This window comes from Mobula birostris, chromosome X, assembly GCF_030028105.1.
Source record: "Mobula birostris isolate sMobBir1 chromosome X, sMobBir1.hap1, whole genome shotgun sequence".
In the NCBI taxonomy this organism is placed as follows: Eukaryota; Metazoa; Chordata; class Chondrichthyes; order Myliobatiformes; family Myliobatidae; genus Mobula; species Mobula birostris.
In genome coordinates, this window is record NC_092402.1 from 25,908,160 (window position 1) to 26,052,338 (window position 144,179).

Below are 144,179 nucleotides of genomic sequence, written 5' to 3' on the forward strand. Positions count from 1 at the left end.
AGGGATCTGTTCTGGGACCCTTACTCTTCATTATTTTTATAAATGACCTGGATGAAGAAGTGGAGGGATGGATTAGTAAGTTTGCTGATGACACAAAGGTTGGAGGTGTTGTGGATAGTGTGGAGGACTGTCAGAGGTTACAGTGGGACATTGACAGGATGCAAAACTGGGCTGAGAAGTGGCAGATGGTGTTCAACCCAGATAAGTGTAAAGTGGTTCATTTTGATAGGTCAAATATGATGGCAGAATATAGTATTAGTGGTAAGACTCTTGGCAGTGTGGAGGATCAAAGGGATCTTGGAGTCTGAGTCCATAGGACGCTCAAAGCAGCTGCGCAGGTTGACTCTGTGGTTAAGAAGGCGTACGGTGTATTGGCTTTTATCAATTGTGAAATTGAATTTAGGAGCCGAGAGGTAATGATATGATTATGAAGACACGTAGTCCTCTTTTATTGTCATTTAGTAATGCGTGCATTAAGAAATGATACATTATTTCCTCCGGTGTGATATCACAAAACACAGGACAAACCAAGACTGAAAAAACTGACAAAATCACATAATTATAACATATAGTTACAAACAGTGTAACAATACCATAACTTGATGAAGAAGTCCGTGAGCACAGTAAAGTTCAAAGTTTCTCAAATGTCCCACATCTCACGCAGACGGGAGAAGGAAGAAAAACTCTCCCTGCCATGCTGACCACAATCCGACTCTGAGTCATCCGAAAACTTCGAGCTCTGATCAGCTCTCCGACACCGAGTACTGAGCGCCATCTCTGTCCGAACGATTCGACCTCCTTCTCGGTCGCCAAAAGCAGGCAAGGCCGGGGATTTTGAGGCCTATCCTCCGAAAGATTCCCGACCATACAGTAACGACAGCAGCGAACGGGCGTTTCAGAAATTTCTCCAGATATTCCTCTGTGCTTTCACGTCCATTCTCCATCAAATCAGAATTGTCGACGGCCCCTATTTAACAGCTACAACATCATTTTTCACTGGAGAGCTGTGCACACGCAGGCACGCTGCTCTCTCTCCTCCCGTATGGTGCAGCTATATAGGACCCTGGTCAGACCCCACTTGGAGTACTGTGCTCAATTCTGGTCACCTCACTACAGGAAGGATGTGGAAGCCATAGGAAGGGTGCAGAGGAGATTTACAAGGATGTTCTCTGGATTGGGGAGCATGCCTTATGAGAATAGGTTGAGTGAACTTGGCCTTTTCTCCTTGGAGCGACGGAGGATGAGAGGAGACCTGATAGAGGTATATAAGATGATAAGAAGCATTGATCCTGTGGATAGTCAGAGGCTTTTTCCCAGGGCTGAAATGGTTGCCACAAGAGGACACAGGTTTAAGGTGCTGGGGAGTAGGTACAGAGGAGATGTCAGGGGTAAGTTTTTTTACTCAGAGTGGTGAGTGAGTGGAATGAGCTGCTGGCAACTGTGGTGGAGGCGGATATGATAGGGTCTTTTAAGAGACTTTTGGATAGGTACATGGAGCTTAGAAAAATAGAAGGCTATGGGTAAGCCTAGTAATTTCTAAGGTTGGGACAAGTTTGGCACAACTTTGTGGGCCGAAGGGCCTGTATTGTGCTGTAGGTTTTCCATGTTTCTATGACACGTCTGAACCATCAGAATTGTATAAGACAGAAATGACTGAGATGTGAGAAGAATAATTAAAATTGAACATAACATCACCGTCCACCATCTCCAAACCATCAGGCTGATTGCTGACTCTGGAATAGTCAACACTGTGACCTCAAGGTAAGGTAATGTGTGGGCATTAAAGAGACTTGTGCATTTAGTCACCACTTTCCCCTGCAAGAAAGAGATATGTGTGTCAGTGAGCACACTGGGATGGATGTGTGTGTATGTGCTGTTCGTTTTAGAGCTGCTTTTGGAGCAATTGTATGTGCCTGAGGATCAGGTCAGATATACTGTATGAGCATACAGCATTGGAACTGCATTCCTGGATGCAATCACCGATGTTGAGCATATGTGTGGTAGTTACTTGTTCCACACTGGCACTATGCCCTAGGGATATCAGCATGCAGAGATACCTCTGCCAACCTCCTTTCATTGCCTCTTTATTTCTGATGAGGATTTCCTGGGCCTGTGAGCATGCAAGCCTCTCTGCAGACATTCACCAGCTGCCATGGGGAAGAGTGCTTGTCTACTATGCTATCCTTCTGAAGAGTATTCCCCAAGCTCTGTATTGACTTCCAGCTGTGGTTGCAGGTATTGATCACTTCCCCTTTATGCTTCACTTCAGTTGGCCCTAGTTAATTTCATCTGAAGCAAAGGGCAATGACATTCTCTCCCAGTTGTTGTGGGCTAATGTGCAAATCAGCAATAATTTCATGCACACGAACCTCCGACGTGAGAGAAAATGAGCACAAACTAATATTATTTTACCAGGTTTTCTGTACAAGTGATTTTAGCCCAATGCCTGAAACAATCCAGCTTAGGATAAACCACGACAGCACAGATGTCTTGAATGAATCTTTCTATTAGTCCATTTAGTTCCTTTTCCAAAAAAAAATCACTGTGGCTGAATCCCTTTGTGGGCTTAGCTTATTAAAAGAGGAGTGTGGTTTTCCAACACATGGTGTAATGGAAAGTTTTCCTCAATATGTTGGAACGATGCTTTCCAGCACACATAAAGCAATATCAGTATTGGGTGACATGTATTTATGAAATGCATAAATATGGAATTATAAGTAGATGCAATAATGTGTATAGCAATAATTCAAGTCATACTTTCACACTTAGTTTCATGCTAAGTTCTCAACCTCGCAGTTCAGCCATTTTTAATTTCAATTGGAGCAAGATTTAATTCATAGGTCAGTAATTTCCACCAAATTAAATACAAACAAGATTATTTGAATTTGCACTCAAGCACATAAATTTACATTCATTTGATACAAATGCTGAACTGTATAGATTACCTAAGCCTTATAGGCCCAGTCAGTGCTCAAACAAACCTCTTCTGTGTGAAAATCCTGTTTCAACTAGGAATACAATTTTTCAGATAAATGAGGGAAATTGCATTCTTGATTGTCCAATACCAAGGAGAAATAAATACACCATTGTTCCAACAGGCCTCATATGCTTTTACATATGGGCTGCTGCAGTCATCAAAAGGTGGGATTATTATATCTCATAATGCATGCATATTATTTTATTGTTTATAAATCACAAAAATCTTTAAGGAATTAACAGCGGCTAGGACCATTCTTATCCTTGAACATAATCAGACATTTTCTGGTGTTGAAGTGTTCATTTACAGATTAGATTTGCCTGGATTTCACTGATTTATTCCCAACTCAGAAGAAATGCTTGTGGTTTGCTCTTGGCACTTGAGCAGTAGGTTCTTTCTACATGGCAGTTCATTTCATAACAAAGTAGCTTGGAAATTTGGAAGATGTGACACTGTGAAGTTCGATGGAAAATATGCCCTTGTCAGCAGAAGCATGCACATCCAGTACAGTTTAGGCATCTAAACTTGCACTAAATTAGCCACTGGGATTAGAAGGATTCATTCAAAACTTCAGAAGATTCCCGACAAAATTCTACCCAGCCAATCACGAGGAAGTGTCAGTGTTTTCACAAGGAAACATTAGTGTTTTCTGGAAGGTGGGTATAGAGAAAATACTAATTAAAAATAAACAGAAGATTCATTCTGATCAATGTCCATTTTAAGTTAAGTGCAATTGTATAAAAAGTATACATAAGGTTAAAGATTTCCACTGGTATTCAGGTAATTTATGATTAGGAATAATGATTACGCTATTGGTTCGGGAATGATTCAGAGGAGTACTGGAAGCATTAAATAATATCTGAGAGATATAACCATATAACAATTACAGCACAGAAACAGGCCATCTCGGCCCTTCTAGTCCATGCCAAATGCTTATTCTCACCTAGTCCCACCGACCTCCACTCAGCCCATAACCCTCCATTCCTTACCTGTCCATATATCTATCCAATTTTACTTTAAATGACAATATCAAGCCTGCCTCTACCACTTCTACTGGAAGCTCGTTCCATACAGCCACCACTCTCTGCATAAAGAGTTTCCCTCCTGAACTTTTGCTCCCTAACTCTCAACTCATGTCCTCTTGTTTGAATCTCCCCTACTCTCAATGGAAAAAAGCCTATCCACGTTAACTCTATCTATCCCCCGCATAATTTTAAATACAGTACCTCTATCAAGTCTCCCCTCAATCTTCTATGCTCCAAAGAATAAAGACCCAACTTGTTCAACCTTTCTCTGTAACTTAGGTGATGAAACCCAGATAACATTCTAGTAAATCTTCTCTGTACTCTCTATTTTGTCGACATCTTTCCTATAATTCGGTGACCAGAACTGCACACAATAATCCAAATTTGGCCTTACCAATGCCTTGTACAATCTTAACATTACATCTCAACTCCTATACTCAATGCTCTGATTTATAAAGGCCAGTATACCAAAAGCTTTCTTCACCACCCTATCCACATGAGATTCCACCTTCAGGGAACTATGCACCATTATTCCTAGATCCCTCTGTTCTACTGCATTCTTCAATGCCCTACCATTTTCCATGTATGTCCTATTTTGATTAGTCCTACCAAAATGTTAGCACCTCACATTTATCAGCTTTAAACTCCATCTGCCATCTTTCAGCCCACTCTTCTAACTGGCCTAAATCTCTCTCCAAGCTTACAAAACCTACTTCATTATCCACAACTCCACCTATCTTAGTGTCATCTGTGCTATCTTACTATTTCTAAATCCGCCTGCACGTGGCACTGGTAGCAATCCTGAGATTGCTATCCTGGAGGTCCTGTCCTTTAACCTGGTGCCTAACTTCCTAAACTCAACTTATCAGGACCTCCTCACTCTTCCTACCCACATCATTGGTCCCTACATGGACCATGACATCCGGCTGCTCACCCTCCGTCTTGAGAATACCGAGTACTCGATCCGAGATATCGCAGACCTTGGCACCAGGGAGGCAGCAGACCATCTGGGATTCTCGATCTCTTCCATAGAATCTCTTATCTGTCCCCCTAACTATCGAATCCCCTATCACTACTGCTCTCCTCTTTTCCCTCCTTCCCTTCTTCCCTTCTGAACTGTGGGTTCTGTCTCGGTGCCAGAGACGCAACCACTGCAACTTGTCCCTGGTAGGTCATCCCCATCAACAGGATCCAAAATGATGTACTTATTATAGGACGGAATGGCCACAGGGGTGCTCTGCTCATTTTGTCTATTCCCCTTCCCTCTCCTGACAGTCACCCAGCTATCTGTCTCCTGACTCTTAGGGGCCATCAATCTTAGTATCATCTGTATACTTACTAATCCAAGTTACCACCCCATCATCCAGATCATTAATATATATGACAAACAACATTGGACCCAGTACAGATCCCTGAGGCACACCACTAGTCACCGTCCTCCAATCTGACACACAGTTATCCACCACTACTCTCTGGCGTCTCCCATCCAGCCACTGCTGAATCCATTTTACTACTTCAATATTAATACCTAACGATTGAACCTTTCTAACTAACCCTCTGTGTGGAACCTTGTCAAAGGCCTTACTGAAGTCTATATAGACAACATCCACTGCTTTACCCTCATCAACTTTCCTAGTAACCTCTTCAAAAAATTCGATAAGATTCGTCAAACATGATCTTCCACGCACAAATCCATGTTGACTGTTCCTAATCAGACCCTGTCTATCCAGATAATTATATATACCATCTCTAAGAATACTTTTTAATTTACCCACCACTGACGTCAAACTTACAGGCCGATAATTGCTAAGTTTGCTCTTAGAACCCTTTTTAAACAATGGAACAACATGAGCGATACTCCAATCCTTCGGCACCATCCCCATTTCTAATGACATTTGAAATATTTCTGTCAGAGCCCCTGCTATTTCTACACTAACTTCCCTCAGAGTCCTAGAGAATATCCTGTCAGGACCCAGAGACTTATCCACTTCTATATTCCTTAAAAGCGCCAATACTTCCTCCTCTTTAATTTTCATAGTTTCCATAACTTCCCTACCTGTTTCCCTTACCTTACACAATTCAATATCCTCCTCCTTCGTGAATACCGAAGAAAAGAAATTGTTCAGAATCTCCCCCATCTCTTTTGGTTCCACATATAGCTGTCCACTCTGATTCTCTAAGGGACCAATTTTATCCCTCACTATCCTTTTACTATTAATATAATGGTAGAAACCCTTTGGATTTATTTTCACCTTACTTGCCAAAGCAACCTCGTATCTTCTTTTAGCTTTTCTAATTTCTTTCTTAAGATTCTTTTTACATTCTTTATATTCCTCGAGCACCTCATTTACTCCATGCTGCCTATATTTATTGTAGATATTTCTCTTTTTCTGAACCAAGTTTCCAATATCTCTTGAAGACCATGGCTCTCTCAAACTTATAACCTTTCCTTTCAACCTAACAGGAACATAAAGATTCTGTACTCTCAACATTTCACCTTTTCATCAGGATATATTAAAAGTTTAATCAGAGAGTTAGACAATGGCATTATTAAATGCTGAGTTCATTCACACAATAGCAAAAACATAATAAACTGTCCCCTGAGATGCAATATAACATGGTTCATACCTATGATAGAATGTTGCTGAGTGAATAATAAAAAAAACACTGGATATAATCTACAAAGCTGAAGTGTTCAGTTTCACATCCCAGTTTGTGAATTAGTTGACCTGAGTTCTTTGATGATCTAACCTCCCAAACAATATATGATTCCCAATTATCAAAGCTGTTTTAATGCTGGGGCATACTGAAGAAGCACAAAAGAAGTGTGGCAAAAGACTGCCAGCTCTTTTATTAAATGTGATCTTGAACATGATATGAATCTTCTCAGAATACTATTTATGGTTCACATTGTCAAGCCCATGTCTGGTTCAATGACCACAGAGTTCACATTGTTATTTCTCACAGTTTCCTTGAAAAAGCAAAACATTTAAAATATTATAAGCTCATTAATTTCTCATAGTTCTCAGCTGATGTTCTCCAGTAATTACTGGGTTAATGAGTTTTTTCTTCCATCATTTCTGTAATTACACATAATTGCAATAATGAATTGGTTTTGGATTTGGATCTTGGGGTGGTTTAAACTGAGTTGACAGGGGGATGGTGTATTGGAGGGGTCATGACTGTCACGTGACAGCAATGACCACTACCTGGTCGGAAGGCATGCCATCTGCCAATGACGGTTTGACCCCTCCTCACCCATCAATGCACACCTGAACATTGGCCCCTTTAATTAGCCTTGTACTTGGCCTCAGGCAATTGGCCTTTGTTATCAGCTTAATTCTGCTGGCACTGAGCCATTGGCCCCCCTGTGAATTACCTGGACCCTCCAGCCCTCCTGCATTATAAAGGGTGCCATGTGTGCTGGACTCTCTCTTTATGCCATCTCTGAGGGTTCTCCGCTGAGAACCGTGGAACGGCGCTCGAGAAATTGTTGGTGAGCTGAGCATTGATTATTGTCCCTAATAGTGTAGAGCCGTGCCTGCACAGAGTCAAGGGGTGGTGGGTATTGTATTGACTTTTCCCTTAGTTTTTTGTGCGTGTGTGCTTGAGTGTGTGCGCGCGCGCACTTTGTTTCCACGCGATTTTCAAACATCCGTTGTTACTTGTCCGCGTGTGTTTTATTGCAGATCTGACTTTCCCCGTGACTGCTGTAAATTGTGTGTGTGTTGCTTCTGTTGCCATTTTCCCACGTTTGCCTTCTGTAAACAAAATCCTTTACTACCAAGACCGTGTGATGAGAGTCCTTGCCTTTGAGACCTACTGAATCTGTTTCCTCACTTACAACAGATGGTAACTGGAGTCATAGGGCTGAGGATGAGGCAGTTGGTATACAAGTAGATGGAGTATGCAGTGAGACTGTGAGGAAGGACAAGCAAATAATAAGACAATGTTGCAGTCAGTGGGATGTGCTTAAGTGTAGCAGGGTTGATGAGGGTAAAGTGGTGGATGTTGTCTATATGGACTTCAGTAAGGCCTTTGATAAGGTCCCACATGGAAGGTTAGTTAGGAAGGTTCAATCGTTAGGTATTAATATTGAAGTAGTAAAATGGATTCAGCAGTGGCTGGATGGGAGACGCCAGAGAGCAGTGGTGGATAACTGTTTGTCAGATTGGAGGCCGGTGAGTAGTGGTGTGCCTCAGAGATCTGTACTGGGTCCAGTGTTGTTTGTCATATACATTAATGATCTAGATGACGGGGTGGTAAATTGGATCAGTAAGTATGCAGATGAAACTAAGATAGGTGGCATTGTGGATAATGAAGTAGGTTTTCAAAGCTTGCAGAGAGATTTAGGCCAGTTAGAAGAGTGGGCTGAAAGATGGCAAATGGAGTTTAAAGCTGATAAATGTGAGGTGCTACATTTTGGTAGGACTAATCAAAATAGGACATACATGGTAAATGGTAGGGCATTGAAGAATGCAGTAGAACAGAGGGATCTAGGAATAATGGTGCATAGTTCCCTGAAGGTGGAATCTCATGTGGATAGGGTGGTGAAGAAAGCTTTTGGTATGCTGGCCTTTATAAATCAGAGCATTGAGTATAGGAGTTGAAATGTAATGTTAAAATTGTACAAGGCATTGGTAAGGCCAAATTTGGATTATTGTGTACAGTTCTGGTCACCGAATTATAGGAAAGATGTCAACAAAATAGAGAGAGTACAGAGAAGATTTACGAGAATGTTACCTGGGTTTCATCACCTAAGTTACAGAGAAAGGTTGAACAAGTTGGGTCTTTATTCTTTGGAGTGTAGAAGGTTGAGGGGGGATTTGATAGAGGTATTTAAAATTATGAGGGGAATAGATAGAGTTGACGTGGATAGGCTTTTTCCATTGAGAGTGGGGGAGATTCAAACAAGAGGACATGAGTTGAGAGTTAGGGGGCAAAAGTTTAGGGGTAACACGAGGGGGATCTTCTTTACTCAGATAGTGGTAGCTGTGTGGAATGAGCTTCCAGTAGAAGTGGTAGACGCAGGCTCGATACTGTCATTTAAAGTAAAATTGGATAGCTATGTGGACAGGAAAGGAATGGAGGGTTATGGGCTGACTGCAGGTCGGTGGGACTAGGTGAAAGTAAGCATTCGGCACGGACTAGAAGGGCCAAGATGGCCTGTTTCCGTGCTGTAATTGTTATATGGTTATACGGTTATAAATTCAAAAAATGATATACTGATGCTTACATGGAACAAATAATTTTCAGTTGGATGACAATCCAGATTTTAACAGGCTTTCTATTGTATTTTCAACTGACCATAGAAACTATAGCACAGGAACAAGCCTTTTGGCCCTTCTTGGCTGTGCCGAATCATTTTCTGCCTAGTCCCACTGACCTGCACACGGACCATATCCCTCCATACACCTCCCATCCATGTATCTGTCCAATTTATTCTTAAATGTTAAAAAAGAACCCGCATTTACCACCTCGTCTGGCAGCTCATTCCATACTCCCACCACTCTCTGTGTGAAGAAGCCCCCCCTAATGCTCCCTTTAAACTTTCCCCCCTCACCCTTAACCCATGTCCTCTGTTTTTTTTTCTCCCCTTGCCTCAGTGGAAAAAGCCTGCTTGCATTCACTCTATCTATACCCATCATAATTTTATAAACCTCTATCAAATCTGCCCTCATTCTTCTACGCTCCAGGAAATAAAGTCCTAACCTATTCAACCTTTCTCTGTAACTGAGTTTCTCAAGTCCTGGCAACATCCTTGTAAACCTTCTCTGCACTCTTTCAACCTTATTTATATCCTTCCTGTAATTTGGTGACCAAAACTGAACACAATACTCCAGATTCAGCCTCACCAATGCCTTATACAACCTCATCATAATATTCCAGCTCTTATACTCAATACTTTGATTAATAAAGGCCAATGTACCAAAAGCTCTCTTTACGACCCTATCTACCTGTGACGCCACTTTTAGGGAATTTTGTATCTGTATTCCCAGATCCCTCTGTTCTACTGCACTCCTCAGTGCCTTACCATTAACCCTGTATGTTCTACGTTGGTTTGTCCTTCCAACGTGCAATACCTCACACTTGTCGGTTTACGACTGGATTAAAGAGTGATATTAGAAGCAGGCCAGCAGGCCTTCCATAAATCTGTCAGAATTTATTTCATTGATCTGACAGGGCTGTCATTACTGCGGATGATGCACTGTGTTTCTGTGCTTCCTTTCAAAAAAATCAATTTATTATCAGCTTGCCCTGAAATAATGGAGGTCAAGTGCTTACAGAAGGCACCACCCAGTAAAGCATTTAAAGATGTTAATGTGTCAAATAAAAGGATTCAAAATAATTTTAGGCCACATTAATAAGTCTCTGAATAATAAATTGTTTAATTATAATATTCTTCCCACTTTAAATTCTTTCTGTGGCTTCCTTAACATTCAATCAAGTGGCTAAGCTACACAAATCAGAGTCTGTGTGTGTTTCTCTGTATGTGAGTGCTTCTGTGGCCCTGTGTGTATGTGTGAGCACGCGCGTGTGTGTGTGTGATTCTGTCTAAGTGTGCGTGCATACATTATGTGTGCATCTGTATTCTGTAAATGTTTTTTTGTGTCTGAGTTTTTGTGGTTGTGGATGTTGCTTTTCACATAAGGAATCACTATCATCACAAAGGTATCAACTGAAAGAATTGTGAAATCAGTTTCCACAGGAACTTTCAAAAAGCATCCATGGATGTAACTTGTAGAGCCTTGAGAAAAAGGCTCGGGAGGGGAGCAATCTTGAACATACCTTTTAAACAATTGGAACAGACATGGTAGTTTGAATAACTGGCAACTGTGCTGTTACATGCCTGTAACATGTCATAACTTGCCATACATGTGCAATAGAAAACACAAAAATCTGCAGATGCTGGAAAATAAATTGCTGGATGACTGGACTGTGTGTGTGTGTGTGTGTCCATCCATCCATCCAGATGAAGAATCATGACTCTCTTTCTTTCCACAGAAGCTGCCAGACCTATTGAGTTCCTCCAGCAGTTTGGTTTCACTGACACAGTTCTGATTGAATGCTCTGCAGTGGGCTGTGGACTGAGTGTCACCTTTTTTGGGATATTTCAAGTTATAGGGGAGTACAGATCATTGGATCTTAAAGTGTGGCCTCTTATTTTACCAAATACCAGAAAATTCTCACAAGCAACTAAAAAGATGAAAATCTATCTGTTGTCTTTGTGCAATACATGGAGGAAAATTGGCAGCAACTTGACCCTTCAGGAGTGTAATATCTTCTATATGTGGTGCTGATACATACAAGTAGATATCAATGGATAGCAAAGGCTCATCATAGTGGTTGACTAATATGATCGAACAGTCAAGACCAAAATAACATTGATTCTGCATCAAAAAATGAATGGTCTCAATCCGTAATAATGACTATCTATTTCCCTCCACAAATCCTGCCTGAGCCATTGAATTCCTCCAGCATTTTTATTACTCCAGATTGCAGCATCTGCTACCTCTTGTGCCTCAATGATACTCCTGCATGTTCCTCATTTAAATGTTTGCCCCATAAATGTACAGTACATCCATAAAGACTGTTGTGAAGGTGAAATGGCTCTGAAAGTTTGTTCTGGATAATCCATCTGAATGATATCCATGTTTACAGTGGCCCGTTGGCATCTGTAGTGAAGTTAAACTGAACGCAATGTGTGTTGTAATGTCACTCATGCAAAGCGTTCTCCATTTGAAGATTGGAAATATTGGAAGGGAGTTGGAATTGCATCCCTAAAAGACAGTCTACATCACAATTTTCTGTAACATAAAACTCATAGCTCATAGGTCAAGGAATGCAAGTCGGAAAAAAATTGTACTTATTTTTTTTACTTTCTGTTACATTAGTTTTACATTAATTCTGTAAGAGCAAAAGTCCCACAGAGTCCTGTATAAAGGTGTTCGCCTTGCCCCTCCCCCCTCAGTCCGGGGGCAGACACTCACTGTGGAGGTCGTATTGTACAGCGAATAAAAGCCTTTCAGTATTTTACCAAACCTCAGTCTTTTGGAGTAATTGAAAGTGCTTCACCCAACACGAATGCAATATTTTTTTGTCTTGTCTAGCCAGTCTTGAATTTGCAAACAGGATTTCATAAAGCAGATCCTGGTGACCTCTAGCTGTACAGTCTTAATGCTTGCAAGGGCCGATACAGAACTGCTACATATCAGAATATTATTACAATCAATCTGCTCACTCCATTCTAGTGCTATCAATATGGCAAACATTTCAACTGCATACACACTCAAGCAATCAGGTGTTCTCTTGCTAATTTCCACTTGATAACTTGGCACAACAATTGCAGACCCTGTTGCACCTGTTTCTGGATCCTTTGATCCATCCGTTAAAATCTGTATCCCTTTATATTTACATTCCCTATAACTATGATATTCACCGAGTATATCAGCCATCTTATTACTGTGTTTAATCTTATAACCATATAACAATTACAGCACAGAAACAGGGCATCTCAGTCCTTCTAGTCCATGCCGAACTCCTACTCTCACCTAGTCCCACCGACCCGTACTCAGCCCATAACCCTCCATTCCTTTCCTGTCCATATAGCTATCCAAATTAACTTTAAACGACAGCGTACCTGCCTCAACCACTTCTGCTGGAAGCTCCTTCCACACAGCTACCACTCTCTGAGTAAAGAAGTTCCCCCTCATGTTACCCCTAAACTTTTGCCCTTTAACTCTCAACTCATGTCCTCTTGTTTGAATCTCCCCTACTCTTAATGGAAAAAGCCTATCCACGTTAACTCTGTCTATCCCCCTCATAATTTTAAATACCTCTATCAAGTCCCCTCTCAACCTTCTACATTCCAAAGAATAAAGAGCCAACTTGTTCAATCTTTCTCTGTAACTTAGGTGCTGAAACCCAGGCAACATTCTAGTAAATCTTCTCTATATCCTCTCTATTTTGTTGACATCTTTCCTATAATTCGGTGACTAAAACTGTACACAATACCCCAAATTAGGCCTCACCAATGCCTTGTACAATTTCAACATTACATCCCAACTCCTATACTCAATGCTCTGATTTATAAAGGCCAGCATACCAAAAGCTTTCTTCGCCACCCTATCAATGTGAGATTCCACCTTCAGGGAACTATGCACCATTATTCCTAGATCCCTCTGTTCTACTGCATTCTTCAATGCCCTACCATTTACCATGTATGTCCTACCAAAATGTAGCACCTCACATTTATCAGCATTAAACTCCATCTGCCATCTTTCAGCTCACTCTTCTAATTGGCCTAATCTTAAGCAATTCCAAATCTACAGGGGCATTTTCTAATACCCAGAAAGGTCTGACAGGCCACACCATGCTTGGCAAGACTCTTTATCGTATACACCCATATTTTTTGCTGTTGGCTCTCCTGTCCAGCCAAAACTTTCTTTTTGTGTCCTCTCCTTCTCCCAGCATGTCTGCAACACCCTTTTTGTAGGATGGCTATCACCATGCCCCCTTAAATTAATCCAGTAATTGGCCTCCAGCTGTTTACACCGCAGCCCCAATGGCATTTCATTTGCTTCTACTTGGAGTGCACACACTGGGGAAGTTCTAACCGCTCCCAAGCACATCCTTAGAGCCCGAGCTTGCACGATATCCAGTTCTGCCAGCACAGATTTTGCTGCTGACCCGTATACAATACTTCCATAGTCTAATCTTGATCTTATTAATGCTGCATTAATATACTTCAGTGATGCAAAATCAGTGCCCCATTCCAATCCAGCAAGACACCTCATGACATTTATCACATTTTTACATTTAGTAACTACATATCTAATATGTTCTCTCCATGTTAATCTCAAGTCAAAATGCACTCCCCAAAACCGAAAACTTTCAACTCTCTCCAGGTTACCTCCATACAGATTCAAATTAAGTCCCCTGAACTTTTTCCTTGTAAAGAACATGGCTTTTGTCTTCTCCACTGAAAATTTAACACCCCACTTTGTCCCCCACTCTTCAACTTGATTAATTCCATCTTGCATTTTCGTAACTATATGTTCAATACTTCTCCCTCTTTTCCACAAAGTCCCGTCATCTGCAATGACCTCCCCATTTCCTTTGGAATATTTACGAATATATCATTTATCAAAATGGAGAATAAAGTTGGACTCACTACACTCCCCTGAGGCGTCCCGTTTTCTACAACATCCTGGCTTGATAGCTCTGATCCTATCTTCACCTGAATAGTTCTCCCGTTCAGAAAGTCCTTAACCCAATTGAACATCGCCCCCCCCCCGATTCCCATTAAATGTAGCTTGATTAGGAGCCCCTCTTTCCATAACATATCATAAGCTTTCTCAACATCAAAAAACCTGCAACCACTGTCTCTTTATTTACTTGAGCTTTTCTTATTTCGTCCTCTGGACACAACACTGGATCCATAGTATTCCGTCCTTTCCTGAACTCGCTTTGATACATAGCCACCATACCTCTACTTTTCAAGAAGTACATGAAGGCAATTGGCCTGTAGTTTTCTGGCCTGTTGGCATCTTTCCCAGGTTTCCTTATTGGAATAATTATTGCCTCTTTCCAGCTCCCTGGTATTATCCCTTCATCCCAGACTTTGTTATACAGAAGCAGTAGTTTCTCCAGACTTCCTTCACTTAAGTGTTTTACCATACTACAACATATCTCATCTTTACCTGGCGCAGTCTTTCCTGTTTTATCTAGTGCCTTTCTTAATTCTCCCATGCTGAAAGAGACATCTTGCACACTGTCAAGGTTAGTTTTCCTACATAAAGCCTCCATATTTTCAGCTTTTGTTCTCTCTCTACCTCTTCTTCCCTTCTCAGACAAATTATCAGAACTATGTACCATAACAAAAGTGTTTGCCAACAACTCTGCCTTTTCCTTATGTTACTGCAGTCAGATTTCCATCAACCAGAACTGGGCACCTCCACTCTCTCCTGTCCCCTCCCATCCTTTTTGTCATCCCCCACACCTCTCCTACTTGAGTCCTGTTTCCGATTGAATCACAATACTTTCTCCAGTGCGTCCTTTTAGCATGTCTTATTGTCCTCCGTACTACTGCCCGAGCTTGTTTGTACTGAATCATATGTTGGAAGTTATGAGTTCTTTTAACCAGTTTAAATGCCTTATTTCTATTTCTCGCTGCTTCCTTACAGTTATCATCCCACCATGGTATTATTCTCTTCTTTATTCTTCCTTTACTTTTAGGAATGGATTCTAATGCAGCTGATATTATACCTTGTTTTAATATGCTGTCAAGTGTTTCTATGTCCATTCCATCACTGAACTGACTTGGATATCTATCACTTTTTTCCAGAAATTTCTCCCAATTGGCAAAAATCAAGGATTCATTTCCCACCTGTATTCTCTGTGACCAATGAGGCAGAAATATTTATCTTGCACCAGATTGGGTAATGATCACTCCCTACAGTTCCTTCTTGGTACACTAACCAATCACACACTGATGCAGTGGAGTTTGATAATAATGTAAGATCAAGCACAGATTCTTTACTTGTATTAACATCAATTCTAGTACTGCTGCCATCATTTAGGCACACTAATACTTCTCATCTAGCAACCTCTCTATTACCTGACCACTGATGTCTGTCCTGTCACTCCCCCATAATACATTATGTCCATTAAAATCACCACACCAAACAACATTTCTACTATTCTGCCTCTCTATCTCCTCAAGCTTGTTTAACTCTAGTCTTTTGCATGGATTATAGTAGTTCACAATCACCAATTCTTTCCTTTCAGCCCATACTTTACTACCACATACTCTTGTTCACTTCCTACACCTAGTATTCTATAAGGAATACCTTGCTTTACATAAGTTGCACATCCTCCTCCTCCTCCCCCCCACCCACTCGTCTCGCCTTACTGTCACATAACCATATAAAACAAAATCTAAATTAGGTTTTAACCAGGTCTCCTGGATATACACAACATCTGGCTTTTCTCTCCTACTAGCTATAAACTGCTTGAAATCTTGTCCATTAGCAATCAGGCTTCTTGCATTCCATTGAAGTAAAATTATTAGTAATATCAACTCACACACGCTGCCTCTTGACCTGACTGTACTCTGAGTTCATCGTTTACTTCTTCCCATTTTAATCCTACCATACCCAACTGGTGCTCTGCAGCTTTCACAATAATCTGAATCCTTTCAGTTTTAGATTTGATCTCATAAGTTGCGTTTACCACTCCTGCTATAAAGATCACCAATTTCTTCTTCTCTATCCATGCATTCTTCTTATCTTGCCTTTCTTTAGCTGCTGCTTGCTCTTTGCTACATCCTTCCTCATTCATTTCCTTCTGTCCTGCCAACTTGACTGCCTCAGCATATGAGACTTTTTCCTTCAACCTCATCTGTTGCACCTCCACCTTTTTTTTCAATACATCACATCCCCAGTACGCTACACTATGGTTACCTCCACAATTACAGCACTTTGGTCTCACTCCCTCTCCACATTTTCCGTATTTATGTTCCCCACCACACCTTGCACATCTTCTCTTTCCTTTGCACACTTTGGCCACATGCCCAAACTCCTGGCAATTGAAACACTTCATAGGCTTTGGTATATATTCTCTGACATTGTATCTTAGAAATCCAATACATAACTCCTTTGGAGGCACCTTATCCTCGAATTCTACCAGAACGGTTTCAGTCTCCCTTTTCTCTGCTCCCCTTGTCATTCTTTTCACAATCTTCACTGAACTATTCCTCACCCTCAAGTTCTCCACTAGCTCCTTCATATTAACACTGAGGGGAACCCGGGAGATCACCCCCTTGAAATCATTGTCCCTTTGTGATCCAACTCTTACAACCCTGGACACTTTGACTTTCCCAACATTAGTCACCTTCATTGCCTTCTCCATCTGCTCTTCAGTTCTACATCCTATCAGCAGGTTTCCATCTCCTAAAATTCTCGCATGGTTCACTTCCCCTACCTGTCCTCTGATGATTTTTGTTAGCTTAAGTGGATCGATTTTCTTTACTCCCCCTTCTCCCTCAAATCTTACCACTACATTTAGCAATTTTGCCCTCAGGCCCATCTCCTCACCTTTTCTTCTCTCACTTTCCAATCCACCTACACTAGATCCACCTCCTTTCTCTCTCTTCCAACCCTTCACCTTCCTGTTCTTATTCCCTTTCCCCACCTCTTCCCACTCAAACTCCATGCTGTTGCTGTCACTATCAGTCTCCCTCCCTGTATCATGGTCCGGTCCGTGAAGTCCGCATTCCGGTTCACAGTCCGGTCCACCGACCCTTGCTCCAGGTTTTCCTGTCTATCCTGTTGAGCACTAATTGAGGCAGCTGATTCTTGTTGGGGCTGGCTGCATAAATACCTCCAGGGACCAGGGCGTGGCTGCTGGATTGTTCTTGTCCTTACTCCTTGTATCCCTTCCTCTGCCTTCTGTTTCCTAGCCTGACGCCCTGCTTTGTCTTGCAGGTAACTCTCGCCTCCCTTCGCCTGTAGTCTTGTCTTGGAGCCACCCTGTACCTAGCTCCCTTCCGGTCCCTTGCTTCCGTCGGGTAAGCCAGGCAGTCTTGCAATTACCCTGCGGTTGGTTCTGTCCCTTCCTGTCCCTTGCCTCCGTCGGGTAAGCCAGGCCGGCTTGCCGTCACCTACGGTTGGTTCTGTCCCTTCCTAACCCTTGCCTCCGTCGGGTAAGTCAGGCTGTATTGCCGTTACACTGCAGTTGGTTCTGTCCATAGAAACATAGAAAATAGGTGCAGGGGTAGGCCATTTGGCCCTTCGAGCCTGCACCGCCATTTATTATGATCATGGCTGATCATCCAACTCAGAACCCTGCACCAGCCTTCCCTCCATACCCCCTGATCCCTTTAGCCACAAGGGCCATATCTAACTCCCTCTTAAATATAGCCAATGAACTGGCCTCAACTGTTTCCTGTGGCAGAGAATTCCACAGATTCACCACTTTCTGTGTGAAGAAGTTTTTCCTAATCTCAGTCCTAAAAGGCTTCCCCTTTATCCTCAAACTGTGACCCCTCATTCTGGACTTCCCCAACATCTGGAACAATCATCCTGCATTTAGCCTGTCCAATCCCTTTAGGATTTTATACGTTTCAATCAGCTCCCCCCTCAATCTTCTAAATTCCAACGAGTACAAGCCTAGTTCATCCAGTCTTTCTTCATATTAAAGTCCTGCCATCCCAGGAATCAATCTGGTGAACCTTCTTTGTACTCACTCTATGGCAAGGATGTCTTTCCTCAGATTAGGGGACCAAAACTGCACACAATACTCCAGGGGTGGTCTCACCAAGGCCTTGTACAACTGCAGTAGTATCTCCCTGCTCCTGTACTTGAATCCTCTCGCTATAAATGCCAGCATACCATTCGCCTTTTTCACCACCTGCTGTACCTGCATGTCCACTTTCAATGACTGGTGTATAATGACACCCAGGTCTCGTTGCACCTCCCCCTTTCCTAATCGGCCACCATTCAGATAATAATCTGTTTTCCTATTTTTGCCACCAAAGTGGATAACCTGACATTTATCCACATTAAATTGCATCTGCCATGAATTTGCCCACTCACCCAACCTATCCAAGTCACCCTGCATCCTCTTAGCATCCTCCTCACAGCTAACACTGCCGCCCAGCTTCGTGTCATCCACAAACTTGAAGATGCTGCATTTAATTCCCTCATCCAAGTCATTAATATATATTGTAAACAACTGGGGTCCCAGCACTGAGCCTTGCGGTACCCCACTAGTCACTGCCTGCTATTCTGAAAAGGTCCCGTTTATTCCCACTCTTTGCTTCCTGTCTGCAAACCAATTCTCTATCCACATCAATACCTTACCCCCAAATACCGTGTGCTTTAAGTTTGCACACTAATCTCCTGTGTGGGACCTTGTCAAAAGCCTTTTGAAAATCCAAATATACCACATCCACTGGTTCTCCCCTATCCACTCTACTAGTTACATCCTCAAAAAATTCTATGAGATTCGTCAGACATGATTTTCCTTTGACAAATCCATGCTGACTTTGTCCGATCATTTCACTGTTTTCCAAATGTGCTGTTATCACATCTTTGATAACTGACTCCAGCAGTTTCCCCACCACCGACGTTAGGCTAACTGGTCTATAATTCCCCGGTTTCTTTTAGTGCCCTGACCCTTGCCTCCGTCGGGTAAGCCAGGCCGTATTGCCATTACCCTGCGGTTGGTTCTGTCCCTTCCTGTCCCTTGTCTCCGTCGGGCGGAGTACTGCACCCTGCCCAGGAGGAGCTTCAAGATCCTAAGCCTCGAGCCTCGCCCCAAGCCAAGCTTCAAGACCCCAAGCCTGAAGCTTCTGGTCTCCAGCCTCTGGTCACAAGTCTGAAGACTCCAGCCTCGTCCTCCCTGCCAGCCAAGTCATGTCCTTGCCTAGTTCTGGGGTCCGAGCCAGAGGCAAGACCCAGGTTCTGGGTCCTTGTCCAGTCTCTGGCTCGGAGTCCAAGCCCAGGCTCCTAGCTCCCTTGTCTAGTCCTGTTCCAGGTTCCTGGTTTTCGTGTCCATGTCCTAGCCCTGTCCCTAGTACTTCAGTGTCTGTGTCTTGCATTTGGGTCCATTCCCAGCCACCTCCTTATGACACCCTGCCATCCTATCAGAGTTTGCAAGGAACCGTGTGCAAATATCGTTCCGGACCTATACAGGCCTTCGGTCAATATTCCCACAGAATGTCCCCCACAGCACCCCAGCAGTTCTAACACCTCAGTCTCTCCCAGCAACCATGAGCAGCAACTAGCCCAAGCCGCCTGGCCAATGACCACCAGCAAATGAAGCTGAACCCAGGAGCTCTTTATGTTGCCAGCCCAAAATGTGAATCAGGTGCCTCAATTAGAGCACCCAACAGAACAAGGGAAAACCAGAAAACCTGGGATAAGGAATGATGGACCGGACCATGAACCGGAATGTGGACTTCACGGACCGGACCATGATGCCTCTATTCTGAGGCTGTGCCATCTGGTCCTAAACTCCAAGACCATTGGAAACACCCTCTCCACATCCATTCCTTCTAGGCCTTTCAATATTTGGTAGGTTTCAATTAGATCCCCTCTCATTCTAAACTCCAGTGAGTACAAGAGCAGAGCCATCAGACGCTCTTCATACATTACTCTTTCATTCCTGGGATCATTCTCATGAAGCCGCTATCAAATCTTTTCTTAGATAAGGGGCCAAAAACTGTTTACTATACTCCAAGTGCATTCTGACCAATGCCTTATAAAGCCTCAGCATCACATCCTTCTTCTCGAAATGAATGTTAACATTGCATTTACCTTCCTTATCACTGGCTCAATCTGCAAGTTTACCTTTAGAGAATCCTGCTCTAGGTCTCCCAAGTCCCATTGCACCTCAGATTATTGTTTTTTTTCCAATTTAGAAAGCAATGTATGCCTTTAATCCTTCTACCAAAATGCATGATCACACACTTCCCTGCACTATATTCCATCTGCCACTTCTTTGCCCATTCTCCCAATCAGCCTAAGTCCTTCTGTGGACTCCCTGCATCCCCAGCACTACCTGCCCTTCACCTATCTTTGTATTGTTTGCAAACTTGGCCAAAAGTTATCAATTCCATCATCCAAATTGTTAACATATAATCTGAAAAGAAGCTGTCCCATTACCAACCTCTGAGTAAAACCACCAGTTTTTACTGGCAACCACTAATATAGGTCTGTTTAATTCCCACTCTTTGCCTCCTGCCAGTTAACCAATTTCTATCCATGATTCCATGGGCTCTTAACTTGTTAAACAGTGCTTGTTAAAGACCTTCTGAAAATCTAAGTACACAAAATACATAGACTCTCCTTTGGCTGTGCCTGCCTGTTATTCCCTCAAAGAATTCCAACCGATCAATCAAGCAAGATTTCTCCTCAAGGAAACCATGCTGACTTTGGCCTAATTTATCATGTACCTCCAATTACCCTGAAGCCTCATCCTTAATAATGAGCTCCAACATCTTCCCAACCATTGAAGTCAGGCTATCTGGTCTGTAATATCCTTTCTCCTGCTTCTCTCCTTTCTTGAAGAGTAGATTGACATTTGCAATTTTGCAGTCTTCCAGAACCATTCCAGAATCTAGTGCTTCTTGAAAGATCATTACCGATGCCTCCACAATCTCTTCAGCCACCTCTTTCTGAACACTGGGGTGTAATCCACATTGTCCAGACGATTTTGTCTACCTTCAGACCGTTCATCTTCCCAGGCAACTTCTCCTTAGTAATAACAACTACACTCATTTCTGCCCCCTGTCACTCTTGAATTTTTGGCATACAGCTAGTGTCTTCTACAGTGAAGACTAACACAACTAATCTGTGCTGTATCTATAAATAAATAAAAATAAAATATTTATTAATTTCATTTCTTACTTCTTTGTCCCCCATTACTACCTCTCCAGTGTCATTTTCCATTGGTCCAATTTCCACAGTTGTCTCTCTTTTATGCTTTATATATCTCAAAATACTTTTGATGTCTTCTTTTATATTATTCCCTAACTTGCCTTCAATTTTACCTTTTCTTTGTTGTGGCTTTTTTAGTTGCCTTCTGTTGGTTTTAAGATACTTCCTACCTCACTAATTCTTTCTATACGATATACTGTCTTTTGATTTTATGCAGTCTTTGGCTTCCCTTGTCAGCCATCCTTGCCTCATTCATGAAGGTTGAAAAGGAAGGGGGAAGTTGCCAGATTAAGAAGTTGGGCAAGCTAGAAGGTGGTAAGTGAAGACAGTGGGCTGGGTAGTGGTATGAAGTAAGAAGCTGAGATGTGATGGGTGGAAAAAATGAAGGTCTGGAGATAAGGGAAACTGATAAGAGAAGAGAATGGACCACAGGAGAAAGGGAAGGAGGAAGGTTACCAAAGGAATGTGATAGGCAGCTGAGGAGAATAAGGGATCAGAGTAAGGAATTGAAGAAGAGGGAAGGAGGAGGGGAAAAAATTATTGGAAGTTGGAGAAATCTATATTTATGTCATCAGGTTGGAGGCCACCTAGATAGAATATGAGGTGCTGCTCCTCCACTCTGAGAGTGACTTCATTATGACAGAAGAGGAGGCCATGGACTGACATGTCTGAATGGGAATCGGGATAGGAACTAAAATGGTTGCCCACCAGGAAATTTTGCTCTTGGTGGATGGAGCAGAGGTTCTCAACAAAGCAGTCCCCCAATCTATGTTAGGTCTCACTAATGTAGAGAGGCTGGATACAGTAGATGACTCCAACAGACTCACAGGTGAAGTGTTGCTTCACCTGGAAGGACTGTTTGGGGCCCTGAGTGATAGTGAGGGAGAAGGTGAGGGCAGGTGTAGCACTTCCGCCACTTGCAAGGATAAGTGCCAGAAGGGAGGAACTAATGGACAAGGCGATCACAAAGGGAGCGACCCCTGTGGAAAGCAGAGAATGGGGAGGGAGGCAAAGATGTTTTTGGTAGTAGGGCTCTGTTGAAGATGGTAGAAGTTATGGGGGAGTGATGCGCTGGATATGGAGGCTCATGGGGTTGTAGGTGAGGACAGGAGGAACTCTAACACTGTCAAGGCGGAGGGAAGATGAGGTAAGCACAGATGTCTAGGAAATGTAGGATATGCAGGTGAGGACCGCATGTACAGTGGAGGAAAGGAAACCCTGTACTCTGAAATCCTGGAAAGGAAAGCCCCATCCTGGGAACGGATATGGTACAGACAAAGGAACTGAGAAAAGGGAATGGTATTTTTTACAGGAGACATAGAAACATAGAAAATAGGTGCAAGAGTAGGCCATTCGGCCCTTCGAGCCTGCACCGCCATTTATTATGATCATGGCTGATCATCCAACTCAGAACCCCGCCCCAGCCTTCCCTCCATACCCCCTGACCCCCGTAGCCACAAGGGCCATATCTAAGAGACAAGAGACAGAGTAGGAAGATGTATAGTGAAGGTATCAGTAGACCATGCTTGCAGCTCACCAGCATTGTACAATAGACAAGACCATGGAATTACCTGAGTGAGCTTTGAACAGAATACTGTTGATCCTTCATGAGATTCAGAGAAGCAGGAAATAGCAAGCAACGATCCTGTCGACTGCTGACTAAAAATTTATCCCATGCATCTCGAGTCCACATGTTTGTACCAAATCCTCCTGCTTTATTTGAAGTACAACCTTATAATTCATGCATACATTATGTTAATAAAACCCCAGGAGATCAGCCTGCACTTCTGATAGCTGAATGGAAATTCCTTTTCTTAGTAATGCATTGAGGAGGGTGGTTCAAAGCCCCAATTTGTAGCAGTAGTCAGCGTAAAATGGTATATTTGAGAATTGTTCTTAACATTTTTACTTGTTACAAGTTTTCTTATCAAAATAAACAAGCTTTGCTCCTGTAAGCAGCTTGAATTTAAGCTCTGTTTTTGTCAAAATGCAAAGATGGTCTTTAAGGGCTGAGATGATTGAAAGATTCAAAACCAAATCAGAATAAAAGTCATGTGCTGAAATGTGCACTGCATTAAGTAACATTCCTATTCTTGGCAGATTTCAACACACTGAAACTGTAGTCAATGGTCCAGCATCATTACTACAATGATGCCCAGCTGGTGTTTTTAATTTATCATTAATAGCATTTTACAGGATGCTAATGCTTCTGAAAAAGATACTATTTCTTCTCAATAATTTTTCCATAGGCTGAGAACAAACCTCACTTCCCTCCTCCTCCATTCTCAGCCATGTATGCACATACAGTCTCAGTGAAGTTTCAGAAAAGTAAGTTTCTAGTTGGTGATATCTTACTTACAGAAAAGGCACATTTGTCTTTGTTGTCCATATTTCCTCTTCTTTTTCCCCTTTAGATACTTAAGTCATCCTACGGGCACATCTAGATAGATTTCATTCCTCAGTCCACAGCATGAAACTATACACTGAGTAAAAATCTGTCACACCTGGGATTAAAAGAGGCAAGAAAGTATTGACATCCTGGTGCATGTCTCACACAGTTTTCAGTTCCATTGATATCTAGAATTATGTTTTGTCTACGACAACTGCAAACAACCTCCGTTCTTGTGATTATGAGCCTGAGTTTCACTCAAATTCCACACAGGAATAGTTATAACGAAGATGCCACTGGGCAGCGAAGAGAACCAAATATCCAATTTTCCTCGACTTGCTGATATAGATTGCCATTCTACCAGAGATAAAATGGCTTCATATAGTCCTAGATTGCACCTGGATCTTCCTGAGCTGTGATAGTGTAACAACATTTCATCAGATGCAGTTAATCAGTGATTCATTTGGGGAACTAGATTGGATCATTTTGTTTTTCCTCAGAGACAAGCTGTAATTCTCAAAGGTTGAAAAAAACGCAAAGTTTCAACCGATCTGGTGGTTGGTGCTGATATTTCCACAAAGTACTTCAAGAAAACTGATTTATGCCGAACATGTCCCTATCTTAAAAATTACTAGGCTTACCTATAGCCTTCTATTTTACTAAGCTCCATGTACCTATCTAAAAGTCTCTTAAAAGACCCTATCGTATCTGCCTCCACCACCATTGCCAGCAGCCCATTCCACGCACTCACCACTCTGAGTAAAAAACCTACCCCTGACATCTCCTCTGTACCTTCTCCCCAGCAACTTAAACCTGTGTCCTCTTGTGGTAACTATTTCAGCCCTGAGAAAAATCCTCTAACTATCCACACGATCAATGCCTTTCATCACCTTATACACCTCTATCAGGTCACCTCTCATCCCCTTTCGCTCCAAGGGGAAAAGACAGAGTTCACTCAACCTATTCTCATAAGGCATGCTCCCCAATCCAGGCAACATCCTTGTAGATCTCCTCAGCATCTTTTTTATGGCTTCCACATCTTTCCTGCAGTGAGGCAACCAGAACTGAGCACAGTACTTCAAGTGTGGTCTGACCAGGGTCCTATATAGCTGCAACATTACCTCTCAGCTCCTAAATTCAATTCCACGATTGATGAAGGCCAATGCACTGTGGGCTTTCTTAACCACAGAGTCAACCAGCGCAGCAGCTTTGAGTGTCTGATGGACTTGGACCCCATGATCCCTCTGATCCTTCACACTGACAAGAGTTTTACCATTAATACTATATTCTGCTATCATATTTGACCTACCAAAATGAACCACTTCACACCTATCTGGGTTGAATTCCATCTGCCACTTCTCAGCCCTATTTTGCATCCTATCAATGTCCCACTGTAACCTCTGAGAGCCCTCCACACTATCCACAACACCTCCAACCTTGGGTCATCAGCAGACTTACTAACCTATCCCTCCACTTCCTCATCCAGGTCACTTATAAAAATCACGAAGAGTAAGGGTCCCAGAACAGATCCTTGAGGCATTCCACTGGTGACCAACCTCCATGCAGAATATGACCCGTCTACAACCACTCTTTGCCTTCTGTGGGCAAGCCAGTTCTGGATCCACAAAGCAATGTCCCCTTGGATCCCATGCCTCCTTACTTTCTCAAAAACCCTTGCACAGGGTACCTTATCAAATGCCTTGCTGAAATCCATATACACTGCATCTACTGTTCTTCCTTCATCAATGTGTTTAGTCACATCCTCAAACAATTCTATCAGGCTCATAAGGCATGACCTGCCCTTGACAAAGCTATGCTGACCAGTCCTAATTATATTATACCTCTCCAAATGTTCATAAATCCTGCCTCTCAGGATCTTCTCCATCAACTTAACAACCACTGAGGTAAGACTCACTGGTCTATAATTTCCTGGGCTATCCCTACTCCCTTTCTTGAAGGAACAACATCTGCACCCTCCAAAACATCTGCACACAATTGTCCTATCATCTTTAATGAATCATACTAAAGAGCAGAATTATAAACATTGAAAAGAACAAGAAGACTTCTCTTTTCTTGTTAATTATAACTCTGATCATGCACAATATTTTAATGAATATCCTGGATTAAATTCCATGTTTGTCGTATTTCTATTTATTGCAATTGTTATTACTGCATCCTCTTCTCTCCTCTGTAAAAATTGGCTATATAGAGGAAAATCAATGTTAAGAATCTTGGTAGGTTCCAGATTCATCATTTAATAAGAACCTAGGAACAGGGTAAAATATTGTTGTAATTTGGGATTAAAGAATGCAGCAGGGTATTAGCAACCTGGTGTGTTCTCAACACAATTTTCAAATCCACTCACATCTTGCCACAGAGTATTAGATGGCATAATTAGAAATGGCCATGACTTTGCCACTTACTTTGACACTTTGGTCTAAGGCACACTACAACCTGTGATCTTAATTCTCATCCTCACTCACAAACATTTTACACTTCAGAATCAAATAGCAATTTATCCAGTTCTTCAAATATAATTGGTTTAGTTGGCTCTGAGGAAATCTTTGATGGAAAGCATTCTCTGAATATGTCATGTAAAAAGCTCAATTCTCTCATGTGATGGTATTGGATTCACTATCCACAAAACCCTAAACTCAAAAGGAAATTTTAATTCATATCTGATATAGGCATCTATGGGTACCATCACTATAAGGAGGTTATACTGTATCAACCTACTAGCTTACTTCCCTGAATAGTCTCTGCAGCAAGTCCAACTGCCAATATCCACTATTTGAATGGTGGGTCTCCCTCCCTAGCAAGGCGGAGATACTTCCAGCTAACCAAGTAGTTTAAACACAGTTTATTTTAGGTTTAATTTTGTAATTAAGAAATATTTTATAAATTGGAAATGCTCTGTGAGTGTTAAATTGTTCTTCACACTTTATTTAAACTCCAAAGTATTTCCAAACACAGATGCAATTCTTATGAACTAGAAGAACATACCAACGAGTTGCAGATGATCAAGTCATCCATTGTAGAAACTGGTTGAGGAATGAATTCTAGTTCTTCTTTCTAGCAACTCATGGTTCTGTCATTCCCCTTGTTATTCCTAATAATTGCTCAGGCTTTCTAACATTTATACTGTTTTTCTACCAGTTGACATTATTTGTATATGACACTTTTCACATACCTGTGCTGGGATAAAGTAATTCATACAGATGGTCTAAAAGCTTCTGGGAACAGTGATCCCAGACACTCAAAATTAACGCAGTGAAGGCTGACTCACAAAATACTCAAATATCCAAACTATTGATTGGTCATACTTGCAACCATGCTTGATGTGCTGTGACTAAATAAATCTGGTCTGGAACCTTCCTTGATCTCTATCACAATGATGCAAATATATTAACTGCAGCTGCCTGATTTGATAGTCAATTAACATGCCTCCATTGTCTTACATTTGGCTGATGCAGAAAAGACCACCTCATGGTCACTTCACTTTGCAAACTGTATTTCTTGAGCAGCCAGTACCCTCTGCTCTGGGCCAGCAGCCTATGCTCTGTAAAAGGTGCTCTTTTACAGAGCAAAGTTAAAAGCAAAGTTTCCTTTTAGCTTCAGACTGATTATTGCTTGCAATTTATGTTAAGAAGTAAAGATTGGGTCTTGTTGACAACAAGAAGCTGAACAAGGAATAGTGGTTAAAAGTTTAACTTTGTCACAAACAACTCTGACCCTTTGGAAAGGTTATGCTGCTGTGCTAGAAAGTTGAGGTTAGCAATAAATATTTTGGGCCTTGGAAAGTGAATATACATCACACTCACAGAACCAGGAACTCTATCTAGAAAAAAAAGATCATTTTTTCATTCTGGCACTGGAGGTTAATATATGACTTGTTAAAAAAATGTTAGTTACTGACACCAATATTTCACAGGAAAAATGCAGTATTTCAAGGAATAGCACTAAGGTAATAACACACATCTTTTTCGCTGTTCAGTCCATTATGGCTGCAAGCTGCAAAGCAGAGTCACAGATTCAAAATGGCTGTAAAAATTGGTATATAGCTTATACTTAACTACTCTCAGTGAAAACCTCTCATTATATAGCATCATCCAGCGCTCCAGAGCATGAAAGCATATATAATAAATCAGAGTTATGAGGTGTAAAGTAGGAGTATGGTAAATATATATTGGAGTTCCTGCAGAAGTAACAAATGAGGTATAAATTACAGTCTAAGTAGAAGGAACTACTCTGTATATTTCACTGAGGATGTGATTGAAGGGTGTAAAAGATAAATAGTGCACGTTATTTTTCAACAAATAGGACCAGCTGCAGTGCAAGATTTCATTGGCTCTGGTTATCAGGAAATTGTATATCCACAGTCTATAATTTTGTGCCATTTATCTTTGTGAATGGGTAATTACAGCTGTGGGTGTGTCATTTCCTGATATATGTTGCCAATTCAAAAGTGAATTACCCTCTTAGATTTTCACAAGCTTAAAGGCATTTTAAAAATAATTTCTTACCTCATTGATCATAAGAATTTACGGAATTGTGTTCATTCAATTTTGTGATTATTTACTTCAGCGATTCATTGCTCAGGTCTTTACATACGTATTAATTAAACCAAATGGAACAAATCCTTCCTTTATGAACAGCTGATTTTTTAAAACAAATTCCCAAAATTGCAGTCAAATTACTTGACTGATTATTAACTCAATCATTATTTTTTCCAAATGAGATTTAGGTACTGTACTCTATGTACCACATATTATGAATCTACTGTTTCGTTGAGAATGGTTGCCCAAGATAAAGTCTGTTCTGCTGTTAGTCTTGTCTAGCCAGACAGTTTGGATTTACAGCAACCTAAGGACCACTACAGATGTAGTATAGTACAGGTATAATGTAAAAGTTCTGATGAAGGGTCTCAAAATATTGGCTCTTTATATGCTACTTGGCCTGCTGAATTCCCCCACCTTTCTGTGTATGTTATTCTGGTTTTTCAGCACCTGCAGCCCTCTTGTGTCTATGGTACTACAGACACCACTTTGCATTAAGTCCTATGATATACCACCTGAGAAGGTAGTCTGGGAAGGCTTTGCTGCTATGATGGTAATTCTGGGTTTTTAATGGGCAAGATTATACTGAATTCCTGTTGTTTTATATGTTCTAGTCAAAAACTGAGTTTAATCAATGCTTTTACTTAAATACAAAAATTATATTCAATTAAAATGACTGTTTTTCCTTTCAACTACAGATTTGGCAACTAACAGCAGGTGAAAACAAATTAATGAAAATCATTCCTTGAAATGATGAATTAACCACATTCATTAGTAAAGCAGCACCATGTGTGTTAGGGAGTATTCTGCAGTTACGTGAATATACCAGATATTAATTTGAACAAGAACCAGTTTTCAGTTCTTATTGTAAATTGCAAGCAATAAGTTGAAGTTAAAAGCACAGGCTGGCCCACAGACTAAGAGAATACATATACATCAGCCAAAATGAAGACAATGGAGTTGTGCTAATTGGCCTGCGTCAACCATAAGGAATTTGCACCATTGTAACCCTGTGAACATTGTGGAAATTCAAGGAGGTTTGCACATAGTTCGTCTTTCAAAGGTATTTGAACATTTGCAGTTGTCTCCCAATGTAGTAATGTAATTCAAAGGAAGGATTGTTAACCCAAAATATTGAAATAAACAATGTCATTGTAACTATTGAAACTGTATTGAATCTCCTGCTGTTACCATTGATCTTAAAGGTATAAAAATATGATGTACTTTGAATTTGGGAGGCTCTACCGTGAGGGTCTCCAGGAGAATGCCTGCTTGTCGTGATGAATAAAGACATCGATATCACCAGCTTCAGTGTCTCTCCAGTGACATCAGTCACAGTCATAACATTTGGGGGCTCATCCAAGGTATCCTTGTAACCCACTGTGTGACCAGCGACTTAGACAGTGTAAGGGGTGAACATTTTTAGGAGTAGCACCCACACATAGATCTGTTCAGGTCAATAACCACAGGATCACAAAGTAGCGAAAAACATGGTAGAGCGCAGAAACTGGAGATATAAAAGTGTTGTGGTATGTGTGCCTGTATATTTGTGCAAGGATCTATCAGACAGTTTTGGGTAATTGGGTGAGATAGGGCCACTAGTTGTAAAAGGTGGTTTCTGACCGTTTAGGACAATAAAGGGGTGCATATACAGTATACTCATTTGAGGTATATACTTGTTTCTATAGTAACATTCTTGTTTGTAAGTGTGCTTGTGTGTTTTAAGAATAAGTTTAAAACTTTGAGGTAACAGACTTTTATATGAAAGGGAATACAGCAGGCACTATGAGTTCAGGCACATATAAGTGGCAGATTGCAGAGTACATACTCTGTGGTTTTAAGTGTGTACTGTTTAATTTTTATCTATCATTTACGTTTTGCCATTCGAACATGGGAATTAGTGTGGAGATATTTGAGGGAAAGGTTTTACCTTGGTATATCTGTAGGGATGGCACCTATTGGATCAAACAATGGCAGATTGTGAATCCCGACAACCTCAGCCAGCCGTTAACCCTGATTACTAACATTCATAAGCCCTTCAGCCCTGGGGAGAAGCAGAGCAGTTTGTCAGAGCTTCCCTAACTTAAAGTCACTTGTAGGAATACAGAATTCTGGTGTAAGCTCGAAGAAATGATTGAAATTCACCAAGTGTACATAAAAGGTATACACGTGTAAGGATTTCAGCAAGGCATTTGACAAGGTACCCCATGCAAGGCTTATTGAGAAAGTAAGGAGGCATGGGATCCAAGGGGAAATTGCTTTTTCAATCCAGAACTGGCTTGCCCACAGAAGGCAAAGAGTGGTTCTAGACGGATCATATTCTGCATGGAAGTCAGTCACCAGTGGTGTGCCTCAGGGATCTGTTCAGGGATCCCTACTGTTCTTGATTTTTATAAATGACCTGGATGAAGAAGTGAAGGGATGGGTTAGTAAATTTGCTGATGACACAACGGTTGGGGGTGTTGTGGATAGTGTGAAAGGCTGTCAGAGGTTACAGTGGGACATTGATAGGATGCAAAACTGGGCTGAGAAGTGGCAGATGGAGTACAACCCAGATAATGTGAGGTAGTTCATTTTGGTAGGTCAAATATGATGATAGAATATATTATTAATGGTAAGACTCCTGGCAGTTTGGAGGATCAGAGGGATCTTGGGGTCTGAGTCCATAGGACACTCAAAGCTGCTACGCAGCTTGACTCTGTGGTTAAGAAGGCATACGGTGCATTGGTCTTCATCAAACATGGGATTGAGTTTAAGAGCCGAGAGGTAATGTTACAGCTATGTAGGACCCTGGTCAGACCCCACTTGGAGTACTGTGTTCAGTTCTGGTCGCCTCACTATAGGAAGGATGTGGAAACCATAGAAAGGGTGCAGAGGAGATTTACAAGGATGTTGCCTGGTTTGGGGAGCATGCCTTATGAGAATAGGTTGAGTGAACTCGGCCTTTTTTCCTTGGAGCGACAGGGGATGAGAGGTGATCTGATAGAGGTGTATAAGATGATGAGAGGCATTGATTGTGTAGATAGTCAGAGACTTTTTCCCAGGGCTGGAATGGCTAGCAAGAGAGGGCATAGTTTTAAGGTGCTTAGAAGTAGATATAGAGGTGATGTCAGGGGTAAGTTTTTTATACAAAGAGTGGTGAGTTCATGGATCGGGGTGCCGGTGATGGTGGTGGAGGCGAATATGATTACGATAGGCTCTTTTAAGAGACTCCTGGACAGGTATATGGAGCTCAGAAAAATAGAGGGCTGTGGGTAACCCTAGGTAATTTTTCAGTTAAGGACATGTTCAGCACAGCTTTGTATACCGAAGGGCCTGTATTGTGCTGTAGGTTTTCTATGTTCTCTGTAAGTAAAAGAGAAATTTCCTTGGAATATATGGGATAATATGGCCCAGGAAGTGCAGGATGGCACATGGACAACTAGTTTCCAATCACAAGGAAATATATCGCTCATTTAAAAGGGAAGTGAGACAGCGACTGGGGGGAGGTGAGATTAACTGTGGAACAATAATGTCAGTGGCTCAGAGAGCTGATGAGCCAGCTGTGGAATATCCAGAACATAAATATCAAGTGTATGAGGAGTAATTCAGGGTTAGATAATCCAGGGAGGGACGACCCAGTCTTCCTGAAAATGATGAATGATGGCCTGAGCCCTGAACATCAGTAAGTGTTAGATTTGGGGATAGCAGTAGAATCAACCAGTTCCGCAACAATTTCACAGGCTGGTGAGATCAACCAGAGGAGTGGAAAGAGAATTTGTAAAGTGACTGTAGTGGATGTAGCTGCTGCAACTTCACAAAGGACTTGTTTTGTGTGCCAGCAACTAGGGCATCTAGCAAAGAACTGTCTAAATAAACAGAGGAGATTATATGTTCGAGCTGTGGCCTCTCAGGCCATGGGTGGAGGCAGTATCCTGAAAGGGGGGGGGGAGAGAAGGGGGGGGAGAAAAGGGGGGGAGAAAAGGGGGGGAGAAAAGGGGGGGAGAAAGGGGGGGGAGAAAGGGGGGGGAGAAAAGGGGTGGAGGAGAAAAGGGGGCCAGGGATACTACTACAGCTACAGAAAGGGTGGGTAATGTAGCAGGATCCTCTTTTGAGTCAGTATGGGTGGAAGTCAGGAATAGGAAGGGAGCAGTTACTCTATTGTGGGTATCGTATAGGCCCCCTGATAGCAAAAGAGATACTGAAGAGCAGATTGGGAGGCAGATTTTGGAAAGGTGCAAAAATAACAGGGTTGTTATCACGGGTGACTTTAACTTCCCTAATATTGATTGGCACCTGATTACTTTCAAGGGTTTAGATGGGGCAGAGCTTGTTAAATGTGTCCAGGACGGATTCCTGTCACAGTACGTGGACAGGCCTACCAGGGGGAATACCGTACTAGATCTAGTATTAGGTAACGAACCGGGTCAGGTCACAGCTCTCTCAGTGGGTGAGCATCTGGGAGACAGTGACCACCACTTCCTGGCCTTTAACATTATTCTGGAAAAGGATAGAATCAGAGAGGACAGGAAAATTTTTAATTCAGGAAGGGAAAATTATGAGGCTATAAGGCTAGAACTTGCCAGTGTGAATTGGGATGATGTTTTTGCAGGGAAATGTACAATGGACATAGAAACATAGAAACATAGAAAATAGGTGCAGGAGTAGGCCATTCGGTTGTATAGGCCCCCTGATAGCAAAAGAGATACTGAAGAGCAGATTGGGAGGCAGATTTTGGAAAGGTGCAAAAATAACAGGGTTGTTATCAACTGTTTCCTGTGGCAGAGAACTCCACAGATTCACCACTCTCTGTGTGAAGAAGTTTTTCCTAATCTCGGTCCTAAAAGGCTTCCCCTCTATCCTCAAACTGTGACCCCTCGTTCTGGACTTCCTCAACATCGGGAACAATCTTCCTGCATCTAGCCTGTCCAATCCCTTTAGGATCTTATACGTTTCAATCAGATCCCCTCCTCAATCTTCTAAATTCCAACGAGTACAAGCCTAGTTCATCCAGTCTTTCTTCATATGAAAGTCCTGCCATCCCAGGAATCAATCTGGTGAACCTTCTCTGTACTCCCTCTATGGCAAGGATGTCTTTCCTCAGATTAGGGGACCAAAACTGCACGCAATACTCCAGGTGCGGTCTCACCAAGGCCTTGTACAACTGCAGTAGTACCTCCCTGCTCCTGTACTCAAATCCTCTCACTATAAATGCCAGCATACCATTCGGCTTTTTCACCGCCTGCTGTACCTGCATGCCCACTTTCAATGACTGGTGTATAATGACACCCAGGTCACGTTGCACCTCCCCTTTTCCTAATCGGCCACCATTCAGATAATAATCTGTTTTCCTATTTTTGCCACCAAAGTGGATAACTTCACATTTATCCACATTAAATTGCATCTTCCATGAATTTGCCCACTCACCCAACCTATCCAAGTCACCCTGCATCCTCTTAGCATCCTCCTCACAGCTAACACTTCCACCCACCTTCGTGTCATCCGCAAACTTGGAGATGCTGTATTTAATTCCCTCATCCAAGTCATTAATATATACTGTAAACAACTGGGGTCCCAGCACTGAGCCTTGCGGTACCCCACTAGTCACCGCCTGCCATTCTGAAAAGGTCCCGTTTATTCCCACTCTTTGCTTCCTGTCCGCTAACCAACTCTCCACCCACACCAATACCTTACCCCCAATACCTAAGCATGAGTTCAATGTTTAGGGATCTCTTGCAGGATGTTAAGGATAAATTTATCCCGGTAAGGAAGATAAAGAATGGTAGGGTGAAGGAACCATGGGTGACAAGTGAAGTGGAAAATCTAGTCAGGTGGAAGAAGGCAGCATACATGAGGTTTAGGAAGCAAGTATCAGATGGGTCTATTGAGGAATATAGGGTAGCAAGAAAGGAGCTTAAGGGGCTGAGAAGAGCAAGAAGGGGGCATGAGAAGGCCTTGGCGAGTAGGGTAAAGAAAAACTCCAAGGCATTCTTCAATTATGTGAAGAACAAAAAGATGACAGGAGTGAAGATAGGACTGATTAGAGATAAAGGTGGGAAGATGTGCCTGGAGGCTGTGGAAGTGAGCGAGGTCCTCAATGAATACTTCTCTTCGGTATTCACCAATGAGAGGGAACTGGATGATGGTGAGGACAATATGAGTGAGGTTGATGTTCTGGAGCATGTTGATATTAAGGGAGAGGAGGTGTTGGAGTTGTTAAAATACATTAGGACGGATAAATCCCCTGGGCCTGATGGAATATTCCCCAGGCTGCTCCACGAAGCAAGGGAAGAAATTGCTGAGCCTTTGGCTAGGATCTTTATGTCCTCGTTGTCCACAGGAATGGTACCGGAGGGTTGGAGGGAGGCAAATGTTGTCCCCTTGTTCAAAAAAGGTAGTAGGGATAGTCCGGGTAATTATAGACCAGTGAGCCTTACGTCTGTGGTGGGAAAGCTGTTGGAAAAGATTGTTAGAGATAGGATCTATGGGCATTTAGAGAATCATGGTCTGATCAGGGACAGTCAGTATGGCTTTGTGAAGGGCAGATCATGTCTAACAAGCCTGATAGAGTTCTTTGAGGTGGTGACCAGGCACATAGATGAGCGTAGTGTAGTGGATGTGATCTACATGGATTTTAGTAAGGCATTTGACAAGGTTCCACACAGTAGGCTTATTCAGAAAGACAAGAGGCATGGGATCCAGGGAAGTTTGGCCAGGTGGATTCAGAATTGGCTTGCCTGCAGAATGCAGAGGGTCATGGTGGAGGGAGTACATTCAGGTTGGAGGGTTGTGACTAGTGGTGTCCCACAAGGATCTCTTCTGGGACCTCTACTTTTCGTGATTTTTATTAACGACCTGGATGTGGGGTTAGAAGGGTGGGTTGGCAAGATTGCAGACAACACAAAGGTTGGTGGTGGTGTGGATAGTGTAGAGGATTGTCAAAGATTGCAGAGAGACATTGATAGGATACAGAAGTGGGCTGAGAAGTGGCAGATGAAGTTCAACCCGGAGAAGTGTGAGGTGGTACGCTTTGGAAGGACAAACTCCAAGGCAGAGTACAAAGTAAATGGCAGGATACTTGGTAGTGTGGAGGAGCAGAGGGATCTTGGGGTACATGTCCACAGTTCCCTGAAAGTTGCCTCACAGGTAGATAGGGTAGTTAAGAAAGCTTAAGGAGTGTTAGCTTTCAAGTTGAGCAATAGAGTTTAAGAGTCACGGAGTAATGATGCAGCTCTATAAAACTCTGGTTAGGCAACACTTGGAGTACTGTGTCCAGTTCTAGTTGCCTCACTACACGAAGGATGTGGAAGCATTGGAAAGGGTACAGAGGAGATTTACCAGGATGCTGCCTGGTTTAGAGAGTATGCATTATGATCAGAGATTAAGGGAGCTAAGACTTTACTCTCTGGAGAGAAGGAGGATGAGAGGAGACATGATAGAGGTGTACAAGATAATAAGAGGAATAGATAGAGTGGATAGCCAGCACCTCTTCCCCAGGGCACCACTGCTCAATACAAGAGGACATGGCTTTAAGGTAAGGGGTGGGAAGTTCAAGGGGGCTATTAGAGGAAGGTTTTTTATTCAGAGAGTAGTTGGTGCTTGAAATGCACTGCCTGAGTCAGTAGTGGAGGCAGATACACTAGTGAAATATAAGAGACTACTAGACAGGTATATGGAGGAATTTAAGGTGGGGTGTTATATGAGTGGCAGGGTTTAAGGGTTGGCACAACATTGTGGGCTGAAGGGCCTGTATGGTGCTGTACTATTCTATGTTCTATGTACAATTGGTGAGGTGACTTATATTACCAGTGCAAGGTGGAGGGCGCGGTATAACAATGAGAGCAGAGAGCACTGAGTCTTGAGATTGAGGGAGTACTATTTCCTGTAGATTTTTGGGCGTGCCCAGCAATGAAGGTACTATCCTGGGGACAGACACACTGAGTAAGGCAGGTGAAATCATAGACTCAGGAGAAGAAGAAATAACATGGACAAGACAGGAACAAACATGTGTGATCCTCAGGGCAGACAACATTGCCCACAGAGAGACTACAGCCCCAAGCAAGGTCAGGATATAGGACAATGTACATGAATCATATCAGGATGTCTCAAGGGTAGGGGCTAAACACATCTAAGAATAGATAGAAGTAGTGCAACTGACTACAGGAAGCAGCAGTCAAAGACACACCCCAAAGGGGAGACTAAGAAGCAGAAGGCAATGTATGTGCAGATCACAGGGCAAAGCGAGAAAAGGAACATGAGTCGACAGAAATTGAAAGTGTACAGGCAGAAACTACTGGTGCTAATTTAGTAAGATTATATGGGAGTGCGAAGGACTGTTTTAACCAAGTTAGCACATTGAGGGACAGAGCCAAACAGCAACAACATATTGCTGATCAGAGAGAGCCTGAGGGAGAGAAGATGGTCCTCCCACAGCTAGGTGACCACGTCATGGTAAGGGAGCTGCCTGAAAAGGATAGAACCACAGGTAGTGCTCTGGATGAATGAAACCTGTGTTGATGTACAGTCCGGAGAGGCAGCCAGTGGAAACACTGGACTCAGGATAAACCATATGACTCACGTTCTGGTTGCTCCCACAGACAGAACAAGAGATCAAGTCCACACAATAACAATTAAAATACAGAGAATCTAAGTGATGAACATTGGGCTGCTGCTTCACATCTGACCACTGTTGAAGGAAGCAGACCTGCAGATGAAAAGGAACAGGAACGTAAATGCAAAATGCACAGAATGTGTCAGCAAACCATGAATAAAGTGCAAAAGTATAATGGTGACGATACTTTGTAATGATGGAAGATAGATACTGTATACTGTAGATCATCTATATTGGGAAAATAGATGTGAAGGGATCTGAGTTAATGATGGAAGGTAGATACTGTATACTGTAGATCAGCAGGGTTCCTAAGGTTGTCAAAGCTGAGGAGTGGTAGTGGGGACAAGCTCCCACTACCTAAAAGTTCTCCTCACGGCATGCGCCTCAAATAGCCTCTGACAACCAAGTCCAGCTCCTGGCCTTCTCGTGTGGCTTGGCCTCTAAGCCCGGTGGAACTGTTTCTACTGATCAAAGAAGGGCGAAGGTGGGTCCTAGCATCTTAAAACCAGTGCTTTGGGTAGATGGAGCTCGTCAGCCTGGGAAGGCAGTCCATCTGAGAGAGGGAAAACTCTGATTGCAAACCTCCGCTGCATTGCAGTCATACCCACTCATGGGAAAGGCTTCGGGAGTAAACCCCGAGGACAAACCTGGGGCTGGAGTCCCTACGGCAGTCCGACGCTGCCTTCAACCTCATTCTGGCAACTCCTGCGGTGACACTGGTGCTAAGTTATCGGCCCTTGCCCTTCCCTTGGACAACATCAGTGTCGCAGAGAGGGGAGACTTGCAGCATGGGCAACTGCTGGTCTTCCATACAACCTTTTGCCCAGGCCTGTACCCTGGAGAGGACACTCCAGCATTGCCTCACCGCACACAACAGACACTGCTCTACCAGACATTCCAGGCGCAGATCCATGGTCTCGTGAGACTAACGGATGCCACCACCAGATCAGCAGACAAAGATATTGGGAAAATAGATGAAAAGGGATCTGAGTTATGGTAGAGACATCAAGTTCCACACCCTTGATGGCAAGGCAGACCAAGACATAGAAAAAATCATACACAGCATCTGAAGGCAGCCACCCAGACTGGAATAGGAAAGAGCTGAGCCCTTTCAGTGGCTGGGCCAGCAATCAAAAGGACAGTCCAGGAGGGTGTGCCACCGCGGTGAGGTCCTTGCAGCCATTCCAATAAAGACCACCCCAATCCCTCTTGTAGATTAAACAAAGGGAATGAGAGACCTGTCAGATTATTCTAACGATCCACTGTTATAGCACGGAGTGTGAACTGATGCCTGTGAACCTGAAACAAAGTTACCTTGGATGTATAATGATATATTTGTATTTTGACAATTAATGCACTTAAAACAGCAACCAATCAAGGCATCAGAAGTTTGAGAGGAAGGAATTTCACTCAGGTCCACTGCTGAGTAGAAAAAGGCAGCAGCGGGTTGCAGCAGCATAATTGAGCTCTGACCAATGACCAATCTGCATTTTGGATTGATTGCCAAGAGCAAATTAAAAGAAGGCAAGGGCAACCCTGGAGCCATCATCGTAGCAGCGGCCTTCTGAGTGGACAGAGTCAGAATGGGTTACGATATGCACTCAACCGTGCCAGCTTCCAGAATTCCAATGCCCTACCCCTCTGAAGTATGGATAGCTGGCACGGCCCCTTTAAGGATTCAGGACCGTCCCACTAATTGGCTGCCATGTTTTGGCACCAGGATTTCAGTATTTAAGGAGCATCTGAACAGACGTTGGTCAGGGAAAGTGAGGAGGTGATAGAGGAGCTGTAGACAGGTAGTCACCTAGGGAGACAGATAAGTGGGTAACAGGAGATGGAAGGGCAAGAGGCAGATACTAGAAAGTACCCCAATGGCAGTCTCCCTTAACAATAAGTACTCCTGTTTGATTACTGTTGGGCAGATGGCCAACCTGAGGGAAGCAAAGATGGTTGCGTCTCTGGCACAGATTCTGGCCCTGTGGCTCAGAAGGGTAGGAAAAGGAAGAAGGCAGCAGTGATAGGGGACTCTATAGTTAGGGGGTCAGACAGGCAATTCTGTGGATGCAGGGAAGAAACATGGATGGTAGTTTGCCTCCCAGGTGCCAGGGTCCGGGATGTTTCTGATCGTGTCCACAATATCTTCAAGTGGGAAGGAGAACAGCCAGAGGCTGGTGGCACAATGGCATCTGTGCTGGACTCCGGAGTGAAGGCTCCTGAGTTCGAATCCAAGTCGGGCCACCGCCCGAGCATGCTTTCCATCCGTGTCGGGTTAAGCGTCGAGCTAGCCACTCGGCCTCGTAAAAAATACAAGGGTCAAGTCAGAAATGTTCATATCGTGACCTGGTTAATCCAAAAAGAAATCAATCCTGACACCACGCACTAGAGAAGAATGGCTGACTGTTTGGTGTGACACGTAAAAAAAAAAGCCAGAGGTTGTGGTACATATTGGTACTAATGAAAAGGGAGGAGGTCCCGAAAACAGACAAGGAGTAAGCAGGATCTCCCAGTGGCCACACATTTTAATTTCACATCCCATTCCCATTCTGACATGTCTATCCACGGCCTCCTCTACTGTAAAGATGAAACCACACTCAAGTTGGAGGAACAACACCTTATATTCCGTCTGGGTAGCCTCCAACCTGATGGCATGAACATCGACTTCTCTAACTTCCGTTAATGCCTCTCCTCCCGTTCTTACCCAATCCCTTATTTATTTATTTTCCTTTTTTTTCTCTCCCACTTTTCTCTCTCTGTCCCTCTCACAATAACTCCTTGCCTGCTCTCCATCTTCCTCTGCTGTTCCCCTCCCCCTTTCTTTCTCCCTCGGCCTCCTGTCCCATGATCCTCTCCCTTCTCCAGCCTTGTAACCCTTTTGCTAAACAACTTTCCAGCTCTTGGCTCCATCCCTCCCCCTCCTGTCTTCTCCTATCATTTCGGATCTCCCCCTCCCCCTCTCAAATCTCTTACTATCTCATCTTTCAGTTAGTCCTGACGAAGGCTCTCGGCCCGAAATGTCGACTGTACCTTTTCCTATGGATGCTGTCTGGCCTGCTGCGTTCCACCAGCATTTTGTGTGTGTTGATACAGGGAGTTAGGAAGTAAATTGAGAAGCAGGACCGCAAAGGTAGTAATCTCCAAATTGCTGCCTGTGCCACATAACAGTGAGAATAGGAATAGAATGAGGTGGAGGATAAATGTGTGACTGAGGGATTGGAGCAGGGGTCAGGGTTTCAGATTTCTGGATCATTGAGACCTCTTTTGGGGCAGGTGTGACCTGTACAAAAAGGACGGGTTGCACTTGAATCCCGGGGGACCAATATCCTGGCGGGGAGGTTTGCTAAGGTTATTGGGGAGAGTGTAAACTAGAATTGCTGGGGGGTTGGGAACTGAACTGAAGTGACGGAGGAAAGGGAGGTTGGCTCACAAATAGAGAAAGCTTGCAGAGAGTGAGAAAGGGAGGATAGGCAGGTGATAAAGAAGGGATGCACTCAGAACGATGGTTTGAAATGTGTCTATTTTAATGCGAGGACTATTATGAACAAAGCAGATGAACTTTGAGCGTGGATCAGCACTTGGAGCTATGATGTTGTGGCCATTACAGAGACTTGGATGGTACAGGGGTAGGAATGGCTACTTCAAGTGCCAGGGTTTAGATGTTTCAGAAAGGACAGGGAGGGAGGCAAAAGGGGTGGGGGTGTGGCACTGTTGAACAGAGATAGTGTCACAGCTGCAGAAAAGGAGGAAGTCATATAGGGATTGTCCATGGAGTCCCTGTGGGTGGAAGTTAGGAATAGGAAAGGGTCAATAACTCTACTGGGTGTTTTTTCATATGCCACCCAATAGTAACAGGAACATCGAGGAGCAGATAGGGAGACAGATTCTGCAAAGGTGTAATAAATAACAGGGTTGTTGTGGTTGGAGATTTTAATTTCTCAAATATTGATTGGTATCTCCCAAGAGTGAGGGGTTTAGATGGTGTGGAGTTTGTTAGGTGTGTCCAGGAAGGTTCCTTGACACAATACGTAGATAAGCCTGCAAGAGGAGAGGCTGTACTTGATCTGGTATTGGGAAATGAACCTGGTCAGGTGTCAGATCTCTCAGTGGAAGAGCATTTTGGAGAGAGTGGTGAGTGCATGGAATGGGTGGCTGGCGGTGGTGAAGGTGGAAACGATAGGGTCTTTTAAGGGACTCCTGGATAGGTACATGGAGCTTAGAAAAATAGAGGGCTATGGGTAAGCCTGGGTAGTTCTAAGGTAAGGACGTGTTCGGCACAGCTTTGTGGGCCGAAGGGCCTGTATTGTGCTGTAGGTTTTCTATGTTCTTAGATGCAAATTGCTGATCATCTGGAGGACATTAGTTTCTAAGTTTGTATATTGGCTCACCACTCTCACCCCTGATCTTCAGATATCCTTGGCTTAACGCTTTTGTAAACTGGAGGGAGGGGAGGATCATTGTTTGGTCCAGTCATTGTAAATTTGCGCCATGAGGATTCGCCCCCCCACCCCACCCCAGACTTTCCCGAGACTAATGACCAACAAGGGGACAGACTTCAGTGTGAGGTAATCTGAAAACTTCTGGAGACCTAGTCCTGTCCTCAATGATAGAAAATTCGGTCCTGACTAGCAGGATTGTGCGAGTCTCATCTCTGTCTAGTTGGGGAGTGCACTGGAAATAGAGAGAGGGAATCTCTAGTTCAGGAGAAGACCAAGGAGGTGCCCAAGCAGTTGGGAATTCTTGCAGCTAAGCCTAAGGATCCAGCTTCCAGGTCCCGACTAAAGGGAAGACTTGGCTTTGGAAGAATGGTGTCACCGGCTTGAGGGGGCCAAGAACCTTCTTATCATTTGGACAGACCATAGGAACCGGGCTTGTATTCAGGAGGCCAAGCGACTGAATTCCAGGCAGGCCAGGTGGTCTTTGATCTTTAACTGCCTTAATTTCATCCTAACCTATCGACCAGAGTCAAAAAACCAGAACCCAGATGCCTTTTCCTGTCGATTTGATAAATCTAAACACGAGAAGCAGCCTATCACCATTTTTCCCCAAGCCAAAGGGGTAGCGCCAATTCGTTGGGGAAATCACTGCTCTGGTTCACAAGACCCAAAGGCAAGGGAAGATTCCTAACAGCAGTCCCCTGGGTCGGCTGTTCATCACAAGTTTCGTCGAATCTCAGGAGCTCCAATGAAGACATTCATTGAGAAATGAACACTCACCCAAGGATTGACAGGAACCCTGAAATCATTAAGTATTGGTGACCCGGAATGATAAAAGAGGTTTAGCAATTCGTGCGGGCATGCAAGGAGCGTGTCCAGAAAAAGGAGCCCCTTACCCAACCTCAACGGCTCCTCCTCCCTTTACCTGTTCCAAAAAGACCACAGCGGACTTCTCCATGGACTTCGTCATGGGTCTTCTGCTATCTAAAGGGAAGACTGTCATCATGGTAATTCTACCTTGCAGCTCTCCAAGGACCCTAATGATCAACCCCATTTTCCACATCTCTAAATTAAAACCTGTCAGCACCAGCTCCTCAGCCCCACCACCATCAGTCCCGCTTCCACCCAGGTTTATCAACCAGGAACAGGTCTTCACAGTCAGAAGAATTTTCAACTCAAATTTTTTAGGGTATTTGGCAGACCTTGTGGACTGGGAAGGATTCAGACCCAAGGAGAGGACCTGTCTCTCATCCAAGACTACTATCAATACCACTCTGAGCGGTCAGGGCCGTCTGGAGTCAGCTGTAGGGGAGGGGTTTCTGGTACGACACGTTCCCTAGCACACCAGCTTCCAGAGTTCCAATGTTTTAACTCTCCGGAGTATGGATGGCCCCTTTAAGGATTCAGGACCGTCCCACTAATTGGCTGCTAGGTTTTGGTGTCAGGATTTCAGTATTTAAGGAGCACCTGAACAGAAGTTCAACTCAACTAGGTTCAACTCAACCTAGTAAGCTCAACTAGGGATATCGTCTTGTGCCTTGTTCGGTGCTCATTTCTTTTACGAGTTTCATACTGCGTCTTGATCCTTGCCTTGGATGCTCCAGCATTCTTGTCAAGGTCTCTCGTCACGGAGTGGTGATCTTGAGGCCTCAGCGAAGAGAGGCTTCAGTCAGAGACAGCAATAAAAAATGCTCTAGGTAAAGATTTTTGTTTTTCCGTCCCCTCTTTATAGGACAGTAGGGATGCCAGACAGGATAGTTGAATGCTTCTCTTGCAGGATGTGGAAAGGCAGGGAATATCCAGTGTTGGTGAGGACTACAACTGCGAGAAGTACATCCAGCTGTAGCTTCCAACAATCCATGTAAAGAGTTGGAGCTGGAACTGGATGAACTCTGGATCATTTGGCGGGGGGGGGGGCGGCTAAGAGGGTGATAGATAGGACATGTAGAGAGGTAGTTACATCCAAGGTGCAGGTCACAGGAAACTGGGTGACAGTCAGGAAAGGGAAAGGGGTTAACAAGCCAATGGAGTGTACCCCTGTGGCCATCCCCCTCAACAACAGGTATAACTTTGGATACTGTTGAGCAGGTGGTGGGGACGGGGGGAGAGAGAGAGGAGGAGAACCTAACAGAGGAAAGTCACAGTGGTCGTGTCTCTGGCATTAAGTCTGGCTCTGTTCCTCATAAGGGAAGAGGGGAGAAGAGAAGAGGAACACTGTGGTGATAGGGGATTCATTAGTTAGGGTAATGACAGGTGGTTCTGTGGGTGGGAACCAAATTCCCAGATGGTATGTTGCATCATGGATGCCAGGGTCCGGGATATCTCAGATCGAGTCCGCAGCATTCTTAAGTGAGAGGTCACGATCCATGTAGGTACAAATGACATGGGTAGGATAATTGATGGGAATCTGCAGAGGGAGTTCAGGGAGTTAGCTACAAAGTTAAAGGGCAGGATGTTCAGGATTGTGATCTCAGGAATGCAACCCATGCCACGTGCTAGTGAGACCAGAACTAGGAAGATATACAGTTTAACACGTGGCTAAGGAGTTGGTGTAGGAGTGAGGGCATAAGATTTTTATATCATTGGGCTCCCCTCAGGAAGGCAGGACCTGTTCAGAAGGGATGCTTCGCACCTGAACTGGAGTGCCAGGAGAGTTAGTGAAGAGTTTGTGGAGGCAGATGTTAGTAAGACCTCAGACAGTCAAGTTGTTGCAACTAAGGTCCTGAGCTGCATATATTTCAATGCAAGTAGTATTGTAGGAAAGGAGGATGAGCTCAGGGCATGGATCAACATCTGGAATTATGACGTTGTAGCCATTAGTGAGACTTGGTTGCAGGAGGGGTAGGACTGGCAGCTCAATATTCCGGTGTTCTGTTGTTTCAGATGTGACAGAGCAGGAGGGATTAAAGGAGGAGGGGTTGGTGTTACTAGTCAGGGAAAATGTCACAACAGTGCTCTGTCAGGACAGACAGGAAAACTCGATGAGTAAGATGTTATGGGTGGAACTGAGAATTAAGAAAGGTATGACCACATTAATGGGGCTATATTATAGACCACCCAAAAGTCCTAGGTATTTAGAGAAGCAAATTTGTAAAGGGATTACAGACTGTTGCAAGAAACACAAGGTTGTTACAGTAGGTGATCTTAACTTTCCACATTGACTGGGAATCCCATACTGTACAAGGACTAGATGGAATAGAGTTTGTCAAATGTGTTCAGCAACAATTCCTTCATCAGTACATAGAAGTCCCAACAAGAGAGCATGTAATAATGGATCTGCTATTATGGAATGAGGCAGGGCAGGTGACAGAAGTTTCTGTAGGGGAACACTTTGCATCCAGTGACCACAATGCCATTAATTTCAAAGTAAAAATGCAAAAAGATAGGTCTGGTCCATGGGTTGAGATTCTAAATTGGAATAAGGCCAATTTTGATGATATCAGAAATGATCTGGCAAGTGTGGATTGGGACAGGCTGCTTTCTGGCAAAGGTGTACTTGGTAAATGTGAGGTCTTCAAAAACAAAATCTTGACAGTACAAAGCTTCTATTTGCTTGTCAGAATAAAAGATAAAGATAAGAATTATAGGGAACAATTGGGGTGGAGCTTAGGAGACCATGGCACTTAAAGACAACTCCTTTGCTTGCATCTTTGGAAGCAGCTCTATTTCTATCTCTATTTTTCCCCTTTCAGTGTTCTTTTGAAAACTCTGACCTGGAGTTACAAGCTGACTTCCGTTCTTTGCGAGAACAAGACTCATTCTCACGATCTTATGACTAGCAGCTATTCGATATACCAGGGACACGCCTAGAAGATTAGTGCGTCTTCAGGGTATGGGATTTCATGGCTCTGGAGGCGGGCAGACTCGAGATCGGTGCCTCCGCAGGAACTTGGTGTGTCGTGGGAGTATACGGAAGAACAAAAGCAGTGAGCTAGCTGCTGGCTGTGTGCTTAGAGACCTGAGTTCTTTGAGCACAGAGCTCAGAAAAAGCAACACAACAGACTTTCAACATTGCAAATCAGCAAGTTGCTTTGTTATGTCTCCCCTCTCGCTGTGAAACGGACACTTCTTTTTCGTTTATTAGGGAGAGAGAGCCTGTGGTATGTCGAATACTGGGTGAATGAGTAGCCTTTCGGGTGCTGCAAGTCTGTCTTTATTGATGCTTTGATGCACGCTTCAAAGTTCAGTGAGGGGGTGCCCATGCATTTTTTTTTTGCTCTTGGGGGTAGGGGGAATCATTGCTTTGCTGCTGCATATGTATGTGAAGGGGAGCTGGGGGAGATTTGGGGTTCTAACATTTAACTGTCATTCATTCTTTGGGGCACTCCTCTGTTTTCATGGATGGTTGTGAAGAAAAAGAATTTCAGGCTGTATATTGTATACACTTCTGACATTAAATGCAGCTTTGAAACCCTTGATCCTTGGTTTTCAAGAAAAACTGAGGCCCTGGTTAAGATTTTTAAAAAAGGTGCATAGCAGGTATTGACTGGTAGGAACAAATGAGGTGCTTATGGAATATAAGAAATCCGAGAGAACATGAAAGAAATCAGGAGGGCTGAAAGAAGGCATGAAGTTGTTCTAGCAGACAAGATGAAGGAGAATCTGAAGGGATTCTACAGATATGTTAAGAGCAAAAGGATTGCAAGGGACAAAATTGGTCCTCTGGAAGACCAGAATGGTAATCCATGTGTGGAGCCGAAAGAGATGGGGGAGATTTTAAAGGCATTATTGTGTTTGTATCTACTTGGGAGACGGATACACAGTCTATAGAAGTGAGGCAAAGCGGTATCCAATTCATGGACCTTGTACAGGTTACACAGGTGTGTTACCATGAGGCAAATCAGGGTGGATAAATCCCCGGGACCTGACAAGGTGTTCACTCAGAACCTATGGGAGGCAAGTGCAGAAATTGCTGGGGCCCTAGCAGGGATATTTAAAACACCCTTAGTGACAGGAGAGGGACCAGAGGATTGGAGGCTAGTCAATGTTGTTCTGCTGCTTAAAAAAGTCTCTAAACAGAAACCAGGAATTTATAGGCCAGTGAGTCTGACATCAGTTGTGAGAAAGATATTGGAAGGTATCCTAAGGTACCAGATATACAAGTATTTGGATAGTCAGCATGGCTTTGTGCATGGTAAGTGATGTCTAACCAATCTTAGAGTTTTTCCACTGAATTTACCAGGAAGGTGGATGAAGGCAAGGCAGTAGATGTTGTCCATATGGACTTTAGTGAAGCATTTGACAAGGTCCTGCATGGGAGGTTAGTCAAGAAGGTTCAGTCATTTGGTATTCAGGATGAGGTATTAAATTGGATTAGACATTGGCTTTGTGGGAGAAACCAGAAAGTGGTAGTAGAGTGCTGCCTCTCTGACTTAAGGACTGACCAGTGGTGTCCTTTTTTGTCTGTCATCTACATCAATGATGTGGATGATAATGTGGTTAACTGGATCAGCAAATTTGTGTATGACACCAAGATTGGGGGATGTAGTGGACAGTGAGGAAGGCTATCATAGCTTGCAGAGGGATCTGTATCAGCTGGAAAAATAGGCTGAAAATGGCAGATGGAATTTAATGCAGACAAATGCAAGGTTTTGCACTTTGGTGGGACCAACAAGGGTACATCTTATACAGTGAGCAGTAGGGCAATGAGGAGTGTGGTAAAAGAAAGATCTGGGAATACAGGTCCATAATTCATTGAATGTAGCATCACAGGTAGATAAGGTCATAATGAAAGCTTTTGGCACATTGACCTTCATAAATCAATGTATTGAATACAGAAGATGGGGTGCTATGTTGAAGTTGTACAAGAGTTGGTTATGCCTAATTTGGAGAATTGTGTGCAGTTTTGGTCACTTGCCTACAGGAAAGATGTAAACAATGTTGAAAGGGTGCAGAGAAAATTTACAAGGATATTGTCTGGAGGATATGAGTTATAAGATTGAATATGTTAGGAATGTATTCTTTAGAATGTAGAAGATTGAGAGGAGATTTGATAGAAGTATACAAAATTATGAGGAGTGTCAATAGGGTAAATGCAAGCAGACTTTTTTTCTACTGAGGTTGGGTGGGACTACAACCAGAGATCATGAGTTAAGGGTTAAAAGAGAGAAGCTTAAGGGGAACATGAGGGGAAGCTTCTTCACTCAGAGGGCTGAGAGAGGATGGAATGAGCCGACAGCAGAAGTGGTGCATGCAAGCTTAATTTCAATATTTAAGAGTAGCTTTGATAGGTAAATGGATAACAGGGGTATGGAGGGATTTGGTTCAGGTGCCTGTCAATAGCAGTAGGCAGTTTAAATGTCTCGGCATGGACTAGATGGGCCGTAGGGCCTGTTTCTGTGCTGTATTTCTCTATGGCTCTAGCATGGAGCAATACAGAAGTAGAACAGACCCTTAAGCCCCCAATGTCTATTCTGAACAGTGCCAAATTGCTGTTTTCTGTCTGTTCCTACATATACTTGTTTCCCAATGTTTCCTACATATACATGTGCATCCTAAAAGCCTGTTGAACACCTCTGTTATACCTGTGTTTACTAGCACTCCTGACAGTAATTCCAGGTGCCTTATACTTTATACTTCATTGTCACCAATTGGTACTAGAACATACAATCATCACAGCAATATTTGATTCTGTGCTTCCCACACCCCAGATTAAATATTAAAAATAAGTAAATATTAAATTTAAATTATAAATCATAAATAGAAAAATAGAAAAATGGAAAGTAAGGTAGTGCAAAAAAACCAAGAGGCAGGTCCGGATATTTGGAGGGTACGACCCAGATCCGGGTCAGGATCAGTTCAGTAGTCTTATCACAGTTGGAAAGTAGCTGTTCCCAAATCTGGCCGTACGAGTCTTCAAGCTCCTGAGCCTTCTCCTGGAGGGAAGAGGGACGAAAAGTGTGTTGGCTGGGTGGGTCGTGTCCTTGATTATCCTGGCAACACTGCTCCGACAGCGTGCAGTGTAAAGGGAGTCCAAGGATGGAAGATTGGTTTGTGTGACGTGCTGGGCTGTGTTCATGATCTTCTGCAGCTTCTTTCGGTCTTGGACAGGACAACTTCCATACCAGATTGTGATGCACCCTAGAAGAATGCTTTCTACGGTGCATCTATAAAAATTAGTGAGGGTTTTAGGGGACAAGCCAAATTTCTTTAGTTTTCTCAGGAGGTAAATACGCTGGTAGGCCTTCTTGGCAGTGGACTCTGCTTGGTTGGACCAAGTCAGATCACTTGTGATATTGACCCCGAGGAACTTAAAGCTTTTGACCTGTTCTACATGAGCATCACCGATGTAAATTGGGTCATGTGGTCCACTACTCCTTCTGAAGTCAACAACCAATTCCTTTGTCTTGCTGACATTGAGGGATAGGTTATTGTCTCGTACCATGTCACCAGGTTCTTAATTTCCTCTCTGTAGTCAAACTCAACATTACCCAAGGTACAGACTACAATTGTTGTGTCATCAGCAAAGCTATATATTGAGTTTGATGGAAACTTGGCTACACAATCATGGGTGTACAGTGAGTACAGCAGGGGGCTGAGTACACCCCCTTGTGGGGCACCAGTGCTCAGTGATTGTAGAGGAGAGCTTGTCCCATTTTTACAACCTACCATCTTCTCCTCCACTCCAATGAGAAAATCTCTAGTTCTCTCAACCTATCTTCACAAGACATGCTCTCCAATGCAGACAGCGTGCTGGTAAATCTCCCCTGCACCATCTCTAAAGCTTCCACATTCTTCCTATAATGATATGACCAAAACTGAATACAATATTCCAAGCAACACATATCAAAGTTGCTGGTGAACGCAGCAGGCCAGGCAGCATCTGTAGGAAGAGGTACAGTCGACGTTTCAGGCCGAGACCCTTCGTCAGGACTAACTGAAGGAAGAGTGAGTAAGGGATTTGAAAGTTGGAGGGGGAGGGGGAGATCCAAAATGATAGGAGAAGACAGGAGGGGGAGGGATGGAGCCAAGAGCTGGACAGGTGATTGGCAAAAGGGGATACGAGAGGATCATGGGACAGGAGGTCCAGGAAGAAAGATGGGGGGGTGCGCAGGGGGAGAGAGAGAGACCCACCCAGAGGATGGGCAAGAGGTATATTCAGAGGGACAGAGGGAGAAAAAGAGAGAGAGAGAATGTGTGCATAAAAATGAGTAACAGATGGGATACGAGGGGGAGGTGGGGCCTTAACAGAAGTTAGAGTTGTTGATATTCATGCCATCAGGTTGGAGGCTACCCAGACGGAATATAAGGTGTTGTTCCTCCAACCTGAGTGTGGCTTCATCTTTACAGTAGAGGAGGCCGTGGATGGACATGTCAGAATGGGAATGGGATGTGGAATTAAAATGTGTGGCCACTGGGAGATCCTGCTTTCTCTAGCAGACAGAGCGTAGATGTTCAGCAAAGCGGTCTCCCAGTCTGCGTCGGGTCTCACCAATATATAAAAGGCCACAGCGGGAGCACCAGAAGCAGTATATCACCCCAGTCAACTCATAGGTGAAGTGTTGCCTCACCTGGAAGGACTGTTTGGGGCCCTGAATGGTGGTAAGGGAGGAAGTGTAAGGGCATGTGTAGCACTTGTTCCACTTACACAGATAAGTGCCAGGAGGGAGATCAGTGGGGAGGGATGGGGGGGGGTGGGGGAAGAACAAATGGACAAGGGAGTTGTGCAGGGAGCGATCCCTGCAGAATGCAGAGAGGCAGGGTGGGGGGAAGAGAGGGAAAGATGTGCTTAGTGGTGGGATCCCGTTGGAGGTGGCTATTCCAAGAGTGGCCTAACCAGAGGTTCATAGACAATTTTGAACTCAATCCCCAGACTAATGAATACCAACATATAACACCTCTTTATAACCACCCTGTCAACTTACACTGACTTTGAGCCATCAATGGATGTGGACTCTTACTCCTCATTGCTAAGAATCCTGCAAGGTAATGTTACAGCTCTATAAGAGTATGGTGAAACTCTAATTCCCTTTAATCCAAGCAGCATGCTGGTAAACTTCCACTTTATAACCAATTGAAGTGATTAGCATAAAAAGATTTGATGTAGTTGTTTAAAAATCTATATTGGCCAACCTGGTATGAGCTATCCAGCAATCTGCTTTCTTTCTCCAGTCACAATAGATCACTTCCAAACCTGGACTGGAGTCAAAAAGTGCCATTTGTGCCTGCCTGGTTCATTTGCTGGGATTTCTTTATTAAAATAAAATAAATGAGCTGGGCCAAACAGAACCACATTAAGATAATGGGGTCAAATATTTCCTAGTATCAGCAAAATATCAGGATGTTGACTTTATGCTAATCCTGTCACATAGGGTGCTGGGAACAGACCCAAATACAAGACACAGACACTGAAGTACAAGGAACAAGACTTGACTAGAGTAGGAACATGACAGGATTCAGGCAAGGAGCAGGGACAAGAATGCAGACTTGGGCTAGGGAAAGCAGGACCAGGACTAGGAACCATAGACTAGGAGACAAGGCTTGGACTCTGAGCCTGAGAGTGGACAAGGAACCAGAACCTGGGTCTTGCCTCAGGCTCAGACCCCAGAACCAGGCAAGGACATGACTTGGCTTCAGGATAGGATCTGGCTAGGGTCTAGAGGCCTGAGCTTGGAAACAGGCTGGGGTCTTAGCTCTTGAGGCTTGAGTCTTGGGTCTTGAGCTTGGCTTGGGACTTGAGCTTAGCTACAGGATCCTCAAGGCTTAGGTTCTTGGAGCTCAGAGAGACTGGGAACCAAACATCAACATAGAGCCAGGACTTATCCTTTGACAAACCAGGACTCATCTTTAACACCACACTTACATGAGATAGGACAGAACATAAACAGAGCTAGGACTATACAAGACAAGCCAGGTCTCAACCTCTCCACAGCAAGGAGGGACAAGTCTACCTGTTGGGTAACAGCAGGACATCCAGACTTCCCCAAGAGGCAAAGACAAGACAAGACAATCACCCACCCCCCCCACAGGGCAACAGCAAAATAGCCTGACTTACCCCACAGAGACAAGGACAAGACAGATCCCCCCTGCAGAGCAACAGTAAGACAGCCTGACTTACTCCACAGAGGCAAGAACAAGAAGAGACAACCACCAAAGAACAATAGACAGTCCATCTCTGCTCCAGGGTAGCTCCAAGTCTCAGTTCAGCCAGCAACCTCAGCTGGCTACAGAAATAGCCAGATCCCTACCTAGCTTGGAGTGGCTGACAGCCACTCAGCTGGCCCAGGAAACAGCCAAATCCATACCGCAAAGACTACTCCAACAAGTGGCAACAAGTTTCCATGAAGCAGTGGTCCTCCAACCAGGCCTAGAGATCACAAATGAATTCACTCGCCTTTCATCAACAAGTTATTCTAAAGGGGACTGACAAGACAAACCAGCAGCCAACACTTACTCCCAAGGCTACTTATATTGCAAGCCCAAAGATGGGAATCAGGTGCCTATGATTAACTCAAACAAGGGACAGCTGGAAGACCTGGAGTCCTGAGTCCATGGACCGGACCGTGAAACAGAATGCGGACTTCACGGACCGGACCATGACAAATCCATGTAGATTTGTTTATCTTGGTTCAGATTTTCATAAATCTCTAGACCTATAATAGTTAATGTCAATGCTCAAATACCTTACCTGGTTGGAAGAGGTGCTGGTGAACCTTAGGGTCACCTGGAAGGGGACCATATCATAAGCATTGAATGATAGACAATGGGCATCTGTTTAGTGGAATTCAGAGAGGATGTGGAATTGGGGGTATTTTGCTGACATGGATTGAGAGTGGCTCACTGGATAGAAAGTAAAGAATGGGGCAGATGGATCCATAAAGGAGGTTGTCTCAGCTATCAACAAGGCCATAGCTAATAAGAAAATCAAATATACAAAGAAAGCCAACGTACAAATTTAAGTAATGATATTACACATTAGCTTATAGTACAGATCAGTCCCTGCAATGACCTCCTCCTGGGGTAGGTTTTGCATGGTTTAGCAGACACCAACAGGTGCTGGTGGACCAGCTGTGTCATTTGACTATACTGTGTTTTGTTTGCCCATGAGACGGTGGTTTTGCTCCATTCAGAGGAAGTCATCACTCACAAGTTAACCGAGTTCCTGAGTCAGCTAAACAAATGGGACTTCATGGATTTCACACAGCAGCTGCTAAAAACTGTGATTTAAGAATTGATGAGAGTTCAAGTCACACAGGCTAACGCCCAAGTTGTTAGGCACTGGGAGCATAGCCCACATTTCAGTTAATGCAGCAGAAGTTTTAAATCCCAGTCCCTGAATGAAAAGCAAACCTAACTACCTCCAGTGATACACGGTACACATCATATGTGTCTGGGTGTGAAGGAAATATAATGTGGCACTGGGCAAAAATTAACAAAAGAAGCAACTGTTCAACTCATTCCCTTCTAGCTAGATCCAAACAAAATCTATTGATAGAAGTTATGTTTTGAAATCTCCAACAATAATTTTATTACAATTCTTTTGAACAAGTACAATCTTCTATTGTTCTTTACAACATCCTGACCAGGTGGATTATAATCACTTTGGTCAAAATATACTATAAGTTACACACATCAAAGTTGCTGGTGAACACAGCAGGCCAGGCAGCGTCTATAGGAAGACGTGCAGTCGACATTTCGGGCCGAGACCCTTCGTCAGGACTAACTGAAGGAAGAGTGAGTAAGAGATTTGAAAGTGGGAGGGGGAGGGGGAGATCCAAAATGATAGGAGAAGACAGGAGGGGGAGGGATGGAGCCAAGAGCTGGACAGGTGATTGGCAAAAGGGATATGAGAGGATCATGGGACAGGAGGTCCGGGAAGAAAGAAAAGGGGGGGGGAAACCCAGAGGGTGGGCAAGGGGTATAGTCAGAGGGAGAAAAAGGAGAGAGAAAGAATGTGTGTATAAAAATAAATAACGGATGGTGTACGAGGAGGAGGTGGGGCATTAGCGGAAGTTAGAGAAGTCAATGTTCATGCCATATATAAATAAATAACGGATGGATATATAACGGATATATAAACAAATAAATACTATAAGTTATATAGGCTCTTCTCAGGCAATTATTTCCATTAGTATCAAAATATTAACTCACAAATCAAAACAAATATGGGCTAACATTACTTCATTTATTTGCTTATTTACCATTGTAACCATAAAGCCAGAGCAAGACTGATTAACCAATAAGTATTTCCAGCACTGAAAGTAAGCCCTCAGCTTACCTTCAGCAGAAAATTGGTAGGTCTAACTTGAGACATCAGAAATCTAATTTTCTTCATGTGATCAGGCTTGACTAAAACATTTTAGGGAACCACAGATCTTACTGAATCAGTAAATACCTTTATTCACAGATGATATGGGCTTTCTTTTAAAATATGTAAAAACAAATAAAATCAGCATACTCTTTACAATGTTTGTTGACAATTTAAGTTAAGTAATAATGACACAGCAGAGAAAATTTTCCGAGCTTGAGTACTCAATGCATGCATTGAATTTGTAGCAGGCTGGCATTCCAATCAGAAGAAGTATATGCAGATGAACAAATTGTAGTCTGAACCTTCTAATGGAGGTTCTGAAGAAGGCAGTGACTTAAAATCCCTGCAGGAGGAGTTAGTTGGATCAATGCCAATGGCACTCAAGAGTGCTTTTCTGGTAAACAATTTCAGCCATTTTGAAAGGGACTGGACCTGGAGGTAATTACTTCATCTTAGTATGATTCAGAATCATAGAGATAGTTCTATCCTTCATGCTCATGGCAACTAAAAAAGGGATATTGATATGAATCCTGCTGACTAGCTCCTTGATATTGATTCATATTGACATAGGGAGGTGTAACACTGAATCAGCCCCTACAGTTCACAAGATTTGTGCTGATTATCACACACTTGTTTGTACGCTAATTCTATCCTAACCCATTTTATTCTCGCCACATTCCAATCAACAACCCCTAGATTCTAGCACTCACCTGCACACTCGAAACGACTTACAGTGGACTTTAAAGAATCTGCAAAAGTTGAACATTCTGATTTATACAGTATATTTTCATGCAGTTTCCTGTAGGCAACATAGGAAAATAGATGTTTTCTTTAAGAATTAAGATCACATTATTTAAGGAGCCCCAGTGTAGCTTCTTCTCCTTTAGCAAGCTCACAATTCCAGGTAGAGACAGACCAAATGAATTTGGACTACAGCTGGGCAGAATGATCTCATAGACACTTTATCTCATAGTTTATAACATAGGAAAACAGACTGAATCTGTTCATTTACATATATCACAGAGCCAGACTTAAAACTCCTCCACATAACAATAATAACCATAAATGTGATCGTTATAGGAACAGCAAAATTAAAAAAAATATCAGTTAGAATCGGATTTATCTGTGACCATGTAAAAAGTCTTGCTTTCATTTAAAACATCAGGTCAGCCCTTATTGTATCATGTCACCACGGCTTCCCAAAAAGTACATTAATCTCCAATAAGCAAGAGTGTGTACAAAAGATCTGATTGAAAAAAAGATACTATTTTAGATGCAAAATGACCATACCCTTTTGAGGAGGGCTAGCCAATGGATATGAATCACATCTTTGGTAATCAAATCAGTGGAAGAATTAGCTGTAATTTGATCAGGGAGCAGCCTCGTTGATAGTTCTGTAATGCAGGAGAAGTCTGTAAATGGATTCAGGTGGTGCTTTCAGTGCTGCCTTTGGTAACCATCTAAAATTACTATGTGAGGGTATGCGTTTTGCAAGGGCAGAGACCTGATTCTTCAATTTCTTCTGGTTCTGTAATCAGTATCTAATGCTAGGATAATTATGAAGGAATAACTCCATTGGTTGCTTTATACTGGGAAGAAACTGAGAAAAAAATCTATGTTGCCAATCCTAGCAGACTTAACAACTATTGATGAATGCCATCTGTTATAGTGACTTCTCTCTTTGCAAATTTAACTACAACAATATTTTGAGTAGATTAATATCTGCTTCCATTTCTGTAGCTATATCTAGTATTTTTAAACCCTGGAAAAAATATAATTTAAGAATACATCATTCTGCACTTTTGGCCTGAATGGCTAAATGCTATGCCACTTGGTAATCTAAGTGCCATGATGCTGGGAACGTTCCTAGGATAGAAAAAGGCAAGACTGTGAGATGGGTATCACAATAAGACATCTGAGAATGTTAAGACTGAGTCTTTACCACCTCATGTAGGTCATGGCCCATAGATGATGTGGGTTAGAATACGGGCAGTGGAGTACATATGTCTACACATGGTGGAAGGTGCAAGTTAATGTGGACTGCAAGGCAATAATTGATTTTGGAGTTAACAAGGAGTTGGCTGAGGGTTTCATCAGCAGAGAGCTGAGTTAGAGACAAACTCAGCAGTACCTCAGACACAGATGTAAGTTGTCGTGTTGATAGATCGATTATGACACCAAAAATGATTCGCCCTCAGAAGATTACTAAAGAGGCTTCCACTCTCAACTATACTATGAAGCCTCAAATTAATATTGCATGACAGTTGTGAAGATCATGAATAACATCTATATAATTTCTGAAGCGTGGTGGATGTATTTTTGACAAATTTTTTTGATTCACCCATAACTAAAAGTGAAATTTAGGGTCAATTCTCTTCCTCTTCAATCAAGTTTTCACAGTTTAAGGGACCTTGACCATTGTGTATTGATCCCTACCAGATGTGTCTGTGTGTAGACAAGAGTAGATTTGGAATCAATTGACATGCTTTCCAATGTCAAATAACATGCTCAGTTTCTATGGCCCACATACTGTATGAGAAATGGCCATTGGCAAACTAGGTGTGGACTGTTTGATCTGATTAGGAAGATAGGGCCCAAACCAGCAATGTATTGAGGCAAGACAATAATCAGAATCCGGTTCAAATCAAGTCTGCAAGCTGCAACACATTGAACCAATCAGGCATGAAAGGCATGCTGGTATGTAAGCAAAGGATGGACTAGTGTGACCGTTTGATTAACTAATTTAATACCCTCTGCACTTGACATTACCTATTCCACTGCAATTAAAATCCCATCCCTCACAGATAATTTCAGCATGCTTGAGGATAAAGGCCTCCTATTGCTATTGCTCTAATTCATTAGCCCTCTGGTGTTTGACGATTTTTGATATAATAGATAAAGAGGCCAAAATGTTTTACTGTTGATCTGTTATATTGGCTGAAGTTGTAATTCTGTGTCATAGCACAGACAGAAGCTGCACAAAATGAATGTGATATTTACACTAATTCTTCAGGAGTTGCGTCTAATGGGAATTGCTTCTGCTAAACTGACAATCAATTAAAGATTTCTGATAAATTCAACAGAGGTGTAGAACAGAGCAACCTATCTCTCTGGAGTATTGTTTCAATGTTTGCATATCATAATGTCATTGTTTCTGACATAAAAGGTAAAGATTTGTGTATTAATAACATTAAATAAGTTACATTTTTCTGGCACTCTTAGTTAGAAAATATCTCAAATGTACTTTTCAGGTGCTTAGTCAGATAAAAGTTAATCATGAGCCAAAGAGAAAATTTTAGGATATTGGACTTTTTAAAGCTGTGCATTTTTTGGAAGGGAGTGAAGATGGCTTCAGACATGGTTGTTGATTACATTGGCCTGAACCCACCTGGGACCATGCTGGTAAGTATGTAGTTTGGTGTAAGTGTCACAATCACGGACTCTGTTCAACGGGTTTGGCAATTGCGCTCATGAGCATGGACATTCCAGCTAATTTCTGTTTCATTATGGCAGTATTTAACTGCCTTCTTTTTGTTTTAGTTGTATTAAGACTTACCAAATGCACAGCAATGTTACACTCCCTGCCTACCGTCGTTCTTGTCCAGGAAAGAGGACTTCCACTTTGACTGAAGCTGGAAAAGCGCGCTTTTCATTTAGTATTTAGGTATTGCTTTCGGCTGTGGTGTTGGCATTTAACTTCCAGTTTGAGAGTTTTAGTTAACGTCCCTTTTGGCCAAGTGTTTATTGTTTTTCTTTTCCTTTATATTCTGCAACAGTTCTCATTAAAGTCAGTGAACTGTCGACCCACTTCAGTGTCACTCTTTCCACACTTGGGCCATATCCAAATGTTCTGATGGTAAGAATCAGCCACAGGGCTCACCAGAGTGCTAAACTCACAGAGCTTGATTTTGTCTCTTAACTTTGAGAAGAATAACTCCAGTTCAGCTACCCATTATCTGTCAGGGTCAATGGTCATTTCTGGTCATTTCAAGTTTTGCTGAAAAATGGGATCCTTGGTTTATTGAATGCTAACAATGCCAAGGAGTTGCAAAACATTGGCAGTGCCACGCTAAGACACTTGTAGAGGAGTTTGTCACCAAGCATGCAACAGGAAAGTTTCCTTTTCATGGAGTCGAGTGTGAGTCAAATAGGGTCTTGCCCAAGAAGTGGCAGAAGGGTTGATTTGGGAATCCAATATGTTGTAGGTGAACCAGCTGAAGCTGAGAGTAGCTGTACTTCTTTTTCTGCTTTCAAGCTACAATTCAAGGTCTGCAGTAGGAATTTATCAATCTTAAGATGCCTCTGAAAGAAAAGCATTCTGTACCTTGTTGTCACATCATACTGAAAGAGGAAGTGTGCTGATGTATGGAGCAAAAGGAAGCCATCATTCTAACATTTAACCTGTAAGACTCATACTGGATTTTTAGATCAATATTGGTGCAAAAGATATTAAAGTTGCAACAAGAAATCTGCAGGAGGAACTCTGTAGGTCAAACAGCATCTCTTTGAGGGGGAAAGGAATTGTCCGTACGTCTGAAACCCTGCAGCAGGACTGAGAGTGGAGAAGGGCAATAACCAATATAGAGGAGAGAGGGAGTGTTGAGTGAGGTCTCTTTTTGCTTTAGATTCCAGTATCTGCAGTCTATTATGTCTCTGTATTTAATGTTACAGTTAGTATTGAAACAAATGATGCAAGGATTTGTACTGAGAAAGATAGAAAAATGTGATATATGATTTCTCTAACTTCCATTAATGCCCCTCCTCCCCTTCTTATGCCATCCCTTATTTATTTTTATTTTTATTCCCCCCCCTTTTTTTTCCTCCCTCTCTGTCCCTCTCACAATCACTCCTTGCCTGCTCTCCATCTTCTTCTGGGCTCCCCTCCCCCTTTATTTCTCCCTAGGTCTCCTGTCCCATGATCCTCCCCCTTCTCCAACTCTGTATCCCTTTTGCCAATCCACTTTCCAGCTGTTAGCTTCTTCCCTCCCCCCCTTGTCTTCTCCTATCATTTCGGGTCTCCTCCGCCCCCTCCCACTTTCAAATCTCTTACTATCTCTTCTTTCAGTTAGTCCTGATGAAGGGACTCGGCCTGAAATATCGACTGTACTTCTTTCTATAGATGATGCCTGGCCTGCTGCGTTCCACCAGTATATTATGTGTGTTGCTTGAATTTCCAGCATCTGCAGATTTCCTTGTGTTTGGGCACGATTTGATTTGTTTGGACTATTTTCTATTACAGTCCCAACCTTCAAAGATTTAGATCAGGTACTTTCTATTATTATCCATCCTTATACTGATGCCCTTATCACATGTTCTTTTAGAGTCATACCACAGAGAAACAGGCCTTCAACTAATTACGTCCTTCATATTGCTATCTGTATTAATCCCATAAATCAGTACTTGGTCCCTAGCCTTCCACACCTTGATGATTCAAGTACTTGTTTGAATATTTCTAAATGTTATGAAAGTACCTAGCTCCACTGCTTTTTCATTCACTGTGGATTTTTTTCTTCTCAGATCTTCTCAAGTTCTCCTACTCTTCATCTTAATTCTATTGCATCTGGTTTTACAGATTCCATTATGGGTCAAAGTTTTTCACTATCCATCTGTTCTATGTCCTTAATAATTTTGCATATGTCTATGAGGACTCCTCCAGTACACCTCCCTGATCCCTTTATGTTCCAATTTATAAAGCAGCACAAAGGCCTCCATGCTCTTATACTCTGTGCCTTGGCTAATGAAGGTCAGCATCTCATGTGTCTTCTTCATCACCTTATCTACCTATGCTGTCAACTTTAGGGATCGAAAGGCTTGTCCCCCAAGGAGCGTTCTGTTCCTTACTACTATCCAGGGCCCAATCATTCCTTGGCATGTTATTAATCTCCCCAAATGCATCATCTTATTGGTATTAATTTTCATCTGCCATTGACGGAAATTCCATCAACCCAATTTACTAGCTGATCAATATCATTTTGCAGCCTAAGACTATCATCTTTTGTGCACACCAACATGCAAGGATTCTAATAATCACTCACCAACAAAAGTTAATTCAATTTTTGTCCTTTGTTATAAACTCAATAGTTCCAGACAGAATTCATTATACCGTAAATTGTTAACGATAGATGATTTAATATGTCTTCTTGGATACTATTTTAATGAGATAATCTTTTATGATTTTTGAAAAGATGTTGCTGGCAATTCTCAAAATACATCGAGGCTTCAGTACTGATGACTGAACATAGAACATAGAACATAGAATAGTACAGCACATTACAGGCCCTTCGGCCCACAATGATGTGCCGACCCTCAAACCCTGCCTCCCATATAACCCCCCACCTTAAATTCCTCCATATACTTGTCTAGTAGGCTAAAAGATGCCTTAATACGTGTTCCCAGTGGCTATCACTGTCTGCAGGCCTTACAACAACTGACCACTAAGAGAGTGCCAAAGACAGAGCAATGACCCACTTCTCGTAGGTCAGTCTGTGAATGAAGTTACTGTTGTCTGCCTCGAACTCAGCACGGAAGGCATAGTGCAAAGTCCTTGCCTCGTTACATGCTTTAGTTTAGTACAGCAAAGATGAAAAAAATACATTTCCAGCACTAGATTCACTTTGACTGAAAATGTATTCAAAGTTTGGGCTACGAATAAATAAGTATATACAACATATGTAATGGCTCACTTTCCCATTCATAGAATTGAAAACTGTTAAATCCATTGTAGTCTTGTCTTTAAAATCAAAGTATTAAGATATGGATAAGTACACGGAGTTGATTCAATATTTGTCAGTTTGTAAGGTCATTGTTGCTTTTCTTACTTTGTTAAATTCTTAAATTTGTACGCGCAGGCTTAGAAAAAAACTAACTAGCTAAAAAGATCATATGAAGTGCTGAGGGAGAGTGTAAGATGGCAGCCGACAGGTGGTGGGAGACCCAGAAGGGGTGAAAGCTGACCCAGGTGGGGGAGGGGAGGCTGGAGCTAGGAGATAGAGACAGGTGGGTAACAGTGAAGGAGGCAAAGGAGAAAAAAAGGCAAAATGAAAGGTGGGGGAGGGAAGGGTGAAGGCAGAGACAGCTGCTGGAGGGTGATGAACAGGAAAACAAAGGCTGCTAGTGCTGAAATCTGATTAAGTAAGGAAGGAATCCAATGGGTGAAATGTTGGGTAGTAGGTGGATGAAACAAAAAGGGAAAGAGGGATGAAAATGGGAGTATGGTAAAGGGCTGTTAGTTATTTTTGAAAACAGGTTACTGTAAGAATTTCACTGGAAGTGTAAGACAATGCTCAAACTTTGACTGAACATAGTAGTCCTTTTACTGCACATAAAAGGTTAAAGGTTTAGTTGGTAAACAGAACTGAACTTTGATTTAGAAAAACCCTCAACATCCCAACTGCCAGAATTTGGGCTCTGGATTTCAAAATGGATAAGTATGCCAATTTGGTGTACACTTCTACAGGGAATGATTCAGCAACAGGCCACTATGATTCTTACAGAATGAGAACTAGCTGTTAGAGTTATTGTGTAATAAAGTCATACAGCATAGGAAAAGGCCCTTAGGGTCAACTAGCCCACGCCGACCTGATCTTCGCTCTAGTCCCATCGACCTGCACCCAGACCATATCTCTCCAAACCCGTCCCATCCATGTACCTATCCAAACTTCTCTTGAATGTTACAATTGAACCTGCATCTATTGCTTCCACTGGAAGCTCATTCCAAAAAACTTGCACCACCCTCTGAGTGGTTTCCTCTCAGATTCTCATTATACATTTCACCTTTCACCCTAATTCTAGTCTCACCCAAACTGAGGGAAGAAGTGTCAGACAACAGAAAAGTCCAACAGCACAGAAATAGGTCCTTTGGCTCAGCTTGTTCGTGCCTATCTGCACTGGTCCCATTTGCCTGTGTGCCCCATATCCCACTACTGTAAATGCTTCCTATCCATGAACCTGTCCAAATGTTTTTGCAATATATAGTTGAATTTAATAGGAGGCTGATCAGGCATCAAGGATCATGAAAGGACATTGACTACATTGAATATTCAATGTCTGTGCTATTGCACATGACACCTTCGGTCCCGTGTGTAATACAATTTGGATGAATAAACCCTTATGCACTTTACATTTAAGATGTCCTTTCAGTTACTAAAGAATATCTAGGCACTAGGCTGTATCTTTACTTCAAATTTCAGGACTTGCTGTAAATGTTTGTTCACCTGATCTTATCATCAGTGTTAACTCTGTTATACCATACTTACAGATCCGCAGTGAAACCTTGTTAATTTAACCAAACTGAATCGTTTCCAAGCTGTTCCAATTGTTCGGAAAATTCTCCAGCATAAACACGTCTTTAAGAGATCAGTAACAGCTTTATAAAGAAGTTGAAACGCCCTTCTGTCCACTTGTGTGGTAAAAACAATTGGGAACATCCATAGCGGAAGCTTCTTGTCACACCAAAACCAATGAGGAATTTCACCTTTAACCTAGATGTCATTGCCTACTACAAGCCAGCAGCATTACAAATTCACAGAGATTATGATGGATTTTGAACAATCATTTTTCATGGTGTGAAAATTCGACACAATGTCTGTAGTAAATTTCTGAAAATTCTGATAGAAGGTTATTGGAGTTTTAAAATATCTGAAACCCTGATGTTCAGTATCTGCTCATCAGATGATATTTGCTGTAGTTTGTTCCTGTTCACCATTGCCCCTGTTCCTACACTCCCTTCCCACTCACCTTTACCAACTACCAAGGCCCTGGCTCCACTCACTAGGCCTTGGTTCGCGCAGTCTCTTTAAACTTATTAAACTTAAACCCTATTCCTCAAATTCCCTTTAACTGGGTTCATTGCAATACCCTGTAATATCTAAAAAGAATTAAAATGTTTTGGCATATTGATGTAAATAACATCCAGTAAAATAGAAAGCTTGACATTCCATCACCACTGAAGTATTGACCGTGCTGGGTTATCAGGGTTTGGTGTTTTACCAGAATCAGAAGCGGGTTTACTATCACTGGCATATGTCATGAAACTTGTTAACATTGTGGCAACAGTACAATGCAGTACATGATAAATATAGAAAAAAACTGAATTACATTAATTACATTAATACAGTAAACTGAATTACACATACATTTATATTAAATAGTTAAATTAAAATAAGTAGTGCAAAACAGAAATTTTAAAAAAGTACTGAGGTAGTGTCCAAGGGTTCAATGTCCATTTAGGAATCGGATGGCAGAGGAGAAAAAGCTGTTCCTGAATCGCTGAGTGTGTGCCGTCAGGCTTCTGTACCCCCTTCTTGATGGTAACAATGAAAACCATATGTACGATCAAACCAGATGTAACCAGAAGTACCAAGCAAAGAATATTTCCAACAAAGGCAGTCTAACCACCTACCAATGACATTCAATTGCTGAGTACCCTCACCAACAATATCCTGGGATCCTCACTGAACAGAAATTTAACTCAAGTATTATGGTGCCATGAACAGGTCAGAGACTGGATATCCTGTGGAGAATGATTCACTTCCTGGTGCTACAAGGGTTTCCATTGTCTACAAGGCACAAACCTAAAGTGTGATGCAAAACTCTCAATTGTCTGGCTGAGTGCAACTCCAACAACTCTCAAGGAGCTTGAAACCATGTAGGACACTTGATTGGTACTCCACCTCAACTAACAGCATGAAACATTCATTCTTTCTGCCGCTCTCTCACAGTCATTGTAGTGTGTATCATCAAAGAGGTGCGCCCAGGTCCAAGATTTCATGAATGAGGCAGTGCAGATGCTCCTGTCTTCTCTAACAGTGCTGAGGTTGAGAGCTTCACGTTCGTAAAAGTGAACTGCCCCAGTCTAACCACATTGACACAACAGCCAAGAAAGCTCACCAATGCCTCCCTTCCTCAGGAGTCTAAAGAAATTTGGAACGTCACCTTCGACCCTTGCCAATTTTTATCGATGCATCATAAAATACATCCCATCAAAATGCATGGCAACTGCTCTGCCGATAACTGCAAGAAACTGCAGAAGTTGTGGAGATAGCTGAGGAGATCATGGAAACCAGCCTCTCTTTCATGGACTTTGTCCATATTCCTTATTGCCTCAGTAAAGCAGCTAGCATAATCCCAGCCAACCCAAACATTTCTTCTTTCCTCTCCAATCGAGCAGATGATACGAAAGCCTGAAAGCATGTTCAAGGGCAGCATCAACCCCGCTATTGTAAGATGATTGAACAGTTCCTTGGTATGATAAGATGGATAAGTTCACAATCTTGCAGCTTATTGCCTACCTACAATGTACTTTGTAGCTTTATTCTGTATTCCTTTGTTGTTTTTTCTTGCACAACCTCAATGCTCTGTGTGATGATCTGATCTATATGAACAGTATGCAAAAGAAGCTTTTCACTGTTCCTTGGTAAATGTGACCATAATAAACCGATTTCAATTCCAATTCCAGTTTCAATTCCAATGCCATCTACCAAATATGTGCCCCCCCCCACTAATGAGGACAAGGATAGCTGGTGCAAGACAGCAATCCTACCTGGAGGTCCCCCACCAAGATGCACTCCATCTTAAGTTGGAAATGCATCATCAGTCTTTCATTCATGTCAATTCTGGAACTCTTAGTCCAACTGTAGATTACCTTTACCAAAAGGATGACATCACCTTCTCAAAGGCGATTAGGATATGGGGAAAAATATGTAGGAGTTTGTGATGTTTCCTCCATGTTTTGACAGTCAAAGCAAACGTAGAAGGCACTGAGCTCATCTGGGAGCTCACCAAATTTCAAGGTCAACTGAATAAAACAAATAAAACAATAAAACTTGAAAAACTGACTTATTTGTGGGCTCCCAACAGTAAACATCTATTTTTGCTTATTTTATTGTCGTGAACTTTGTAATGTTAAAGTACATCCAATGAGTAATTGGATGGATACATCCATTTATAATATAAAATATTGTTGTATTGTGGTTGAATTAATTACTCATGGGCAGGATCATGCTGGACTGCACATTTTGCCTGGAAATGTTTTTGACAATTTAACCACACCACAGTTACCAAAAGCTGACCCTCGACACTCTGGAGTCCAGAGACATAACCCAGAAGTTAAATAGACTGTCAGTATGTTAACGTGGAACTCTCACTCCCGATATGTTTCAGCTCTTGCTTGATCACTGGCAAAGCAAATTAATGGAGTGAGGACAGGATTGAGGATAGGATAGAGCATAGTGCCTTGCTGGTCATGGAAGTCATAAACGATTTCAATGATTATTACATGTTTCTGACATTTAGAGATGTGCTTAAAATTCATTGCAATTGATGTAAATAATTTTTTGGTAAAACTATTTAATATATTATTACCTACTTAAAAACATTAAGCTCAAACAGATTAATTAAAGTGAAACAACTTTTTGTTTACTCCCCACCAAAATCAGTGTCAGGGATTGGATTGTCAGGGCCTGCATGGCCGCAGACTGGCAAAAAGCTAGCTAGTCCCAGAAAGACTGGGCTCCACCACTGAACTTCATCTCGTCTTTGGTAGAGGAGCAAAGTGACAACTCAGGCTTCTGAATTCTCATGGAGAAATGCCATCCAACACAAGGTATCCGGAGAAGCTGAATTTAGCACTCAGTTCATTCTTTGCTGAAGTAGAATCTAATGAGTGACCAAATTAACTTCTGTGGTTTAAGAAATAGTAGTGTAAAAGGCAAATTAATCAAACAGCAACTCACAAGCAGCAAAATGATTCCTGCCAGAAGGACTTCCGAGTACTGCATATAATCTTTGTCCTGTTTCTTTAATGCAGGACAATTGTAGTAGACTGCTGAGATATAATCACAAAGAAAATGCCGAATTGCTTCCTGACATTTATAAATGGCACATTGAATGACTTTCTCTTATTAAGGCACAGCACTTTGAAGCATCCCCATCTACTCCACAACAATTACAAGTTTTCACGCTGCAGCAGTTTTTTGCATCCTTGTTTAAGTACAAGAGCAGGACTATCTAGACTGAGTAAAATACAAATGATTCTCTCTCATGGCATTTGTGCCAAGTGCTGTTTCTGAGAGAAGCTTTAGATTGTAAATAATAATTTGTTCCCAGTCCCCCACTCTTCAGGGTTTAATTTATTCTAAATTCTCATAGGCATGCTGTTTGTTGTGTGTAATTTTTCTCTTCCTCTTTGGATGGATTAGCCAAACAGCTGGCAGCTGAAGACCATGCAGTGAATCACTTGCCCTTGCATTCATTGCTGACGCAACACAACAACAAAGGTTAGGCTTGTGGGGAAGGAGAGGGAGGCACAAAAGTAAATGCTACTTTTAAAATTTTACAGATGCAATATCAGCAAATTGCTGGATTGGAATCTGTTTATTGATTCCTTTTAAAAATATTTGGGACTGCCACAACCAATTTTAATATATATATAGATGGCATGATTGTCTACGCTCCATCTAAACCTGGAGATGTGACTCGACCCAGTCAAATGAAAATTACTTTGTTATCAGGAAATGCTATCCATGAAACTGCTTTGGTGTAGAGGTCACCTGAGCTGAGCAATAATGTCTCTAGATCAATCATTCAGAACTCTGGAGGCTAGTCCTGTAATTTAACTACTACTTCAGTCAATGCAGTGAATTTGTTCTGGTCTCTCCGTATTCTGGTCTATGGAAATGAAAGCTAGAACTTGCCTCATGCTGATGAAAGATCACTGATTTTGTGTGTGTGTTCATTGCACCAGTAGCTAACCCTGACCTAGTGAACTACAGCATATTTGCAGCAGAATACTGCTTAGAGGCATTTAATAAACTCTTAGATAGGCATGTGGATGATAAAAAAATGGAGGATATAGGAGAGAAGGGTTAGATTGATTGTGGAGTAGCTTAAAAGGTTGGCACAGCATCATAGGCTGAAGGGCCTGTACTGTGCTGTAATGTTCTATGTTTAAAAGAGGTAAGAGTTCTGCCAATAAACTAGACACCCATGACAGAGTATGTATCCACTGAGGTCTACAGGGCTGAGAATGAGCAAGCTTTATTTAGTTTAGTTGTTGAAAGCACAACAGCTTTGCATTGAGATTGGTAAAGTACAGCTTCTTCAGTGCCAGCTGACCAAGAAGCTCACTACCCTACCATCATTAAAACTTAAAGGAGCCTTTTCATTCAAATCTATGGGGCATTATCAGACATTTACTTGGCACCAATGTGAAAAAGTTGATGACCTAAGTTACCTCTCTGTGGTATTCCATCATTATTTTTGTATTGGATCAGCCAATAACACAATCAAAAGACCAAGGCTGACACCCATCTTGTAAAAGTTCAGAGTGTAAAGTAAACTTATTATCAAAGCAATTATGTATTACCATACACAGCCTTGAGATTTATTTTCACTCACATATTTAAAGGTTAAAATGACATACAATAGAATTTTATGAAAAACTATATATAAGCAGACAAAGACTGACAAACACTATTGGCAAAAAAGACAATCTTGCAAATAAAAATAATACTGAAAACATGAGTTGTAAGGAGATTTTGAAAGAGAACCTGATGGTTCCTGAACCTGATGATGTGAGACTAAAGGCTTCTGTCTCTTCTTCCCGATGATAGTAGCAAGAAGAGAGCACAGCCTGGGTGGTGGGGGTCTTTGATAATGGATACTGTTTTCTTGTGGCAGAGCTCCTAGTAAATGCACTCAATGGTGGGGAGGGCTTCATCTGTGATGGGCTAGGCTGCATCCACCGTTTTCTGTAGCTGTTTGGGGAAGAGGCAGAAAAATGGAGTTGAGAGGGATAGGAAATCAGCCATGACTGAGTAGCAGAACAGACTTGATGCACCGAATAGCCTAGTTCTGCTCTTATGTCTTATGGCCTTTTCCATTCCTGGGCACTGGAGTTCCATGCCAGGCCATGATGCAACTCTCCACTGTACATCTACAAAATTTTGTCAAAGTCTTTGGTGACATGACGAATGCATGCAAAATACAAAGACTGTCAAAAATAGTGTTGAATATATGTAAATATATTAAAATGTGAAATAAAAACAGAAACTGTAAATTTTATTTCAGCTATTTTTACATAAAAATGTGATTTCTTTGTTAAAATTACTGAAGTTTTCCCCAAACATCATTTCCTGTCTTCCAATAATGCCCGAAGAATTCCAGCTGGAACATTGTACAGCTGAGAAATTGTGAAAGCTGATTCAAAGTGTATTGTGAAAAATTAGCCTTTTCATTTTGCAAAGCTTTTTCAGTCAGTTTTGAAGATTGCGGTTATCAATTAAGCATGAGAAAATGGCAGAGAAGATCCTGTATTGATTATGAGCTTTTTAGTGCAATTTATCCAGGCTCAGTGACCCTGGCTTTTAGAGTTAATAAGATGGTCAATATATTGGGCTGTTTTATCCAGGTCACATCACATTCATAACACAGATAGCCTCTGAAGATAAGGTTCTGAATGCACTTCAGGAATAAATTGAGCAAATTTCCAACTATATATCCAACCTTTAAAAAGAGTATTATGCAATGGTGTGGCAAAATAAATCTGATGTTAAGTAATTGGAAATAACTTTTCTTGTTTAGTGAAGTAGAAAGTATCCTTCAGTTTAATGTCTTTAGCATAAGTAACAAAATTTGTTTTGCTCTTAATGGTGATGTGAGATGTGGCATTTGTGGTATAAATAGTCCCACATTTCTGGAAACCACAGCAAATATTGTTGTGCATTTAGCATGGGGAACTTACTTGACTGATTCACTTGAGCAACTCAAGTTTTTGCAGCATAAAAGCTAATGGATGTCTTCTTACCTGCACAGGTGCATCGATATATCTAGTCATTTTTATTCTGATCAAATGTTTGAATCAATTTCTATGATGAAAAACAGGTTTTTTAAAATGGATAAGCGTTGTGTTTGAAAAAAAAAACAAATGATGTTTCCTATGGTGGGAGAGTCTAAGATCAGAGGGCACAGCCTCAGAATTGAGGGACATCCTTCTAGAACGGAGATTTAGCCAGAGAGTGGTGGATCTGTGGAAATCTTTGCCACATGCAACTATGGAGGCCAAGTCTTAATATATATTTAAGGCAGAGTTTGATAGTTCTTGACTGGTCAGGGCATGAAGGGATATGGGGAGAAGGCAGGCAAAGAAAATTGGATCAGCCATGATGAAATGGCAGAACAGACTCGATGGCCAAATGGCCTACTTCTACTCTATTACCTTATGGTCGTATGGTCTAAATAATTAGGAATTCTGCAGCACTCTGGAGGATGCATTGGATGCATTAGATGGACACTGAATCGGGTGCCAGTGCCAAAAACTCTGGGTACCATTAACATAGTATTACACATCTTCCGTACAAAGCAAGTTGTCCAGTGTTCATTATGGAGGCTAGGCTCAGGAAGTCCAGTGGTGGCAGATCTGATTGAGCCAGGCACATTGGCATCTGCTGACCAATGGAGTCAAGCATTTTAGTTAAGGGTGGGGGATTGGGGCAGGCAGTTTAAAAGTGGGTGGGAGAAAGGGAGGGGAAGTTATGTTGGTCTGCTAATTGTCATTAAACTTTACAAGAAGAAGAAGAAAAAGGAGGGGACATTGAGTAGGATGCTGCAATCCCAGGGTCAGATGGTCTGAAGTGAATTAGGGGTGTGAGGGCTGCTGTGAGGGTGGAGTGCAGTTTAGAATGATATCTCAAAGGTTGTAAGATCAGTTGTTGACTTGCTTGACAAGTGTCCTGATCCAGTATTGAGCTGGAATGTTCAAGTTTTCCTGGGAGTGCTCTGTGCCTTATGTTCTAGGAGAACTTAATCCAGGTTTATCCACAAGATTCCAAATGGAGAATTGCATAGGCGTGCCCTTGTCCTGTTTATGACTCAGGTCAAGGGACTAAGTGTGACCCAGTTCTGAAAGTTCCAGTGACACTTAAACAGTCTGGAAATGGATTCACAGTTCACTCCTGAGAGAAGAAAACTACTTCAATGGCATAATGTTGAAAAATAAGGTGACATGCAAATTCAAATTCAAAATTCAAATGAAGCATGATGGTGATGAAGAATTGACGACACCGAGTAGTTTATCAACTTGTCAGCTGAGCATAAAATGGCACAATAAATCACCCTTCTGTTAATGGAAATGAGAACTGGGCAATTTCAAGATTAGGTGGATGAAGTTGTTTTTTTATCAGGATGAAATTACACCCAGATGTGCACGATACCATGGGAAATGGACAACAGCCTTGAAGAGGAAAGTTCCAAGTTTAGTCTCAAAGTAGGGTAAAGTAGGGTTGGATTTATATCCTAGTCTAGGCTGTGAAACAATTTAACAGTTTTGAAATATCCTAATATCCAGAAATCATTAAATCTATAAAAAATGAAGCATGTAATATAAAAAATAACACATTTAATTAAAACATATGAGGAATATATAACTAAAAGTATTAAACTAAAGTGAAATAATTTGAAAAAGTATTGATCTGCTAGTCAAGATGGCGGCAGTGAGGGATTTCATGAGGGACATCTTCCAGATAGGAAATCTTTCCGATTATTTCACTTTTTCTATACATTCTGCTTGTTCTTTTTATCTTGTTTATGTTAGGGAAATTGTTGGAGCCTGTGTCATACAGTTTGAATCTCGATCAAAGGATCCAGCCCTGTGCTGTGTCTGGAGAGCTGCCTTGTGGAGATTAGAGATGGAGGGTGGAAGCGAAAAGGTCTGAGAACACAAGATGACTCATGGAAAAGATCAGGGATGAGGTGCAGGGTCATGAATGACTCCATCTTGAAGCAGCGAGGAAGCTTGAAGTGTTGAGGTGAATGGGGAGGGGGCAGCGATGGATTGGAACGTTCAGCCCTGAGTCAGCGTTCTGTTTGGCCTCAGGAGGGTGGCGTCTGGCAGGGGTCAGCGTGTTTGCCCTGGGTGGAGAGCTCTCAGTGGCGTTAGGACCTGGGTAGGTCATTCTTTAAGGAAGGACTGAGTTCGTGCATTCACTCTCCTCCTATGCAGCGAAAAGACGTTTCCCATATTCTAAAATTTATGTGATTTTTAGACTGTACTTTATATTGGTTTCCTTCAATTTTTCGGTGTCTTCTTTCTTGTAGTCGATTGGCAGCAGTGTGATCTGTTAATTTTTTGTGTAAGAGAGAGGATTGGGGGTTTGATGCTACTGCCGCTGTTCTTTACTGTGAATGAGTGGCTCAGGGATTGTTATGTGTAGAAGATCATTGATTGTTATTGTGACTGCTTTTGCTGCAGGTGAGGGGGGCATTTTGGGGTCTGTGAGTTTTGTTAATTTTCTTTTTCATGCTGGTTTGGGGGGGTTGGTTGATGTCTTTTCTTTCATCAACACCTATAGTCTTTCTGTATTTCATGGCTATCTGCAGAAGATAAATATCAGAGTTGTATTATACATGCATCTTGTGGTGGCATCCGTTAGTCTCGCGAGACCCTGGATCTGCGTCTGGAAAGTCTAGCTTCAGTCTGTGTTAGAGCAGCGTCTGTTGTGGCTGTAGAGGCCCACATGGGAGTGACAGTCTCGGCTGCAGTGACTGCACTTGAAGGCACTGTCCTCCAGTGTTATCTTGGTGCTGTTTTTCCAACGAGTGCGCTTTTCTTCAGCAGCAAGCCTCAGCTTCTCTTCTCCTCTTTTTAGACCTCTGTGTAGTTCCAGCCTCCAGCGAGAGCGATCACTTGCAATGTCCTCCCACTTCTCGACGTTCATGTTCAGTGACTTCATGTCTCTCTTGCAAACGTCTTTGAAACAAAGATGGGGCCGCCCTTGTGCTCTCTTGCCGGAGGCCAGTTCCCCGTACAGCAGGTCTTTCGGGATCTTCCTGTCTGACATGCGGTATATGTGGCCCAGCCAGCGGAGACGGCGTTGTTGGAGCAGGGTGAAGAGGCTGGGTATCTGGGTGTGGGCCAGGACCTCATTGTTGGTGACTCGGTCAATCTACTTGATGTCCAGGATGCGTCTCAGGCTGCGAAGGTGGAAGGCGTTGAGACGCCGCTCTCGTCTGGAGTAGAGGCTCCAGGTCTCGCTGCCGTAAAGCAGTGTGCTGAGGATGCAGGCCCTGTAGACTGCAACCTTGGTGTGTGTCGTCAGCTTTCTGTTCTCCCAGACTCTCTTTGTCAGCCTGGCGAATGTTGAGGCTGCTCATCCGATCCGTCTGTTGATCTCGGGGTCTAGGGAGAGGCTGTCCGTGATGGTGGAGCCAAGGTATGTAACCTCGTGAACTACCTCCAGCTCGTAGTTGTTGATGGTAATGGCAGGGGGGTGCTCAGCGCCTTGGCCCAACACGTTGGTCTTCTTCAGGCTGATGGTCAAGCTGAAGTCCTGGCAGGCTCTTGAGAAGCTGTCCATGAGGCGTTGCAATTGCTCTTCAGAGTGTGTTACCAGTGTCGCATCGTCTGCAAACAACACGTCCCTGATGAGTACTTCACGAACCTTGGGTTTTCACCCTCAGCCGGGACAGACTGAACAGCCTCCCATCCGATCTGGTGTGGAGGGAGACACCATCAGTTGATGTTCTAAAGGCATGACTGCGAAGAAGATGCCGAACAGGGTGAGAGCAAGCACACAGCCCTGCTTCACACCGCTGCAGATGTTGAATACATGCATATGTTGACAATAAAATGAACCTTTGAACTTTTAACTTTCCCTAATCACCACTAATGTCAATGAATCCTCTGTGGGTTTCATGTGGAATGCATCAACATGTGGTGTCAGGGATAACATTATCCATCGGTCAGTGGGTTTTGGGCATGAGTGAAAGTCCATGAGTAACTAAAGGTTAAAGTTTACGGTGGGAGATCCAATCAGAACATTGACTTCAGCCAGCAGGATTCATCGCAATTTTCATTTACATGAGAAAAAAAAATTACATTTACAGCATTTGCATCAACTACATAAGAAGTACCTCTTTTTATGCTATTTTATTTAATTCATGGGCATATCCATATTACTGTGTCAAATTTTCTCAATTCGCATTTGAATGATGTTTGATGAATGGTCGTTATGCAATGTTTTTCTTCATTAACCATTGTTTCATATAAATACTGCACACAAGTTCCAAATGTATTTTTCTTTCCACAATTATAAACATTTGTTCCTTTGGCATGGTGCACATTCCATTCCATCTGTTGATACAAACTTCCCAACCCTAATGATTCATAGATTAACTTAATGATTTTCAGTTGCTTGTTTTGTATATCCACTTAATATCATATTTTGTTCTGACAAAATAGTGTTTCCTCTTGAAGAATGATCACTCTGCCAAAATTCAGTTTTCCTCTTCCTAACTGAGGTGACCAGGATATGACTGAAAGTGTCAACATTTTAAGGACATTTTAAGAATATAGATTGTGGAGATGTACTTCAGAGGTATTTTAAATTGGCTAGACCCTTGAGAATGTGTGCATAAAATGCAATTCATAATTAAGCAGTTCCAACCTAGGTTCTTGATTGGTCAGGGCATGAAGGGATAAATGGGAGGGGGTGCAGGAGAGTGGGGCTGAGAGGAAATATGGATCAGCCATGATGAAATGGCAGAGCAGACTTGATGGACCAAATGGCCTAATTCGGCTCCTACATCTGACGGTCTTATGGTCAAATGTATTGTTAATTGGATGAATAAACAAACAGAGGCTGAACATTGTCACTTAAGAACACCACTTAAATCCAGTCTGCTCTGCTTAAAGCTGCACTGTGTATCACAATGATGCCATAAGCAGTGATAAGAGCAAGTGCAGTCAATCAAGCAGGAAGTGAACTTGACCTGGGAAATGTGAAAGGACGGCACCGCATTCCCACACCTGGGATGACAAGGCCTCAGCTCTGCACGCTTCCAGCGATGGCAGAGTGCAATTGGATCCTCGACTTCTTAACCGGAAGACCACAATCTATGCAGATAGGTGATAATATCTCCTCCTCACTGACGATCAACACTGGTGCACCTCAGGGGTGTGTGCTTAGCCCACTGCCATATTCTCTGTATGCACATAACTGTGTGGCTAGGCATTGCTCAAATACCATCTATAAATTTGCTGATGATACAACCATTGTTGGTAGAATCTCAGATGGAGACGAGAGGGCGTACAGGAGTGAGATATGCCAACTAGTGGAGTGGTGCCACAGCAACAACCTGGCACTCAACATCAGTAAGACGAAAGAGCTGATTGTGGACTTCATGAAGGGTAAGATGAAGGAGTACATACCAATCCTCATAGAGGGATCAGAAGTGGAGAGAGTGAACAGTTTCAAGTTCCTGGGTGTCAAGATCTCTGAGGATCTCACCTGGTCCCAACATATTGATGTAGTTATAAAGAAGGCAAGACAGCGGCTATACTTCATTAGAAGTTTGAAGAGATTTGGCATATCAACAAATACACTCAAAAACTTCTATAGTTACACTGTGGAGAGCATTCCTACAGGCTGCATCACTGTCTGGTATGGGGGTGCTATCGCACAGGACCGAAAGAAGCTGCAGAGGGTCGTAATTTTAGTCGGCTCCATCTTGGGTACTAGCCTACAAAGTACCCAGGATGCCTTCAAGGAGCGGTGTCTCAGAATGGCAGCATCCATTATTAAGACCATAAGGCCATAAGACAAAGGAGCAGAACTCGGCTATTCGGCCCATTGAGTCTGCTCCACCATTTTATCATGAGCTGATCCATTCTCCCATTTAGTCCCACTCCCCCGCCTTCTCACCATAACCTTTGATGCCCTGGCTACTCAGATATCTATCAATTTCTGCCTTAAATACACACAATGACTTGGCCTCCACTGCTGCCCATGGCAACAAATTCCATAGATTCACCACCCTCTGACTAAAAAATTTCTTCGCATTTCTGTTCTGAATGGGCGCCCTTCAATCCTTAAGTCATGCCCTCTTGTACTAGACTCCCCCATCATGGGAAACAACTTTGCCACATCCACTCTGTCCATGCCTTTCAACATTCGAAATGTTTCTATGAGGTCTCCCCTCATTCTTCTAAACTCCAAGGACCTCCAGCACCCAGGGCAAGCCCTTTTCTCACTGTTACCATCAGGAAAGAGGTACAGAAGCCTGAAGGCACACACTCAGCAATTCAGGAGCAACTTCTTCCCCTCTGCCATCCAATTCCTAAATGGAATTTGAACCGGTGTATACAACCTTTCAATCTATTCAATATACATATACTGTAATTAATTAACTTATTTAATATGTTTTTCTTCTATATTATGTATTGCATTGAATTGCTGCTGATAAGTTAACAATTTTCACATCACATGCTGGTAACAATAAACCTGATTCTGATTCTGATTCTGACATGGTCCAGGCAGAGGTACGGAACTGTGAGGGCAAAAGGAGGGTAATGAAGGCAGTGCAGTTGGGGTCACAGGGCACCTGGACGAAATGGGATCTTCCCAAGCACAAGACACAGTGGAGCAGGAGAGGTGTAAAAAGAGACTAGCTTACAGAGAGGCAAAATGGGCAGTCAATTTCATCAAGGAGAGGGCCACGCCAGTCATATCAAAGAGGCCTAAATCCAATCTGCTGAAAAATACCAAGTCAAGGAAGATGAGGGTCAATGTGGGGAGGAATCTGCACTTCCCGGGGTGGTGCAAACTACACTTTGATGAGACATCATACTGTGGTCCACCAAAGACAAGGAAATCATCCTGGTGGAGCTCACAGACCATGGGAGAAAAGATGCAAGGAAGATCATGAGAAGAAGACCCTGAAGTACCAGTTCTTAGTCCAGGAGTGCAGGCACAAAGGATGGCAGATGTGGCTAATCCCCGTGGAGACCATTTTGCAGGTCACTTGCAGATCTATCCCTGTTTCCCCTGCAGAAGAAGGTGGCACACAACTGAGGAAACAAGATGAACAAATGCGAAAACAACCATGTCTGTGTGGCCTTACATAAAGGAAAGAGAAATTATTGACTACCTGTGGAATGTCCATTGCTGATGGCTAGTGGCATAGCTGAAACCTATCAAAGGTAGTATTTTCATATCTGATCTACATCATCCTGGTTGATAAGCTGCATTTAGGATGGATAAGTATTGCTGACTTACTCTTCCCACCCCACCAGAATGTTACTTTTGTCCTGCTCCATGTCCATGGCCTTATAGGCCATTTGGAGACCGGGCTGAGCCTTGAACAGAAATTGCTGGTGGGTAAGGATTGGGTTACGGTGCATGGAGCAGTGTCTGAAATGGGACAAGTTCTCGAAGTTTGTACTTGTAGACATGGCAGTCGCCAGTTTTTAGTCTTATATTCCAACCTAAGGGAGGGCATACACTCGATAGTGGGGGTACGAAAAATATTCACCAGATTGATTGCTGGGATCGGGAGGATGAATTGGACTTGGTGTAAATGAGTGTTTGATTCCTCAGTCTGCAGCGTAGATTCCTCAGTTGAGCAGTGAAGGCTTGGAGGGGCAATGCAGCTCCTGTTTCTGTTTCCATGGTAATCAGGTGACCCCTGGTGGAACGTTTGAGTATAACTTTGGGTTGGCATTGGATTGGGATCACTTTAATATCCCTTGCAAAACGCATTCAACAATAACCACAAAGGATCATAGAAAATATTCTAGTTCACCTGGATAGGGCCAGGAGGGTAATTGATTCCACTAATGAATTAACAGTTTCAGGAGCAGGGATATTAAACTAAACACTCTGATTATTAATTCAAATAAAAAGATGAAAATAGTGAAAACACTCGACCGGTAAGGCAGCATCTGAATTAATGTTTCAAATGGAAGACTCTTCCTCAGAAATGGGAGAGAAAACAAGTTTAAAGCTGCATAAAGGGTGTGGGAAATGATAGATAGGGACAATCTCTGGTAGGGTAAAGCTAGGGCTGACATAAGAATTAGCTATTGATGAGATAAACACGAGGAAATCTGCAGATGCTGGAAATTCAAGCAACACACGCAAAATGCTGGTGGAACGCAGCAGGCCAGGCAACATCTCTAGGAAGAGGTACAGTCGAAGTTTCGGGCCAAGACCCTTCATCAGGACTAACTGAAAGAAGAGCTAGTAAGAGATTTGAAAGTGGGAGGGGGACGGGGAGATCCAAAATGATAGGCGAAGACAGGAGGGGGAGGGATGGAGCCAAGAGTTGGAAAGTTGATTGGCAAAAGGGATGCAAGGCTGGAGAAGGGAGAGGATCATGGGACAGGAGGCCTAGGGAGAAAGAAAGGGGGAGGGGAGCACAAGAAGAAGATATAGTGACAGAGGGAGAAAAAAGAGAGAGAAAGGGGGGGGGATAAATAAATAAATAAGGGATGGGGTAAGACGGGGAGGAGGGGCATTAATGGAAGTTAGAGAAGTCAATGTTCATGCCATCAGGTTGGAGGCTACCCAGATGTAATATAAGGTGTTGTTCCTCCAACCTGAGTGTGGTTTCATCTTTACAGTAGAGGAGGCCGTGGATAGACATATCAGAATGGGAATGGGATGTGGAATTAAAATGTGTGGCCACTGGGAGATCCTGCTTACTCTGCCAGACAGAGCGTAGGTGTTCAGTGAAACGATCTCCCAGTCTGCTTCGGGTCTCGCCAATATATAGAAGGCCGCATTGGGAGCACTGGACGCAGTACATCACCCCAGCCGACTCACAGGTGAAGTGTCGCCTCACCTGGAATGGCTGTCTGGAGCCCTGAATGGTGGTGAGGGAGGAAGTGTAAGGGAGGAAGATAAGTCCCTCCTGGCACTTCACCTTGTAAGCAGAACAAGTGCTACACATGCCCTTAACACTTTCTCTGTCTCTCTCACTATAACCTTGCTCATCCTCTGGGCTTCCCCCCCCCCACCCACTTTCTTTCTCCCTAGGCCTCCTGTCCCATGATTTGCTCCCTTCTCCAGCCTGGTATCCCTTTTGCCAATCAACTGTCCAGCTCTTGGCTCCATCCCTCCCCCTCCTGTCTTCTATCATTTCTGATCTCCCCCTCCCCCTCCCACTTTCAAATCTCTTACTCACTCTTCTTTCAGTTAGTCCTGACGAAGGGTCTCAGCCTGAAACGTCGACTGCACCTCTTCCTAGAGATGCTGCCTGGCCTGCTGCGTTCCACCAGCATTTATTGATGGGGTAACCTAGTTAATGAATTAATTGGGGCAGTTAATATGAACAAAGTGACTGAACATCTGTGAGATGAGGGCAGCTTCCATAGATGCTGCCTGACCTCTACTTTCTGGTTTAATTCAAAGTTTCAGCATATACAGTTTAAAAACAACCTCTGAAGTGTTTTGAAATATGTTTCTCAATCAGACCATTTGAACAGATTATAACATGTGCAAGCAAAATATCAAACTGAGATTTGGCTGCAATTGGTTCTTTGAAAAGTTATTTGTTCATTTCGAGTAATGGTTCTTAATCATGCTCCTAGTGGGTCTCAGGTCTTGTCTCAGTTGGCAATGATTCATGCTGATGGTGATAGGAGTACTGCATGTCTCCGTTATCTTGAAAGTACATGCACACTACTCACCCACAGTACACCACACGGTCTTATCATTCTAGGATGGGCTCCTGGAACTCCCTTGAGGTTTCTCTGTGAGATGGCTTGTGGAAGGAAAAGGATAAGGAGAGAATCAGGAGAAAAAAAGAAGAGAGATTAAAGGAAAAGATAATCAATTTGAAATGGTAACTGTTTCTTTCCACAGATACTGCCTGAGTATCTGAACCATTTTCCGGTTTTATTTTAGATTTCCAGCATGTATGTTTCTGGATTATTGTCTGAGTGAACTTGCTATCCCACTCTGGCTATCTGGTTTCCATTTAGTGACTTTGTTTCAAAATATAGTTTATCGGCTGTCATCACATTTGAGTAGGAGGGTTGAATGGTTTTCTCTCAATGAATGTTATTTTGTTCCTTCTCTGCTCGTTCCTTTCTCTCATTGTAGTTGCATTTGGAAAAACAGTTTTGCAAAGAGTAAATCCCTTTTTCCACAGTTCAGAGACAATCATTTTCCTGCGGAACACAAATAATTTCCTGTTGCACAGCGACCTCTGCTGTCAGATACAATCAGCTGCAGACTCTCTGTAGGCATACCATGAGCTTTTGTGGTTTAAATATAACATTAGCACATAAAAGAAAGAACCAGGCATAGTCCACTTGGCTCCTTGTGTCCGTTCCACTACTTGATAAGATCATAATTTGATCTTTGCATTTGTTTCATGTTCCTGCTCCACCTCCATGGTCTTTGGTTCATTTAATTTCCAGAAATCTAATGAAAAATCAAATACTTGTGAGCATTTGTAAAAGAGATCACGAGTGCAACGAACTAAGGAGCAGTATAACGTAATGGATGGAAATGTACGTAATTCACAACTGCCAACATTGAGTTGAGTTGAGAAGCTGGTCTGATGTGATGACATAATTACATAAAGGACTTCTACCATACTTTGTGTTCAGTGTTTGGAGTACAATATATGAGTTGCCATGGTTTTTCACATCTACAAACCTACACTGGTGACCCTCACATTCTAGGACGATTACAGAGTTATTGAACCTGTCAGTCAATACTGTCACTTTGAAACTGCCAGAGCTTTTGGAGCAAAATGACATTGCTTTGTTTGTACAAGCCGAGGCCCAGTTCACCCTGCAAGAAATCTCCACCGACAACACCAAATATTCCTATGTGGTAGCATCGACCAGCAACTCAATGACTGTGAGAGCAGTGAGTCTGCTTGATCACCTGCCTGAACATGATAAATACTGATTGCTGAAAACTCACCTCTTACAGACTTTTGGACTACAGGAGTCTGAGTGCGTCAAACAGTTGCTATCCTTGCTTGGTCACAGCTGTCAGAGCTAATGGACCACATGCTGACTCTCCTGGGAACTCACCATCCTTGTTTTATTGTTAAAGAACTCTTCATGCAGCAAATGTCTGATCCAGTACGCATAGCTCTCGCTGTTGCACCCGTGAAGGTGTTTGCTGAAACGGCTGATAGTCTACACTTAGCCTGGCAGTGGTGCATCATTCCAGCTGCCAGGACCGTCTACTGTTCATTATGGACACCCTTTCAGGGCAACGTTTTCTGTGTGACGCGGGTGCTCCAGTGACTGTGCTGCCAGCATTATCTGTTGATGAGAAGACAAAGAGCGATGAAACCTCGCTGGAGGCTGCCAACGGCAGCAGGATCTAGACTTACTGGACACGACGGGCGATGCTTTGCTTCAGTGGGCGATGTAACACCTACAACTTCCTCCTGGCTAAAGCGGCTAGATCTCTGCTCAATGCAGATTTCCTGTGTGCCCAAAGACTATTAGTCAAACTTAAGAGCTGCTGGCTTCTGGATGTCAAGGACTTTGGGTCATTACCCTGCTCCCCTAGTAAGCTCCCCACAATGACTCGGTCAAGTGCATGCACCCCCGCATCTGAGTTTACTAGACCACTGGGTAAACTCCCAAACCTCACCAAGCCCACATTCTCCACTACAGTCACAAAACATGGAGTCAAGCACCACGTTCCCACAACTGGCCTGCCAGCCTATGCCCGAGTGGGTAGACTGGACCCAGAAAAGCTGGTAACTGAGAAGGCTAAGTTTGCCAACATGGAAAGACTTGGCATTGGATGCTGGTCGAATAGCCCCCGGGCTTTGCCCTTCCATATAGTCCTTTAGTCTGATGGTGGTTGCCGCCCATGTGGTGATTACTGATGCCTTAATGAGATCACCACCCCCAATCATTACCCAGTCCCACACATCCAAGACATTTTGGCATGTTCAGCCTGAAAGTTATTTTTTCCAAAGTTGATCTAGTTAGGGGCTACCATCAGGTGCCTGTGTGCTTGGAGGACTTTCCCAGAATGGCTGTGATAGCCCCATTCGGCCTCTAATGTTTCTGCACATGCTGTTTTGGAAAGTCCTTGCACAGAGTTTCCAATGGCTAATGGACTCTGTATTAAAAGACTTAGATTTTTTTGTTTACCTGGATGACATACTTGTCACCAGTGTGTCTAAATCCAAATACATATCTCATCTCTGCACACTTCGAGTGCTTAAGCCAACAAGGATCGATTATTAACCCTTTTAAATGACAGTTTGGGTTGTCAACCATTGACTTTCTCGGCCATCGTATCTCCGCAGAAGGTAGGAAACCCCTCCCATCGAAAGTAGCTGCCATTATGGATTTCCCAGCACCTCGCACTACAAAAAAACTACAGGAGTTCTTAGGTATGGAGAATTTCTATCACGGCTTCATTCCGTGAGTTGCTGAACTTATGTTTACCCTGTATAGTGTGATTAAAGTCAATACCCCTAATCACATGTTTGACTGGTCAGTGGACATGACCAGGGGACTTGATGATACCAAATGAGCTCTTTCCAACGTGACCCAATTGGCGCATATGCTCCCGATGTTTCAGACTATGCTGTGGGTGCTGTGTATGAACAGTTGGTCGGAGGCGTGTGGCAGCCACTCATCTTCTTCAGCCAGCAGTTCTGTCCCCCCGAAACGAAGTACAGCACATTTATCCGTGAGCTTCTCGGTCTCTATCTGGCTGTCCGCCATTTTCATTTTCTTCTAGAGGGTTGCCACTTCACAGTATTCACCCCCTCATGCATGCGATGGCCAAAATATCAGACCCCCTTGGTCTACATGGCAGCAATACCACCTGACCTACATATCGGAGTTCACAACTGATATTCACAACTGATATATCAAGGGGGAAAATAATGCCGTGGCTGATTGCCCCTCATGGTCAGCCATAGGAGTTAACTATGCCGGTATGGCAGCTGACCAAGTTACTGACCCAGAGGTCCAGGCTTACCGAACAGCAGCCATGGACCTATGGTTGGCTGACATTAAGTTTGGGAAGGCTGGGGTATCTATCCCGTGCAATGTCTCAACCGATTACCCTTGCCCCATCATGCCCGCAAACTGGAGACGGACTGTTTTCGACTCCATCCATGGCCTCTCACATCTGGACCGGAAGGCCTCACAGAAACTGGTTGCACTAAAGTTTGTTTGGCACGGCCTCAGAAGGGATGTGTATGATTGGGCTGCAGGCTGTGTGGAGTGCCGGGGGCAAAAATTAACCATCATGTTCAGCTGTCATTGATGTCCCTGAGCAATGGTTTGACTATGTCAATGTGGACCTTGTTGGTCTCCATCCCCCCTCTAATAATTTCACACACCTCCTTACCATGGTGGACTGTATCACCAGGTGGCCAGAGATTGTTCCTCCAGCACCAACAACAGCCGTAGACATGGCTTGGACATTCATTAGAACCTGGGTTGCTCGGTTTGGCACCCTATCTGATATTTCCTCTGACCATGGACTCAAATTGATATCAGCCCTCTGGGCTGCGATGGCCCAGAACATCAGCATTAGACTACATGGTGTGTCACCCACAGCCCAATGGCCTATGCGAGCGGTTTCACTGCTCTTTAAAGGCTGCTTTGAGGGCTTGCCTGATGAAGAGTGTTGGCATGATCATCTCCCATGGGTCCTGCTGGGGCTCAGAACAGCTCCAAAGAAGGACCTGCAGTTGTCCGTGGCTGAACTGGTATACTGGCAGCCGTTACGAGTGCCAGGTGATTTCATTCCTGATGCCATGACCACTTGATCGGCCTCTCAACAACATTCCACCCTCCTCAATAAATTCAATTCCTTTTCACCTATTCCTACCTCCCATCATGGCGTACAGCACTCTTGGGTACCTGTTGACCGACATAGAAACATAGAAAGCCTACAGCACAATACGGGCCCTTTGGCCCACAGTGTTGTGCCGAACATTTCCTTACTTTAGAAAATACCTAGGGTTACCCATAGCCCTCTATTTTTCTAAGCTCCATGTAGGTCCATCTAGTCTCTTATCGTATCCGCCTCTATCACTGTCGCCGGCAGCCCATTCCACGCACTCACCACTCTCGGCATAAAAAATTTACCCCTGACATCTCCTCTGTACCTACTCCCAAGCACTTTAAAACTGTGCCCACTCATGTTAACCATTTCAGCCCTGGGAAAAAGCCCATGACTATCCACAAAATCAATGACTCTCATCATCTTATACAGTTCTATCAGATCACCTCTCATCTTCTGTCACTCCAAGGAGAAAAGACCAAGTTCACTCAACTTATTCTCATAAGACATGCTCCCCAAACCAGGCAACATCTTTGTAAATCTCCTCTGCACCCTTTCTATAGTTTCCACATCCTTCCTGTAGTGAGGCGACCAGAACTGAGCACAGTACTCCAAGTGGGGTCTGACCAGGGTCCTACATAGCTGTAACATTACCTGTCGGCTCTTGAACTCAATCTCAGAGTTGATGAAGGTCAATGCACCGTATGCCTTCTTAACCACAGAGTCAACCTGCGTAGCAGCTTTGAGTGTCCGATGGACTGGGACCCTAAAATTCCTCTGATTCTCCACACTGCCAAGAGTCTTACCATTAATACTATATTCTGCTATCACATTTGACTTACCAAAATGAACCACCTCACACTTATCTGGGTTGAACTCCATCTGCCACTTATCAGTCCAGTTTTGCATCCTATCAATGTCTTGCTGTAACCTCTGACAGCCCTCTACACTATCCACAACACCTCCAACCTTTATGTCATCAGCAAATATACTAACCCATCTCTCCACTTCCTTATCCAGGTTATTTATAAAAATCATGAAGAGAAGGGGTCCCAGAACAAGGAGGCACACCACTGGTCACCAACTTCCATGCAGAATATGACCCGTCTACAACCATTCTTTACCTTCTGTGGGCCAGCCAATTCTTGATCCACAAAGCAAGGTCTCCTTGGATCCCATGTCTCCTTACTTTGCATGGGGTACCTTATCAAATCCATGTACACTACATCTACTGCTCTACCATCATCAATGTGTTTAGTCACCTCCTCAAAAAATTCACTCAGGCTTGTAAGGCATGACCTGACTTTGACAAAGCCATGCTGACTATTCCTAATCATATTATGCCTCTCCAAATATTCATAAATCTTTCCTCTCAGGATCTTCTCCATCAGCTTACTGACCACTGTGGTAAGACTCACTGATCTATAATATTCTGGGCTATCTCTGCTCCCTTTTGTGAATAATGGAACAACATCCGCAACCCTCCAATCCTCTGGAACCTCTCCCGTCCCAATGATGATGCAAAGATCATTGCCAGAGGCTCAGCAATCTCCTCCCTCACCTCCCACAGTAGACTGGGGTACATCTTGTCCGGTCCCGGTCACTTATCCAACTTGATGCTTTCCAAAAGCTCCAACACATCCTCTGTCTTTTCAGTCCACTGTAAGTCCACTGTAAGTCACTGTAAGTCATCCGTACAATCGTCAAAGTCCTTTTCTGTAGTGAATACTGAAGCAAAGTATTCATTAAGTACCTCTGCTATCTCCTCTGGTTCCATACGTACTTTTTTACTGTCACACTTGATTGGTCCTATGCTCTCACGTCTTATCCTCTCACTCTTCATATACTTGTAGAATGCCTTTGGGTTTTCTTTAATCCTGCCCACCAAGGCCTTCTCATGGCCCCTTCTGGCTCTCCTAATTTCATTCTTAAACTCCTTCCTTCTAGCCTTATAATCTTCTAGATCTTTATCATTACCTACTTTTTTTGAACCTTTCATAAGCTTTTCTTTTCTTCTTGGCTAGATTTTCAACAGCCTTTGTACACCACGGTTCCTCTACCCTACCATCCTTTCCCTGTCACAATGGACCGTACCTATGCAGAACACCACACAAATATCCCCTGAACATTTGCCACATTTCTGCTGTAACTTTCCCTGATAACATCTGTTCCCAATTTATGCTTCCAAGTTCCAGCCTGATAGCTTCATATTTCCCCTTACTTCCGATAAATGTTTTCCTGACTTCTCTGCTCCTATCCCTCTCCAATGCTATGGGAAAGGAGATAGAATTGTGATCACTATCTCCAAAATGCTCTCCCACTGAGAGACCTGACGCCTCTCCAGGTTCATTTCCCAATACCAGATCAAGTACAGCCTCTCCTCTTGTTGGCTTATCTACATATTGTGTTAAGAAATCTTCCTGAACACACCTAACAAATTCCACGCCATCTAAACTCCTTGCTCTAGGGAGATGCCAATCAATATCTGGGAAATTGAAATCTCTCACCACAACAAACCTGTTATTGTTACTCCTTTCTAGAATCTGTCTCCCTATCTGGTCCTCAATGTCCCTGTTACTATTGGGTGGTCTATAAAAAACATGCAGTAGATGTATTGATCCTGTTCCTAACTTCCACCCACGGAGACTCAGTAGACATGACGTCCTCCTTTTCTGCAGTTGTGACACTATCTCTGATCAGCAGTGAGACACCCCCACCTTGTTTGCCTCCCTCCCTGTCTGTTCTGAAACATCTAAAGCCTGGCACTCTAAGTAGCCATTCCTTCCCCTGAGCCATCCAAGTCTCTGTAATTCCACCTCGTCTGTTTTCATCCATGGTGACGCACACCAACAGCCCCTTACAATGGCCCGTTCTGCGCTTTGGAATGGGGTGAAAGTACTTTTATCATAGATAAGAGGGGTAAACCTGAATGTATTTCAATAGATCACCTTAAACCGGCTCACCAAGATTTGGAGTATACTGCTGCCATGCCTTTGGAGTCACAACATGACCATAAGCATGTCAACACACCTCCGGACGAGCTGCGGACAGCCTCACAATGCCAGTTTTAGTCAATTCTCAGGGGGCCTATGTAGGGTAATGTAATTGGTGGAAATGTATATAATTCATAACCATCGACATTGAGTTGGGGTTTCAATTTAAGAGGCTGGTCTGACATGATGACATAATTACATAAATTTTTTACCGTGCTTTGTGTTCAGTGTTTGGAGTACAATAAATGAGTTGTTACGGCTTTTCTTAAACATAAAACACCTCTGCCATTTTAATTTGCATCCATGGAAAAGAGTACAGTTGATGTTTAGGGCCGAGACACTTCATCAGGACCGGAGAGCTAGAGTTAAAGGGAGGAGGAGGGGAGGAAGAAACACCAGGTGATAGGTGAAACTGGGAGGGGAGGAGGAGAGGGAGCAGAGAGTTGATTGGTGAAAGAGATACAGGGCTGGAGAAAGGGGAGTCGGATAGAAGAGGGCAAAAGGCCATGGAAGAAGGAAAAGGGGGGAAGAGTACCAGAAGGAGGCAATGGGAGAGCAAGGAGATAAGGTAAGAGAGGGAAATGAGAATAGGAATAGTGAATTAACGGAAGTTCGAGAAATCGATGTTTGTGCCACCAGGTTGGAGGCTACCCAGACGGAATATATGGTGTAGTTCCTCCAGCCCTGTATCTCTTTCACAAATCAATTTCTCAGCTCTTTACTTCGCCCCTCCTCCTCCCATTTTCACCCATAATCTTGTATTTCTCCCTCCTCTCCCCTCACCTTTTAATTCTACCCCTCAATTTTTTTCCCCAGTCCTTAACCCCATCTCCTGCCTTCTCCCATAACCTTTCATGCCCTGACTAATCAAGAAATTATCAACCTCTGCCTTAAATGCGCCCACAGACCTAGCCTCTACAGCTCCTTGTGGCAATGAATTCCACAGATTCACTTCCCTCTGGCTAATGGATTTCCTCCTCATCTCTGTTTTAAATGGACATCCCTCTATTTTGAGGCTGTGCCCTTTGGTCCTAGACTCCCTCACGTAAGGAAACATCCTCTATCTAGGACTTTCAACATTTGATAGGTCGCCCCCCCCCCCCCCCCCCACCGCCAACCCAATTCTTCTAAATTCCAGCGGGTAAAGCCCAGAGCTTTCAGTTGCTGCTCATATGATAACCCTTTCATTCCATGAATCATTCTGTTGAATCTCCTCTGAACCCTTTCCCATCCTTTCTAAGATAAGGGGCTCAAGATTGCTCACAATACTCCAAGTGAGGCCCCACCAGTGCTTCATAAAGTTTCAACATTACATCCTTGCTTTTATATTCTAGTCCTCTTGAAATGAATGCTAACATTGTATTTGCCTTCCTCACTGCAGACTCAACTTGAAAATTAACCTTTAGGGAATCCTACATAAGGAGCCCTAAGACCCCTTGCACCTCAGGTTTTTGTATTTTCTCTCCATATAGAAAATAGTTAACCCTTTCATTTTTTCTACCAATGTGCATGACCATATGCTTCCCGACACTGTACTCTATTTGCCATTTCTTTGCCCAGTCTCCTAATTCGTTCAAGTCCTTCTGTATCCTCTCCACTTTCACTTCTCATTAACATTTTATGTATCTGAAGCAAAAATTAGTGGGAAGACAGAGGATTGGGAAGTTTTTAAAAGCTTACAAAAGGAAACTAAGAAGGCCATTAAGAGGGAAAAGATTAACTATAAAAGGAAGCTAGCAAACAATATCAAAGAGGATACTAAAAGCTTTTTCAAGTATATAAAGAGTAAAAGACAGGTGAGAGTAGATATAGGACCGATAGAAAATGATGCTGGAGAAATTGTAATGGGAGATAAGGAGATGGCAGAGGAACTGAACGAGTTCAGTTTTTTTGCATCAGTCTTCACTGAGGAAGACATCAGCAGTATACCGGACACTCAAGGGTGGCAGGGAAGAGAAATGTGCGCAGTCACAATTACGACAGAGAAAGTACTCAGGAAGCTGAATAGTCTAAAGGTAGATAAATCACCCGGACCAGATGGAATGCACCCTCGTGTTCTGAAGGAAGTAGCTGTGGAGATTGCGGAGGCATTAGCGATGATCTTTCAAAAGTTGATAGATTCTGGCATGGTTCCGGAGGACTGGAAGATTGCAAATGTCACTCCGCTATTTAAGAAGGGGGCAAGGAAGCAAAAAGGAAATTACAGACCTGTTAGCTGACATCGGTGGTTGGGAAGTTGTTGGAGTCGATTGTCAAGGATGAGGTTACAGAATACCTGGAGGCATATGACAAGATAGGCAGAACTCAACATGGATTCCTTAAAGGAAAATCCTGCCTGACAAACCTATTACAATTTTTTGAGGAAATTACCAGTAGGCTAGACAAGGGAGATGCAGTGGATGTTGTATATTTGGATTTTCAGAAGGCCTTTGACAAGGTGCCACACATGAGGCTACTTAACAAGATAAGAGCCCATGGAATTATGGGAAAGTTACATACGTGGATAGAGCGTTGGCTGATTGGCAGGAAACAGAGAGTGGGAATAAAGGGATCCTATTCTGGTTGGCTGCCAGTTACCAGTGGTATTCCACAGGGGTCCGTGTTGGGGCCGCTTCTTTTTACATTGTACATCAACGATTTGGATTATGGAATAGATGGCTTTGTAGCTAAGTTTGCTGATGATACGAAGATAGGTGGAGGGGCCGGTAGTGCTGAGGAAACAGAGAGTCTGCAGAGAGACTTGGATAGATTGGAAGAATGGGCAAAGAAGTGGCAAATGAAATACAATGTTGGAAAGTGTATGGTTCTGCACTTTGGCAGAAAAAATAAACGGGCAGACTGTTATATAAATGGGGAGAGAATTCAAAGTTCTGAGATGCAACAGGACTTGAGAATCCTCGTACAGGATACCCTTAAGGTTAACCTCCAGGTTGAGTCAGTGGTGAAGAAGGCAAATGCAATATTGGCATTCATTTCTAGAGGAATAGAATATAGAAGCAGGGATGTGATGTTGAGGCTCTATAAGGCGCTGGTGAGACCTCACTTGGAGTACTGCGGGCGGTTTTGGTCTCCTTATTTAAGAAAGGATGTGCTGACATTGGAGAGGGTACAGAGAAGATTCACTAGAATGATTCCGGGAATGAGAGGGTAAACATATGAGCAACGTTTGTCCGCTCATGGACTATATTCCTTGGAGTTTAGAAGAATGGGGGGAGACCTCATAGAAACATTTTGAATGTTGAAAGGCATGGACAGAGTGGATGTGGCAAAGTTGTTTCCCATGATGGGGGAGTCTAGTACGAGAGGGCATGACTTAAGGATTGAAAGGCGCCCATTCAGAACAGAGATGCGAAGAAATTTTTTTAGTCAGAGGGTGGTGAATCTATGGAATTTGTTGCCATGGGCAGCAGTGGAGACTAAGTCATTGGGTGTATTTAAGGCAGAGATTGATAGGTATCTGAGTAGCCAGGGCATCAAAGGTTATGGTGAGAAGGCGGGGGAGTGGAACTAAATGGGAGAATGGATCAGCTCATGATAAAATGGCGGAGCAGTCTTGATGGGCCAAATGGCCGACTTCTGCTCCTTTGTCTTATGGTCTACTTCCTAAAAACTACCTGTCCCTCCACCTATCTTCATATTGTCTGCAAACTTTGCAACAAAGTCATCAATTCCATTATCCCAATCATTGACATATAACTTAAAAAGAATCGGTTCCAACACAGATCTCTGTGGAACACTACTGGTCATTGACAGCCAACCAGAAAAGGCACCCTTTATTCCTGCTCTTTGCCTGCTGCCAATCAGCCACTGCTTTAATCATGTTAGAATCTTTCCTGTAATACCATGGGCTCGTAGCTTGTTAAGCAGCCTTGTGTGTGGTACCTTGTCAAAGGCCTTCTTAAAATCCAAGTACAGAACATCAACCAATTCTCCTTTTTCTATCCTACTTGTTATTTCTTCAAAGAATTGCAGCAGATTTGTCTGGCAAGATTTTCCCTTGAGGAAACCATGCTGACCATGGTGGAGGATTACAAATACCTGGGGATACAAATTGACAATAAACTGGACTGGTCAAAGAACACTGAGGCTGTCTACAAGAAGACAGTGCCCAGTGTCCAGTGCCAGGTGGCCAGTGTGATCATGTTTGCTGTTGTGTGCTGGGGCAGCAGGCTGAGGGTAGCAGACACCAACAGAATCAACAAACTCATTCATAAGGCCAGTGATGTTCTGGGGATGGAACTGGACTCTCTGACGGTGGTGTCTGAAAAGAGGATGCTGTCCAAGTTACATGCCATCTTGGACAATGTCTCCCATCCACTACATAATGTACTGGTTGGGCACAGGAGTACATTCAGCCAGAGACTCATTCCACCGAGATGCAACACAGAGCATCATAGGAAGTCATTCCTGCCTGTGGCCATCGAACTTTACAACTCCTCCCTTGGAGGGTCAGACACCCTGAACCAATAGGCTGGTCCTGGACTTATTTCCTGGCATAATTTACATATTACTATTTAATTATTTATTGTTTTATTACTATTTAATTATTTATGGTGCAACTGTAACGAAAATCAATTTCCCCCGGGATCAATATAGTATGATTATGACTATGACTATGACTACAGCCTATTTTATCATGTGCCTCCAAATACAGTGAGACCTCACCCATAATAATCGATTCCAACATCTTCCCAATCACTGAGGTCAGACTAACTGGCTTATAATATTCTTTCTTCTGGTTTTCTCTCTTCTTGAAGTGTAGAGTGATATTTGCAATTTTCCAGACTTCCAGAACCATTCCAGAATCTAGTGATTCTTGAAAGATCGTTACTAATGCCTCCACAATCTCTCAGCCACCTCTTTCAAATCCCAGGGATGTAAACCATCTGATCCAAGAGACTTATCTACCTTCAGACCTTTCAGTTTTTCAAGAATGTTCTCCCTGAAATGGTAACTTCATACAATTTATGACCCCTGACACCTAGAGTTTCCACCATACTGCTAGTTTCTTCCACTGTGAGGACTTCCTTGTCCCCCATATTTTCCAGAAGTCTGCTATCCACTTTCACTTCTCATTAACACTTTATGTATCTGAAGAAACTTTTGGAATCCGCTTCTATATTATGGGCTAGCTTACTTTTTTATTCCATCTTATTCTTCTTAATGACTTCTTTAGTTGCCTTCTGTTGGTTTTTAAAAGCTTCCCAATCCTCTCATTTCCCAGTAATTTTTGCTCTATTATATGCCTTCTTTTTGGCTCTATGTTGGCTTTGACTTCTCTTGTTAACCAGGGTTGTGTCATCTTGCCTTTAGAATACCCTCCTCTTTGTGGTGTATAAATCCTGTGCCTTCCAAATCACTTCTAGAAATTCCAGCCATTGCTGCTCTGCCATCATCCCTGCCATTGTTCTTTTCCTATCAATTCTGGCTAATTCCTCTCTCGTGCCTCTGTAATTCCCTTTACTCCACTATAATACTGTTACGTCTGACTTTAGTCTCTCCCTCTCAAATTTCAGGAATTCGATCATATTATAATCATTTCCCTTAAGGGTTCTTCTACCTTAAGCTCTCTAGTCAATTCTGGTCAATTGCACATCACCCAATCCAGAAAAGCTGAACCCCGAGTGGGCTCAACCATGAACTGCTCTAAAAAGCCATCTCAAGGGCACTCTAGAATTTCCCCCTCCTGGAATCCAGCACCAACCCGATTTTCCCAATCTATCTGCATACTGAAATCCCCCATGACTATTGTAACATTGCTCTTTGGCATGCATTTTCTATCTCCCGTTGTAATTCTCACTACACCACATCCTCACTACTGTTTGGGGGTCTGTATATAATGCCCATCAGTGTCTTTTTATCCTTGCAATTCCTAGTTCTAACCACAATGATTCAACACCTTCTGGCTGAACATCACATCTTTCTAATGATTTGATTTCATTTTTTACCAACAGGGCGCTGCTGCCCCCTCTGCCTTCCTGACTGTCCTTTCAATGTGTATCCTTGTACATTAAGCTCCCGGCTAGTAATCTTCTTGTAGCCATGATTCAGTGATGCCTAAATCATACATGCCAATTTCGAACTGTGCTTCAAGTTCACCTACATTACTCTGTATACTGCGCACATTCAAATATAACACCTTCAGTCCTGTATTCGTCCCTTATGATTTTATCCACCTTTTTCGTTGCAACTCATCCTGTTGACTGCAATTTTATCCTATTATCAGCCTCTCCTTGCCAGGAGTCTACATATTCCCATTGTTTGTAAACCAACTACCTCATATTCAGCACTATCACCCCGGTTCCCAATCCACTGACAAATTAGTTGAAACCCACCCGAACAACTCTAGCTAACCTACCCGAAGGATATTGGACCCCCTCCGTTTCAGGTGTAACCCATCCCTTTTGTAGAGGTCGTATCTTCCCCAGAAAAGATCTCAACCTGGGCAGGGTGTCCAGGAAGAGGAGGAGATTTGAAGATGGGAGAAGGGGTCATGAGTGCAGGGTGGAGAGTCCTTGCCAAAGAAATTGGCTCGGAGATGGAGGTGGCGGAAGAAGAGCTCAGTGGGTGCAGAACTCTCTGAGATGTGGGTGTAGGGGATCAAAGGTGAAGCCCTTACTGAGAACATAATGTTCTGCCTCAGAGAGGGGAAGGTCAGAGGGAATGGTGAAAACCCGGCATGGATGAGAGCTGGGATCGGAGGGTGGAAGAAGGTTGGTAGTGTCTGAGGAGAGGGGGAGGGTTGGGGTTTTCAGAGAAGGTGGGGTGGTAGAAAAATAGAGTCTCCGAGGATCCAAGAGCTGATGGTGGGTCACGGGATTGCAGAATGGCTGTAGGAGAAGGGGAGACTGGGGTTCCAGTGGCAGCATGCAAGGATCATAATGAATGTAATTTTAATAATTATAATGAATTAGTTTTGCCTCAGTGTCTTGTGACTCTTGATAAATATTTTTAGAGATGCAATGAAAATACAGAACAGATCTTGTAAATGATCAAGGGGAAATGGAAAATAATGTCTTGTATGGATAGAACAACGGCTCTTTGTTTTATCATTACTGACATATGTTGCATATTCAAAGTTTTAAAGTATATTTAATATCAAAGAATGTATACATTATACAACTTTGAGATTGATTTGCTTACTGGCAGTCCCAAGCAAGAAACCCAAAAGAACCCAACTTAAAATAGACCAACACCCAATGTGCAGAGAAAGGGGGGCGGGGGAAATCACAAATTATGCAAACAATGGAAGTGTGAAACAACATTCCAAACCAAAATGAGTCCTTAGACCAAACCCCGGAACAGCACCTGAGCAGGCCCAAAGCCTTGGTATCAGTTCATCATATTAGCGGGCATGGAGCACAGCAGCTGAGGACAGTCTTAATAGTCTCAGCACCATGGAGAGACGGGTGAACATTGTGGGAGAGTGAGCAATGTCTTTCCAGTTTATCTGAGCTGGCATTTAAATTGTTCAAACAATATATTGTACATTGCACTTGGACCCGGTCCCTGACAAAGCAAAATGCACTGGGCTTTGATCACACCACCCAGTGACTCGCTCCGGGCCCAGATTTTGCCGCTGTCAATTTCTCCAAATTGGCTTGGCATCCAGAGTGATCCAACCTCGCATCCGGGTCAGTTGTACAGTTGTACGGGCATTTGAAATCCTCTGCCTCAACTCCTTCTTTCCAAATGACTCACTCCATCTGTGTCAATTCTGCAACCTTCCAGCATGGTTCATCCTTCAAATTCTCTTTGTCTTCACTTGACACTTCATTGTTTGTGGTGGTAATTTACCACAATTTATTTCAGAAAAGGTGTTATTAGTAATGGCTTCAGTTGAATTTCTTGCCTTTTGAGCTACCAGTGAACTGTTGCACATGGTCGGTAGTGCTATATTACACTTCACCCCCTCCCACCAACTCTGTCCCATATGATTTTGTCCTGGTTTGGGAATGGAAGGCCAAACACATTACATCATGGCTAACAGGTTGCCCTTCAACACACCTGTAAAAAAAATGAACACCCTCACCTAGTGTCTCATTTGATATGGTCAATCTTCCTTCATATTTCATCACTAAGGCCCTGTCTGGGTTTTCTTGACCTATTCCTACAATAAATATTTTTTATTCCTGTCCTAACAAACTTATTCCTCCTAGATCAATGCTAAGGTTTCTAGAAATGATAGGTAGGTCTGATTGCAGCTGTTTGCATCTGGAAGGTGTGATTGAGAGAATCTATGGACCAGTGGTGGCTCTACTGTGTCCAACATGTGGTGCCTGAAAGATCTGCATAACCGGAATCAATGTAACATCGATACATCAGAGACATTTAAGAAATTCTTAGCTAGGCACATGGATAAAAGAAAAATATGGGGCTAAGTAGGAGGGTTAGGATTAGATTGATCTAGGAGTAGGTTAAAGAATTGACACATCATGGGCTGAAGGGTCTGTTATGCATAATGTATGGTTAATTTATGCTTTTCTTATGAATACTGCTTGTGCGATGTTATGTACCTGTGATGCTGTTATATGTAGATTTTTCATTGCACCTGTGCATACATGTATTTGTGTATATGACAATAAACTTGGCTTTGACTTTAACTTTGTTTTGACTGTAGAAGTTTTATGCTGTCTCTCGTCAATTTCTGCACACACAATTTTTGCTGATCTTTACTGGCTTACACTAACTCTTATCCCCTCCACCTCAAACACAAATGTTTTATTTTTATGACCTTTTTCTTTTATTTTCAGGCTCTTTTTCCTTCCTATCTATACACTATCCTCCTAAGCTGTAGTTTTCAGATGTACTGGCCATTCCTTTGATCATGGCCTCTTCAAGTTCCAAGTTGAAGTTCAAATTCTGAACATGGGCAAACATACCCAGGGAATAAATTGCATGACAGGGTGAATTTGAGCAACATGACAGTGCTTTTATTTGGAGTGTGGGCAGGGTCAAGAACAATCCAGTTCATTCACATTGTCTTGGTGATCTTTAGAAGAGCATTAGCAATCATTATGTCACATGATGACAGGATGGCATCTGCAAGTGTGCCAACAGGTGAGGCGAAGGACAATTGATGCAAATGGTTTCAATGCTGCAATAAGAAATGTCAAAGTAACTGTGTTTCTCAGACATGGTTCCTACTATATCATTCTGCATTCCAGTTACTTGGTCAGAGCAGACAAAAGGCTTTGGAATAAAGATTGAATTGGTTTGTCATTTTTCTGCTGCACACATCCTGAGTATTACAAATCAATGATCTCAGTCACACACCAGTTCCCAGGAGCGACTGTTGGGATGCTTATCGCGGGAAGCGGCTGCCAGCTCAGAGCTGGGGAATTCAGTGCAAATTAAGAGCTTGTTTGATGAGGGCGGTGGAGTCTGGGCATGCAAGCATGAGACACAGAATGGGGGGCTAATGATAACTCAATTATTCATGCATATACTCTCTCACACACACACAAACTTACAGAATACATTTATCTCACAGGTTAACCATATCACTGTCTCCATACTACATGTTTAGATTTTGCATACAAGCAACAAATATCATTTCTCACAGCAAGAGAGCAATATGGTGCCATGTATTCAAATTTCCATATTTATGGCAGATGATGCTTGACTGCAATAGCCCATCCCAACTGCATAACACCCATCAGGTGCAGAGGTCACTCCTGTTTACTGTAGTACTTTACACTCAGTCTGTCCCCCATGAGTACAGTATCTTTTTCTTTGGTGGGAATCCATAACATTGGATCATGACACAAATTCATTCTACAGTAGCTCAGTGCAGATCAATGAACTTAAGCAAAGCCAATTCTCCTGTCATGGGACAGGAGGCCTAGGGAGAAAGAAAAGGGGGGGGGAAAGCCCAGAGGATTGTCAAGGGGTATAGTGAGCCTACCCCTCGTACCCCATCCGTTATTTATTATATACACACATTATTTTTCTCTCTCTCCTTTTTCTCCTTCTGTCCCTCTCACTATACCCCTTGCCCATCCTCTGGGCTTTCTCCCCCCCTCCCCCTTTTCTTTCTCCCTAGGCCTCCTGTCCCATGATCCTCTCGTATCCCCTTTGCCAATCACCTGTCCAGCTCCTGGCTCCATCCTTCCCCCTCCTGTCTTCTCCTATCATTTTGGATCTCCCCCTCCCCCTCCCACTTTCAAATCTCTTACTATCTCTTCTTTCAGGTCTCGGCCTGAAATGTTGACTGTACCTCTTCCTAAAGATGCTGCCTGGCCTGCTGCGTTCACCAGCAACTTTTATGTGTGTTGCCTGGAAATTATAGCCTACTGAGTCTGACATCAGTTGTGGAAAAGTTATTGGAAGGTATTCTAAGGGACTGGATATATAAGTAATTGGACTGATAGGCATAGATAGTTAGAATGGCTTCATGCATGGTAGGTCAGGTCTAACCAATCGTATAGAGTTTTTCGAGGAAGTTACCCGGGAAGTAGATGAAGGCAAGGCGGTGGATGTTGTCTACATTGGTTGCAAGGCATTTGACAAGATCCCGCATGGAAGGCTGGTCAAGAAGGTTCAGTCGCTCGACATTCAGGATGAGATAGTAAATTGGATGAGACATTGGTTTTGTGGGAAAGTGGTAGTACTACCAGAGAGAGATAGTAGATGGTTGCCTCTCTGACTGGAGGCCTGTGACTAGTGGGGTGCTGCAGGGATCAGTGCTGGGTCCTTTGTTGGTTGTCATCTATATCAGCAGTCTGGAAGACAATGTAGTTAACTGGATAAGCAAATTTACAGATGACATCAAGATTGGGGGTGTAGTGGACAGTGAGGAAGACTATCACTCAGAGGGATCTGCATCAGCTGGAAAAATGGGATGAAAAATGGCAGGTGGAATTTGATGCAGACAAGTGTGAAGATTTGCACTTCGGTAGGACCAACCAGAGTAGGTCTTACACATTGAGTGGTAGGGTACTGAGGAGTGTGGTAGAACAAAGGGATCTGGGAATCCAGGTCCATAATTCATTGAAAGTGGCATCTCAGGTAGATAGGATTGTAAATAAAACTTTTGTCACATTTTCCTTCATAAATCAATACAGAAGATGGAATGTTATGTTGAAGTTGTATAAAGCACTTGTGAGGCCTAATTTGGAGTGTTGTGTGCAGTTTTGGTCACCTGCCTACAGGAAAGACGTAAACAAGGTTGAAAGGGTGCAGAGAAAATTTACAAGGATGTTGTCAGATCTGGAGGATCTGAGTTATAAAGGAAGATTGAATATGTTAGGAATGTATTCTTTAGAATGTAGAAGATTGAGAGGAGATTTGATAGAGGTATGAAAAATTATGAAGGTTATAGATAGGGTAAATGCAAGTGAGCTTCTACATTCAGAGGTCATGAGTTAAGGGCGAAAGGTGAGAAGTTTAAGGGGAACATGAGGGAAAGCTTCTTCACTCAGTGTGTCATGAGAGTGTGGAATGAGCTGCCAGCACAAGTGGTGCATGCAAGCTCAATTTCAACATTTAAGAGAAGATTGGATAGATACATGGATAGTAGGGGTATGGAGGGCTATAGTTCTGGTGCAGGTCAATAGGAGTAGGAAGTTTAAATGGTTTCTGCATTTTGGAATGGATGCGCTTTATGTCTACTTCTCTATAACTCTATGACTCTCTAACATCTTCTGTGCTCTTGTTATAACATTCTTCTTGCAATGTGGAGGGATTGGAACGTTGTGGAGTACTTTAGCTGTGGCTCACCTAGTGGTTTATGCATTTCCAGCATAATATCTATTATCTTGATTGTATATTAAACACAATTATTCCATATGCCTTCTGACAACTTTAGCTAGCTGCCCACTGCCTTCTGTGTTCTGTAGATGTGCCCTTTAATGGCTTTCTGCTCTTTTAATCTTTACAGTCTCTGTTCGATCTGGGATTTGTCTGAAAAGGCAAAAACAGTATAATTTTACACCAGCCTCCCCAGAAGGTGAGAATAGTTTTGATATATAGTACTCTCTTAATGTTGAGGACATTTTTGCATTCACCTTTGAAGAAATCTTACAGCAATTCTACTCATGACCTCATGGTGTCAGTGTTGCACTTATGCACGCGCATCTTATAGTCACGCAGAATAGGCACAACATAAGTGGCCAGACAGTCATATCAGAATCAAGTTTTGTAAACTACCCATGACTTAACCTGATTTGCAATGAAATTATTTAAAGAAATTTTAGTTTCAATCACCTGCTGGCCCCTGTTTCATCACTCCCACTCTCCCCCTTATATTGCCTATCTTCATTCTTCACTCTGATGCATACTTTCAACTTGAAACATTGTTAATTCATTTCTCCCCTTTGATACTGCTTGACCCACTGTGTTTCTCCAGGAAGATGTTTGTTGCTCCAGATTCGTGCATCTGCTCTTACTATCGGCCAACCCACTCCTACAACTTGTATTGTGCTCCTTTAGCTTTTGTTCATGAGTTTTAGATAAGCACATCCACTTGATGTTTTAAATTCACACTCATGTAAAACATCAACTGAATGACCTCATCTACAACATATTCCTAAGCAACCCTGGCCTTGGTCTATCATATATTTTCCCTCTTCATATCCTTGTCCATCCTTTCTGCAACTTACACTTGTTTTCTCTCTTTTTCATTTCTGATGAAGTCTTTCTGAACTGAAATTCAAACTTCATTTTCTTAGCCTAGTAACAACCTGACCTGCTGCGTGTTTCAAGGTATGGTAGAATACTGGAGATATTTATAAATAAAGTGGTTCTGGGACTTCTATGTTTTGTAACTTCGAAACATTAAATTAATTCAAAGGAGCACACAGCAGTCCGAAAATACGGGTGTAGTCCACGTTTACTTTAAGCGAGGCGTGACATATCATGTGGCATCATGATGACGTATGCAATTAATGTATTTTACATATAACCCATAATTAATTATTTAACTGAATAAGAATGCTTAATTAAACAATATACACGTATACAAGATTACTCAGATATTATTGAAATATTAAATACACAACATTTCTTCCTATTTAGCTATAAGCTACAACTCAATATAGAATGCATCTCAAGTATATACACAGTATATTATATACTACCATATACAGACATCCACAGCAAAGTAAATTTTAAATTGTACCATTCAGGTTTAAAGACTTAATCACTGTGGAGGATTTCTTATTCTTGTGGGGTGACATTTTTCCTAACTTGGCAGATGAGACATGTGGGTATGAAACAATCTCAGGTTCTGGGGTCTCCTCCATGGTGGTTGTAGGAGTTGATTCTTAGGCAACAGGAAGTGGTTCTGATAGTGATAGCCACCTTTCTTCTTCCTTTTTCTTCCTCTAGTTTGTGCATCTTGATCTTTGAAAGATGCATTCAATTTACTGGAGTGCTTTCTTATTAATCCTTCTATATTGCCCTCCTTTACAATCTGATCTCTCCTTTTGGTTTCCTCATTCACAACATCATGTATTGAATTTAATTGAATTGATTTTAATTTTTACATCCTTCACATACATGAGGAGGAAAAATCTTTATGTTACGTCTCCATCTAAATGCACAATTTATAGTAATTTGTAATAAATAGTACATACAACCGGACAGTCAATATAGCGTAGGAATACAACTGTATCAGCATGAATTAATCTGACAAATCCTCTGTTTACATCTCTTCACTGACTCCTTTCTTTTTGGTCTTCCATTCATCCAGCTGGGTTTAGTCTTTGCATTTACTTTTACAAGCAGATTTCTGTCTCCCATTTGAAGTTCATGCAATAACCTTAATGCATGCAGAGTAGATTCTGGATCTTTATACTCACCCAAAAGCCAAATGCTTGCAACTTTCTTGAAGCTTGTTGAACTCTCTTTCGGCTTAAAACCAAGCTACATTTTACAAGTAACTACCTGATTAATATATCAGAAGTTTTCTTAGATATGTTGCCAACAAAAACTGCTGTAGTTGGACCACTGTTTTCGTCAGTTTCATACTTCCTTGAGCAGCATGGTCCAGTATGCTTTCCAACCAGAGGCACAGACGTTGGCTCAAAGACCTGTTTGTCCTCTGTTGGCCAGTAATTCATGGTGTTCAGCATGGAGGCAGTTGAGGCATTATCTAGTACCTTTCTTAATTTGCATTCAGCTAATTTTATTGTAGGGATGTGGTATGCAAATTGTGAATATATCTCCAATCAGGTTGTAGTTGTTTCAGCCAATCACGTCCGCACAAAGCTGGTCCTTCTGTTCTTACCATGTACAAGCTCAATGTGGCTTGTTGGTCGTTGTATTTCACTGTCATGAATGTCATTCCAGCAAGCGTTATCTTTTCTCCAGTATGAGTTCTTTGTTGGATATCTGCAGGCTTCAGTTTAGTATCTTTGAAATGCCATTCAAACTCATTTTGCGGAATGACTGAAACAGCTGAGCCAGTGTCCAATTCCATTTTAATTGATTTGCCATTCACTTCTGGTGTAAGCCATATTGCTTGTCTACTCCGTCCTGATGAAGCACCTTGGCCTGAAACATCAACTGTACTCTTTTCCTTAGATGCTACTTGGCCTGCTGAGTTCATCCAGCATTTTGTGTGTGTTACTTGGATTTCCAGCTTCTGCAGATTTCTCTTGTTTGTTGCTTTTCTATTGTTAGTTTTCAAAAGGCTGTACAATTGTGATTCACACACATCATTATCAGATTTTTCCACCAATAACGTACAGGTTAGTGGTCTTTTTGAAACTGCAACTTGACTTTTCAGTGTTTTCTATTCTGCCCATTTATTTTTGTCTGTCTGGCATGCTCTTTATATATATCCTCTTCACATTTTCTGCAAGTTTCACCTTTAAATTTGCATTGGTCTGGTGTACGTGAGCTTCTGCAACTACAGTAACAGAATTTGTTCAGCAAGGTCAGTTTCTGTTTAGGCATTGCAATTTTATTCACGCTCACCTTCCTTTCTGACTGCAACTGAATTGCATCGCTGTCTGCAATTTCCATTGAAACAGTGACTTCTATTGCTTGTTATATAAGCTGTGCTTGAGTTATGAGCTACTTTTGAATGCTTTCTTGTAAGATTTCACAAACTAAACAATCTCTCAGTGCACCATTAAGCCCATCACTGAACTGACAATGCTCAGACAATCTCTTTAATTCAGCCATGTACACTGAAATGGACTCCTTTTTTTGATTCTGCTTATGAAGCATAAAGCATTCTGCAATTAACAATGGTTTTGTTTCTAAGTGATGTTCCTGCGTCACTTTTACAATAGTAGCTCATTTCTGATGGTTTGATTAGAGAAGTGAAACTCTTGAAGCAAACTGAATGCCTTTAACCATAATTGGCACTTGCTTTTCATTAGCTATTTCATTTTCTTCAAAATACTGTTCCAATAGTTCAGTACACATGAGCCAATTACCCGTTGTGTAATCAAACTCGTCAATATTTCCAATGTAGTCAGCCATTTCTAATTTTTATGACTCACTCTTCATGAAGCCTAAATTCTTCTGTTTTCTGACTTTAAAAAAACTCAGTCGTGTCTTCCCTTTCAAAGAACATATGTTTTAAACTTTTGTTTTAAACTCAACCATCTCTCCATGTGCTGAGACGCCTTTTTAGCTTCCCGATACCTCAACTGCATTTTATTTTATTTCAAACATTTTGCTGCACTTTAATGGGTTGGTAGCCGTCTCAGGTTCTTTTTAAAATACTTCGTTGCCAATGTTATGTTTTGTAACTGCAAAATATTAAACTAATTCAGAGGAAGACATGGGAGTCTGGGAATGCATGTTAATTTCATATTTACTTTAAGCAAGGCATGCACGTGTCATATGGTAGTGCGATGATGTATGCAATACACGCATTTCCACACATAACCCACAATTAATCATTCAAATAAACAAGAATGCTTAATCAAACAATATGCACTCAAGATCACTCAAGTACTATTGAAACATCAAATATACCACAGGAACTAACACAGAAGAGCAGATGAAATCTGGAGAAAACCAGCCTTAACCACATTGAATAACAGGGTATGTCAGAGCATTAAGGGCCCTGTTCCTGTTCCTGTCTTCTTGAGTTCTCAGCTTTTTCAGACTTACAAGCTGAGAACATTTGATTATTTTTCTGAGATAAAAATGTTGCTATTTTCAACTGATCTAAGTGGATAATAATCTGCATTACTTTAACCACAACAATCTATGCCTCCCCATTGGGACAGTAAACTGCAGATGAGTTGGAAGAAAGTCTCACATGTCTCAACACCATCTCCATAGATGTCATCATTTGTCACTTAACACTGAATATGGAATTCTGTGTCCTTATAATTTAATTCTGTCATTGATTGAACCTGAAATTTCTCACACAGCAGAATCCAAAAGGGTACCTTCCACAGTTCCTTTAATGAGGCAAGGTCATCACTGACGATACTTCCTAATTTCTAGTCTGAGTTTCTGAAGGATAAGATTAAATCAAGACTATAATTTTTATAACACTTCATTAAATAATATATTTACTACTTCCAATTGAATGAGAATGATTCTGTATCTGCTAGAACTCATACTTGTGTCTACACATAATTCACAAATCCTGCTCTAATTATTATTAACAATGGGTGAAATGCAGGAAATAGCATCAGATGATGTGTGACTGATGTTAAGGAAACATCTCTGGCGTGCTAATATGAATAGCCTATGGAAGTACTCTGACCCACTTTGTGTCTGGCACAGCTTTATCAGGGAGATGATCTCCAGTCTAGCCTATTCTATGTAAAGTTGAAATTGGACTCCATGGTGAAGCATAGATCAATGATATATAAAATGGGTGCAACCTGATCCACTTTCCAGGTTAAATTGCATTGAGAGGGTGGAAATGGTATAAGACCTTGGCTTCTGTGCAATTTTCAAAAAACACAATTTTGCTCTCTTTCACTTCACTGATATTCTTCTTGACAAACATCAATCAAAATCACCTCCATACTAAAACTAGGCAGTTGAGAGGAATGCAACGAATAACAGCTTAAAGTATACCTTAAATCATTTTAAAGACAACCTTGCAAAATAAACTATAGGGTGGATGAAATGTAACAAATACTTAGTAAATGTCAATTTAATGATTTTACGAGGGAAATCCAGTCTTGGGAGTGGGGGGAAGGAGGGATAAATTTTAAAAGTTCATGAACCATGAGAGTGAAATGCCCAAGTGAATTACAGTCTTGTAACTTGCTGCCATCTGTCTGTTATCCTGCATATTTGAATTCTGTTCCTAAAACCTTGATGTAAACATCTCTGTTATCTACACTTTTCCCCACAGGGACTTCATTAGAAACTTTTTTTTCCTAAGTCAATGCCAAGGAATTATTTTCAGATATGGAGCTGATGTTAGATTCAGGATTTTGATGGGTTTCACTTCATAATACTAAATATTTATAGAAACATTAATATATGTGTGGTTTGACTCCAGTCTCTACTATCAACACTTTCAATATCATCTGCAAATAATTTGAAACTTGATGTGAAAACAGCAATGTCTCCACCTTCAATATTAAAAATACCAGCTTCCCACCTCACTAGCTGCACTCGTGGTGGTGTCTTATCATTCATCCTCACACAACAAGACCAATAGAACCACAGACTGAGATGGTAACCTCCACTCTTCTATCTTTAGTTTGCCATTGGGGCAGTCAAGACAAGTCGTATCACATTCCTTGGAGCATTGGAGATGGAGAATGACCCTATAGAGGGTGTATAAAGTCATGAGGGCATATATAGTATGAATGCACCCAGGGGAAGAGAATGAAATAAACTAGAGGGCTTAGGTTTAAGGTGAGAGAATAAGAATTTAAAATAGGCATGAAAGGGTGGTGCATATATGGAACAAGTTTTCAAAAGAAGTAGTTGAAATTGGCACAAAAAAGGTTTAGAGTCTAAATGTTTCAGTAGAATATATAATGACATATATGCATTTATCCATATTCTACTGAAAGGTTTAGGCTCTAAACCTTTTTTAATGCTACAGAGCCTTACCATTAACTAAGTGGTCTGCAAAGCCTAGGTTGGGAACCCCTGGTTTAGAGGGATATAGGACAGATGCGCAAACGGCTCTAGCTAAGATGACCATCTTGGTCACCATCGACAAGTTGGGCTGAAGGGTCTGTTTCTGTGCTGTATTATTCTATGACTATGAGAATAAACACTCAGCAAGTCAGGCAATGTATGCGAAGGTGAAGTTGAGTAAACATTTTGGGTTAAAGCTGGCAAAAGATCTTCTCGCTGAAAGCTTAACTCTGTTTCTTCTTTGACAGAAACTGTCAAACCTAAGCGCTTCCAGCACTTTTTGTTTTTATATGAGTCAGGAAGTTACAGTACTGAAACATTACCCTGGAGACATGAGGTCAAAAATCTGGGCTGACTTTCAGCGCAGTCTGACTGAGATGTTGCATCTGAGCCCCTGTACCTCTCGCTGCAACTTGATCCTTAACTTCCTTACTGGGAGACCAGAGCATGCTTAACCTACTGCTCTACTCTCCCTACACTCCATGACATCTCTACAGTCTCCATGACTGTATGGCTGTACTGCTCAAATGCAATCTACAAATTTGCTGAAGATGCAGTTGTTGTTGGCAGAGTCTCAGATGGTGATGAGGAGGTGTACGGGAATGAGATAGATCGGATGGTTAAGTTGTGTCACAACAACAACCTTGTACTCAACATAGGTAAGACCAAGGAATTGATTGTGGGCTTCAAGAAGTGGAAGTCAGGAGAACACACGCCAGTCCTTGTTGGGGGATCAACAGTGGAAAGGGTGGAAAAGGTGGGCAGCTTTAAGTTCCTGGGAATCAATATCTCAGAAGATCTATCCTAAAGCTAATAAAGAAAGCATGTCAGCAGCTATATGTCACTGAGGAGATATGATGTGTTACCAAAGAGTCTAGCTAATTTTTACAGATGTACTGTGGAGAGCATTCCGGCTGGTTGCATGGTTGCTAGTTGTCTGGTATGGAGACACAGGATCGGAAAAAGCTGCAGAGGGTTGTAAACTCAGCCAGCTCCATCAATAGCAATAGCCTTCCCATTCTTGAAGATATCTTCAAAAGGCAATGCCTCAAGAAGGCAGCATCCATCATTAAGGACCCTCACCATTCGGACATGCCCTCTTCTCATTAGTACATCAAGGAGGAGGGTACATTTTATTAACAGCTTCTTCCCTTCCACCATCAAATTTCAGTATGGTCCATGGACACTACCTCACTATTTTACTCTCTTTTGCACTATTTATTTATTTTTTTTATATATTCTTATTGTAGCTTTTAGTAAACAACAAATTTCATTACATACTGTGTGTCATTTATAATAAACTAAATCCTGATTCTGATTTGGCTGGGTTGCAAAATGAAGACCATTCTGTATATTCTGTATACCCAACCCTCAAAACTCCTTCTTTAGGCTAACTAATTCTTTTCTATAGTTGGTATAATTATAACTATCCAACAAAAACTAAGTATATGTTTCTAGAGCTAAGTGAAATACTGGGTCATGCTGTGCATCAGTGTTACAACTGATGTGTTCCAATTTGGGTAAGAAACAGGTACAATATTTTGATGCTGATATAACATTACCAGGTTTAAAGATAACCTACAATGTGATAACAGAGAGTGTAAAAGCTATAGATTTTAATAATGCAATAGAATATCAAAAGAATCATTTTATTTAAAACTCAGTGCTCCTTATAAATGTAGTCAACAATTTTGTTTTTTTTTCCCTCTGACAGCCTCAAAGCCAGCCTTTGTCCTGAAACCAGGTACTTGGCTTAAGTCTCATTATATGAAAAGGTCTATCTTTTTCTTTCCATGGGATTCCTTTTTGAGGTTCAGTGATTTTTTTACAGAATAATATTCTCTTTATTCATTGAACAAACAAATTTAAAGAAAGTGAACACTGTCTGTAGGCTGAAACAATATAAATTTCAAAGTTGCTGGTGAACGCAGCAGGTCAGGCAGCATCTCTAGGAAGAGATACAGTCGACGTTTCAGGCCGAGACCCTTCGTCAGGACCCTTCGAAGGGTCTCGGCCTGAAACGTCGACTGTACCTCTTCCTAGAGATGCTGCCTGACCTGCTGCATTCACCAGCAACTTTGATGTGTGTTGCTTGAATTTCCAGCATCTGCAGAATTCCTCGTGTTTCCACAATATAAATTGTTGGCTCTTGTTCTCAGCCGAAGGCTCAGGATACCCTGTGAATGTCCAGTCCTTCTCTCTTTTTATTATGAAGACTCATTTCAATTTAAGTAATTAAATGGACCTACCCCAAAGCACAATCTTCTTAGTTTTATACAACTTTCTATTTAATGAAGTGATAAAGACAGAAGACAGATTGCTATTCAATAAGTCCTTTCTTCTCAGATTTGTTTAAATACATTGTGCCTAAAGCTCACAGCATCTCAAAATCCCAGGTTAACCCTATGAGGAGTCCAGCCAAATGCAGGGCAGTCACATTGACACATTTGACCTGAACACATGAAAAGGTTTTTTGCAGCACAGCAACTGAACTGATACCAAGTGATTACACATCAAAAAACTGCTGCTGCGAACTGATTGCTATGCCGTGATTAGCTCATTACCCCTTTTAATCATCACAATTCCACATTGGGTTTGTTCCAGGGTTGGCTCTGGTCAACCTGTCAGATAAGACAACAAAGTGCACTGGTGCAGTTGCTTATACTAAACTGAATCAGGATTCTTCAAAAAAAGCTATGCCAGAACTGGTAACAGCAAATGCATCATCTAATATCTGTAGCTGTGTTTTTCATATTAAAAATAAACTTCATAAGAATATATATATACAAAAAGAAAAATAAGTGCAAAAACTGTTGACGTTCCTAACACCATTTGGTTAACACATTCAGTAGTGTTAACACTCCTTTAAAACATAAAACCATTGCCACTTAAATGGCCCCCTGCAGTGATACACTCAATGTTTTAGGGGCTTCCTCACCCTGCTTATCCCCTCCATGTCTAGTGGCAATGGTTCTTCCTCACGCTGCACCAAGCTTCAATGCATCCCTCAGAATGTACTCCTACAGACTGTGTTTCAGAGATCTGGGGACTTCGAGATTTTGTGGATGTATTCAATTTTATCACCATGATAAGCCACATTTATATAAACAATCACTGTCAGCTCCTACCATGTCAATTAACTCCTCATAAGTGAAAAGTGGGCTTGTGCAGAAGGGAAGATAACTTTTATATAAACTAACCTGGTAGAACCAGTACTCAGAGAGGTCCTAACAAAATGAATGCCAGTTATTCTCCAGGAAAAGGCAGTCACTTCAATGATAAGTATAATGGAAAATGAAAGGAGAAGAAATGGAGCAAAAAGATGGGTGAATTGATTTAATGTAGTTATTAAGCAGTGTTGTTTCCTCCAACCTTTCATGATAGCCAGGCTCACACTTACATTCAGTCCACTGGTTAGAACTTACAAGATTTTCTACAGCTTGTATATTAATGCAACGGAAATGTTGCTAATTTGACAGGCCATGCAAATGCTAATGTCTTTGCTACAAGTTTTTTTTTGTTAAATTATAGCTGAACAGTGCAAAGCAGTGTGCAGAAAATTCACTAGCTTGACCACTGGAATGAAAAAAAAAAGCATGAGAAAGTTGGTCTGATGTTCACTGCAGTTTATAACAATGAGATGTAACCTCAGTGAAACATGGGAGGTTCTAAGGGGATTGACAATTGAATGCTTAGAGGATTTTCCCACTCTAAAATGTGGGGCCATATTTTCAATTTCGGGGGTTGCTGATTTCAGACAGAGATGATGGGGAATTTCTTCCTGGAAAGGGTTCCAATTCTCTATCCTGGAGAGCTGTGGAAATGAAGTCATTGACTGTAGGCTTGGTAGAATTCAGCAAGTATTTAGATCCAGCCAGGTTGGGTTTAGAATTTCTGTGGTCAGGTCAGATTGTATTTGGGTTTCAATGTTATATTGAGTGAATCTTTGAGATTGTGAGATTTAATTCACAATCTCAATGTTGCTGGTGCAATGAGAAGATATGCCATTGTACCTATAAGTTATCTACTGATACCCCATAGGTGTAATGGTATATCTTCTCAACAGTTTGTACTAGGTTATTCTACCTTTTCAAAAAAAGGTAGAATTACAACCCAAAGGGCTTACTGCCTGTGTAAGCTGCTCATTGCCTGATCCACTACCGATGGCCAGAGTTGGACCCCAGCTTGAATTTCCACCAAGAAAATGGCTCTAGTTTTAGCAGTGTTAGCCCTACTGATAAACAAATCCACAGATATGCCTTAAGAGCCAACTTAAACATTGACAACTGTTTTTTTTAATTCAGCACAATATACAAGCAGTTCATATTTTCCAACAAAAAACAAAGTTAACACTAGTTTTTCTCTTGATTAATTGCCTTATCCATTCAGCTAATGTCAGAACTACCCACCTGAGACAAAGATAATTCACTTTTACACAGCTAGGCACTTCATCAAGGCCAACAGGACAAAGTGGTTTTATTGAAAATACCTAATCTAATCAATGTTTGTTGAGGAATAAAGCAAAAGTAAGCACAAATCTTAAATTAACTAGAATTAATGTATTGGCTGTATAAAAATACTGTTCTTAGAATTATCACATCAGCAAGGAATGGTTGGCATAAGCTGAAAAGCTTAATCACTGCATTTCAAAGTGTTATGTAAACACTAATAAAATAGGTTGTGATGGTATAAGGAGAAACCAACAGACAGAATGATAGACGCAGCTATTTGTGCATCCATTATAATTGCTGCTATAACTGTTTTCCTAATTGTTGGCTCTGACAGTGCTAGTAGTCTGCTTTCCCATGTATTAGAAACCTCATCCATATGAAGGGCATAATTCAATCTGTACTTGTACACATGGACACACATGAATTTTCCATTCCTGATAGTCTTTCATCTGGGTTTAAACTAAACAAGACCATTTTGAGGATACTTAGTTGATTAGGCAGCATCTGCCGAGAACACAAAATTAATGTTTCAGGTTGAAGAATTGTTTTATGAAGTAGTTGAATGTCTCAACATTTGGACAAAGTGTACAAGCTGAGAAACAAGAGAGACTGCCGATGCTGGAAATCTGAAGCAACAAACAAACACAAATTCTGGAGGAACCTAGCAGGTCAGGCAGCATCTATGAAGGGAAATGAACAGACCACGTTTCAGGATGAGACCCTTCATTAGAATTGGAAAGTAAGAGGACAGAAGCCAGAATAAAAGGAGGGGGTGGGGTGAGCATAAAATGGCAGGTGATTGATGAATCCAGATGAGAGCATAAGGTCTGTAGGTAAAGGAGGGAGAGCAAATGGGAATGATGTAAGAATCTGAAAGGTGATAGATAGGAGTAAGAAAGAGCTGAAGATGGAATCTGATCGGCGAGGGCAGTAAGCCATGGAATATAGGGAAGGAGGAGGGAGAAAGGTGTAGGTGATGGGCAGGTGGCATGTGAAGGGGAGGGGAGAGAGAAAGATTGGAGGGACCAGAGGGATAAGGGAAAGCAAAGGGGAGGGTAACAGAAGGAAGTGGTTACTGGAAGTTAGAAAATTCAATATTGATACCTCAGTTGAAGCTTACCAAGACAGAGTATGGGGTATTGTTTCTCTAATCGCTTGATGGAGATCAAGAAAGAGAAGAGAGGGGACAGAGATGGACCAAATAAATTTGAGGGTAGGGTACAAGTTGGTGGTGAAGTTGATGAAATTGATGAGTTCAGCTCGTATGCAGGAGGTAGCACCAATAAGCTAGTTGTTGATGTAGTGGAGGAAGAGTTGGTGAATGCTGCCATTATAGGCTTGGAACAAGGACTGTTGCACATAGCTGATGGAAAGGCAGGCATAGTGCCTACGTGAGTCCTCATGCACACCTTTGATTTGGAGAAAGCAAGTGGAATCAAAGGAGAAGTTATTCAGAGTAAGTACCACTGGATTAGAACCCCATTGAGAGGCATCAAGTCACTATCACCATTGCCAAAGCCAACCTCACTGCCTCTGGAAATCTCCCCTCTACACCATCTTTATTGTTCCCCAACCCTGCTTTATCCAAGATCTACAAACCAATCTACCCTGGTAGGCCCATTGTTTCTGTCTACTCATACCCCCTGAAGTCTTGTCCTTACATCTCAATTCCATTTTGACCCCTTGGTACAGCCCCTTCCCACCTACATCCATGACACTTAACATGCTCTCCACCTCTTCAATAACTATTAGGAAGGCCTCAAGGCTCTCTGCTTTCTTGTTGATAAAAGACCTAACCAATTCCCCTCCTCTACCACAGTTGTCTGTCTGGCAGAACTAGTACTCACCCTCAACAACCTCTCTTCTGGCTTCTTCCACTTTCTCCAGATCAAAAGTGCCGTCATAGGCACATGCATGCCTACCTTTTTGTTGACTATGTGGTACAGCTTCTGTTCCAAGTCTACACCAATATTGCTTCCTAACTTTTTTTCCACTACATTGACAACTACATTGTTGCTGCTTCCTGCATCCATGTGGAGCTTGTCAATTTAATCAACTTCGCCACCGACTTCCACCCTGCTCTCAAATTCATTTGTTCTATCTCTGACACCTCTTTTCTCTTTCTTGATCACTCTCTCCATCTCCAGAGACTAATTATTCACTGACCACATACTGCCACATTTGATCTTGACCACACCCCTTCCCATACTGTCACTTGCAAGGATGCTATTCCCTTCTCTCATTTCCTCTGTCTCTGCCATGTCTGTTCTCATAATGAAGCTTTCCTTTCCAGAACATCTGAGATGTCCTCATTTTTTTCCCCAGAAAACAGGGCGTCCCCTTCACTGCTATCAATACAGGTTCACAATATCTCCTACATTTCCCGCATGGCTGTTCTCATCCCATTTTCCCTGTCCCTCACTAGCATAACATAGATAAGTTTCCCCTTATTCTCACCTATGAGGTTCTGCATCCAACATATAATTTTTTGCAACTTTCACCATCTTCAGCAGGATCCCAACACCAGGTACATCTTAACCTCCAACAACAGGAATTCTGCAGATGCTGGAAATTCAAGCAACACACATCAAAGTTGCTGGTGAACGCAGAAGGCCAGGCAGCATCTGTAGGAAGAGGTGCAGTCGACGTTTCAGGCCGAGACTCTTCGTCAGGACTAACTGAAGGAAGAGTGAGTAAGGGATTTGAAAGTTGGAGGGGGAGGGGGAGATCCAAAATGATAGGAGAAGACAGGAGGGGGAAGGATAGAGCCTTAACCTCCCTCCCCTTTCTGCTTTCCACAGGGATCACACTCTCCGTGGCTCCCTTGGCCTCTCACTCTTCTTTACTGATCCCCCTCCAGACAATTATCTTTGTAATTGTACTAGGTGCTACACTGGACCATACCTTTTTCTCACCACCATTCAAAACCCTAAATAGTCCTTCCAGGTGAGGCAGCACTTTTCATGACAACGCATCTGTGACATTTATTGCATCAAGTGCTCTTGGTGTGACCTCTACAATATTAGATGATATAACGTAGGAGCAGATTAGGTCATTTGACCCATTGCGTCTTCTCCACCATTTCACCATGGCTGATCCAATTTTCCTCTCAACCCCAATCTCCTGCTTTTGCCTCGTATCTCTTCATGCCCTGATCAATCAAGAATCTATCAACCTTTGCCTTAAATATACATAAAGGCTTGACCTCCACAAGTGCTTGTGGTGAAGAATTCCACAGATTAACCAGTCTCTAGTGAAAGAAATTTCTCCTCATCTCTGTTCTGAGGCTGTGCCCTCTGGTCTTAGACATTCCCACCATAGAAAACATCCTCTCCATCTATCGGTAAAACTTGATGCAGTCTGGAGGATCTTTTCTTGGAGCACCTTTGCACTGTCTGCCATAACATCCAGGATCTCCTGTTGGCCAAGCATTTTAATTCCACTTTCCATTCTCACAATGACATGTTTGTCCACGGCCTCTTCTACTGCAAAGTTGTGGCTAGGCACAGATAAGAGGAACAACACATCATATTCCAGTTTGGTAGTCTACAACCTGATGACATCAACATTGATTGTTCCAATTCCCTGTAACCACTTCCCTCTGTCCCCTCACCTTTGGTATTGCCTTCTCTCTGGCCCCATTACCCCTTCTCTTTCCCTTCTCCTGTTGCAACCTGCCCATCACCCACACCTTCCTCCCCCTAGTTCCCTACTTCCTTCCATTTATTCCATTATCTACTGTCCTCTCCTGTCAGACTTCATCATCTTCTACCCTTTACCTCTTTCACCTATCACCTGCCAGCTTCTCACAACATTCCCATTTCCCCCTCTCATCCACCTAGCTACCTTCCTGCTCTCATGCAGATTTACCTATCATCCACCAGCTCATGCTCTTCCCCTACCACAATTTTTTTTCATTGTCAAGCAAGGAAAAAGGAACCTATGGACCTGAGTTGTCTTCGCTCTTCTGTGATGGGTGACTCACACTATGTAGCCCCATGGGAGGGTTTACTCCTTGAGTGACGTGGCATGCACAATGTAGTGTGGATAGATTTGTAATGCTAAATGCCTGCTTGATATTGAGGCTCTTATTTCCTTTAAGCAAGAATGAAGAAACCAAATGTGATACATTGCATAAGATGAAACCTTTAGAGAAGTTGCATAGTTATGTGTATCACAAATAGGGCATTAAATCTAGGCATGTTTACTTGCTTGAGTGTGGGTATTTTTCAAAGGAGTCAAAGATTTTACCCAATTTACTGGCTAACCTTCTTTCCATCAACTTTGCCTTAACAGATGAAGTTAGGTTAATGAAACTAGAAATTAGTTAAGATCACTGTCTATTATCAAGTAGCTACAGGATACAGTGCAAGGACAATAAATGTAGCACACCAAAATACATTTAATTAAAGGTAATAGAACATAGAATAGTACAGCACAGTACAAGCCCTTCGGCCCACAATGTTGTGCCGACCCTCAAACCCTGCCTCCCATATAAGCCCCCACCTTAAATTCCTCCATATACCTGTCTAGTAGTCTCTTAAACTTCACAGTAATGCATGCTCTGCTTCATGCTGAACTTTATACACACCTTAATCTGCATTGTTTATACAATGGTAATTACATGTCACATTGAAATAATTTTGTGCCAACTTCTTGAATAGAGACAGTTGAAAATCGATCCTACTTCATATGTTAGATAGATTTACTGTATCGTTGACACATATAAACCAATGCATATTATGATCGTAAACACGAGGAATTCTGCAGATGCTGGAAATTCAAGCAACACACATCAAAGTTGCTGGTGAATGCAGCAGGCCAGGCGGCATCTCTAGGAAGAGGTACAGTCGATGTTTCGGGCCGAGACCCTTCAGGTCCTGACGAAGGGTCTCAGCCTGAAGCGTCAACTGTACCTCTTCTTAGAGATGCTGTCTGGCCTGCTGTGTTCACCAGCAACTTTGATGTGTGCTGCATATTATGATCACTGCCTCCTAAGGGTTCCTTTACCTTAAGCTCCCTGATCTAATCAAGTTCATTACACAACACCTAATCCAGAATAACTGATCCCTTTGTGGGCTCAACCACAAATTAGTCTAAAATGCCATGTCAAAGGCATTCTACAAATTCTCTCTCTTGGGATCCAAAATCAGCACCAACCTGATTGTGACATTGTCCTTTTGATGTACATTTTTTTTTAATCTCCCCTTGTAATTTGTATCTCACATTGTGCCAACTGTTCAGAGGCCTGTATATAACTCCAATGAGGGTCTTTTTACCCTTGCAGTTTCTTAACTCTACCCACAATGATTTCACATCTTCCAATCCTATGTCACTTCTTTCAAAGGATTTGATTTCATTTTTACCAGGAGAGCCACGTTACCCCTTCCTAGCTGCCTGTCTTGTTGAGACAATGTGTATCCCTTGATGATAAGCTGCCAGCTATAATCTTCTCTCAACCATGACTCAGTGATGACTACAAGGTCAAACCTGCCAATCTGTAACTTCACTACAAGATCATGTACTTTATTCTGTACAAGACCATAAGATGATAAGACATAGGAGCATAATTAGGCCATTTGGCCCATTGAGTCTGCTCCACCATTCAGTCATGGCTGATCCTATTTCCCCTCCTCAGCCCCACTCCCAGGCCTTCTCCCGTAACCTTTGATGCTGTGTTCAATCAAGAACTTAACCTCTGCTTTAAATACACCCAACAACCTAACCTCCACAGCGGCCTGTGGTAACAAATTCCACAATTTCACCACCCATCGGCTAAAGAAATTTCTCTACATCTGTGTTTTAAATGGACACCCCTCTATCCTGAGGCTGTGCCCTCCTGTCCTAGACTCCCTCACCATGGAAAACATCCTTTCCAGATCTGCACTGTCTGGACTTTTCAACATTCAAAAGGTTTCAGTGAGATCCCCCCCATCCTTCCAAATTCCAGTAAGTACAGACCCAGAGCCATGAAATGTTCCTCGTATGATAACCCTTTCATTCCTGGAATCATCCTCGTGAACCTCCTCTGGACCCTCTCCGATGCAAGCACATCTCTTAGGTGAGAAGCCCAAAATTGTTCACAGTACTCAAGGTGAGGTCTCACCAGTGCCGTACAGCATCACATCCCTGCTCTTGTATTCTAGACCTCTTGAAATGAATGATAACATTGTATTTGCCTTCCTCACCACTGACTCAATCTGCAAGTTACCCTTTACAGTGTTCTGCACAAGGACTCCCAAGTCCCTTTGCATCTCAGATTTTTGGATTTTCTCTCCACTTAGAAAATAGTCTGCATATTTATTTCTATTACCAAAATGCATGACCATGCATTTTCCAAAATTATATTTCATTTACAACTTTCTTGCCCATTCGCCTAATCTGTCTAAATCCTTCTGCTGCTTACCTGTTTCCTCAACACTATCTGCCCCTCCACCAATCTTCGTATCACCTGCAAAATTGGCAACAAAGCCATCTATTCCATTATCTAAATCATTTATATACAGAATAAAAAGAAGTGGTCCCAACACCGACCCCTGTGGAACACCACTAGTCACTGGCAGCCAACCAGAAAAGGATCCTTTTATTCCCACTCGCTGCCTCCTACCAATCAGCCAATGTTCTAACCATGCCACACACATAAAAGTTGCTGGTGAACGCAGCAGGCCAGGCAGCATCTCTAGTAAGTCCTGACGAAGGGTCTCGGCCTGAAACGTCGACTGTACCTCTTCCTAGAGATGCTGCCTGGTCGGCTGCATTCACCAGCAACTTTTATGTGTGTTGCTTGAATTTCCAGCATCTGCAGAATTCCTGTTGTTTGCGTTCTAACCATGCCAGTAAGTTTCCCATAATACCATGGGCTCTTAACATGTTAAGTAGCCTCATATGTGGTACCTTATCAAAGGCCTTCTGAAAGTCCAAATATACAACATCCACTGCATCCCCTTTATTTATCCTACTTGTAATCTCCTCAAAGAATTCCAACAGTTCGTCAGGCAGGATTTTCCCTGAAGGAAGCTATGCTGACTTTATCCTATCTTGTCCTGTGTCACGAAGTACTCCATAACCTCACCTTCAATTGACTCTAAAATCTTCCCAACCACTGAGGTCAAGCTAACTGGTCTATAATTTCCTTTCTGTGGCCTTTCTCCTTTCTTAAAGAGTGGATGACATTTGCAATTTTCCAGTCCTTTGGCACCATGCCAGACTCCAATGATTGTTGAAAGATCATTACTAATGCCTCCACAATCTCTACCGCTACCTTTTCCTGAACCCTAGGGCACAGTTCACCTGATCCAGGTGAAAGACCTGAGGTCTTTCAGTTTTTTGAGCACCTTCTCCCTTGTAACAGTAACTGCACTCACTTCTCTTCCCTCACCCTTCAACATCTGGCACACCGCTAGTTTCTTCCACAGTGAAGACTGAGCCAAAGTACTTATTTAGTTGATCTGCCATCTCCTTGCCCCCCGTTATTATTTCTCTGGCCTCATTTTCTTGCGGCCCTATATCCACTCTCATCTCTCTTTTATTTTTTACATACTTGAAAAAGCTTTTTCTATCCACCTTGATATTGTTTGCTAGCTTGCTTTCATATTTCATCTTTTCCCTCCTAATGATTCTTTCACTTGCTTTCTGTAGGTTTTTAAAAGCTTCCCAATCCTCTATCTTCCTGTTAAGTTTTGCTTTGTTGTATGCCCTCTCTTTTGCTTTTACATTACATTTGACTTCCTTTGTCAGCCACCGTTGTACTACTTTGCCAGTTGAGTACTTATTTGTTTTTTGGAATACACTTATCCTGCGCCTTCCTCATTTTTACCAGAAACTCAAGCCATTGCTGCTCTGTTGTCATCCCTGCCAGCATCTCCTTCCAATCTACTTTGATCAACTCTTCTGTCATACCACTGCAATTCCCTTTACTCCACTGAAATACTGTTATGTCAAACTTTACTTTCTCCCTAACAAATTTTAAGTTGAAATCAATCCTATTGTGATCACTGCCTCCTAAGGGTTCTTTTACCTTAAGCTCTCTAATCACCTCTGGTTCATTACGTAACACCCAATCCAGTATAACTGATCCCCTAGTAGGCTCAACAACAAACTGCTCTAAAGAACCATCTTGTAGACATTCAACAAGTTCATTCTCTTGATCTATTATCATCCTCATTTTCCCAACTGACCTGCATGTTGAAATCACCCATGACTATCATAACATTGCCCCTTTGACACAACTTTTATCTTTCCTGTTGTAATCTGTGGTCCACCTTCCAGCTACTGCTGGGAGGCCTGTCAGAGTCCTTTTACCCTTGCAGTTTCTTAGCTCAACCCACAAAGATTCAACATCTTCCAATCTTATGTCACATCTTTCTACTGATTTGATGCCATTCTTTACCAGCAGAGCCACACCACCCCCTCCGCCTACCTTCCCATTTCTTCGATACAATGTGTAACCTTGGACATTCAGTTCCAACTGCAACCGTTCTTCATAGAACCAGAGAACACTACAGCACAGGAAACAGGCCACTTGGCCCTTCTAGTCTGTGCTGAAACATTATTCTGCTAGTCCCATTGACCTGCATCCAGTCCATAACCCTCCAGACCTCTCCCATCCATGTACCTATCTAATTTATTCTTAAAACTTAAGAGTGAGCCCGCATCTACCATGTCAGATGGCAGCTTGTTCCACACTCCCACCACTCTCTGAGTGAAGTTCCCCCTAATGTTCCCCCTAAACCTTTCCCCTTTCACCCTAAAGCCATGTCCTCTTGTATCTACCTTTCCTAGTCTAAGGGGAAAAAGTCTATTCACATTTACTCTATCTATACCCCTCATAATTTTGTAAACCTCTATCAAATCTCCCCTCATTCTTCTCCGCTCCAAGGAATAAAGTCCTAACCTGTTCAATCTTTCCCTGTAACTCAACTCCTGAGGACCTGTCAACATCCTAGTAAATCTTCTCTGCACTCTTTCAATCTTACTGATATCCTTCCTATAGTTAGGTGACCAGAACTGTACACAATACTCCAAATTTGGCCTCACCAATGTTTTATACAACCTCCCCATAACCTCCCAACTCCTATACTCAATACTTTGATTCACGAATGTCGGGATGCCAAAAGCCTTCTTTACAACCCTGTCTACCTGTGACACCACTTTCAGAGAATTATGTTTGAGCTATGATTGTGCATTTAAATATAACTCCTCAGTCCTGTATTCGTCAGGCTTTTCAATTTTGTCCCACTGTTACACTCCAAGTCATCCCGCTAACTGCAATTTTGCCCAATTATCTACGTGTCCTTCCTTAGTCTCACTACGCAGTGCTTCTGCTTGTGTAGCAACTGCCCCATCCTCAGCTCTACCACTGTTTCCTATCCACCTGCCAAATTCGTTTAACCTTCACCCCCCACACCCCAGGAATTCTAGCAAGCGTGCCCACAAGAGTATTAGTCCTCCTCAGTTTCAGGTGTAACCCATCCCTTTTGTACAGGTCGTAACTTCCCCAGAAGTGATCCAAATGATCCAGAAATCTGAAATCCTGCCCCCACACCAGTTTCTCAGCCAAGCATTCACCTGCCAGTTCATCCTATTCTTACCCTCACTGGTGCATGGCAGAGGCATCAATCCACAGATTACATCTCTGGAGGTCCTATTTTTCAACCTTCTAACTAGCTCCCTAAATTCATCAGAACCTCTTCCATTTTCCTACTTATGTCATTGCTGTCAATACGTACCAAGACTTCTGGCTGTTCATCCTCCCCCTTTCGAATGCCATGTACCCGATCTGCGAAGACCTGGAACCTGGCACAGATTCTCATGTCTACTCCTCTAACCATGGACTCCCCTATCACTACCACACTCCTCTTCTCCCCCCTTCCTTTCTGAGCCACTGACCTGGACTCACTGCCAGAGAACTTGGAGCAAAATAACATGTTGCTAAAGTAACTCAATGGGTCAGGCAGCATCCGTAAAGAGGAATAGACAACTGACTTTTCAGATGGATATCCTTCACCTAAATTGAATGAGTAGAGGTATAAAGAGGTGAGAATGAATAGTGGGGCAAACAGTAGATGCATCCAGGTGGGGAGGTGTTGATTGCCAGGTTGAGTAAGGAGGGAGATAGAAAGTGGAGTTAGCGAAGAGGCTGTGAGGTAGAAGCAACAAAGGGCTGAAGATTATGAAATCTGATCAGAAACAACAATGAAGAGGTACAAAGTAAAGGAGGTGCATCAGGCAGCTGGGAACAATGGGGAGAGGGGCTGCTTGCTGAGTCAGATGTTCTTATGTTCTGAGGTCAGAGCTGTGACACTAATGCACGAATTACAACCTCTAATTCTATTCATGAAACAGTGTAGCATTACAAGAGGAAGTCTGCCAATGTTGGTTTGTAATTGGTGCTAATGAATTTCATGATTGTTTAAAGCTTTTTGGAATAACATTCATAAGATTACTAACTGTTTCACCATCAGAAAATAATATAAACAGATTTTCCAGCCTTGAGGTTTTAGTTAAATCTCATCTAATAATGCTCTAGGCACCAACTATATAAAATTCTTATATAAATATTAATAATAAACAATATTGCACACAGCGAATTCAGTTTTGCAATATCTGCATGCTATTTCATGCAATAATCTTCCATATCATGTGCCATGAATTGTTATTTATATTTGAGATCAGTTTACATGTGTGGAAATAAGTTGCTGGAAAAGTGCCCTTGTTGTACAGAGCAATAGCTAGACTTGGGGCTGAGTGAAATCAGCTCCAGTCTAACTTATGGGTCAAATCCATAGACATGAACCCAACTCTGAAGCCTTACATCAGTCCAGATGTAACCCAGCACTGCCCTCTTATCTGTTTGGGTGGAAACAGTAAATTTAACCGTTTCATATGGATTGTGAATCTAAACTCTGCCAAGGCATATTAGCCAAGTTTGGGTAAGTTTTAGCCTTCAGCTTTCTTCTGTCCTTACAGTATTATTGCCAAGGAGAAGCATCAGCCAAAAATGAGAATGCAATGTAAATGCAGACTCATTGAAATTATTGCACTGTCATCTCTCTAGATCAGGCGTGAGATTCATAGTCTATGAATCTCAGCAAATACTTGTGAGGAGACATACATATCTATTGTAGCTACAACAATCTACTGGCACATTGAGAGATGCAGAGGAGATTTCTTATTGAATTCAGTGTAGTTTTTTTTTAAATCCCATTTTATGGGGTGTATGCACCACTGTCAAGGCCAGCATTAATTGCCCATGCCTAATTGCCTTGTTAATAGCTTTGCCAGCTCCCTCACATAGATTTGAAATGGATCGAGATTCATCATGGGGTTTTGGACAAACAAATTACTCCAATCAAGTAATTAGGAGGAACTTCAATATCTAGAACAATTACATGGTAAGAAGGAGATGTGGCAATTTACACTGAATTATACTGAAGGGCAATCTAGATAAATAAAAGGAGGACAATGTAATAGGCTTTTAGTTTCATGTAGGTTGATTGATAAGGAAGGGAGAAAGTTCCTATAATAAGGATGTGCTGGAGCAGAAATAATGTCAATGCACAAACTAAATCTAACATCCAGCATCACAATCACCTTATAGGAGGTACGATTTGCTACAGTGTGTAACTTCTATTTCTGCCATTGACTCTGTAGTCCTACTTACAGTATATAACCATATACTTACATTATATATACAGTATATAACTCCTCTGTCTCAATAAACCCTTCTAGGCAGGTTCAGCCTTACCATTCTGTAGTCTGCTCTGTTGTGTCCCCATACCTCGATATTATACAGATAGGCAATTAGCTGACTATAAGATCATAAGATATAGGAGCAGAAGCAGGCCATTCGGCCCATTGAGTCTGCTCCTCCACTCAATCATGGGCTAATCCATTTCTTCCAATCATCCCAATTCCCCTGCCTTCTCCCCATACCCTTTGATGCCCTGACTAATCAAGAACCTATCTATCTCTGCCTTAATTGCACCCAATGACTTGGCCTCCACAGCCGCTCGTGGCAACAAATTCCACAGATTTACCATCCTCTGACTAAAGTAATTTCTCCGCATCTCAGTTCTAAAAGGACGTCCTTCAATCCTGAAGTCGTGCCCTCTTTTCCTAGAATCCCCTATCATGGGACTGAAGAATGTTGTGAATAGCAGCTAACGTAATGCTAATACAGCACCAGCAATCACCACTGCCTGCAGGAGTTCGGTATGTTCTCCCCATAACTGCATGAGCTTCGTCCAGGTGCTCCAGTTTCCTCCCACACTCTAAAGATGGACAGGTTAGTAGACAGATTGGTTCCATGGGTGTAAATGGGCAGTACAAGGCCGTTGGGCTGAAAGGGCCTGTTACTGTACAGTATCTCGAAATCAATAAAATAATGGCTGGGTAGTCACACCACTGGGGTCACCTCATAATGTGTAGCCAAACAGAATACAATTTAGAATATGTATATATTTAAATCTTTATTTCTACTATACAGTTTTGATATTACAAGATTTTATTTATTATTTCCTTTGTTTTAGTGAGAAAAAAATTAAAACTTTAAACCTACGGCTAAGCTGTTCCTGTGAATTTGACTCATAAGTCAAATTCCCTCTGCCTGAAGGAGTTCGTACGTTATCCCCATGACTGAGGTGGGTTTCCACCCATGTTCCAAAGGTTAATAGGTTCATTGGTCACATGGGCGTAATTGGACGGTGCAGGTTCATTAGGCCGGAAGGGCCTGTTACCTTGATGTATCTGGAAATAAAAAGTTTAGGGACAATATTAGGACTCAGACCAGCATTTAATCTCCAGCATGTTTTGTATTTCTGGGTAAACAAGCTCAATGAAATCTCTGTGTAATATATGACTTGTGGCTGCATCTCGTCTTGGACTACACCCCAAGGTTTTGAAAGAGGTGGCTGAAGAGGTATTAGTAGTAATCATTCAAAAAGTACTAGATTCTGGAATGGTTCTGGAGGACTAAAAAATTCCAAATGTCACTCGATTCCTAAAGGAGAGCGGCAAAAGACAGCAAATTATAGGCCAGTTAGCCTGACTTCAGTGGTTGGCAAGATTTTAGTGTCGATTTTTAAAGATGTGGTTTAGGATATTTGGAGGCACATGATAAAACAAGCCAAAGTCAGCATAAATTCTTTAAGGGGAAATCTTGACTGACAAATCTGTTGGAAGCATTTGAGGAAATTACAGGCCGGATAGAAAAGGGAGAGTCAATGGATGTTGTTTACTTGGATCTTCAGGCAAGGTGCCGTACTTGAGGCTGCAAAACAAGATAAGAGCCCATGGTATTAGAGGAAATAAACTATCATGGACAGAAGATTTGCTGACTGGCTGGAAACAAAGAGAGGGAATAAAGGGGGTCTTTTCTGAATGTCTGCCGGTGAATAGCGGTGTTCCACAGGGGTTAGTGTTGGGACCACTTCTTTTTATGTTATACGTCAATGATTTGCATGACAGAATTGATGGCTTTGTGGCCAAGTTTGCAAATGATACATAGATAGGTGAAAGGGCAGGCAGTTAAGGAAGCAGAAGTCTGTAGAGGGTCTTGGACAGATTAGCAGAATAGGCAAAGAAGTGACAGATGGAATACAGCGTAGGGGAGTATCAGGTCATCCGTTTTGGTGACAAAATAAAAGCATAGACTATTTTCTAAATGGGGAGCAAATTCTGAAATGAGAGGTGCAAAGGGACATGGGAGTCCTAGTGCAGGATTCCTTTAAGGTTAACTTGCAGGTTGAGTTGGTAGTAAGGAAGGCAAATGCAATGTTAACTTGCACTTCAAGAGGACTAGAATATAAAAGCAAGGATGTAATGCTGAAGCTTCATAAGGCATTGGTCAGACCACACTTGGAGTGTTGTGAACAGGTTTGGGTCCCTTATCGAGGAAAGGATGTGCTGGCATTGGAGAGAGTCCAGAGGAAGTTCATGAGAATTTTCTCCGGACTGAAAAGATTAACAAATGAGGAGAATATGATGGTTCTGTGCCTGTACTCATTGGAATTCAGAAGAGTGAAAGGAGCTCTCATTGAAACCTATTCGATATTGAAGGCCTAGATAGAGTAGATTTGGAGAGGATGTTTTCAATCGTGGGAGAGTCTAGGATCAGAGAGCACAATCTCAGAATAGAAGCATGTCCCTTTAGAGTAGAGATGAGGAGGAATTTCTTTAGAAAATTGGCTAACAGTGAACCACAGCCACATTCATTTGAAAGGCATCAATGGCCTGGTTAAAAGACTTTAGTAATGTAAGTTACTTGCTTAAATAATTTTATTTTAATATTTATAATAATTTGCCGCCATTTTATGAGGCATATAATTAAATGTTTCTTATATACTTTTTTTTTTACATAAGAGACATTACACAACAATTCCAAATTTCAGTGAGGGCAGAAAGCTATCAAAGGCCTTTGGGATGTTTTGAGGTCAGGACCTTAAGATCTGATGTCTGTGGGCTGCTTGCAGTAAGAAGCCTGCCTTACTTCATATTACACCACTCAAAGACAAAACATTAGTGTAACCAGCCCTCTATACTAGAATACATCAGTACTGGCCGACAGGGGGTTTGGTTATTGAAATGGATTTAACATGACCCAAAATTTCCTCATGCAGCTGGTGTCAAAATTCACTTGAATATACTCCCCAGAAAGCATCATGGGACACTAAAAGCATTATATAAATATGAGTTGCTATGATGCAATTAAGTGTTTATAGCAGAGAATAATAAGCTAAATCACCTCCCTTTCAATTTGTAGGCTGACAAAAACAGAATATTTGGAATTCACTATTCAAAAGCTAATGCACATTCAGATGTTATGGAAGTCAAGACAATATGAGGAATTGAACAATAATTTTGTTCGTTACTTTTGGTCATCTGCTCAAATGTTTTTGGTGTTTGATAATGAAACTCAGTAACGTGCTCTCTATACATGCCACTGGGTAAGTACTATACTTCACTGCTTGTTGTCATTGATGCCTTTTTCACAAATTGTTATTATATTTTTGGTTTGAAAATGTTTCAGAGATTTTATCCAGTTTGGTTTTTGTATTGTAGGTGAAGATCTGATTAAATGTTATCAGCCTGTACACATCCAACTATTGCCATATTATTGTTTGTCTTTCAGAAAGTATAAGAACTCATGGTGAAATCCCACCAAGTCACAAAAGACTCAGAATAAAGTGAGTTGTTAGCCTCGGTTCACCAGCCCGTACACCTCACATAGAATAACATATGGTTGAAATGAAAGAATATCCAATCTGTATTTAGAAACTGCATTTTGGTGTGAACAAGGACAGATACTGTACACTGGGGAAAAGGCAGAATTTTAACAATCCACCTTCTGGTACATACAGCAATGATTCCAGTGCATCAAGATTAATTGTAGATTTAAGGTCTGCCTTTATCAGCTCTAACACATAAATTAAATGTACTATCACAAATGCTATATGCTATAGAGACATTACAGTAAAAGAACCCTTAGGGGTAAGTGATCATAATATGATCCAATTCACCCTGAATTTTGAGGAGAAGCTAATGTCAGATGCATCAGTATTACAGTGGAGTAAAGGGAATTACAGAGATATGAGGAAGGAGTTGGCCAGAATTGATTGGAAAAGAACACTGGCAGGGATGACAACAGAGCAGCAATGGCTGGAATTTATGAAAGCAATTTGGAAAACACAGGATTTATACATCTCAAGGAAGAAGGTATCCTAAAGGTAAGGTGACAAAACTGTGACTAACAAGAGAAATCAATGCCAACATAAAAGCCAAAGAGAGGGCATATAATAGAGTAAAAATTAGTGAAAATTTTGATTTTGGAAAGCTTTCTAATACCAACAAAAGGCAACTAAAAAGTCATTAAGGCGGCAAAGATGGAATACCAAAGTAAGCCCACTAAAAATATTAAAGAGGATACCAAAAGTTTCTTCAGATACATAAGAGAGAGGTGAGAGTAGATATCAGACTGCTAGAAAACAATGGTGGTGATGGGGGACAAGGAAATGCCCTACAAACTGAATAAGTATTTTGCATCAGTCTTCACTGTGGAAGAGACTAGCAGAATGGTGGAAGCTCAAGGTGTCAGGGGCCATGAAATGTGTGAAGCTACCATTATTAGAGAGAAGGTTCTTGGGAAACTGAAAGGTCTGAAGGTAGGTAAGTCACCTGGACCAGATGGTGTACACCCCAGTGTTCTGAAAGAGGTGACTAAGAGTCTGTAGAAGTATTAGTAATAGTCTTTCAAGAATCTTTCCAGAGGACTGAAAAATTGCAAAAATCACTCCACTCTTCAAGAAGGGAGAGAGGCTGAAGAAAGTAAATTATAGGCCAGTTAGTCTAAACTCAGTGGTTGGGAAGATGTTGAAGTAGATTGTTAAGGATGTGGTTTTGGGATACTTGGAGGCACATGATAAAATAAGCCATAGACAGCATGGTTTCCTTAAGAGAAAATCTTGCCTGACAAATCTGTTGGAATTCTTTGAAGAAATAGCAAGCATGGTGGACTAGGGAGAATCGGTTGATGTTGTGTACTTGGATTTTCAGAAAGCCTTTGATAAGATGCCACACATGAGGCTGCTTAACAAGCTACGAGTCCATGGTATTACAGGAAAGATTCTGGTGTGCATAAAACAATTGTTGATTGGCAGGAGGCAAAAAGTGGGAATAAAGGGAGCCTTTGCTAGCTGGCTGCCGTTGACTAGTGGTGTTCCACAGGGGTCTGTGTTGGAACTGATTCCTTTTATGTTATATGTTAATGATTTAGATGATGGAATTGATGGCTTTGTTGCAAAGTTTGTGAAAGATAGTTGAAGGAGCAGTAGCTTTGAGTAAGTAGAGAGGCTACAGGAGGACTTAGATTAGGAGAATGGGCAAAGAATTGGCAGATGGAACACAGTATCAGGAAGTGTATGGTCATGCACTTTGGTAGAAGAAATGAAAGGGTTGATTATTTTCTTAATGGAGACAAACTACAGAAATCCGAGGCACAAAAAGATTTGAGAGTCCTTGTACAGGATTCCTGAAAGGTTAATTTGCAGGTTGAGTCTGTGATGAGGAAGGCAAATGCAATGATAGCATTCATTTCAAGAGGACTAGAATATAAAAGCAAGAATGTGATGTTGAGACTTCATAAAGCACTGGTGAGGCCTCTCCTGGAGTACTATGAGTAGTTTTGGGCCCCTTATCTTAGAAACTGGAGAGGGTTCAGAGGAGGTTCACGAAAATGATTCCAGAATTGAATGGTTTGTCATATGAAGAGTGTTTGATGGCTCTGGGCCTGTATTCGCTGGAATTCAGAAGATTGAGGGATGACCTCATTAAAACCTATCGAATGGTGAAAGGCCTTGATTGAGTGAGTGTGAAGAGGATGTTTCCTATGATGGGAGAGTCTAAGACCAGAGGACACAGTCTCAGTATAGAGGAGCGTCCTTTTAGAACAAAGATGAGGAGGAATTTCTTTAGCCAGGGTGTTGAATCTGTGGATTCCTTTGCCACAGGTAGCTGTGAAGGCCAAATCTGTATGTATGTTTGTATATTTAAGGCAAAGGTCGATAGATCCTTGATTGGTCAGGGCATGAAGGGATATGCAGGGGAAGGCAGGAGATTCGGGCTGAGAGGAAAATTGGGTCAGCCATGATGAAATAGGTCAAATGGTCCAATTCTGTTCCTATATCTTATGGTCTTATTTCCAAATAGAAAGTTATCTGTGAGGTGTTCTTTTGTATGATATAACATGCAGGTTTGTGAATGGTGAGGTCTCTATCTGGCCTGAGTGATTCAAGCTGCCTGTTGGTTTGGTAACTGATTTAAAACAAAGAGTCATAATTTATCAGTTGTCATTTGCAGAAGAGGTTGACAAATGGATGCTGGCTTGGACCAGAGCTAATAAGAAGATGACAGTCAGATGACCTCGAGCCAATGATATTGAAATGCAATATTTGAACTGATAAGAAGGTTCAAAGTTAAGGAGCTTTGAATGCAAAGCAACAATAACTCTCCAGAGCCGAACCATTGCAGATCACTGAAGTAAATAACCCAATGTCAGATACATGGAAATTAGGTCAGGAATGCCTGGCCAGTGTAAACTCCTTTCCAGCATATTACCTTTTCTATTCTTTAACTGTTCATGGAGGGTTAGGGAAACTTAGTTGGTGTGCACAGCGGTTGTGTACATTCACATGCATTTTACTTAATAAAGGTATTTGTCAGTAAATACAGATTCTCTCTGTACCTAATTGATCATTATTATTAAGGGTTGATCCTTGTAACAATATTTTACGCATAAGTATCCGATGATGAAATTGGAAACAAAAAGACTGCTTGATTGGTGATTAAGAAGTATTCTTTCATGTTGTGAAAAAACTCTTCACTTCCCAATAAGTTCAGGGAAGTATTGCATAATGCAGATGAATTGTCATGTCCAGAGACATGATAGTTAGAGGGAGGGGATCATATAATGAAATCTCTAGGAATATATACACAGATGCCAACTATATCTCCATTGAAAGATTATGGGAGGAGTTAGAAAATCCTCTGGAAGTAAAAGAATATAAGGAAACCAAGCTGGGAATGCATCTAAGCTTAATGCAGAAATCTGTCCAACCTTTGCAATTCAGTCCTCAGTTCCTTTACGCCATCTTGTAAGATCAGTTACATGCAGGTCTTCAGGGCACAGACCTCAAATTGTGCCTTTAATTCATTTTAAGCATCAGTGATTAGTAGCACTTTGAATGATCAGTGTTCTTTACAAGTCTTTGTCATTGACACAAGGGAATTTATCATTTTCCCTCTCGCATGTGTTGCAAAACTGGACAAGCAGCAGAATAAACATCCCTAAAACAACACAGTTGCAGGCTAACATTACCCAAGTCCCAAGTGATAATGTTTTTATCCTATATTTTTCTGCTTACACTACACATGCTATCTTTTATCTTTAGCTCTTTCACTGAGCCTGCAAGTTGGATTAGTAGGTAGATAAATCAGTAGGTTTATCTTATTGAAGAATTCAGTCCTTTTGACATTCCTACCTTTTCCTTTCTTCATTCCTTTTAATTATTGCCTTGGGTGGAGAGTTTAGGGGTAGTAACCTTAAATCTCAATTAATTATCTCAGTATATTAGCCCATGAAAATATCCCAGCCTATAGTCCAAATGGAACAGGATCACAGCACTGATAACTGCTGTGTTTGATCTTTTAAAAGGGAACTGAGCACATGATTCCTTACACCTTGACGGCTGAGATTTCTCTTTCAGTCATGTCTGAGAGCACGCCTGTTACTTTTCCTCATTTAAAATGAACTGCTAGTGAAATTTTATTTTACTTTAGTGACACAGCACAGAGTAGGCCCTTCCAGCCCTTCGAGCAGGCTGCTCCAGCAACCCCTGACAAACCCGATTAACTTAAACCTAATCACGGGACAATTTACAATGACCAATTAACCTACCCAGTATGTCTTTGGACTGTGGGAGGAAACCGGAGGACCCAGAGAAAACTCCCAGATTCCATGGGGAGGACATACAGAAACTGCTTACAGAATGGCACCAGAATTGAACTCTGAACTCAGGAGTGTCCTGAGCTGTAACAGCATTGTACTAATTGCTACACTACTGTGGTGATGAAATTACTTGGAATGGGCAAATGCAATCGTGTTAAGAGAGCATTAAGCCTATGAGAAAAAAAGCCTGCCGTTCAGTATGTTGCATAGCCAGTGAAATACTTCTGAAGGCCTGCTGTTGTTATAACATAGGAGTCAACCTGTAGTCAATCTAGTGCCACACAATCAATGATCAGATACACTCTTACAAAACAAAATGGGTTTTCCTCAGCTTTTGGGCATTCAGCCTTAGCTTTAGTGCTTGCATGAGGTCTATTGTAGCAGGCCCACTTATCTTAATCAGATGAAAAGCTGGCAAACAATTGAGAATGCTTTAGATGCTATCATTTCAGTGGGATATAAAGGCAAATTTTATGCTTGTTCTTGTTCTGTTTTTCACGTACTTGAGAAGAATCATTTGAACTCTGAGGCAAAGGGTTAAAGAAAACGTTGACAGTTGTGATTAATGAGAGTTTGCCTGTTATAATGAACAAATTAAATTGTGAATATTAAAACCATACTAGTTAACAGTTAAAGAATAAGTTTCTTCAGTTACACAATCACAACAAATATACTGATGTTTGATGTTGACACTAACCCCTCTTGCACCATCCTCTCTTGCAACAACATGATAAAATCTTATCTTCACCAAATACTCTGACATAAAAACATGCAGACTTTCCAACAGGACCAGTGGATACTGAAACAGAAATAACACTTGTTTCTACCTTTTAGGTAGCTTCTTTTATAAGCACTTTGAATGAAAAGAATTGTGAAAAAGAGTCTTAGAAATTTCACAATGGCTAAGGACTTCATCACTAGGGTCACTTGATACTCTCTCCTACCTCCTGGTGGATACTTAAAGAGTTGCATCAGCAGAAAATTGAACGTGCTGGCCAATTCTATCTCAGAAGCCATATTCTGCACCTACCACCCCATGAGCCTCTGCATCCAACAGATCATTCTCTGTAACTTCCACCATCTTCAACGGGATCCTACAACCAAACATACCTTTACCTACATCCCACTCTCTACTTTCCACAGGGATCACTCCCTCTGAGATTCCCTTGTTCATTCATCCCTCCTGGCTCATACTCCTGCCCATTCATCTCCTCCTTCCCCTCCATTCAGGGCCCCAAACAGCCCTTCCAGGTGAGGCAACACTTCATCTGCGAACCTGCTGGGGCTGTCAGTCTATTGTATCCGGTGCTCCAGATGCGGCCTCCTCTACATTGGTGAGACCGGTTGCAGCTTGGGGAACCCCTTTGTCAAGTACCTCCACTCCATCTGCCAGAAGTGGAATTTCCCAGTAGCCAATGATTTTAACTCCTACAAAACACACGCAAAATGCTGGAGGAACGCAGCGGGCCAGGAAATGAATAAACAGTTGACATATCTGGCCTGCTCCTGTGTAAGATGCGGACTATAGACCCACTTTACCTTCTAAAATGCAAAGGGTGCATTACAACTTGCACAACTCACTAAGAGTTCAGGGAAGTAACAGTACGTGTTCTCATGCCAAATCATTGTCATCGCCATTGCTTGTAAAGAAATGTCATGTGCAAAGACACTCAGGGAACCTAATTGTGTATTTGTTGCTGTATCCTGATGACTAACTATTGTAACAGCATAAAGAATTTACATCCAGGTGATTTATAAATGAGAGAAATCCCAGGACTCCATATTATTGGAACTGATTTTTGATTATAGTGTTCTATTGAGCGCAGAGGGTTACGGATTATAACCATATAACCATAACAGCATGGAAACAGGCCAGCTCAGCCCTTCTAGTCCATGGTGAATGCTTACTCTCACATCGACCTGCACTCAGCCCATAACCCTCCATTCCTTTCCTGTCCATATTGCTATCCAATTTTACTTTAAACGACAACATCGAACCTGCCTCAACCACTTCTGCTGGAAGCTCATTCCACACAGCTACCACTCTCTCAGTAAAGAAGTTCCCCCTCATGTTACCCCTAACTCTCAACTCATGTCCTCTTGTTTGAATCTCCCCTACTTTCAATGGAAAAAGCCTATCCACGTCAACTCTATCTATCCCCTTCATAATTTTAAATACCTCTATTAAGTCCCCCCATCAACCTTCTACGCTCCAAAGAATAAAGACCTAACTTGTTCAACCTTTCTCTGTAACTTAGGAGATGAAACCCAGGTAACATTCTAGTAAATCTTCTCTGTACTCTCTCTATTGTGTTGACATCTTTCCTATAATTCTGTGACCAGAACTGTACACAATACTCTAAATTGGGCCTTACCAATGCCTTGTACAATTTTAACATTACATCCCAACTCCTATACTCAATGCTCTGATTTATGAAGGCCAGCATACCAAAAGATTTCTTCACCACCCTATCCACATGAGATTCCACCTTCAGGGAACTATGCACCATTATTCCTAGTTCCCTCTGTTCTACTGCATTCTTCAATGCCCTACCATTTACCATGTATTTTTTTTTTCCAAAAATACTTTATTCAGAAATATTACAAAATAAAAATAATTACTTACAGAAAAAGAAAACCATTCGTTGACTGTGAGTCCTTATTCAATACAGTTAGTAACAATAAAATTTTGCGTTGACTCTGTTCATTTACAAATGAAAGATGTTTACAGTAAATCATATCCTATTTTGATTAGTCCTACCAAAATGTAGCACCTCACATTTTTCAGCATTAAACTCCATCTGCCATCTTTCTGCCTACTCTTCTAACTATTAGTGGGATAATTAGTCATTACACACATTAAATTTTTATTTTGTAATAATGTTGATCCATTCTCTTTCTAGAAACTAACACCACCCAATGAAGCATCTGTGTTCCATGTGATGTGACACTATCTAATAAAAGAATCACCAGGTTTTGATAGTACATATGCTAATTGGCCATCTATTAGCCTTATCTGAAGGAGTTAAGCAGTGACATGCTCACCAATACTGAAGTTTTATCTGGGGAAATTTTATTCTTATCTCTGCTCTTGCTGAAGGCTCCTGGCTCCTAAATCTTCATGTGTGGCATGTACACAAAATGAGCCCTAAGGGAGAAAGTGCATCAGTAAAGTGGAAACTCTGCTTCATATTGGACTGGAGTCTCCTAGGTTGTCTGACAGCTCATCTTGAAAAGAAACGGAAACAATATTTAAGTCTGTTGCTGTTAGCTTCTCATCTTAGTGAAACAAAACTCATTGAAAAAAGTAGAGGCTTGGATTTCAGTTGAGCTCTGTAAAGCCAAAACACCTTACAATCATAGAACAGTACAGAGCAGCATGGGCCTTTGGTCCGCAAAGTTATGTTGACCTATATAAACCTATTCCATAATCATTCTAACTATTATCTCCATTTTTCTTACATCAATATAACTATCTAAGAGTTTCTTAAATGTCCTCTACCACCACCACCCACAGTGCATTCCAGGCACCTCCTAACACTCTCTGAATAAAACACCTACCTCTAACATCTTCTGTAAACTTTCCTCCACTCACCTTAAATGGATATCATCTAGAATTAGCCATTGCCACCCTAAGAAAGGGCTGTCCTCTCTATGTATGTTTCCCAGAGTCAATGGAATACTTTTGAAGTCTACTCATTGTTATAATGCAGAAAACTGGGCAGCTAATATGTCTACTGCATTCCCCCACAAACAGCAATGCTATAATAACTCAACAACTTATTTCAGCAACTAGTGAAATAAACATTGACTAGGACAGAGGGGATCCCTCACCCAAACTCATTTAAGGTATTGTCATATGATTTCTGATCAGACAGGGATTCACTTTCACATTTTACTGAAAAGGCGGCATCTCTGACAATGTAACTAGTTCACATGCTCTTGGAAAGGGAAGAGAAATGTAAAATTTAAGGCGTTCAGGTAGAAAATACCGTGGAAACTGATAAAGCTGAAAGAAACTCAAGAAAAGCAGGATCGTCTAAGTGGACAATTCTGAGACTTCACAAGTTTAGTTTCCCTTGGCATGTACTGAAGGGAGTGATTAAATCAAAGAAAAAGTCGATCAGGTGGTTAAAAAGGCATATAATGTGTTGGCCTTCATTAGTCAAGAAATTGAATTCAAGAGCCATGAGGTAATGTTACAGCTCTATAAAACTCGGGTTAGACCAGATTTGGAGTATTCGCTCTTTTCTGGTCATCTCATTATAGGAAGGATGTGGAAGTTTTAGAAAGTCATTATTGCTTTTAGAGAGGGTGCAGAGGAGCCAAATAGATAGATTGGAGCTACTATATACTAATACATAAAGAAAGATAAGTGTCAAAGTAGAGTGCATGCAAAAGTCAGGATCTAATTTAGCCCAAACATTAAATGAAGATGTATGAAATATATTTTTTGCAATAATTTTGGTAGCAGCAATAAGAAAAGCTTGAAATACTCAGAATGTCAAGCAGCAACTGTGCCTGACAGAGCTGGGAAAGCTTAAATTTTTTTTTAAAAAGTTCTAAATTATAAGCAACACACATAAAAGTTGCTGGTGAATGCAGCAGGCCAGGCAGCATCTACTTAATTTGCCTTTGGTTTCTCCAATGTAATGCCCATGTTATAATCATTTAATATAATACACAAAACTGAAAGAAATACAGCAAATTACTTCTTCACCTCCAAAGATGTTTGGCCCTGTATGTCAAGAAGGCAAGGATGATAAAGATGGGTGCTGCATCTCCATGGCATGAAATACTAAGAAAAGCGACTCAGCTGTAGTGTGATGGTATTGGGTTTGCTGACCATGAAGTTCTAAACTCAAATGAAAGACTTTAAGGCTTATCGGATATAAATAACCACAAGTACTCTCACTAAAGGGAGATAATACTGTAACTACCTAGTCGTCAAAGGCTAATTCACTTCCCTGTTTAATCTCCACAATGAGTTTAGCTACTAATACCCACTACTCACGCAGTGGGTCCCCTCTCCCTACCAAGGAGAAGATGCTTCCAGCAAACAAAGTAGTTTAAATGCAGTTCATTTTTCAGTGATACACATTTAAATCCAAACATCATTCTTAAAGCACCATTAAAACTCACCGACAATTTACTTCCAACTGTTTGGAAGTAAAACTAACTGTTTTACTTCCAAACTGATCTTACAAGTGGTAGCTGCTGTGTTTAGGAAAAAACCAGGGGGCCCACTGGTCAAGAAAGGTAATATCCATCACACCTCTCTCTTGCTGAGCAAAGATATCTAACCCAGTTTGTTCCTACTGATATTAGCTCCAAGATCAAGACTCCTGCCAAGACTCCTTTTGAGAACAGATTATCACTCCTCCAACAGTTTCAGTAGGTTACCGGTGCCAGCAAGCCTCTCATCGATTCAATGCTCAAAGAACCCATTGGGTACTTACCAATGTCGGGGTTCTCTGTGTGATTTTCTCTTTAGAGTATTCAATTCCTCAATCTCAGCTGTGCACATTTCCCAAATCTCAAAGGAATGTCACCATTATAATTTTCCGTAAACACATGGCAATGACACATCAAAGTCCATATCCAACCATCTTTAAGATCTTTTTTCCTACAAACAGTTCTTTTAATTTCCTCGATGCAAGTTCAAATGACTATCTCTGTCATTATTAGTTCATTAGGTCAGCTGGCAATGTCTCTCAATGAGCTGAAGATGTTCATGTCTTTCACAGGGGTGTTTGCACTGCTTTCAATGCAGTGCATGAGTTTACTCAGGTTTCCTGAAAATGAGTCTTGTCATCAAGTTACCGATTGTGCACTGCTGTCTTCTTTTGCCTAAGGATCAGTAATGACCATATAACCATATAACAATTACAGCACGGAAACAGGCCATCTCGGCCCTTCTAGTCCGTGCCGAACTCTTACTCTCACCTAGTCCCACAGACCTGCACTCAGCCCATAACCCTCCATTCCTTTCCTGTCCATATAGCTGCCCAATTTAACTTTAAACGACAACATCGAACCTGCCTCAACCACTTCTGCTGGAAGCTCGTTCCACACAACCACCACTCTCTGAGTGAAGAAGTTCCCCCTCATGTTACATAGAACATAGAACATAGAAAAGTACAGCACAGTACAGGCCCTTCGGCCCACAATGTTGTGCTGACCCTCAAACCCTGCCTCCCATATAAGTCCCCATCTTAAATTCCTCCATATACCTGTCTAGTAGTCTCTTAAACTTCACTAGTGTATCTGCCTCCACCACTGACTCAGGCAGTGCATTCCACGCACCAACCACTCTCTGAGTAAAAAACCTTCCTCTAATATCCCCCTGGAACTTCCCACCCCTTACCTTAAAGCCATGTCCTCTTGTATTTAGCAGTGGTGCCCTGGGGAAGAGGCACTGGCTATCCACCCTATCTATTCCTCTTAATATCTTGTACACCTCTATCATGTCTCCTCTCATCCTCCTTCTCTCCAAAGAGTAAAGCCCTAGCTCCCTTAATCTCTGATCATAATGCATACTCTTTAAGCCAGGCAGCATCCTGGTAAATCTCCTCTGTACCCTTTCCAATACTTCCACATCCTTCCTATAGTGAGGTGACCAGAACTGGACACAGTACTCCAAGTGTGGCCTAACCAGAGTTTTATAGAGCTGCATCATTACATCGCGACTCTTAAACTCTATCCCTCGACTTATGAAAGCTAACACCCCATAAGCTTTCTTAACTACCCTATCCACCTGTGAGGCAACTTTCAGGGATCTATGGACATATACCTCCAGACCCCTCTGCTCCTCCACACTACCAAGTATCCTGCCATTTACTTTGTACTCTGCCTGGAGTTTGTCCTTCCAAAGTGTACCACCTCACAACTTCTCCGGGTTGAACTCCATCTGCCACTTCTCAGCCCACTTCTGCATCCTATCAATGTTTCTCTGCAATCTTTGACAATCCTCTACACTATCTACAACACCACCAACTTTTGTGTCGTCTGCAAACTTGCCGACCCACCCTTCTACCCCAACATCCAGGTGGTTAATAAAAATCACGAAAAGTAGAGGTCCCAGAAGAGATCCTTGTGGGACACCACTAGTCACAATCCTCCAATCTGAATGTACTCCCTCCACCACCACCCTCTGCCTTCTGCAGGCAAGCCAATTCTGTCTCCACCTGGCCAAACTTCCCTAGATCCCATGCCTTCTGACCTTCTGAATAAGCTTACCGTGTGGAACCTTGTCAAATGCCTTACTAAAATCCATATAGATCACATCCACTGCACTACCCTCATCTATATGGCTGGTCACCTCCTCAAAGAACTCTATCAGGTTTGTTAGACACGATCTGCCCTTCACAAAGCCAAGCTGACTGTCCCTGATCAGACCATGATTCTCTAAATGCCCAGAGATCCTATCTCTAAGAATCTTTTCCAACAACTTTCCCACCATAGACGTAAGGCTCACTGGTCTATAATTACCCGGACATCTCGACTACCTTTTTTGAACAAGGGGACAACATTCGCCTCCCTCCAATCCTCCGGTACCATTCCCGTGGACAATGAGGACATAAAGATCCTAGTCAGAGGCTCAGCAATCTCTTCCCTCGCCTCGTGGAGAAGCATGGGGAATATTCCGTCAGACCCCGGGGACTTATCCATCCTAATGTATTTTAACAACTCCAACACCTCCTCTCCCTTAATATCAACATGCTCCAGAACATCAACCTCACTCATATTGTCCTCACCATCATCAAGTTCCCTCTCATTGGTGAATACCGAAGAGAAGTATTCATTGAGGACCTCGCTCACTTCCACAGCCTCCAGGCACATCTTCCCACCTTTATCTCTAATCGGTCCTACCTTCACTCCTGTCATCCTTTTTTTCTTCACATAATTGAAGAATGCCTTGCGGTTTTCCTTTACCTTACTCACCAAGGCCTTCTCATGCCCCCTTCTTGCTCTTCTCAGCCCCTTCTTAAGCTCCTTTCTTGCTTCCCTATATTCCTCAATAGACCCATCTGATGCTTGCTTCTTAAACCTCATGTATGCTGCCTTCTTCCACCTGACTAGATTTTCCACCTCACTTGTCACTCATGGTTCCTTCACCCTACCATTCTTTATCTTTCTCACTGGGACAAATTTATCCCTAACATCCTGCAAGAGATCTCTAAACACCGACCACATGTCCATAGCACATTTCCCTGCAAAAACATCATCCCAATTCACACCCGCAAGTTCTAGCCTTACGGCCTCATAATTTACCCTTCCCCAATTAAAAATTTTCCTGTCCTCTCTGATTCTATCCTTTTCCATGATAATGCTAAAGGCCAGGGAGCGGTGGTCACTGTCCCCCAGATGCTCACCCACTGAGAGATCTGTGACCTGACCCGGTTCATTACCTAGTACTAGATCTAGTATGGCATTCCCCCTGGTAGGCCTGTCCACGAACTGTGACAGGAATCTGTCCTGGACACACTTAACAAGCTCTGCCCCATCTAAACCCTTGAAAGTAATCAGGTGCCAATCAATATTAGAGAAGTTAAAGTCACCCATGATAACAACCCTGTTATTTTTGCACCTTTCCAAAATCTGCCTCCCAATCTGCTCCTCTGTATCTCTGCTGCTACCAGGGGGCCTATAGAATACCCCCAATAGAGTAACTGCTCCCTTCCCGTTCCTGACTTCCACCCATACTGACTCAAGAGGATCCTGCTACATTACCCACCCTTTCTGTAGCTGTAATAGTATCCCTGACCAGTAATGCCACCCCTCCTCCCCTTTTCCCCCCTCCCCATCCCTTTTTAAAACACTGAATCAGGAATATTGAGAATTCCTGGATACGCCTAAACTTTTGCCCTTTTACTCTCAACTCATGTCCTCTTGTTTGAATCTCCCCCACAATCAATGGAAAAAGCCTATCCACGTCAACTCTATTTATCCCCCTCATAATTTTAAATACATCTATCAAGTCCCCCCTCAACTTTCTACGCTCCAAAGAATAAAGACCCAACTTGTTCAACCTTTCTCTGTAACTTAGGAGGCGAAACCCAGGCAACATTTTAGTAAATCTCCTCTGTACTCTCTCAATTTTATTGACATCTTTCCTATAATTCGGTTACCAGAGCTGCACACAATACTCCAAATTTGGCCTTACCAATGCCTTGTACAATTTTAACATTACATCCCAACTCCTATACTCAATGCTCTGATTTATAAAGGCCAGCATACCAAAAGCTTTCTTCACCACCCTATCCACATGAGATTCCACCTTCAGGGAACTATGCACCATTGTTCCTAGATCCCTCTGTTCTACTGCATTCTTCAATGCCCTACCATTTACCATGTATGTCCTATTTTGATTAGTCCTACCAAAATGTAGCACCACACATTTATCAACATTAAACTCCATCTGCCATCTTTCAGCCCACTCTTCTAACTGGCCTAAATCTCTCTGCAAGCTTTGAAAACCTACTTCATTATCCACAACGCCACCTATCTTAGTATCATCTGCATGCTTACTAATCCAATTTACCACCCCAACATCCAGATCATTAATATATATGACAAACAACACTGGACCCAGTACAGATCCCTGAGGCACACCACTAGTCACCGGCCTCCAATCTGACAAACAGTTATCCACCAATACTCTCTGGCGTCTCCCATCCAGTAATCTCACATTTTAATTATAGAAAATCATATCTATCAACTACATGATTTCACAATATAATAATATTCATTAAAAAGTGAAATATTTATAAAAGTAAGAAAGAGCACCATTATCCTGTTGAGAATTCTGTCTATACCTTTAATTCTAGGTTCCCAGAAAGAGATGCCAGAACATAAGAACATATGTCCCTCCCGTGTCTCTTCCATTTTAGTGATTCTGGACTCTGGGTATAATTTTTCAGGTCTTCCCCCTTTGCTTTTTTAAGGATTGGACCTGATTCAGAAGAATTGACACATCTTACCAACTTTTGTGTTTTCCCAGAAAACTTTAACTGAGCAAGGGCTACTTGGTCTGTTCTGTCAAACCAAGGGATTTTATCAGAAAAATATACAAATTGTTCTAGTAACAGAAAATATAACACCAATAGCAGTCTTAATTCAAAGGTTCGAAGTATGTATACAGTATACAACCCAGCGATTTGTCCTGCTGCAGGTAAGGTAGCTGCAAAACAAAGAAACACCATGGAACTCATTCAAGGAAAACGTCAAACACCCGATGTGTGAAAAAAGGAACAAATCACACAAATGGCAAAAAGTGAGCAAATAACACACAGAATATTAAACATCAAACCACAGAGTCCTCAAAACAGTCTAGGAATGTTCAGTTTAGCTCTGTTCAGTGCTACATTGTTCATTGACTGCAGGTTTCAGAGGTCATCAATGCCAAAGCACCCTGATTAAATCGAGCAAAATATCAAAAAAAGAGTAACTAGAATCTAGAAACACATGTAACATAAACCTCAGTCTTCCAAAAATGAGTCCACAGCCATGAGCTGCACCGATCAAACCTTGCAACAAGTGAGAGGGAGAAGGAGACCAAACGAAGGCAGACAGCGCTGAACACCTGCTCGTCTTCTGCTCTCATCCTCGTCAATTTCAACCTTGCTCGATGCTTTAATCTGCAAGAAATAATCGAGCTGATTATAGGTTTATGCTCAACCTTTAGGCCACATACCTGCTCTCAAACTCATCAAATTCCCTTGGAGACAGCAAAACCACCAAATTGTTCAGTTGACCCAAAATCACATCACTAAAATGTAAATTACAGGCTCTAATCGAACACAATTTAGCAGTAGAAACATACTTAAAAGAAGAAGTAGTCATTTCATGAACTGCTTGTAGGACATTGCCATTGGTCATGTTGGTCGTTGCAACCATCTTGCCTGTAATAGGTTTGTTGGTCCTACTTGTTGCATTAAGAGTACCACATACATAATATATACCTATACCCAAATAGTAAGCAAAACATATTGGAACAGTTCGAACTTGTGACAATATAATGCCTTGTAGACTTGGGATTACATCTCCATTTTCGAAGAAATCATAACATAATAGGTAAGAAGGATATCAGGAGCATAGCATTCCCCTGGGGGTCACCATCTTTCTCCTCCTGGTAAGTCTTCCACCATTGTATAACGTAATAAAAAATATAGTAAGACAGATGGTTTTAAAGTCAAACATGTAAATCATGATAATATAATGTCATCAATAGCAAAGTACACATTTACAAAATACATTATATGAAATCTTAAGAACAAGGCCTTTCAACATTTGAAAGGTTCAATGAGAACCCCCTCCCCCATCCTTCTAAATTCCAGAGAGTACAGGCCCAGAGCCAGCAAATATTCCTCATATGATAATCCTTTCATTCCCAGAATCATCCTTGTGAAACTCCACTGAGCCCTCTCCAATGTCAGCACATCTTTTCTGAGGTGAGAAGCCCAAAACTCTTCACAATACTCAAGGTGAGGCCTCACCAGTGCCTTATAAAGCCTCAGTATCACATCCCTGCTCTTGTCTTCTAGACATTTTGAAATGAACGCTAACACTGCATTTGCCTTCCTCACCACCAACTCAACCTGCAAGTTAACCTTTACGGTGTTTGGCACAAAGTCCCTTTGCATCTCAGATTTTTGCATTTTCTCCCTGTTTAGAAAATAGTCTGCACATTTATTCTTTCTATCAAAGTGTATGACCATGCATTTTCCAACTTTGTCTTTCATTTGCCACTTCCTTGCCCATTCTCCTAATCTGTCTAAGTCCTTCTGCCATCTTCCTGTTTCCTCAACACTATCTGCCCTTCCACCAATCTTCATATCATCTGAAAATTTGGCAACAAAGCCATCTATTCCATCATCTAAATCATTGATGTACAGCATAAAAAGAAGCGGTCCCAACACCAACCCCAGCAGAGCACCACTAGTCACTGGCAGCCAACCAGACATGGATCCTTTTATTCCCATTTGTTTCCTCCTACCAATCAGCCAAAGCCCTAACCACACCAACATCTTTCCTGTAATACCATGGGCTCTTAACTTGGTAAGCAGCCTTGTGTGTGGCACCTTGTCAAAGGCCTTCTGAAATTACAAATAATACAACATCCACTGCATTCCCTTTATCTATCCTACTTGTAATCTCCTCAAAGAATTCCAACAGGTTTGTCAGGCAAGATTTTTCCTTAATGAAATAATGCTGACCTTGCCCTATCTTGTCCTGTGCTGCATAGCCTCATCCTTAACAATTGACTCTAACATCTTCCCAACCACTGAAGTCAAGCTAACTGGTCTATAATTTCCTTTCTTCTGTCTCCCTCCTTTCTTAAAGAATGGAGTGACATTTGTAATTCTTCAGTCCTCCGGAACCATGCTAGAGTCCAATGATTCTTGGAAGATCATTGCTAATGCCTCCACAATCTCTACTGCTACCTTGTTCAGAACCCTAGCATGCAGTTCATCTGGTCTGGTGACTTATGTACCTTTACGTCTTTCAGCCTTTTGAGCATCTTCTCCCTTGTAATAGTAATTGCACCTATTTCTCTTCCCTCACACCTTTCAACATCTGGCACACTGCTAGCATTTTTCACAGTGAAGACTGATTCAAATAACATCTGTCATTTCCTTGTCCTCCGTTATTATTTCTGTAGCCTCATTTTCTAGTGGTTCTACATCCACTCTCATCTCTCGCTTTTTTTTTACATACTTGAAAAAAGCTTTTTCTATCCACCTTGATATTGTTTGCTAGCTTGCTTTCATATTTCATCTTTTCCCTCCTAATGATTCTTTTAGTTGCTTTCTGTAGGTTTTTAAAAGCTTCCCAATCTCTATCTTCCTGATAATTGTTGCTTTGTTGCATGCCCTCTCATTTGCTTTTACATTAGCTTTGACTTCCCTTGTCAGCTATGGTTGTGCTATTTTGCCATTTAAGTATCTCTTTGTTTTTGGAATACATCTATCCTGTACCTTCCTCATTTTTACCAGAACCTCAAGCCATTGTTGCTCTGCTGTCATCCCTGCCAGTATCTCCTTCCAATTTACTTTGGCCAACTTCCCTCTCATTCCTCTGTAATTTCCTTTCCTCCAATAAAATTATGAACTTTGGTTAAGGATACACAGAAAGCGCCATCAACAAAATGTACTGCAATTATTCTTCAAGGTAAAACTTTGAGCAGTTCTCAAACCCAGGAAATCTACCACTATAAAGAGTGTGCGTCGTTGGGCGATTCAGAATATCTGCAGTTGCGTGCCCAGAAAAAAGCAACATGGCAGACTTTTAATATCATAAACCAGTGAGTTGTTTTTTATGTCTCCCTACTCGCTGGGAAAATGGAGACACCTTTTTCTCCCTTATTAAGGAGAGAGAGAACCTGTGGTATGTCAAATACTGTGTGAAACGCAAAGTCTTTGGGGTAACTGCAAGTCTGTGTCTGCTGTTGCTTTGCTCATGCTTGAGTACTCAGTGATGTGTACTGATGCTTTTTTTTTGCTGGTGGGGGAGGGGGGTCATTGTTTGCTGCCGATTATGTGCGGGAGGGAGGGGAGCTGTGGGGGGGATACTTTAGGGTTCCAACACTTAACTGTCATTCATTCTTTGGGGCACTCCTCTGTTTTCAAGGATGGTTGCGAAGAAAAAGCATTTCAGGATGTATATTGTATACATTTCTCTGATATTAAATTGTACCTTTGAAAGCTTTGACAGAACCTGCAGGTTCCCCTCAAAGTTACATATCATGCTGATTTGGAAATATGTGATCCATTCTACTTCACAGTGGGACCTATGTAGTGGATTTTCTACTGCTGATAGGAGCATAAAGGTTCAGCAGGTGGATTGTAAATATAGGGAAAAATACTGGCCTTGGATGTGATACCCAGATCTGTTCAAGTTCAAGTTTAACTCTCATTCAACCATATATGATCACCCATAAAATACAGCCAAACAAGACAGTGTTTCTCCAGGGTCAACGTGCAAAAAAAAAAGTACCAACAGTCACATACAGCACAAGGCAAAAAATATATATAGCCCAAGTCCCTGAGGGACATGTCCTGCAAATTGATGATTGGTAAGAACAACCTGTTAACTCACACGCAATCCAGCTTATCATTCCACTGATTGAATACTGGAGGGCAGCACTGACAGGAGGAGCCAGCCCCCACACCAACATGGACACCATGCTACACCACCTCCAGCATCTCCTCTCCTGAACTGCAGCAACAGGCAAGCACATGGCTTCAGGCCTAGTCCTCACTACAACTGAGGCCACACAACTCCCCCACAATCTGACTAGCCATAGACAAGGAAAGTGTACTTGCAGCATTTTATATTATCAATGTCCAACAGGATCTTGCAATCGCAAGGGAAACTTCCAAGAAACTCACTCGCAGTTAAACTGCCCACTGGCTTTGCACACTAACTCTATTCCTTCCTATAGCAGGCAGTAACATGGTTCACACCAAGTCCAGCTCTTCCACCAATGCCTAGCGAGCTGATGGGATAAAACAGTAGTGCCTGAATTTCTTGATGTCCATAATTGTCCTTCAGTTGTTAAAAAGACAAAAACACCTACGAGAGGTTATTGACCAAACATTAGAATGGGGAAGAAATGTGATCAAAGTGACTTTGACTGTGTTGATGCCAAAAGGGAAAATTAGATTAATTGTCTTGCAAGAATTTACAGGGAAAAAGAAATACAATAGAATATATAAAAAGCTATACATAAATGAAGACTGACGAATAACCAATGTGCAAAAGACAAATTGTGCAAATTAAAATAATAATACCAAGAACAAGTTGTAGAGTCCTCAAAAGTTTCTCTGCATTATTAAGATAAACAGGAAACACAATGAAAAGGTATACAATTGGAATCAAATTAAAGAGGCTAGGCGTGAGGAGGTTAGTTCACTACAGGGGGATGGGAACCAGTGCAGAGAGGCAGAGGGGTGTAAAGTGAGGGTAGAAACAATAAGTACTATGGAGAAAAGTAAAAGTGGCAGGCCGACAAATCCAGGGCAAGCATTAAAAAGGGCCACTTTTCAGCATAATTGTATAAGGGCTAAGAGAGTTGTAAAAGAGCGCCTGAAGGCTTTGTGTATCAATGCAAGGAGCATTCGTAATAAGGTGGATGAATTGAAAGTGCAGATTGTTATTAATGATTATGATATAGTTGGGATCACAGAGACATGGCTCCAGGGTGACCAGGGATGGGAGCTCAACATTCAGGGATATTCAATATTCAGGAGGGATAGACATGAAGGAAGGGGAGGTGGGGTGGCGTTGCTGGTTAAAGAAGAGATTAACACAATAGAAAGGAAGGACATAAGCCGGGAAGATGTGGAATCGATATGGGTAGAGCTGCGTAACACTAAGGGGCAGAAGACGCTGGTGGGAGCTGTGTACAGGCCACCTAACAGTAGTAGTGAGGTCGGAGATGGTACTAAACAGGAAATTAGAAATGTGTGCAATAAAGGAACAGCAGTTATAATGGGTGACTTCAATCTACATGTAGATTGGGTGAACCAAATTGGTAAAGGTGCTGAGGAAGAGGATTTCTTGGAATGTATGCGGGATGGTTTTTTGAACCAACATGTCGAGGAACCAACTAGAGAGCAGGCTATTCTAGACTGGGTTTTGAGCAATGAGGAAGGGTTAATTAGCAATCTTGTCGTGAGAGGCCCCTTGGGTAAGAGTGGCCATAATATGGTGGAATTCTTCATTAAGATGGAGAGTGACATAGTTAATTCAGAAACAAAGGTTCTGAACTTAAAGAGGGGTAACTTTGAAGGTATGAGACATGAATTAGCTAAGATAGACTGGCAAATGACACTTAAAGGATTGACGGTGGATATGCAATGGCAAGCATTTAAAGGTTGCATGGATGAACTGCAACAAATGTTCATCCCAGTTTGGCAAAAGAATAAATCAAGGAAGGTAGTGCACCCGTGGCTGACAAGAGAAATTAGGGATAGTATCAATTCCAAAGAAGCAGCATACAAATTAGCCAGAGAAAGTGGCTCACCTGAGGACTGGGAGAAACTCAGAGTTCAGCAGAGGAGGACAAAGGGCTTAATTAGGAAGGGGAAAAAAGATTATGAGAGAAAACTGGCAGGCAACATAAAAACGGACTGTAAAAGCTTTTATAGATATGTAAAAAGGAAAAGACTGGTAAAGACAAATGTAGGTCCCCTACAGACAGAAACAGGTGAATTGATTATGGGGAGCAAGGACATGGCAGACCAATTGAATAATTACTTTGGTTCTGTCTTCACTAAGGAGGACATAAATAATCTTCCAGAAATAGTAGGGGACAGAGGGTCCAGTGAGATGGAGGAACTGAGCGAAATACATGTCAGTAGGGAAGTGGTGTTAGGTAAATTGAAGGGATTGAAGGCAGATAAATCCCCAGGGCCGGATGGTCTGCATCCCAGGGTGCTTAAGGAAGTAGCCCAAGAAATAGTGGATGCATTAGTGATAATTTTTCAAAACTCGCTAGATTCTGGACTAGTTCCTGAGGATTGGAGGGTGGCTAATGTAACTCCACTTTTTAAAAAAGGAGGGAGAGAGAAACCGGGGAATTATAGACCGGTTAGCCTAACGTCGGTGGTGGGGAAACTGCTGGAGTCAGTTATCAAGGATGTGATAACAGCACATTTGGAAAGCGGTGAAATGATCGGACAAAGTCAACATGGATTTGTGAAAGGAAAATCATGTCTGACGAATCTCATAGAATTTTTTGAGGATGTAACTAGTAGAGTGGATAGGGGAGAACCAGTGGATGTGGTATATTTGGATTTTCAGAAGGCTTTTGACAAGGTCCCACACAGGAGATTAGTGTGCAAACTTAAAGCACACGGTATTGCGGGTAAGGTATTGGTGTGGGTGGAGAGTTGGTTAGCAGACAGGAAGCAAAGAGTGGGAATAAACGGGACCTTTTCAGAATGGCAGGCGGTGACTAGTGGGGTACCGC

At 42.1% G+C, this 144,179-nt stretch overlaps 1 long non-coding RNA gene across 1 annotated transcript; it reads left to right on the forward strand.

The window, feature by feature from the left end:
* Positions 1 to 119,895: 119,895 nt before the first annotated feature.
* LOC140191896 (uncharacterized) lies at positions 119,896 to 122,890 on the forward strand. The gene is made up of 3 exons (XR_011883954.1): positions 119,896 to 119,986; positions 122,462 to 122,645; positions 122,831 to 122,890. It is a non-coding gene; the product is annotated as an uncharacterized lncRNA (long non-coding RNA).
* Positions 122,891 to 144,179: the final 21,289 nt, after the last annotated feature.